Source organism: Lepisosteus oculatus, chromosome 7, assembly GCF_040954835.1.
Source record: "Lepisosteus oculatus isolate fLepOcu1 chromosome 7, fLepOcu1.hap2, whole genome shotgun sequence".
NCBI classification, from domain to species: Eukaryota; Metazoa; Chordata; class Actinopteri; order Semionotiformes; family Lepisosteidae; genus Lepisosteus; species Lepisosteus oculatus.
In genome coordinates this window covers 12,857,490-12,979,385 of record NC_090702.1, presented here as the reverse complement: position 1 = coordinate 12,979,385, position 121,896 = coordinate 12,857,490, and the positions used below count along the sequence as shown (strand labels likewise).

General features: G+C 37.9%; 1 protein-coding gene across 7 annotated transcripts; it reads right to left on the bottom strand.

The window, feature by feature from the left end:
• Positions 1-634: 634 nt before the first annotated feature.
• sbf1 (SET binding factor 1) lies at positions 635-103,298 on the bottom strand. 7 transcript variants are annotated; one of them, XM_069192190.1, is made up of 44 exons: positions 103,037-103,298; positions 66,136-66,221; positions 57,241-57,378; positions 55,288-55,413; positions 55,084-55,194; positions 51,225-51,254; positions 47,812-47,917; positions 47,253-47,385; positions 44,321-44,429; positions 43,256-43,369; positions 39,665-39,742; positions 39,340-39,453; positions 38,769-38,897; positions 38,236-38,334; positions 36,060-36,264; positions 35,702-35,814; positions 34,614-34,763; positions 32,252-32,320; positions 31,840-31,998; positions 31,378-31,637; positions 30,881-31,053; positions 30,715-30,788; positions 27,760-27,952; positions 27,464-27,591; positions 25,900-26,075; positions 24,794-24,871; positions 23,033-23,169; positions 22,366-22,573; positions 21,961-22,157; positions 21,366-21,503; positions 20,049-20,144; positions 17,201-17,275; positions 15,537-15,712; positions 15,190-15,357; positions 14,912-15,013; positions 14,568-14,753; positions 12,709-12,835; positions 11,505-11,635; positions 11,159-11,392; positions 8,183-8,290; positions 7,607-7,821; positions 6,310-6,397; positions 5,993-6,124; positions 635-5,070 (listed from the first exon to the last, which is right to left on the bottom strand). In XM_069192190.1, exons 1-44 carry the CDS (start codon positions 103,089-103,091, stop codon positions 4,972-4,974), a joined length of 5,823 nt encoding a protein of 1,940 aa, XP_069048291.1. In that variant the 5' UTR covers positions 103,092-103,298; the 3' UTR covers positions 635-4,971. The 7 variants fall into 7 exon arrangements, with proteins under 7 accessions (XP_069048291.1, XP_069048292.1, XP_069048294.1 ...); XM_069192191.1 differs by having other exon boundaries at positions 20,067-20,144; XM_069192193.1 differs by lacking the exon at positions 17,201-17,275 and having other exon boundaries at positions 103,037-103,297.
• Between the last annotated feature and the right edge of the window lie 18,598 nt (positions 103,299-121,896).

Below are 121,896 nucleotides of genomic sequence, written 5' to 3'. Positions count from 1 at the left end.
CATGTTTAAGACCTAAGTTAAGATGTGCATTAAATGTTTTTTTCTACCAGATTAAAAGAGATGGAGTACTAAGTACTATCCCAAGCTTTCTTGTTTACAATGTAATAGGGCTGCTTCATGTCACCAGAAGTTTTGTTACCTCGTTCTTAATTGCAGACAATCGACAGCAATATGGAGTGGCACATACCTGGACATTTAGTCTATTTTGTGATGTAAATTGGAGGTTTTACACGAAAACGTGTGTTGCAGTTATCCTTTAAGAAGGTCTGTAGACTAAGAGACAAGTGCACCCAGGTTTAAAAAAAAATCCTAATTAAACCGCATTTCAACTGCCTATGCATTTAACTGGATCCAAGCACATTTCAAGCATACAGTATACTGTACAATACTAAATCATTCTGAATAAAAAAAAAACAAAATACATATGTTATAATAGTGTTGTGAGTGCTTTTTGAATGCCTGCAGACAACAGAATTAAAGTGATTAATGAAGTTAAGATATACACCCAATTTTATATTCACTTCATTTTGAAGAACTAAAAGATTGTACTACTGTAATATGATATCAACCACTTCAAAAGTAAAATGACGAATTTAGCGAGTAACAGGAAAAAGATACACACAGACGATACACAGAATTTTAAACCCAGAATGTCTGTTGTTTAATCCTAAAAAAAATGACATGATTGACAACATAACCCGGCTCAGAATATTTCTGGAAAACAAACTAAAAATAAAAACAAATGTTCATGTTTTACACATCCCCCCATATTAGGGAATAATTTACTTATCAATGTTTGCATAGCAGTTTGGACATTTGCAAAGCCAATGACACTATTTCTACAACACATATTATTGGCTGCGACACTGTGAATGTGCCACACAAAAGCTACAGAGATGTTTTCTAAAACCCAACCACAAACATGCTGTGCCACAGAAGGTAAATTATTCCCTGAGAAATTAAACCTTTATATCCTGGCCTGAAGATCTGATATTTCTATGTCAGAAAAGAGTGTGGTTTGTGTGTTTTTTTTTTTAAAAAAGCTCAAGTTTATGACCGCAATCTTTCCAAAATAAGAACAAAGGTAGCAATGTTAATACAGAAGTAAACAATGGCACATATTGGATATCTACTAAAAAACAAAAGAGTGATCTTTAAAGGGCAAACTTTCAACTTCCTTACAAAGTTAAATAAATTACTACCATACGTTACATAAAAATTTAATAGTATATACAGTTATAGTTATTAGAAGAACATCTATATTTGAAATGGAGATCTGACAGGAGGATTACCATGTTGACTCAGCAGGCTTTGTGTGAATTGAGTCTGTTCAAATGTACAATTTGCCACATTTTCCAGTTGCTTCTTCCCTTCTAAGAAATGCAGAACAAAGCCCTGTCTCAATGCACTATTGACTTACCCACGCACAGTGAAAAAGTACATCACTGGATTGTGAGCCAGTTTTAAAACCTAGGCTACTGTTCTCCACACCAGGGCATTACCCAGCAGTGAATGTTGTGAATTTGGTAGCAAACAAGTTTGCCTCGGATTGTTTCACTACTTGCTAGTGTATTCGTAGTTTAGGAGTCACCCCTCCAGGTAGATTCCAGAGTGAATATTTTTTATAGTGAAGCCTTAAAGGCTGTAAATCAAAACATATTTTAACATCAGACTAACTGTTAACTACTAACACCAATAGTCATACTACTTCAGTATTAATCAGTCTGAATGAAGATGAATGTTCTTGTCCAGTTTTCGTGAATCTCACAATTTGCTTATTTACCACATCTAAAGGAACGGGGACCTATTAGCATCAATGCCAGACCTCAAAGGTAGAAAAAACACCATGGTACTTTTTTCTTTTTGTTTGAAAAGTAAATGTGATGACAAAGGGCATGACAGTATTGGCTTTTTCTTTTTAACCTTTGCTTAAAAATAATTTTCTGATTCAGCAAGAACTGTAATTATACATCTGACTTTGTCTGACTATATTAATCGCATATTAATACATGCATGAAAAAGATTCTGTAGTCATGATCTTCTCTCAGTTCTCCTGTGAAATTACACACGGACAGGATTCTATCAACACAAGGTAACATTAGAAATGAAAGATGTGGCTAATGTTGTCATCTTATTAGTGATAAAGACTGAAATGCCAGATAAAAGCATATTTAATAAACCAAAATTACAATGTACACATGATTGCAGGTAAAAAGGTCAACCATACTGTATTTTACAGTGTTTCAACAATTACCATTTACAAAATTACACCATCCTTTGGAATGATATGAAGAAAAAGGGAATTACACCAATGAAGCAGTTTTTAATTCCATCTCTGAAGAAAGCTTTTAAAATGTGAGCTTGGTGGGAAAAAGTTTAGTCTTATGTAGCCACTGAGCCATGACAATTAACATGTCTTTTTATCTGTTGGAAAAGAGTAGAATGAAAAACTACAAATCTAATAAAAAATTAATTTAATTTCAATGATGCTTTCCTGATTAAACTGAATTTACATTTCTAGCCAATGGGATTACAAGTTGTGAAATGGTGCAACAAGGTACAAGATATGTGCACGGTGCCACCTAGTTAACACCTCTGAGGCTCCGAAAACTTTCAATAAATTTGTTTAGTAAAAGCATCGCACTACTGACAAAGCAGAAACACACACAGTGCTTTGTTACACAGGACCAGAAAGAGAACTGGAAATTGTGGCAAAACCCCTACACACTTTTAAAATACCATGTAACAATGAGTGCCCTGTTCTGTATCATTACACTGTACAGATATATAATCTCTCTAAAAGGCTCTGCAAGACAACATAGATTCAACTATATACAAGCTTTACAAGAAGGTAACAGCTTCTAGCTAAAACACTGCTTATTAATAAAACGACAGCTGTGAGAGAGTTGAGACTGGCTGAGACTTAAGAAATCTTTCATGACATCTTTGTCTTGCTTCTTTCGGGCAGGCAATGGAATTTCACCTTGCAACAGCTTTCATTTGATTCCCACAAAGAAAAAGTGCAAATTGCCTGGAGTATTCATTGGTTACAGCCCTGTGTAGATAACGACACCAGACTACCTTTTATTTCAATTCTTTGCCTGGAACCTGCCACACCGGTTTATTTCAGGAAAAAAGCCTGTTAGGTTTTCACATCTGTTAAAAGCAGCTTAAAATGCGATTCTGCAAATAGTGCAGGGTAGATTTCTCCCCTTTGAGTTAAGCAAATTCTGTGATGAACAAATCCTTTATGCAATCAATTTACTGAATCAATGTATTGACTTAACTCAATTGCTACTGACTGACCAAAAGGAATAGAAGGCCAATAGGGATATTATAACTTAAAGATGCTGGGCTGACCATTTGGAAAAACCTAAGAACTGGGTATTGTGAATTGTGGTTACTGTGATTGTGAATAACAATCCCTCCCAAAAGATATGAGAGCAATTGCATGTGTTTTGAAACCCTTTAAAAATGAAGCTCCTGGTTAGATGAGACCCAGCGCGTTTTTTTTTAAAAGCACAAAAGTGTGCTGGACTTTCTAGGAAATATGAGATGACAGAACTAGCAGAAGATCAGACCAGCAAGTACAAGCCTCTCACAGCTGTGCTGCGTAAACAACTGGAGCATCTACTAGCTATTCTGGGCATCCCCTTTCCCTGTGTTCTTTGCATCGTTAAGTCTTTATTCATTTTGCATAAGTTAATAATCACAACAAAATATATCCCTTGTTCTCCTTATGCTTCCCTTACATTTTAAAACATTAATAGTGGTTTCTTACAAAATAAGAAGAAAAAGGAAAATGACAAGTATTGTTGGTGGCGGCTTTGTAAACAATCAAATTTAAAAGCTCTCTTCACTAGGCTAAATATGACCCTTATTCTCTGGCATTTGGTTGACAAACTCAAACGGTGAAGGTTTTTCTACAGAGTCCTTGCTGCTAAAGATAAGAACACACATAATGATGTTTAATTACATTACATTAAAATGCAGAACAAAATGGTTCACTTTAAATCCTTCATGACCAGTGAGAGGACTTCCTGTATTGACACTTCTGTTCAAACACCAATGAGGGAAGCACGAGTGTTTCTACCTTTTCATTTGCTTTGTGAAACAATGGTTCATACACACATTAATGTCAGCTGGATTGAGATGCAGCTCTCTGGGCGGAAGGAGCCGATTCTCTCTGATATCACATACAACAAGGCCAGAACTGTACTACCCCCAGAATAAAGTGCAACGGACAAAACACAGTAAATGAGGCCAGGTCACCTTATGATCTTAATCCATTGATACAAGACCGCTGCTTATATCAGTGCTGATGAGAGCCACATAAAAGGAATAATCGATTCTGGCTAAAAAACAATAACCCCTCTTAAAAAAACAGCCATAACTCTTTTTTTTCCCCTCAGTGTCTCTCCTATGCTATGCCCCACTCTATCTAAAATCTATCACCTGTGTGGAAAACATGAACATGTTTACATCACCAGGCCTCCATATTGGCAGATCAGTGATGACGTCAGATTGAGAACTTTCCAGCCAAACATCAGCAAAGGAATACCAGTTAGGTATATATGTGGTCTGGAGAGAGCTGTGCTTTGTCCAAAATGATGCTTCGCACTTTTCTTTATGAATTCAAGAGTAAACAGTGGTAATGTAAGGTGGTTTATTGTATCAGTAACTTACCAGGGCTGTTGTAAAACAAAAAGACAACAGCATAGCCTTAGAAGAATTGGAAAAAAAAGAACACTGAAATACGATGTGACATCATCAGTTCGATATCACCAATACTGAACAAGGTCACCCCAACACGCTTCCGTTCAGGCTTCACGGAGCCTCCAGAACTGTCCACTGGAGCGGTCTAATGTTTCAGTTCCCACAGTTCCTCTCCAGCGCACAGCAGAATCACACTCCTTTTCCTTGGAGGAAATGCCTTGCTTTTGAATAGCCCACCCTGATTTCTCTTTCAATTTATGCATCAGACAAGCAACTCTGTATACAGTCTATCCATATCTGAGCACTCTGGCTGTCTTGTGCACAGAAGTTGTAAACCCTTTTTGTCGTCTTCAGCTGCAAAAAGAAAAAAAAAAACATACAGTCACATCTGAGAGTGTCAAAACAAGGAGCTTAATTATATTGCGTTAACAGATTTAACAACATTGTAAGGTTATACATTTTTATTTGCAAAATTACTGCAGAGTGACAGCCCTACAGGCTTTGCTGAACATTAAAAAGCATCAGTGGCTTAAGGCTGTAGCAACAAGAGTGATTTACACCATTGAAGTCAAGACCCTATTTAATGAAGTCGTTAGAGGTCAGACTGGATGAAATTCCCCTGGGCCTCAAGGACTCCAGTCTATTCTGATTTTTACCCCGCTGCAGAGCTTAACTGAAGATTAAGTGATAAATTAACTTGCTTAACTAAATGTTTGGTTTTACTTCCAGCTTTTTAATAAAATAGCAGAAAAAAAAAACATTTTAAAGTAGTCTGAAGTATCCAACCATCTGCAGAGCCGAAAAACAATTTCAAACGGTGGAATTAAGACAACTCTCAAGTTCAACTAAGGTTGGAATTAGGAGCAGAGGACACAGAAAGTGGTACAAACCCATGAGTGAGAAACCCTTATATGGGCTCACCAGGTCAAAAGAGTGAGTGCCACACGTCTGCCTACCCACGCCTTTCCAAAGCTGTCTAGGTCAGTGAAGGAGATACACGCACCACTTGATACAGATTTTATATAACAGAAAAAATTGTTTTCGCAAATACTGGTCTGTCAACCTTGACAGATGCCCCCCTGAAGTTCGTAATTTCCTGTATGTTCTTAACCTTGATATAGCTCAGCAGTAAAACCAGACTGATTGTATTACGATTAAAAAACGTCCAACAGTGTGTATGACCAGACAGACTTCCATTCTGTTTATTAATAAAGAAGATCATCTGGTAACTTGAGAAAGAGAGAAGAAAAACTAGCCTTTGAGAAAGCAGACTTACATCAAAGAAGGCTTTTTCGTCCACATTTTTGGGGGCTCCCATGGCTGGGTTCCCAGGGGTGACAGACTCCACTTCAGCAAGATCAATCACTCCCTTGCACTCCTTATCTTGCCGGTTTTCATAGTATCTTAGCTGGAATGCAAAGCAAGAGTATAAGGGTTCATGTAGGCTGTTCATGTATGCTTGAATGCTCTGATACTGTACGATTCAGAAGTATTGAAGTGCTGAAGGCTAAAACAGTTCAGAGTTCCAGTGGTGTCAAGCTGGTGTCTGCTGTTCAGTCTACTGTTCATCAGCTTAACCTTAGTCTGGTGTACCTGATGCTTTGTTTTGTCCAACACAAACCAGCGAGGCCTCCAAGGCTTCAATAAAGCACCCTTCTTGTAGAGTGTCCCCTCAAAGGATCTAGAAAGGAGAGAAAGAGTCAAAGAGGCATTCACACATCAGTAAGCATATGGGGGGGGGGCGACAAAAACCTTTTTCGCAACAAATATACTGTATGTGCTCCTTAGTGCAAGCAGCAAGCTCTGTAACTACATGCTCTATCTAGTGTGAATCACAGAAATCATAGAAATGTGTCCAGTAGTAAAGACTTTAACATACATTAACTTCTAAGAAGTTACGATAAGACAAGTGATAGTTATGATACGACAGATAAGTTATGATTATAAGACAGGGGGACCTCTATTATTCAACTTATCAATATGATTAACAAAAACCAAACTCTTAATTTATTCGTAGTTCAGGTGGGTAATTTTTAAATTTGATCTAGTTTCAATTTATTAAGTAGACACTGTGTAAAATGTTAGTGTACACCATTCTCATTCTTCCTCAGTGCCTGTTTGGTAACTGGGCCACATTTAACATAACAATAAAACCATGTAAGCCAGTCCTTTGAAGAAGTTTGCAACGCATTCCTAATGAATGATTATGCTTCAAAAACAACAAGTTCATTTATTTTTTCTTAGGCCCAAAGCAAAGTTTTGTGCATTGTTGGTGAATATTGGTACAATTTTACCTCCAACATTCCATTCTGACGCAACATTGGGCAATTCTGCAGCTCATTGCTCTAGAGTCTAAACCCTAATTTATGAGAAGTTGTCTTGCACAATGAATATACATTCATGTACAGATGTACAGAAGAGATCTACCTGCATGTTTTAAATCTATTAGTTTGGCTGCTGCACTTTGGCCTAAGTCTGGCAAAACATTCAGAAAACTTAAGCACTGCCAAATGCCTGGCAATAAAAACTGTAGCAAACCAGAATTGGATAAATATGTTCAGTAGTCCATTTGACTTTTTCTACAAACTTTAATTTTCACAAATGTTATTTTTTCTACAATATTTGCCTTCTTCGGGCCAATACAGGAGCTAGGAAAGGCTTCAGACCCCCTGCGACCCGGCATTGAATGCAGTGGTCAGAAAATGGATGGATGGATGGATGGATGGATGAATTTGCCTCCAAAACCATCTTCAGTGATATCAGCCGCCCTCTTCAAGATGACTTCAGAGGAAAGTAAAACTCGAAAGCTCTACAGTAAACTGAAATTTGCTGAAACTTCTGTCCTGTGATATTCAGCTCTTCAGACCATTCCAGCGCCCCCCCCCCTCACCTGTGCTCGCTCTCTGTGGTCTGGAACTGGCTGTACAGAGTGCTCGTGCTGGGCCGTCCCCCTGCCATGCTCCCGGAGGGGGTGGAGGTGGCACTGCTTTCGCTGTCCAGAGACAGGTTGATGGACGAGCCCATCCTGTTCTCCTGGAGGTAGACCCCCTGTGATCGCCGGTGATGACTCAGGTTGGACGACATCAGTAGAGAGGTGGAGAGGGTCTGTTAGCAGGACAAAAGGGGGAGAAATAAGACCCTGCTGTGGAAACAAACCAGTCAGGAGTATTTTGTTAAAGTTGACCTCAATACACAAAGTGGAGGAAAGAGAAAACCGCAACGGTAACTGCCTGAGCTGATTAGTCCCGGCAGTATGTTTAGATTGTCATTAAGTAAAGTGAATAACATGACCTCTGGTCTAAAACCCAAAGGAAGTTGGTATTCTATATTGCAATTTAATCTGTATATTTAACATGTTTTCATTAAATAATAATAATAATAATAATAATAATAATAATAATAATAATAATAATTTCAGCAACATTTACCAAATGTTGATGCTGCTAGATGCTTGTGTTCGACTTACCCTGCTTTCAAGCTTGCTGTCTGTTCGCTGTGTGGCTTTGATCTTATCCCAAGTATCTTTCCACTTCTCTGACACCTGACCTAGTTCCACCTCTAGTGACTGGAGCTCCTATTCAACCAGTAAAGAAAAAAGTCAGAACTGAGGAAAACACACTTCGTTTCCACACGACTGTGTACTTGACATGAATACTTGCTTACAAGCTAATAATAATTATAGGCAGTGTAGAATGTGCAAGAATGTAACCTGTACCATCTCTTCAGCAGAGTGAGAAGGGATCTTTAATGACCACAAGACAGATAGCGCCATCTATTGGTCCTGCGACCTGACTTTCCTTGGGTTTTACAGCTAAACTCTGACAAGACTTGTTTTAGCTTCAAAGGTCTAATGAAATCAGGCTTCAAGGTGGCACTGTTGCCTCTCAGGCATGGTGGCCCAGGGGCTTTGCAACATCAGATTGTGTCATCAGCACTATACAATGTATATTTATCCAAGACAAAAACTGAATGCATTTATTATTCCAAAGGATTACACAATGTTTAACATACAGGAATGGATGATGTGTGCCAGGAACTATGTGCTAACAGCCCCAATACACAGCAGTTCAGGTAGCTAAAATGAGCTGGAACTTTAGGTAGATTGTGCAAGCCCAGAGTGGAATTTAGGCAGAATACCAGGGTTCACACCCACTACAAACAATGCCATAGTATCTTTAAAGACAGAGTAGTCAAGACCTCAGTGGTAACACTGATGAAGACATAAAGTTCTTAATGTTAACTAATAGTTAAGCTATAATTTAGTTACACTGATGTTAACACCACTACAGGGCAATGTTCCCATAAGAAAATTTTCCATTTTCCATTTTTGAAGTTTGCATTTTCTAACAGTTTCATGCACTTTATGGTCACGGGGAGCTGGAGTCTATATTGAGTCTATATGGAGTCTAATTTTATTTGACTTTCTCTTTAATTTTTCTCCCCTTGTTCCTTTGCAGCTCACACGCTGATGCAGCTCTGCACTCTAGCCTATTAAAATACAGGACTGGTAAGGGTAACTACGAAACAAAAATCTGGGGCGACTCGCAAATTAATAGATAAGACACCTGATGAAAACTTTACAGCTTTTACTTGAGCATTTACAAAATGTTCTAAGATAAGCATTCTTTATCGAAATGCAAGTACATAAATGAAGGACTTGATAATCTTTGTTGAATGATGGTCCACTGGTTTTGGTCTTTTCCCACTTCATAGAAAAAAAAGATACTTCTGATGGAAGAAATGTTTCAATAATAATTATTTAATAAATTAGTATCTTGTAGTTGAAAATGTAAAACAAAGAATCCAACTGTTTTTTTCCCATAGTCTACAGTGTGTGGTAATTATAACTCAGACAATCCAGGAACTGTTAAGATGCTGTATAAAACTGATTTGATGTTTTTAACCCAATTATTATAAGGAAGCAGAAAAAATACTGCATTCCTTCCAGGCACTGATTTTTTAAAACAAGTTATAATTATTAACCAAGCTCATGTGCAATAGGACTGTGCCTTCTCTCCAGCTTATTCTATAACACATTCGTTTCTGTAGTTTTGCAGGGTCTGCGCCTGCGGCTGGAAGGTTGCCGGTTCGTATCCTGCGGCCGGCAGAAGAATCCTACTTAGTTGGGCTCCTGATCAAGGCCTTTGACCCCAACTGCTCCAGGGGCGCCGTATAAATGGCTGACCCTGCGCTCTGACCCCAAGCTTCTCTCCCTGTCTGTGTGTCTCATGAAGAGAAAGTTGGGGTATGCGAAAAGACAAATTCCTAATACAAGAAATTGTATACAGCCAGTAAAATGATCTTATCTTACTTTTACTTTATGAAGTTAGTGAAAATCCTTAGGGACCCTGATGTGGTTATCATTGTGAAAACTGGAATAACAAATTGCAAATAATGCTTTGAACAAAAGGGCAAACATAAACCTGAACTAGACAAATCTCCTTTTACCTATGTCTAATTATAACCAAGAAAGTCCATTTTAACAGCTCAAAACCCTGTTAAAATCTCTAAAGAACTATTGTCCTTACTTTGCAGGATTAGTTACATGCACCAAAGTGGATGCCAAAATAAAGAACATAAAATGTACTACCTGACTGCAAAAGTACAACAGTTGTCTTGGGAGGTGATATAATAGTAAAAGAATTCTTGGAAGAAGTTGGAAGTGCTGGGTTTTAATGGCCAAGATTTTAACAAATACGTTTTTTAAAAACATGTGTGGAACTAAGGGGCAATATTACAGAATAGACATGTAAATTTACACATGGGCTGAAAGGTCAAATAAATTTATACAGGAAAAAGTAATAGGTTTATTCCATGCTGAAAAAAGGAAGAAAGAGAACACAACGTTTCGGCCGTGGAGCCTTCTTCAGGTGTTGCCGGTTCATATCCACAAATAAATTTATGTTTTCATCACGTCTTTTTTTATATTTGGTTGTCTTGTGGTAAAACTGCACTGGTTCAGCCAGTGAAATAGTATATTGTAGTATTTTACACATTTTCACAGAACTGTAACGAGATGAATACTAAAATCTTATTACTAATATTACTGTACTTTAATTTTATTAAGCATAGAAAAAGTTGTTTTTCCCCTTTTCTTTTACCAGAGAGCTGCACATTACTAATATCTTATTTCAGATCTACTAAAGGTGCTTTATTTCCTATTGGACATTAAAAGCCACACTTAAGCACACTGAAAGTGATAAATTATATGTGCAAATCTATCTTCTGTAGCTGGCAATCATTCGATCCTGAAAACAAAACAGTTAAGTTGGTTATGGTATTTGTGCCAAAGCTGGTGTGGGGAGGCACATATGCAGTAACACTAATAGTGTATGTTAATGGGAACTTTACACATTAATACACATCATGTGATCCTGAAAATATCTGGCTCTCCAAGACAGATTGGAACTGAAGAACAAAACAATACTATTGCAGCACGCACCTGCAAGAGTTTAGTGATGGCATCTGGCTCCACTTTGCTCCTGTTATCATAGCACGGCCAGATGATCTTGCGCTGTGACTTGGCAGCTGTGGTGTCCTGACGTTCGCCTTCCTCAGTCTGCTCCTGCTGTCCCTGTACCAGCTCCCAATCGTACGAAGGGCCTTCTGACAGGGTTTCTTCCGTGTAGAAATCCCAGACCTTCAGGTTGGAGATGTAACTGTACGGCTTCAACACCTGGCAAAAAGCCAAACAGAGCTTCTGTCGTTCTGCAGTGCACTACAGGAACACATGGTGGCGCCACAAGCACATTGTAATAAGCGATCTGCTCATAAACACAAAATCTCACCTCTCCATCCTCTGGGGCAAACATGTAGTTAAAGAAGATGGGAGTTTTCTTGTTCAGCCGATCAATGTAGTCCCAGACTGACTTGTACACTTGCTGGCTTTTTCTTTCACCTTTCTCCTCATACATTACACCTGCGGAAGTTTTTGATACATGTGATTTGATGCTATAGATCCTCTATCAGAAAGCATTACCCCAAATCTGTGGCGTTAGTGGCTACGCAGCTACACTGACCTTTTCTTATTTTTAAGACCACTTAAATTTTAACGCTGCTACAAAATAAAGTCACACACAAACTAGTGGAATGCAACTGTTTAAGCAAAGTGCTTTGATTTCTCTTTCACATCTGCTCGAGTCTTGAAACTTGCATTCACGGTCAATGTTAAGAACTTTCAGAACCCACATTCAGAAGTTCACAGATGTGTCCTTGCGGTTGTCAGACACAAGAAACCTTGTTCTCCAAATCTTGAAACAATACAAGTGCATATACAGTACAGTACGCAGTACGTGACATTTTCCTCACAGCTGTGATGTCAAGCAAACAGCCAGCTCAAGGACACATTCCTAAAGGCAAGCTGATATCCTGAGGTCACTGAAGGGTGATTTTAATTTTTAAGTTTGCAACTTTTCAGGATATGAGAACCGGAAAAAAAAAATACAGGTGCAACACTTCAAAATTCAGACAATACAAAGTGACATGGAATGGTGTTTTTGAGAATCTACACTACGTAATCACTAAGTAATGACTGGATGGCAATGTTTACCATTCGTGGCTAAAATTATTTCTTGACAAGGCTTATGAGGACGTGAGTGCAGTTATACATAAAAAAGCCAACATTTAACTGATAGATTAGACTGACAATTGTTATTCAGACACAGAAGAAACGTTATGTAACTACCAAAAGAATGTGTTATTCAATACAACAAACTTGGAAAGAATTCAAAACAAGTCAAAAGATTAGCATTTTACCACCTCTATTCATACATCTGGATAAAGAGTTAATTATAAAGTAGCATATGTAGGTCAGGTAACAGTGTGTGACTCACTCAAGTCACAGACAAGTTTATTACTGTAGTTCACATAAAACATTCACCTACAATAAAGCAATGCTGTACTACATTTTCTGCAATGTCATACTGATAAGAAAACTTAAAAACCATGGCTGAACTGGTTATTTCAGGTTTCATTGTTATCTGGAAATCTCACCAAGCTCGATCCTTTCATAATCTGAATCAAGCAAGAAGGTCCTGAAGCGGTTAGATACATAGTGGTAGGCAAGGAACTTCAGGTAGTACTGGCTGAACTCAAACTCCATTGGAAACTGAAGATGAATCTGAAAGGAGGGGGAACAAAAGGTGGTTACCAGCGTTTTAATGCCATTGCTTTCTTATTTTCACAAACCTAAGTCTTAAGGTGAGTTTATTGCTCATATCTGGCCGTGTTCCAATATGCACACTTGTGGTCTTGTGCCCTTCCTATGCACATTCCCACTCTCAGGTCTGCAAGGGTTTAGAGTGTCCCATTTCCAATTTGGAAATTTCTAATGAAATCTTATTTTCTAATTATTATTTCATAGTTTCTAAGTGCTCACGAGTGCGACCAATGAGCCCTTAATCCCCCCTTCTCTGATGTCGGCATCAGAGCAGTCCTTGCTGAATGGAATTACTCAGAACTGCTTGCAGAATGGTTTCCTTTTCTAACGTATGAAAACAGAAAGAAGTTGCCATGAAGAATAAAAACACTCATGTGCAAATCTGACTTTTTTTTACAGTTTTAAAATATTGATAATATTTTATGTAAAAAATAACTAGGCTACTTTAGATTCAAAGGAACAAGCAATAGGTTTATTCCATGCTGAAAAGAGAAGAAAGAAAACACAATGTTTCGGCCATGGAGCCTTCTTCAGGTGTGAGAAAGAGAAGGCAGTAAACAAAGGCATGGAATAAACCTATTGCTTGTTCCTTTGCATCATACGCGTGCTGACGCAGCTACCCACATGAACTACTTTAGATTCGTATGCATTCTAGGTACAAAGTGTTGACAACTTTTTTTATTTAGATCCCCCATTTCAACAGGATATTAATTCACCTACGGTGTATTTCGTACATAGAAAGAAAGAATTTTATAGTACAAAACTCTGAGGTATTGCCAAGTTTACCTTATTTAACTTTGACTACTTTGAAGCAATCCTGTGCGAAGTGGATGAACATGTTATGCTCATCTTACTGTTATTTTTTTACTGCGACAGACGAGATTAAATGTATTTAATGGTACATACTGTATCTGAATAAACAGAGAGAGGTATTGCCAATCTTTCCCTAGTTTACGTTGCCCGGTTTGAATCGATCTTGCTCAACATGCGTGAACGGGGAGTGTTCCTTTAACGCATGGATCTTTCATCAATATCCGAGTGGAGAATATATATTTTTTTTAAATAAATCTCTGCAGATGTGCATTTTGCCTCTGGAAGCATCAAAACCAGAAGGCATTTTGACTGTATAACCAACGAGCAATGTCATGCGAGGGTGTGTCATTACCCTTTTTATTACAGTGCTCCCTTAAGTGCTTGCGCAATTTAAGTCCACATTAGCTCTATATCACAGAAGTGCAGACCTGGAAGGAAGGGCTTAGGATTTAGTGCGGCATTTGGGACATGTCCTTTGAGCACATACTGTACAACATGAAAACAAGGGACTGTTTTAGTTTAATAGAGATCTAACGTGATTTTTCAGTTTCCCCAGTTACTTCCCCCACATAAAACGTGTCAGGTTTTAGCATCTTCAAGTCTTGCAGTCAGTCATCTATGTTTGGCTTTCAAGAGAGGTGCACTAAATTAATCGTGCACAACTATCCTGTTACTCTGTATTGTTCTTTACCTCAGCTTGATATAGAAATAAACAAGATAGGAAGAAACAAGAAAAATATTTATTTAAGAGCAGGACATGTAAGTTTATATTGGCATCCAAGTCCAAACAGATTGGGAAGGAAATACATTACACTAATGATGCTGACAGGCCTAAGAAAGTATATGCCCTACAGTGTAGGAGGGAAGAGTACATTCATACCTGATGAACACAGTCCAGAAATTGCAAGAAGACAGGAGTAAAGCCACTACTCTGGCTGGCTAAGGTCTGAGCCCCTCGGTGACTGAAGCGATGGCCAAACGACAGCCACTCCTTCTCCACCAGCAACCGGAAGCCATCGAAAGTCCTGTAGTAAGGATCTGACAGCAGCTGTACCAGGGATACTACCTGCAAGGCCAAACAGAGTGCAATTGGATTATCACCGTGAAAGGAACATAGAGGGGCACAACGAGAAAGCTAGTTTATTTCTGTAGTATTTTGTCGATTCTGAGGCACTCCGCATCCAAGCTGTCTCAGCTAAGTGCAAGGATGAAGAATTAATTTACCTGTGTAGTAATGTCCCAGCCGTCCTCCAAGCTAACCATTACTGAGGAGCCAGTATCCAATAACTCTACCACCAACACGGAAACCTGGAGAATCTTGTGCAGCTGCAGAGACAAAATAACTAAGTTCAGGATACAATATGCTCTGTGCCACATTGTGAAATGAATGTACATGACGGTCATTATTTTATCTACAATTTTCAATTAATGTTAAGCATCCTCGTAACATAATACAACTGATTATTTCATTGCAATGGAACAAATAAACAAGAACTCGTTACCAGGCACATCCATTCAGATTCCTCAAGGCACCGGTAGAAAGTCATATGGGGGTCTGAGCTGGGAACACAAGCCTTCATTAACTTTTTAAAGCTCGCCTTCACCTGCCTCACATCAAAGACTTCAATGGGCACCACTTCCCACTGCTGAAAAGAGTCCTGCTTGGCACCCTATGTAGAGGAAGTGAAAGAGAACAAAACACACATTTGGAAATAATATGGAAATTCTAACAGGGTACAGCACAAAGAAATAGAAACTTGTAGTTAACTTTTACTATCTTTGCATATAAAGTCAAAAGATATTTATCATTATTAAATCCATGCTGAGTCACATCAGTACAGTATGTTACCTTTAGCTGAGACTTGTCTCCAATGATATAAAGGTATGCTCTCTGCTGTCGGAGAAAGTGGGCCTCAGATGGCCCTCCATTGGCCTGTGGTGAGGTGTCTTTTCCTGCCAGCCGGGTTCCTATATCTGGATTATAGCTGCTTATTCGTCCACTGCCACGGATACTGCCCCATTTTCCTATAACACACATGGGATCAAGCTGCATTAGACTCAGCACAGCCTGAGTGAATAAGGCACAGCCACAGATCATGTGACTGAGTGGTGGAAAAATAGGTTTAGCCTAGACAACCATATGCTCGTTCTAGATGAAAGACGGAGTAAACACTGAATAATCGCAACTAAAAGAAGAGAGAACTATGCATCGATTCCTCAACTTCGGTGACTATCAGTTCCTGCTCTTGTAGAACCACAGTCCTGCGTGTTTTGTAGGGGACCCGAAATCAATGACACTGGGAAATTCAATTAAATCATTAATAGCCTGCAGAGGATTAATATGGAAGAGCCATAGTTACAGTATGCTTTAACGGAAATACACAGATAGATAAAATAAAATCCCAGCAATTTCAAACACGTACTTAAATACACCTGACCTTTGTTTTGGATTTTAAATACTTTGAAAATTATTAACAAGACAATGAAAGTCCCAAGACAAAATCAAGGTAAACTTCTGCTATTTACCAAAAGGATTCCATTCCATGAAACTCAAATAAAAGGTAGAAAAGATGAACTGGGTACAACGAAGAATGGATTTTTTTTTACCACATACATCAACTGAGAATGTTTTTAAATTTACAATGATGCCATTGTTAGTCATCTTAGATATGGTAATATAACACCACTTTTCAAGGATGTATCCAGTAATCAAAGTAAATATCATAGTTATACACCATTAACAACAAAAACAAACACAAAAAAATAATAGACTGTACTGCTTATCTCCAACTGTCCTCAATGCAGAAAAACATTTATTCACTTACTCACACAAATGCCAATTATAATCCAGATTAAAATAAACACTTGCCTAAAAAAGCAATGCAAGTGGCCTTTTAATTTTTTTTTCAATGTTCTGCATTAGATACATAAATGGGCTCAAATACCTAGAATTATTTTTAGTCATATTGATTTTGGTTTTCTTTTTGGAGCAAAACAAGACAGCTTAGGGACAGAATCACAAATTTAAGGGCACAATGAAGTTCATTCTGATGTGTAGATAAACTTCTTTCAAGCTAAGGTATATCAGTAAACATAGAACACTGGACTCTACACAAAAGAATCAGCAATGTGTTCTGTTTTGGTAGCATTTCAACTAGAGCAATGAAAAAGACTGCATATTCAATATTATTCCAAAGTTGCACAGCTTTGTTAGATGCTGTGCTGCTAAAAGTGAGAAACTATAAAAATGTGTCTCTATATATTTCAACAAAGCAGATTTAAAGATTAACATGACAACACACAACATGATCAAAAAAGGTTAAAGTTTAGCAGTAAATCACAACATAATTTGTTAAACTATAATTGGATTGTAGAAACAAAATCAAAACGTTAGTTCTGTAAGACAGAGACAATGATTAACAATTAAAGAGACTGGTTAAGACAAGCTGACACCACTGTTAGAATACCATATGGTTAGGTTTCAGTTGAAGCCAGTGGTTTGGTTTACTATACCTCTTCGAGTGCTTCTTGCCTTCACTGAAGCTCTAGGTTGAGAGAGAGAGATGACCCTAGCTCTTTGACCTAGCACTGAGGTTAAATAGGACAGAGATTCCTATTACACAAAGTGTATAAAATAACAATAAAACCACTTCAGACAAAATGTGAACTGCTGGCATGGAATTTTCCCCCAAAAAACTAAAAAATGATAAAAAAGTCATTACTGATAGAAAACAGAGCAGAGTCACCAATCAATGCATGCAAAAGCCATGTAAGAAATCCCTCTTAAAGGCTTTTATGGGTTGCAGGTATACAGGAAGTTGAATTGATCAGTTTACTGTTAGCAGTGAGAATAAGGTTCACTTGAAGTGATGTTCAGGAAGAAAATAACACAGTTTAAAGACCCTGGATTGGAAGTCTCCCCAGAGTAAAAGAAAAAAATGATTCTTAGATGTTAACTGAGAAACTGTCACATGATTGATGGATCTTATCCATTTAAAAGTACTCTGAGAAACAATGGAAGACGTAAAATGAAGAATGTTTAGATAGGAAGCAGACGAAAATCACAACACAGCCAGAGATGATAATGGCAAAAAGCCAGATTTCTTACATATGAGATTCTAGTTCAGAGCATTTCTCCTTGAAGGAGGAGGTAGTATCTACTAAGGCTGGGAAAAATATTCTACATGCACAAAACAAAGGTTGTTTAGAAACATCATAATCTTGGATATGTATACATAAATGTCAAGGTACAGACTGAAATACAGTATGCAAAGGAGCAAGTTAAAGGTTTATTCCTTTCTGAAAACAGAAGAAAGGAAACACAGTGCTTCAGCTGTGGGTGTGTCAAACGTTGCCTTTCTTCTCTTTTCAGTATGGAATAAACCTTTAACTTGTTCTTTTGCTGACGCAGCTACCTACTTGAAATACGGTATGGTTGCTAGTTCTTTAAACTACAGATTTCAGTCTGAAGTATAGCAGTTGTAACTCACGGCAGTAAGGAGTAATTGTTTTTTGCTGGTGCAATTGCAGATCTTTAAAGTAAAGGTTACTGCCATGAAAGAAAAGCAATGTACCTTGTTAAGTACAGTATCATTATGGTAGAGTCAGGGTTAAGATTAAGGCTAACGTTACTCACACCAACAGCTTTTGTCAAAGGCTATGTGGCTCACTTAGTGTGAGCATGGTGCTTGGTCCATTGAGGAAGACTGAGGGATATCCAACTATTCGTACCTGTGACAGAAATGATTCTTGCCTTTGTTTCCTACAACCTGGACAAACCCTGGGGACTTTATTTTCAATCTGAATTAGTAAAACTGCCATTTTTTCATCAAAGGTATATACACATGATAGTGTTCCACTATTCATCTAACCCTATATGATTGTGCTGACTGATTACTTTGTTTTATGAAGAAAGTTAACACACTTGTTTGTTTGTTTTTTGAGATGTGACAAGGGACAATGAGAAAAAACAAGGAAACAAGAAACCAATATTTTGATAATTTACAGGAAGACACATTACGTTGATCTGGACCAAGACATATACACAGGGCAAATTTAAAACTGGATTTAAAAAGGAAACAGGAAAAGGAAAGTAGGAAAAGAGGTGTAGCCTACTGTACTTAAAAATGAGAAACAAAGCTATAAACTGCAGCATGCTGCCAGCTTCAAGGGTCTTGCTGTATGGAATTCCAGAAAGATTGTGTGAAAGGGCCAAGATAAAAACATGACCAAATGCAACAGCGCTGACCTGGCTGACCTGGTGATCCCCCTTGTGAGGGGATTCCTGTTTCATGCAAGAAAGCAAAACAATGCACCTTTAGCTGTTAGGTAGAAATTGAAACTTGAAAGCTTTGATCCATAATTGTTCCTGAAAAAAAAGCTCAATTTCGGCATTTATGCTTTTTCTTTGAGTTCATGGAATGTATATTTGCTCCCTTATGCTTCTTTCATACACTGAGCTTCGTTTCCTAAAGGTGAGTCAAAAGCCCACTCATGTAACACTGTGTGGCCACTTTAGATGGTTCTAACAACTGTGCATGACAGTACATACAGTATACTGGTTATATCGATAAGACAGTCATCTTTTCACATGTCTGTCTACATCCTGAGAGCAGACTGCATGCTCTGACTACGACTTCCACGCAAGATGTGTTATTTCCACATGGACACTCAGCCAAGTCACAGGAGGTAACTGGGAGGAGGTATGGAAAGAGTAACAGTAACATATTCAAGAAGACTAAGCAGAACGCTGAGCAATCAAGCACTTAATGAGAAACACTAGAACGAGGTAAGAGGACAGAAGTGCTGACAGAAGTGCTCTATAATATCCGCTGTTTTGGTAACCCACAGTTAAAGCAGATTGACGTCTGCTCTATTTTCCCATCAGCAATGTTTACTGGCTCTTTGCAAAAACAAAAAGGACAGTTGGATAAAATTAACCTGACATGTATTACTAATATTTCATGTGTTCAAAAAGCTTTAATTGCTGCATGAAATATCGCTTAATTTAGGACAATATATTGTATATGAATAAAGGATATATATATATATGGTTAAATTCAAGTCTAATATCTCAGGTTTCAGCTCCTTTTTTACTTTTTGATACTGAAATATGATTCTAAGAACCTTGAAAATAACACAGTTTATACTGCAAACATCACCAAATCATCTCCCGTTGAGTTGACCACAAATGAATGACATGAAAAATGCAGTTAACTTGCTACCTATGGGCGCTGCAAAACATATGGCTGCATGCAGAACACAGCACGATGGCAAGTAGTTATGAAACAAAAAAAATGTTTGAGAGGATGGAGTGACCCCTCGTTTTTCTTTCTGCGGATAGCATTGGGGTTCACCTCACCTCCCCTGCTAAAGGTACCTGGAAGCTCCTCTTTGGTGCCCATCACCTGCTTCATCAGAGCCCCAATCTTTGGCTGCCTCTGCTTATCTGAAGAATCTGAAATACAGCCACAGACACATCTTCAAATCACTGGTTCAAACATCTGCTTATCGAACATTTCAATTTGAATTTACTCCACAGAATTACATGTAGGTGGGTTTAGTCCTTTCCAGCTATTTTTTAGAAGCACAGAAGTTACTGTAGAAAAATGTGCCAAAACATTTCTTAAGTTTTAAAGCATTTAAGTCCATTATGTTTGTTCAAGCCAGCTCAGACAAATAAATGTTTTTTAGTTGGGCTACATGGAAGGGGACTTATAAAAAAAAAAAAGTACTAACTACCAAATTAAATATTTGTTTAATTAAATTGATTTAATACAAAAACTACTAGTCTCTCAACTCTATTAAAAAGAAAGCAAGATTGATTCATTATTGATTTTATATACACAGTTTCCTGGAGTTGTACTCCATCATGCTCATGCTGTTGATTTTGAACTGGTAAAAAAAAATATATTGTCAAGTTATGAGATAAGTTGAATAAGTAACAGATGTAAAATCAATAGAAAAAAAATGATTTTAAAAACTGGTGATCCAATACAGTAATTACTGTGCACCTAAAATATAAATGCTGAAAAGGGGGAGAAAAAAAGGCATAGCCATCGATCTTCTTCATCAGCTTAAAAAGATTACATTGACAAATTAAGGAACCATGCTGTAATACAAAAAAAATGCTCTACATTTTGTTTAATTCCATTGAATTCTGGCATTTACCAGATAACTCTCTTAGTTATCTGGTAAAATCTGTGGGGTACTTTGACCAGATAAAATCTGGAATTCAAAATATTTATTTATTCAATCATGTCTCATTATTAATATTATTCATGTATCACTGAATTCATCTCATTTGTCTCCTCCTCAGATCTGTTACTCACAGATTTACGACACCTCATGATGGCATCATGATGAGCTCCCCCAGGCCCTATTACGTATTTAGATTAAATTACAGAAACAAAAACAAAATAGAACGCATCATCCACCAGGCGCTAGCTACACAAACACCTTAACCTTAAGAAGGAAAAGAAATTGTGGAATATTAGGTAACAATCTAGAAAAAGCCATAAAAGAATGAAAGTTTAAAGTGGTTTTACTGAAGATACAACCATGGAGTGCAGCTGACAGCTAAAAAATATCTTCCTGAAATGACAGAAAATCCATCTCTTCCATTATTGGTATTGTGGTGTGTGGAGAGGTTATTTCAGGGGGTTTAGTGCAAGCTAACCTGAGCTGCTCATGTGTGCAGAGGTGAAGCCACTTAGTGTGTTTCTTCCACTGGCATCTGAGTAGGAAGGCATGGAGTTGATAATGGCTTGTAGATATTTCTCTTGCTCCAGACTGGTGGAGTCTGTCTGGGAGGGTCCTGGAGAAGACAAAAATATACTGAGAAGCCCATAAAGTCCATATATTTTAACAAAGAAAATAATCTAAAAACGAACTCTCATTTAGTTCTGGGAGAGGCACGCTACACTGCATGAGTAACGTAATACCACAAAGCAAAAAAAGAAGAAATTAGCGTCACTTGTTTATATATAGATAGAACCACAGTTAAAATTCCTGATCGAGAAGTCACAAGAAATGCTCAGTCTACACAGCGGCTGAAGTTTCCTTTAGATCATTTTCAATTCCCTGCTTTTGTTCCTTGTGGTCTGACTGGCTTCAGTTCCAGAATCCTGTAATCTACTGTGGTTAGGACCCATGGGAAAGACCCATGATTATACCTCCTGAACTTTTGCGGTTCTTCTGCCCTGCTCATTCTAGATCTCTGCATGCCTACCATGCATTAACGCTGAGGGTGTGTAGACAGAAGTACTGGTTACCTGCTGTCGGCGCATTTGGGGATTTGAAGAAGCCCACCACTCCCTTGCCATGAAGGCCGGCAGACCGCAGTAGCACGGCCTTGGTCCGCGAGTTTCTCCAGCATACTACAGGGAAGCGGTTCTGCCTGTAGCAGCGGGAGATCCGCTGGATGGTAGTGTCTGGGATACTCTGCGGTACAATCAACAGGCCGGGGTAGCTGCAACAGGAGTATGAAATCAAAGCAAGGTCAAAGATCGCTGTGTTGATCTTGTGGTGGAAATAATGCAGCTTACAAGGGAAAAAAAAAAGAAAAAACATCATCAAAAAGGACTAATTTTTTGCACTGAAAAACATATTTTAGGGCAATTCAGACTGACTTGTTTATAGAAAGCAAATGCCCGGAAACTTGGCTCCAAACAGCTTACCTTCGGCAGACAGTGTACATGCGGTTCACAGTAGAGATCTTGAAAGGCTCATTCTTTGACCTTGTCAGGCTGCTGCTTAGTGTACCAAGGCCTAGCCGCTGGTAGTCCCTGCAACACGCCCGCTCCACAACACTGCTCATTGTCTGTCTGTCGGAGGACTTGATGGTGGAAGACATAGTCAAGGAGCTTTTGTCCACCTCTTCAGACACTGATGGGGCAGAGCACGCATAAGAAAGCAGCAACCAACTGGTTAAAAGCAATTTGTAATCTGCTATGTTCGACTGTCCTAATCAAAACAGCAACTCTAACACAGACTATTGACATTCCTTTCCTTCATAAAATACAGTTACAACAAAACATTACATTACTGGAAAAATGGACCAATATGCATCCTTCAGAAATTTTTTTAGTAAGATTTATCTGTCTTCCACTACATGACAACATATTTGTTTTACAGTTTGAAATCTTTCTTATGTTCTTAATTTATTTAAACACTACCAAGAAAATGAAAGTCAACAAAGCATCCTAGTTCAGAAATGTCACGGCACAAACACAATTTAAGAAATGCTTAGCCTCAATAAACAGGAAAGGAAGTCAATTCAATATATTCTATCTTGTTTTACCTGAAAGAGTCACAGAGGTCAAAGTGAGGGATTAACTTGCTCACCCGAGATTTCATCTTCATCACCCTGAGACTGGAGACTGTTCCTGTAGTCTGGGGTGGGAGGCGTGTACTTCTTGCGTGTCACATACTGACGGCCAATGGTCTTCTTGGCATTCTTCATGAGGTTCTTGGAAAGAGTCCTGCATTCAAATGATGAACAAATTCACAGTGAAATCAATGTGCCTACAGAGAGAACATACACAGGTCATAAACCTCTACAAAGACGGCATGCAGTAGAATAATGAGCAACCTTAACCAAAGCCATTGGGTTAGAAAATAAAGAGAAACCTTCCACCTGAAGTTAATTAATTAAACTGAACTCTAGCTTATCACTGAAGTTTCTACCTTAAATTTAAAATGAAATTCAGGAATGTGAAGCACATGATTCAAAACGATCTCCATAAAGAACTTTTTGAGATCTTAAGTGTGACTTGAAACCAAACTGTATTACATGAAGCATAAATAGACTTGCGAACGGCACCCATCCATATTTAAGAAACCAAAAGCAAAGAGAAGAAACCCTTTCTAAAGCAGAGCTAGGTATTCCCAAGCCATGACTGGGGTTGAATCACATGTGATTGTTCTAATACATAACATACATTTGATAATTTATCAGAATCAAAACCCAGACACCAGTTTTTCACCCACTTTCTTTAAAAATTACTGACATACTGATTTGTGTTGGAACTGGCACTGACCTTACAAACCATATTTACTTAATTACAGGGTAAGAATTATAAGGAACAGAAAAGGACCAGGATCAAAGGTGCACCAAAGGCATGCAGAGAGGAATTCCAGTGTTGAAAACATTTAGAGTCTGAAATAAATCACTAGCACTGGCAAAGATCAAACGAATCGGATTGGATCTCGTGCATTATATACATTATTTACAGCCAAATTGTTTGTATTACTAATGTGGACATGGGCATATAAAGTATGAATATGGAGTCACTACAGGTGCATACAACGTGTTTTTTAGAATTTATTATCGAAACATTTTTTACAAACTTATTTTGTTTCTAACAAACTAACAAATTAAAACTTACACTTTATGTTTCTATTAAAGATGTCTATAAATATTTGTGATGTTAGAAACAATTATAAATTACTATGTGTTCCTAGACTTAAGGTTAGGGATGAGGCTATGATCAGAATTAGGTTTTAATTAATTTAGTTGAGGTTAGGCAGTCTCACGCTTATGTTAGTATACTGTTTAAATCTATTAATATACATTTAATTTCTATCATGTTCATTAATGCCAGTTACAACCCCTAATCTTAAGTTTTAACAAATTCACATAGAATCTAAATCAACACCTTCATTTGTAGGTGTGCACATGTATATAATAAAACAATACATTTAGGACAGGCTCCTTGCATATACCTACACAAAAGATGAACATATTTCTTTAAAAAAGAATTATATTTACAATGCAAATATATGACAACCTAGTAGTGTTTTAGCATTAAGTATTTCATAGTGATGCAGTGTATGCAATATACGTGGAATTTGTGATCGCTTACTTGTGTTTGTTAATTTTTTCCCTCTAGAGAACAGCCCAATAATGAGTCTGAACATGCGACCATCTACTGCATGGGAAAAACAATGCTGCTTCATCATCTGAATAAGACACCCTAAAGAATAATGGCATTAGGAGGCAGACCTGAGCCTCTTTTGTTCTCTCACAAAGACATTCTGCCAGTGCTAATGTTCCTTCCATACCCTCTAAATAAAAATGTTTTGGTAGTCTTTTTGCAGTCTTACGTAGTTGAGTGGCTCATACGCCCCATGGTTAAAACACCCGACTTGAGACCGTGGAACAACTCGTTCGTCTGCCAAGAACTGAGGCAGAAATACAGATACATTTGTACATGGTAAGCTGCCACCAACAGAAAATGAATAACGAAAATGAAGAAAAACATGCAGCTGAAAATGCAGAAAACAAACACGTAGACAGTAAGTTGAGACTGCATTTCCGGCTGCATCAGAAGGGGTTATAATAGAAACTAGAAAAAAAAATCTGTACTTATGAAAGAATTCATAAAAATCACCATCATAAAGAGATAGAAACCCACTACCTTCAAACAACGAATATTAAGTGAAAATGAACAGTAGTCCATTTCTACCTCCTTATACAGTGTGCCAGTGTCAAAACAACTGGATTTGTGATATTTTTATCAGTGTACCGTTTAACAAAAAAAACCCACTAATTTGCTTTGATAGCACCAGAACAAGGAATCAGAAATGGTCGAAAAAACTGGTGAAATGACTGTGCTTTAGAAAACATCATTCTCCCACTGCTCATATTACTGTAGCCCAGTGTCTTTAACCAGCTCTGATTGTAAATTCCTTTCCTGAAATCTCATCCAAAGCATTCTTAAAAATGTTTTGACATGTGAACTTTGACCTTCGATCTCTTTTGTTGTGAGATAACCTTTCAAAACCTGTGGAAATCATGGAGGATGATAAGGAAAATATCTAGCGGATATCAGCATATTCTGTCCTATATATTACAAGCAGCTGCATACAGACTTAACCCTTGTGTAGTCTCGCAAGTTATCATACAGTATAACAATTAGACTATTACTACATGCATCCCATATGCAATTTGCAGATTTCACATAAAACGTCAATCAGCTTAGTTACAGTATATGTGAACAAAAACATGCCTATACTTCTATCGACAGGATGTCCCACAATCATTACAAATTCCCCGAGGGAGCCCCTTACTGATCAAAATAACCCATGTTAGTTCTTACTTTCCATATGCTGGGAAGTGAAGCTTATTTTATGACTTGGTAATATCAAAAAGCTTTGCTCACACTTGATATTGAAATAAAATGCTCAAAAGTCTGGTAACTCAATCTTACTTTAAAGACTGGTTCTTCTCCTTATGCTTGTGCTCGACCACCAGCTTGGACGACTGCCCCACAGTGAAAGCAAATGTCCCGTGGACATGCTGTGGGTAGCGCAGCTTGTGGATGTGCTTCCTCAATATCTCTGCCGAGTCTGAGGCTACCTCCTCATCAAAAGCGATCTTCATCAGCTGCCGCACAGGGAGGAAGCAGAAAAAAAATAACAGCTTTTACTTCTCAAGTCAGCGTTGAAAAGAGACAAAGATTTGCTCAGATGAAATGCCAAACACTCATGTTTTTTTAAGATTTCATGCCGAAAACAGTGCAAAATACATAATGGTCCACCATTTGCTGCTCAATTGGAAACATATTTTTGGCACCTTTTGGTTTACAAGACACAGATGTTCACCTATTCATTCTGTGGGGCCTCCATAGCAAGCAACTCATACCATTAATCTTTTGTTACACTTTGCCGTATAAGATAACATAAGATCACTTTATTGGCCATATAACTGTAATGATAGAATTTCATGTATTAGGAATTTATCTTTTCACATACCCCAACTTTCTTTCCACGAGACACACAGACAGGAGCTTGGGGTCCGAGCGCAGAGACAGACATTTATACGGTGCCCCTGCAGCAGCTGGGGTTAAGGGCCTTGCTCAGGGGCCCAACAGAGCCACCGCACCACCCCATTATAAGGGTTTGTCCCCCAAAGTGAAAAGCGGATGTCTTGCAAAAAAAGTGGCCTTGATCGTGGACACTAGTAGTCCCGTGAGAGTGAAGCAGAAGTAGACTGATAATTTGTCTTCCACTGGGCTCATGTGTAGAGGGGCAGCTAATAACATGCACTGAATGCAATACTAATATATTTGATTTTTGCTGAGGGTGATTCTAAGGGCTTTTGTAGACAGTGGGAATATTCAGGTGTAAAACAAAAGTAAGACTGATAAAGCAGATGATTTAACTCAAGGTTTCTGTGCCTGTTTAGGTTCAAATACGATTTTCAGAGTTGTGTTTTGCTGTGCTGTTTCTGCACAGACTTGTGAAGAGAAAAAGTGAAGCTATGTTACATCACGCAGCAGGCGTTGAAGAAGGGCATCTCTGCAATTCTGTGCAGAACTGTGAAATTTCATGCTACAAGAACATGATCAAAGTCAAGCAGAAAATAAAACGTATGGAGAGTTGTAAACAATACTTGTTGAAAGCACTTGTTTTTGATTGTGCTTGTGTTTTAGAGCAAGGATATGGACACCTGACCCCGTCAGACAGGCGTATATAAAATGATAATGCAGTTTAATCTCCAAAGGAGTAAGAACAGTTTCAGCTTCCACACTACTGCTGTGTTTGAGACTACTGAAACGTTTTATATTTCTTCACACCTCTCCTCTTGTTATCCCTGAGTGTCGATACTCTTTCTTCCCTGCTCCCCGCCCCTTCTTAACTACCCCGTCTTTTGTTCATCCGATGATTTATTATCTGTCTGCTTCCCTCTCTCCCTCACACCTGAGGAAGGCTCCACAGCCAAAACATTGCATCTCTTTTCTTTTCCTTTCAGAATGGTTTTATCATTCTTACCTGGAATGTACAAGATCGCAACTGCAAGCCTTCTTGGATGAACTGTTCTGCCTGCAGACTCACAGATATCTTCTTTTCCTTTGTTAGAGATGCAATGGGGAATGACCGCGTTACCACCTGCTCTCCCACTGGAAACACAGAGGGAATTGTTAACGAGCTCTGCAGCACAGAGAAGTGAGTGGATCAGATCTCCATTTCCAATGCAGAAAAAGGCAGCTGATCGCATGCTGACCAATCCCGGGATACAGGGTGAATTAATTAAAAATGTCCCTTGTGTGCCTCTTTTGTTATCTCACCTAAGGGGTCATTCGGAGTTCCTTTGAAGATCAGCCTGTAGGTAGTAAGGAAGATGGCGCCCTCTGCTTGGAGTAAAGGAGGCCCCCCCAACACCCCAGTGGCCTCCTCTCTACCGTCTCCTATCAGGTACACCCTCAGCCCATCCATTACCAGCTCCTCTCCCACTAGCAATGCTGGCCTCAGCAGCTTTGGCTGGAAAACAAAATAAAATAAACCACCATAAATTCTAATTACCTACCACCTTCCACCCATCACATACGGTATATATATACACACAAATGTAAGGTATAAACCACGACGGGCCATGTGGAGGATATATACCTCGAACAGGACGCTGCTGAGAAGAGCTCATATAAAGTATACCCCTGGAGCCGCACAGCCCAGTGTGGTTTATACTGCTAATATCACGGGTACTTGTCACATGAGGGAAAAAAGATCATTAGAACACTTCGGACTGGACTATAGTCTTATTTAATTCAACATGAACTCGTTTAGGTAAACTGCAAATCTGTCTTGATTCAAAAGTGGCTTTCAAATGCAGAGGATGGAGCACAAGCCAGTGATGCAAATGGTTTGGACAATGAGAAAGGCCAGAAAAACAGCTATTGTGGAGATGAAAACTGCATCTTGAAGTGGGTTGAGGATAAAGATAAAATTGAACCCCAGCCTTTTGTGTTTTTTAGTGTGTGCGTCCAGCAGCTTTGAAGATTTGTTTTCTGACCAATGTCCAGCTGTAGCCATTAGTTCCCTGGATTGCAGGCCAGCTTTCGGAAGTTGCTTCACTGCTCACTGTTCTCCTCTGGTGGAGATTGTGTTGCATCAGGAGGTGGACATTTTGAGAAACGATTTTGTTAAATTTTGTAAAATGCTGTTCAGACAAATGGGGTCACCGGGCCTGACAAACATCAGACACCGCAGGTTCTCACTTCTAGAGTTTGTCAAGTTTCTTGTGCTTATTTGTAAAACGGTTGCGAGAGACAGCTGCAAAGTCTGTATCTATTCTCCGTTATCTCAACGTTTTCCTAAAGTTCTGATCTCAAGGTTAAAAAACCAGGGAATCTCAGGGTTATAAAAATGGGGGAATAAAAGTGCTCACCAGTGGAACTTGTTGCTCTGGGATTAAATGGCTTATTTCTTTAAATCTGCTGCACATAATTTCTAATCTTTCAGTACATTGAGAGTTCACACTGTTGTTTTGTTTTCCTCTTTGTTCTCTGTTTATTTCTGTTAAAGTATCTTCTTTTAATAGTTGCTGGTGCATTTATTTTTTGCTTCTTTCAAGTAGGCTACATTCTTCATTGGGGATGTTGGTGTCGTATTATTGCATTTTTTTCCACCCCGAAGGAAGAGAACTGGTGGAAAGTCTCATATCCAGCAGTGATTTTAGAATTTATGATGGCAGTTGGTAAGGGAATTTAGAAAGCGAAGTGCAATGATGTATACCTGTAACTAGGCTCATTGCATGTTAGCCATGGCCTGTGCAGCAATGTGTTTAGACACACTGTTATGCAATGCTGTTTAACCTTTTAGAAGCTATTATTCTTTCAAGTCGTGCATGAGTGTTTCTAAAGAGTTAAATGACTGGCCATGTGAGAAAAATGCCATGCACTGACAGTCACGTTAAAGGTAAATGGGATTAATATTGTATGAGAAATCAGTCAAGACTCTCTGCAACAACAACAAAAAAACAACACAATTTGCAATTACATCACATTAACAAAGAACCAAATCAATTATTAAGAACACAACATTGATTTTTAATCCAGCTTCTGAATATAAACTAACACGTCTTATCAAAATTAATTTTGCCTGTAGGATTAAGAGACAAAGCAGAAAAAATCATTCAGCGTAATTCCTACAGTGCAAACAATAAATAAATAAAAAGACTCGTTAATGTTAGTTCAGGTGTTGACCAGTGCTGCTGTTAACAAAAACAACTAAATAATTACATAATATAAATACATTAATTAAAGTAAAGAGCTCTGTTCTGGGTACATCTCTCATTAAATAATATACAGTATCCTACATTTTAAAACACTCCATCACTAGGCAACTGAAAACAAGACTTGAGACTTTTAATAAAGCCCAAGTTAGAGGTTCTGGGGCTCAGATACTGTCCCTTTATTCTCACTAAGAAAAGCTGCCTCAGAATTACAGCTGGTTTCTGTATTGTACCTCAGACCAGACACTGGATATGGTTAGAAAATGAACAGCATATTAAGCACCCAGAAATGGAAGAAGACATACTGGTATTATATTTGGTGCTTTATCCAAATCAAGCATGGATAAATAGAAGTTTTAAAAAAAATAAACTCAGGCCTTGTACATTGTTCACCTGTCTTGGCTTTTGCTTTATTAAATGTATTTATTAAGATGGAAGAGGATGTGCTTAATGAGAGTACAAGGGATTTTCTACTGCATTCCTGTTCAGGGTTTTCAGACACCTATGACAGATGAATACCCTTTAGTCACTAACAGGAATCTGCTGTTTTCACACAGATATTACATAACCTGAAGCAGGCTGAAATGCAGGTGTGGCCAAGATCAGGAAGTACAAGTTCCTTTTGTGGGAATGAGTAATATTCTTTGAAGGATACAGTACTCTGAGACAAGGCATATGAAGTTGACAAATTAACTGCAGGTATTTGTGTCCAAAGTAATTTGGCATTTGTCATCTCAACACCAGCACTTACCAACAGTAAGTACGAAATGCTTCAAACAAAAGATTCACTTCACCCTTCCATGTGGTTATGCAAGCATTTTCTTCTGTTGTTTAAATTTAGAGAGCTATACTACAGGGGCAACTTTTTCAGCATGCACAGCTGTCTGCTGCTAATCACATGATGCCATTTCCCAGACGTACCTGCATCGGTACTGGACTTTGAAGTGTTGGGTACCCTGCTTGTATACTACATGCCTTTCTCCAGCTTTACATAAAAATATGAATTGGTTACCTTTTGTATGGGTGGCAGTCTCTTACTTTCCCTATGAACTGCATCCAGGGTCTCGATGTGCATCTGAACAATATCTGTAAAAGAGATCGTCATTCCCTTGTCATTTAAGAGCACAAGCCAAACCAAAACATGAATCTTGTAAAAACAGCTACCATGCAAAGAGTACCTGGAATCATGGTGTGAAGGGCTTTCAGGTGCTCATTGGTCACACCACTTTCATTACAAACTTTGTCCACAAATCTGTTAATGAACCGCACCACTGAGTTTGCAACATCAGAACTCTCGGCATCCTCAAAGCCACTTTCAGTGTCGTAGCTCTCAGCCATACTTCCCGCGATGCTGCTCAGGACACAAAGACCAGTGTAAGCATTAGTTGATAACACAGGCGTGCTGTGATGAAAACTGACATTTGTTTTTATTATTATGTATAGCACATTTTGCATTTTAATTGTCAAACAACTACAAATCCCCAAAACATCCTCTGAAGCTCAGCCAGAGAAGGCTCATATTGATTTGTTTTCTGATACGAGTGCAGTACACTTGTTAGCAGGACATTTTATAGCTTCATTGTCAGCTGACATTCTTTTCTAGGTCTCTCCACTTGGAATCAAAGCAGTTGCCCGTCTGCGCGAGTAGCTATTCTGTCCGGCGACGCTGACCGACCTGTTAGTGACAAAGCTGTTGCTGACACTCTCCACATCCCCCAGGCCTGTGCTGCGCAGGAGCCGGTTCTTGCTGGTGTCAAGGGGCAGCAGCAGGTAGCTCATGCGGTTGGCGTAGTGAATAGCCTGGCTGAACACAGTGCTCTCTTCCTTCTGTATCAGCTCCTGCTGTTTCTCCTTGCTCAGGGTTGGCCACAGCCTCCGCTGCTCCGAAGCAATTTCCAGCGCACATTTGGCCTCTTGCACAGGCTCCTCTTGGTCCTGGTTTGGACAGAGGCATTAGGGGAGCTCGCAACTGAAACAAAGACCCTCATCACCTTTTACAACTCTGGGTTCCCCCCCCCCCAAAAGCAGCCTCCAGGAAGAGTTCCACAAATACATCTAAGGAAACACCACTTTTTTTTCTTATTTATGAATGTTTAGTTGACTTTAAACAATAACACCAAATCTATATTTTTCTTACCGGACTAGGGTGTTCACCTTCACTGACTTCAACATAAAGTGCTCGGATGTGGTTCTGGACATCACTGTAAAACATGGCCTCCCAGAACTGCATGTTGGTCCAGACTGAGTGCTCCTGAACACAGCTGTAGGCAAACTGAGTGATTCCAGCTCCCAATTTCTACAAGGAAGGACAAAAAGCACTCATTCATCCAGACATCTTCTAGACACGGCTTACAGATCTAGCTGAGTAACTACACCTCTTAACCTAAACAGAACTGCAAACTTACTTTTTTGAAATCATAGAAGCTATCTAGCACATTCAAGTTACAAATCTTCTGAACACAACGGCATGAAGGATATTTGCCTAAAAAATACATCTTAACCTTTTCTTGCATCATGCACTGATGATTTATAAAGTTTGTTGTACTTACTCTACAGAAAGCAGTAACAAGGGGTAAAAGTGCTGCTGCTATTCCATATTCATCCGTGTGAGAACAGTCCTAAGAGAAACAAACCAGGGTCAAACATTTCCTTTAAATACAAGATAACGTGTCTCCACTTTTTGAGAATTATATACACCTTCCATACACTAAGTGTCAGTAGGATCAAAACCACTTAATCTTAAATTGTGGAGGTTATCCAGAAAATTAAAGGCAGAAATAATGCAAATTCAGTAATGTATGCATAAAGATTGCTTTCCCATGTTTATCTGGTAAAGTGTTTCTAGTGTATAAAACAAAAGCATGATAATGGGATTAAAATATGTTACACCAATACCGTATCTTTTTACCTTGAAATATTACAGCTTGTGAGCATTGCTTCTAGAGAAACAGACATGCCACCACGAGCCATAACAAAAGCTTATATTGTACCTACATTAAAGTAAATTCTCAGTGTAATATGTACACTACAAAGCAGTGATAGAAACACAAGGAATTTGGAGTGCTTTTCAAAATTAGTAACAATTTAAAGAAAACAAGTCTTAGACTCCAGTGAAATATCCACTGTAAAGTTCAAAGTAAAACCAGAGCTTCAGTTATGAAATCTGTATTTTTTTTTTATTGGCCAATAGTCAGGACTAACCTTTAATTAAGCAAGCAGGAGATGGGGACGTCCAGTCCATGAAAACTGTTTTTAGCGTGGTTTGCACAATGTGTTAACTGCAAGTTAAGCTGAGTACCCAGCCATCCATTTTCTAACCACACACACGAGCCCACTAGGGCCTATTGTCCCAGAAGCCAGTTAACCTACCAGTATGTACTGCTGGAGAAAACCAGACCCCCTGGAGGAAAACCCACGTGAACACGGGGAGAACATACAAACTCCATACAGACAGCACCCCCACCCCATGTTAACCATTGCACCACTGTGCTGTCTTAAAGCTAAATAGTGTATTTATGTTTTCAAGCATACAGAACAATATTCCTAAACCAGCACCTCCCCCAATATGCAACATACTGCCTCATGCCAAATGGTGTATAAAAAAAATCATATTTCTGTGAAATATTTATGATAATATACTGTTTATTACAGTATATTATGTTGAGGCTGATACTTTCATAGTTTTACCTTTTAATCAACAGAAGGTTAATTATTAATGACAATACTAGGAATGACATTGCCACACATCTGTGATCCTTAAACAGTTGAACTGATTATAATATAAGGTTTCTGGCTGTGCTAACTGTCAAATAATACACTGTCCTTTAAACTATAATTACAGCTTTTTAAGCAATCCTTGTGTACTAATAAGGAAAAATGTTTTCAACACTGCCTGTGGTTTAGATACTTTTTGTACTCATCTTTAAAATCTTAAATGCTGTATAAATAAGATATGAAACATAAAATCTTTTTCGGGATTGAAAATAAACACTGAAAATGGGAAGCTCCAAATTACAATTCACTTTGCCCTTCTTTTGCCTTGCACCTATGTTTATGTGTCACTTTTGCTTAGAACATTTTTGCACCACTTCATCAAAAGAACAATTACTTGGTTTCAGTCCCCTAGTACCTGATTTTTACTGAACACATCTATCTAAGCACATCTATTAGGGTCCTGTACATGCAGATGTGGGATGCACAACACAGTAAAAGAAAGATAAGCAGTAGTGAGCCTGGTCAGTACCTGGATGTGAGACCTCCTGGGAAAAACTAAGGCTGCTGCTGGAAGAGGTGTTAGTGGGGCCAGCAGGGGGCGCTCACCCTGTGGTCCATGTGGGTCCTAATGCCCCAGCATAGTGACAGGGACACTATACTGTAAACAGGCGCCGTTCTTCGGATGAAACGTAAAACTGAGGTCCCAACTCTCTGTGGTCATTAAAAATCCCAGGGCGTTTCTCTAAAAGAGTAGGGGTGTAACCCCGGCGTCCTGGCCAAATTTCCCATTGGCCCTTACCAATCATGGCCTCCTAATAATCCCTATCTTTGACTTGGCTTCATTACTCTGCTCTCCTCCCCACTAATAGCTGATGTGTGGTGAGCGTTCTGGCGCACTATGGCTGCCGTCGCATCATCCAGGTGGATGCCGCACATTAGTGTTGGTGGAGGGCAGTCCTTATTACCTGTAAAGCGCTTTGAGTGGAGGGTCCAGAAAAGCGCTATATAAGTGTAAGCAATTATTATTATTATTATTAGAATAAAGCATACTTTCATACAAGTAAACCAAAAATATGTTATGGTCAGCGGGAGTCAGTCAGTAAATCTGATGATTCAGAGCATGTCACTCCAGTGAAACAGTGCAATTCACTCAATGCTCTTTAGATAGACTGCAATAAGGATGCAAAGTCAAGTCACCTGGAGGGTGCAGTTCATCATGCGGACTATGTAGTCAAACTGCTGGTCGTCTAGCACAGCGCGGTTCTGCTGGACGTGGAGGTTCAGCTCCTGTGTCAGACAGTGCCGTGCAGCTCGCCCCTTCAGTGCTCTCAGAACCGCTGGCAACAGCTGGCGGAGGAAAGGACAATGAGCAGGGCAAACATCAAAACACCACCCAACAGCACCAAAAGGCTGTGAGCTCAACACAAGCCAGAAATTCAATTGCTGGAGAAAAACTATTTGAACTGCTGTTTAAATTCTAAAGCAACAATGCCACTGAGGCACAAGGGTATAAAGGACACTTGGTAAAAGGAAAAGTACTTCCTTAATATTCCTTTATAATATAATTGAAATAGTAAAGGACCTAATTCTAAAAATGAATACCAGGACAAATATACCCCCTAATGGGCTTTATGATTACAGAGGGTATCTTCATTGTCACATGAATATAGATTAAAAAGTATAAATGAAAAGTAGTATATTTATAATTTCTTCCCAGTGCAAGGGCATTTGGTTTACAGATTTCTAAACTCTCCAATACTTTAAGACTGTTAATGAGAAGTCACCAAAATGCAGAAGATACTTTTTTCAGTATTTGTTATGAAAAACCTACTTCAGTAAATAAAGTATTGTTTCAAAACCTAGGAATGCAATAGGCTTACACTAACAATTATATTTTGATTGTTATATTTTGTTAGAAATGACTCCACCATATACCTTGTTTTGTCAGCTCTTGGCATTTAAATAAAAATCAGGCTGTAAGTTTTACCAATGATAACTTAAACTTTTTCTACCACAGTCACTTCAGTTTTACTAGTTACAAAAGAATTACATCACCTTTGCAGATAACGCAAACTTTTTAAGTACTGTAATTTTACAGAGCTGTTGCAGAAAGCCACTACCAGAGAATCTGCTTTATTTAAAACGTCCTGAGGATGATGTGAAAAGAGCATTCAAATTGCGTCCTACAGAGGTAACAGTCTTTCATTAAGAAGAAAACTCACTTGAACAAGCTCAGAAACATTAAACTTTTATCTCCAGAGCTCTTAATCGTGTACAACACCTACCTTTTTCGCCTCTAACATTTTGTTTTCAAAGATGTATGTAATGCAGTTCCTGACCACCTCCAATCTCCGGGCACTGTTAGCAAGGACATTTCCGTTCTTGTCCACAATGGCAGCTGGAAAAACAATTCCAGATTGTTTTAATTAAGAAACCACAATGGCAATAACAAACGGCTGCAGAATGTTTTTGTTTCCTTAATTTTAAGAAATAATGAACTGAAATTTGCAGATGAATGTTCTGAAAGAATTAGACACACATTCTGTGAATTGCCTGCTTAGAGCTTAATTGTAGAGCCCCAAGTGACATTTCACTAGATCCTGAAACTCAGTACAATAACCCAGTACAAAACAACAGACTTACTAAGAGGAGGTCCTGATGGAACCATGCATTTCTTCTCAGCCTTGACAGCAGGAGGTGCTGTTCTCAGTTTAGCAGCAGCATGGTCAATGAAGAGCTGCACTGTGACGTCATCCAGGACAGGGAAGGTTGTCTGATGGGATCGCAGGTGGGAGCCCTCAGTTGGCTTCTGAACCTTGTGCATGGCTACTGCTGGGTACGGGTTCTCCTGAAAATATATATTTTTAAAAACAATGGTTTACATTGCTGTTTATCATCTACAGTTCTAATAACCAGGTGTATAGAGTGTTTTCCCCCAAATTTAGCAACTCTATAATCAAGGGGGTAAAAAAAACTGTAGATTGGTCTGAATAAAAAAGGCCATTTAAAGGATTATATTTTAAAAAATAAATAAACATTTTCTTAACTCTGTAATCAATATCTTATTCTAAAGTTACACATTTTGAGGCAAACAATAGTTTTTTGTGAAAATCTAAAAGCGCTACATTTCTATTTTTATTTTTTATTACACAGATATTCACCTTCTTCCAATAATCTCTAATTTTGTTAATTTGTGGTGCATAACAGATTTCTTTAAATGAATATTTTAGTCAAAACGTGAATGTTCAACATTTATGAGTAGAAGTAAAACATCAGTAATAAGTACTTTCTCTCTAAGGTCCCTCAGTTAAAGTTGTACAAAGGTACAGATCAGGAAAACATTATTTAAAAAAAATTAAAAGGAATATCGATATTGACATTGAAGTCAATCACTAAGAAGTAGAAGGTGTATCGAAACCACCCAGAAGCTGCCTATATCAGTCTATCCCTTCATACTGAACAGCCAGGCAAGGAGAAGCTGGTTACACTACCACCAACAGGCCAACTGCAGCACTGAGAGAGCTAAGATGGGAGAAAATGTCAACAAAGAGTCAACAATTTCCTGGGCTACTCAACAATGCTAATCTGTACTGCAGTATGGAAAACGCATCTCAAAATTCTGAGTGATGTTTGCATGAAAGCATTTAAGGGATCTTGCAATCTTGTGGCAAATAGTTTGTGGTCATACAAGAAGAAATAATGCCAAAACCGAACATAATGCATAACGTCACTCTTTCTGTCAAGCATGGTGGTGGCAGAACTAATGTTATGGTGCAGCTTCACATCAGCAGAGTCTAGGAAGCTCATCAAGACTGAAGATAAAATGGATGGAGGAAAGTACAAACAAAACTTAGTCCAAAACATGCTTCAGTCTCCTTAAGACCGAAAATTAGGATGTGAATGTACCTTTCAGCAGGACAACAACCAGAAGCACAAGGCCGGATGCTATATAAGAATGGCTTAACTAGAAGAAAGTGAATGTCCTTGAATGGCCATGTGAATTTCCCACTTGAATCCAATACAAAACCCTCGTGGCACAGAGGTTTGAAAACTGCTTATACCAACGACCCACAACGACCACTACAGAGGTTGACTAGTTTGTAAAGAAGAAAAAAAGAATGAGTGTAAAATGGCTTAATCCCCACTGTGCAAGTCGGTAGAGACCTATCCAAAAAGACTCGCTGCTGTAATTACTGTCAATAGTCCTTCCACCAAATACTAGCTTTGGGGGGTAAATACGCAATGAACGTAGTTTTTTAACGAACAAGAAATCATTAACTCCACACTGAAAAGCAGAAAGAGAGCTTTCATAGCTTCAATATTCACATTCACCTGAGTACTGTAACTATCCAACTAGATTGAACCAGATTATCACCAAATTAAGCCTACGCTGAAATCATTTGGCAACACACCCAGACTTAATTGTTTAGAACTAAACAAATCAAGTGATGATGATGTCATGGTTTATTTTGTCTGGCAACTGACTGTTCAGTTTACTGTGGATAGCTGCCCCTAAACAAATATTTAAAAGGTAATTACACAAATTTTATCATTTTGTTTAACTTCATGACACTCAATGTTGTATTAAGAATGTACAAGGTACCCGAGTAATATAAACAGTAACATGAAACCAGGGACTAGACAAAATCCGCCTGAATGCATAATTTGTTTTTGTAGGAACATTCTACTACATATACTTCTCATTTACCAAGAAAGCCTCCCTATAATCTTCACCATGAAAAACGTCAGACAGCAAAGCACATGAGAGTTCAATTCATTGGAGCGCACAGGACAGTAGGGCATTGAAAGAAAAACATACGTTTTTGAAGAGCTGTTCCGCCAACTCTTTGATGTGATTCATTACTTTGTGAGGGTTTCCTTCTTCCAGTCGTATCCTTTCAACCTCATTAGCTATGAGCTGGGAGGCAAAGCAGGCAAGCCAGTAAGTACAGCAGAGGATGCACAAGGTGTTATTTCAAGTGCTACAATGTTCTTCTGCCTATATTGTATTGGTAAACTACTGAAATTCTACAAAAAATGTTGTTTTAGAACTTTTTTAAAAAGTATTTCTTATGAACAATACACTAATAAAATTAGTGGCAAAATAAAAAAGTTAATAATTTATATGAAATATTTAAAAAAAGAAATCCCTAAATTCCTTAATTTTGGAAGAGCATGTAGTGTCTAAGTATGATAAGTCATACTGCAAGAACATGAAAGACACTTTTGTAACCAGGTATAAATGTAGTGCACTAATAGGCTATATTTAGAAGATATTTGCCTGGGATCTTAGTAAACCTCCGTTTTTTTTAAACTTTAGCAATAAGAGCAAATAAAGAAGATATGCATTACATCGTCAAAAAGGTCAATTGTTCTATACGGTGGTCCTCTCTCTGACACAAATCCAGCAAACGCCATCCCGTCCAAAACCTTCATCAGAAAGTCATCCTCTGTCAGTGCTCTCTGCCCCAGAAATGCTACCTGTACAAAAGCAATAAAGGAAATATTTAAGAATACCATTGCTGTACACTGTCATCTTATCTTCAGCGGGCAAAGCCTTTGACAGCCCAGTCTCCTTGACTGTCCTCAATAATCTGCACATAAACAGAGTTTACTAGGACACACCTTCAGTTTACACATGGAAACAGCACAGATGTCTCTTCACACAGTGAAAACTCCAATGTCAAACGGAACTACTGTACCACTGAATGGCAGGCAACTGCCAGATTACACCAAGAGGTACAGTAGTGCACTCTGATAGCTTATCAAGTCGCTTGTTACTCACACCTGAGTAACAGAATGTATAAGAATAATTCCAAAGTAGTGCTTTGCATCATGTATATGTAACTTCTGATGTGTATAATCATTTGTTTTTTTGATGACGTTTGATAAACACAGGGAGCTACGAGTGCGTGACTCCGACCTTATGAAATCGGATGACTGGTTCCGGGTGGATACGAATGATATGCAGACACCAGCGGTAGCCCTCAAACAGCTGTGCAAACAACCACAGGAATACAGCACGGATTTCCTTATCCTGCAAGATGGGCCATAAAAAGACAAAAAGTGAAACAAATCGCTTTATAATACCCATAAATGTTTAACACGTAGCTGTTTATCAATGCAATTAATAGAATTATTCTTTTAAGTTCAGTCTGATTAAATGTTCTTAATACTCATTGCATATGGTCCCCATGGACAAGATGAGAAAAAAAACAAGCTGAAAAAGTCATTGCTAACTACAGTACCTGGATTTTAAGGGTGGAGGGCTGTATTGAAGTTGGAGGAAAAGCATGATCTGCTACCTCCAATTCAGGATCCAAAACCTAAAAGGAAAAACAATTCACTTTCAATAAACTGCCAGATGCATGGAAATGATAAAAATAAAAACTCCATAGCCAGAATATGATTTCAAAAAGGTTTAACATTCCAAAAAACAATAATAATTCACTTTTAATACATCTACCATGATTTCTCAGAATGAAATATGGAGTCAATTTGCAGCCTCTACAATACTAAAAGAAGTTGTAAACATCTTGGCTATTATAAAAGCTTTATTTGGTGTTGGGATGAAATGTATAAATTTTAATTATTTTTAGCAGGTAAGGACCCACCAGAAAAGAGCTTCATTAATTCAAATACAGTTAAACCAAGTGAACTGAAGACATATTACATCTTTCTTCCAAATGTTTTCCCTGTGTCCAAATACCCCAGTACACATTATATTTACTCGAAGAGACTAGAAAGACTGGAGAAGGCTCCATGCACATACCCCAACTAGGTCTGCACTCCAGATGATAAGAAATAAAAGTTTGCATGCTGGGCATGTGGATATACTGTATGTTTTATGAAGAAACACAAAAATGTGCTTGCATCCACTAAAATCTTCAGCACTGGAGACCATCACTAGAGCAATTCGATTCTGACCATTTACAGTAGGTTGCATCAAAAATTTTTGAAGAACTAACAGCTGAGCAACTAATTTATTGCAATCCAATAGGCATGATGACTAAGTTTGAAAGAAAAAAAACGATGTTTTATTGAAGAACACAATATTAACACATTAAGGCAGAAAGCTTGTATTTCCACTTTTCTTTTATCATGAACTGTTTCTTTTAACTGTTTTGTCCGAAACTTAAAGCAATTCACATCCTGGGACGCCTACTTAATAACAGCACAGTATTGTGAAGTACTTACAGTAACAACACAGGCTATTATAAAGTTATCAAGTACTTCCCGTCTCTAGGATGTGGTTTAAAGTATGAAAGCACTACATAGGAAAAGGCAGACAATTCTGTACACTTAAAAATGGGAATGCAATTACTTTGAAAATAAACCAAATTTTCTGTCCTGACAAAGCTGTAAACTACTGTAAATAGAGATGTATAAAAGTATTTTGTCTCACCATTAACTTCTATTATATATATAAAATATATAGATTATTAAATTATAATAACTAAAACCCAAACAGGGTTATATAACAGTAATACTGACAACTACACAGATTTTTCCAAAAGTGGTCTGTACACTGAAAATTACAACAAGAATAAATCACTGTGAAAGATAAGTTAAGCTTTATGTCTTAGAGTTTATTAACCAAATGAGTGTATATTGTACCCTCCATCATTATTAAATACTGGATTGTTGAGACAATGCAGAATAATTACTGCTGGTAAGTCACACACCTTCAAGGTAAGAAATGACTCGTTTTATTATAGCACTGACTATGATTATTCTTATTTATGTTTTCCGGATGGTTATTTTTACACAATTGCTTAGTCAATTCTTAGCTGCAAGCAAAATATTTGCCACAAACATATTTTCAGTTAAAATCTACAAATATTTACAAAATGTTCTAAAATAGTCAATGAATGGTTGATCTTTTATACTGTACTTGGAAATAATCCCTCTATATAACTTCCTCTACAATATTCACAGAAATACCAGGACTGACTGCTGTTAAAGCCCTAATATCTGTTCAACAATTTGAAAAATAACAGCAATGACTCAGGAGGGGATCTTTTCCCAATCACAAACAGATTAAGTCTAGTATAAATCCAAGACTTGGATAATCAAGTCAAAAATAAGAAATCCCAACACCACGCACTCAAAATCAAACCTGACAAACATAAGAAAATGGTAAACCATACAGTAAGACCTAAAGAAATATGATAGCACTAACACAATCACTCTTCATTAACATCAAAGAAATAGAAATTTTATTTGTTTGGCCGTATTTTCTAGAATGATATCAATAACCAGCTTACATAAAATTGTTGGCTACTGCTGTCCAACACACTGTTTTTCTGTTGAGAAGCTTTCCCCAAAAGTGTAATCACATCTGTATTTGATATCCATGTACATTGTGTCCTATGATCCTGTTTTGCTCAATGTGCTGAAGATATAGGAGTTGTTTGAGCTAACAAAGCCAGTTCCTTTACAAAATCTGAGTTCTTGAATTTAAGCCCCTGCTCCTGGCTAAAAGAGAATAATCAATTTATTCATCAGCAGTTATTTTGCTTTTTTACTGTCTTTCTAGTATAACAGCAAACTATGCTGCACTATAATATGAACACAATTATAAAACTATGATAGATCTTCAGCATTTCAACATTTCATATATATCTGCACCTGTCATATATCCAGACACCCTTGTTGGCTTTCATTACTGCTTCCCTGCACAGTTTGGAAAATAACCTGTTCTGGGTCTCTCAGTAAATACGCAAGTCCTTTCCTCTTGATTGCCCTTTTCAAGTGTTTTTGTCTCTCATAGAGTATTTATAATGTGCATTCTTGTCTGCTTGAAAACCATTTCACTTACTTATACTGTAGCTCTTTTTCAGCCTTCTTTTTTATGTATACACTCACAACTATACATATATAGGTCACTAAACAAAATGGTCCATCCTATCCTGTAAAGTCTTTAAAGAGATGCAGGTTCTGTCATTATGTTAATAAAGCCATTTGTTCATGAAGATGTTTGGTTTATGCTGAAGTTAAGTATGATTTCTACCTACAAGCTCACCTAATATAATTCAGATTCCTTTGTTTTTTCTTCACTGCAGGATGAGTACTTCCTACTGCATCTGTTTTTATTCTATCATATACAGGTACTCTCTGCTGAGCTCCCCTAATTCTTAATACCTCAAATACATTTTCCCCATTATCAGCATCCTCTGTCATCTATAGCACTTTCTAATATAGGGACGTCTGGAGGTGTGAACATAGGCTATTGGCTCAAAACCGGAAAATTAAAATCCTTTGGGAGACACTGCTATTGTAACTTTTAGCAAGGTATCGCGCTCAGATCATACAGACTGCTCCTGTAAAATGTCAGTCACTTGGAATGTAAATGGGAAAATGGGTGCCATTCACTTTGAATAAAAGCATCAGCCAAATACAGAATACACACAACAAACCTTCCTAAGAGTCTAACAGAAAGCACTGGGCTCCAATATGTCTACAGGTATTGCTGTCATTAAACAGAACTTTGTCCCCTGTGCTCTAGTAATGGACCTTAGGATAGTGTTACTTTCTGATGGGAACCAAAGAGTCAGCAGCATGTTAGTATAAAGCTGTATAAAGTTACATTTAATTTTTATACCACAGCTATTGATCTGCAATGTAAATTAGAGAAACAAGTTCTAGAGAAACAAACCAGGTTTCCACATAATTATGATTATAAAAACATGCCTAATGTACAGGGATACATACGAATATGAGGCCATTTTATTTACAGAAAATAATAAGTAAAAATGCCAAAAATACTGTTTAATGTACAACAGAATACTAACATTAACAGGAAGAAGTGGTTAACCAAGAAATAAAGCTTTGAGTACCATGGACAATGCAGTCTGAGTCTGATGCAGAAGAGGGTCTGGGAGCAATGAGATGTGGACACATTCAGGGATTGTCACTGTTCCTCCATCCAGATCTGCCACTATGACGTCAAGCTTTAGGAAATCGGGAAACACAAAATAAGAAAAGATGAAATAATGAGACAGAAACATCACTGAATCTAGCTTTGAAGTACTGTTGGGCCGGAGTCCAATATTGCAAGTAAGTCTCTTCGTTGGTACAAACCTGACCACTGCCAGTCTTCAGCATTTTTATTTTTCTATCCACTACTGCCAGCTGTACACTTGTCTTAAAAAGGACAACTAGGGTCAAGACAAAAACTTATTACAATAATACAGTGTTATTACTTTTATTATTTCCTGCAAATACTATGAATCTGAGAAAATGCTGTACTACATAAGCCCTAATTTATGTAAAGAATTTATTTTTAACATATACTGTACTATAATATTTCCTTTTGGATTCAATGCAAATAGTCACAAATTGCACAAATAATACAGTTATCTTAATAATCTCTTAATATGTTGGTAAAGTATGTTGAGTAATTAAGTGAGTAACTTGAATTTATTTAGTTTAGATTAATTACTGATCACTAACCTACAAAGAGTGGTGTAAAATGGGTGGCACAGGACTCTGCTCTCTTTTTCTGTTTTAAAATTATTACATTTTAGGTTTGTCCTGTTCATCCTGTTATGTATGGTCGAACTTATCTCTTGGGCTTGCTCAAAGCTTAGGAGAGCTGGTTCTGTTTTTGTATGAACTGTGTTTGCTTTAGTCCTGGCATCATGCTGCTTAGTTTGCCTATTCTTATTTATCGCAGTGTCCTGTGCAGTTGAATGAACAGACCTAAACATACTTTCACCTAACCAATGGTTAGATACCTTACCATCAAGTTTAAATATTCTCTTGACATAAAACACAGGGAACTGTATATTCGAACCAACAGAAGGTTTTGAAAAATAGAAAAAAATATACACGATGGCTGAAAAAAGAGCTCTACACACTACTAAAAAAAATCGAAATCCAAATGTATAGTGAATACTGACCAGCTCCTGTGTCTCTGAGCGGAAGAAGGAATTGACTCCAATAATGAAGGGTGTTGGTGTGCTGAGAACCTCCAGAAGTTTACCTGGCAGGATTGGGACGTAAGTGAAACTGCAAGAGAAAGACCTTCAGATGTAATGTTCAGTGCTTGCAAGAACGCAGAGATCAAGTAGTACAAAAATACATCTATTTATTTAACTTTAAGAAACGCTTAATCCCCTCGTTTCCAAGGTTACTTCAGAAATATTTTAAAATTCTCTTTAAAAATAGGTGCGACTGTTAATTCTCAGCTGCAGATTTCCATGTCAGTGTAACAGAAGTTAAGGTGACTAATGCATTTACTTTGTTCTTAGGCATATTTATGAAATCTTAGGCAAGAATGTAAGACGGATGATAAGAAATGTCAGTGTTTTGCAGATCTATGTCAGGAACAAAGATCTTAAAACATTTCAACATCAAAACTCGTGAAAACTCGGGGGCTATTCTACTCATCCATCTACCTCAAACTCATGCTATCTGTATCCAACAGATCTCCACATTCCATTTCTTGCAAATTGAACCAAAAGGTTTTAAATAATATTTCTGACACAAAGGTGTCAGGTTTCCTCCAGATTAGATGAACCAAGCAATAATCTACTGCAATTACTGAATACAGGTAAACACCATGGACCTTGGAAAAAACAGTAGGTGCAGTCTTCCCTACCTCTGGTGACTAAACAAAAGCCTTAGTAATTTTAACAGCATTACCAATTTAAAAAAGCAATATACTGCCTTTCTCATTACTGAGCGCATGTCCCACAACAAATTAAAAGCTCTCCATCGGGGTCTACATTTTTCTACACATCAGTTACATAAAGTGGGTTAATGCTTGCCCGTCTGTTACCATGCACTTTCAAGTGCAGTCTGAGAACAGTGAAGAATCTTAAATCATTTAGGAGGAAGACTAAGAGGAATCATGTTTTGTGCATATGCCAACTGAGGCAAAGGATTCATTTAATGGATTTTACCCATTCCAAAAAATGAAACTGGAACTATCCCCTAGAATTCTTATTTATCCTTCATTTAATTTAAAGCGGATTTAGATTAAGCTTGACCACATTAACTGGAAATCTGGGGATGGGAGAAGCTGGGTATTAGTGTTGTTGCTGGGTGGGCTATTCTTTTTTTCCAATTTGTTTTTCATGATCTATGCACATTGTCTTTTATGACTAGATATGCTCCAGTTTTGTTACCCTTGCATCTTTATTAGCCCATTTAAACTGGTATAAGTTTCTCTGCCTGCATAGTAACAAAAATACCTACTCTAATATTCTGATGACTCTGTCAGATATTACATCTATGTCTTATAAGAAATTACCATTAAATGACTCGATTACCAAGCCAGACCTAGATACCCATTAGACAGAAACAGGTCAGGATCGTGCCCTTTCTTCTCTGGATTCTTCTTCTGTCAGAGACCTCTGTTGGGAAGCATGCACGTGTTCTACTCAAGGTTTTTGCTTGTCGAATTACAACCGGGTTCTGTTCTTTTCAGCATGTAGCATTCTTTGACAAACCATTGACAGTAACCTTGATCTATTAAACACCAACACTAAATACTCTTTTCGTTGGTGAGGTGACTTACAATTTTGACTACCCCTGCTTCCATACACACAGGTGACTGGTAATAGGGGATATCTATTCTGCGATCATTTCTAAAGTATATCTGAAATTATTGGTTACTATTTAGCCATAGTCTGAAAGAGGTACAACTTCTGCTGGAAGAAGATGGCTGGTTGTTACTTTAATTATAATGTTTTAAATATTAAAGAGCACTCTCTGCGATATCAACAGTGAGGCCCATATTTTTATCCACTCCTTGATAGAAAGTGTTCTCCAAGATTCAAGCTGAAAGTTAAACTTAAAGGATGCAGGTTTGAGCAGTGATGGGAGGGACTTTGAGTTGTGCTCTGATGCGTGGTCTTCTCACTTGATGCAGATGTAAAAGATGTGAAGAAAGCCAAGGTCAATCTGAACTAGAAAAGGCCATCATATCTATTCAAGGAGCTTTCAAAGCTGAAATCAGTCATTCATTAAGGCTCAAACCCCATGGTTCAGTGTCTAGTTTTCCACATATTTGCTTTGCCAAAACATAATGGAAATGGATTTTCTTTCTGGTCCTATGATATGTCATTTTTTAATTTTCTTCAGGTTTGTCTACTGTTATTAAAAAGCCCTCTAACTGTTAATCTGCTAGCAGTTTTCAGAAAATGTATTCTGGATGTAGAGAAATTAACTATTTCATTCTGACCTACAAAGTGTAGTTTGGTCCCTTGGCCTGCCTGAGTCCTGTAAAAGGCTTGGCAGTTTTTAGGCCAATTTCAACAAACCTTGTATACTCTGGCACAGGCAGATTTAATTGACAGTGGCTGAATGAAGACTATTTCGGAAGAAACATGCTATAGGCCATCAACTTGTCTTACTAACTTTTCCACTGTACTATAGAATTCAATTCAATTCAGTTTTATTTGTACAGCGCTTTTTACAATGATAACTTGTTACTACATCTGTTTATCTATTTTTGATACAATCTACTGTAATGAAGAAAAGTATTTGTGAACTTGCAAATATGAATTAAGATGGATATAATACTCATGATACAGATGATTTATCCTTTCTTTGTATACAATATATTGCATATATTGTACAAAAATTTACACGAAAAATGTTAATGCCATTCGAAGGATCCATGGAGGAAACAAGGTATGAGTTATACTTTTCCTACTGGCACATTTGTGAATAAAAATCCTTTTATTTCTACAAATGGATTGACAATGCTAAACAAAATAAAGAACAGGAAACCTCTAACATCAGACACATAATACAAAAAGGCAAAAGATATTTCTATGGCCTTGTATTATAGATGTACAGAAGTCAAGGTAACAGAACACCTACCTGTATTTAAGAGGAAACATGATTGCAAGAAGTCCTCTACATGCATCGGTGAGCCGTTGGTAACTACTGGATAAGAAGAGGATCTTGTGTTCGGTCAAAGCAGCACAGAACAAATACAGAACATTGATGATTCCTTGAAGAAAAGAGAAAACATTTACTTTTTATTTTTTAATTACTTTTGCAGTAAACATATTGTATTTATATGAAGCATAACTAGAGGTAAGTACCAAATACCACTAAAACCAATAACTGACTAGTGTATGACTGCATGCTGGATTGAGGCTAAGTATTTGTTTTTTTTTTCTCAATTAGGAATTAAAATATGAAAAAACTGATTTTGTTACAATAATTCTCTAAAGATGTGAAAAAAAGTGTTAAATTGGAAATTGAGCATAAAACTCACATTTTCATATGAAACAGGACTATTTCTTTACAAAACTCAAACTACATAAATCCATCCATGACCACTTAAAATCACACACAAATGGCCAGCTATATATCTAAAATACCAGGTGCCACTGTATCAAAAGTAAATGAGGCGAAATAAAACAACACTTACCTAACTGTCTAAAGAGATGTGCAACACTGCTTCCACTCACAGGGAGTGAATCAGTCATGGGAGTCTGGATCACTTGCCGATCTCCTGCTCCTAATGTAATTGTTCTCTAGAAAGAGACAGGAAGCAAAAGGCATTTTTAACCAAATTGCAGGTAACAGTTTAATAGCTTACAATACATTGTTGTACTTAGAAACAAATCATTTTTCTGTAACACTTTCTTATTTAAAACATAGGGCACATTTCCTCTGAATTTATCCAGTTTTGTTTTTCCAAACTAAAAAAAGTGAACTTCAAAGGCATTTAAAATAGCCTCCTTTGAAATTAAAGTCTCATAACACCACACAGAGAAAGAAACAGGTAGGTATGACAAGAAGAAGAGAGCGCCACAATGTGTGGTGTTATTCTTTAACACTACACATCAATTAAGTAATTACACAATTTCCTTTTACAAAGAAAATTTGGAATTGCCTACTATTACAGACCCTACTTAGTTATAACTGCAACCTTCACACCAGCATGTTTGGAATTGCCTACTATTACAAACCCTACTTAGTTATAACTGCAACCTTCACACCAGCATGTCCGTGCATGCTTTCCTCTTAAAAGAGCACTGTTAGAGCCATCTTCTGTTTTTCATAGTGCCTACAGCTGATTTAGCATCAACTGGAGGGCTGATACAGCTCTCAATGACAAGGCACAATGTCAACCAAAAGATGGCTCTGGTCCACACAAACCCAGTAGTACCACATCTGAAGCTGCACAGCTACTAACACAGCCCAATACAAGCATAAAATTAGGCTTTCGAAAGTATATATTTTTGATGTGCTCAAACTACCACACCAAAACGCGTGCCAAAACCAAAACACCAAAACATGCCATCTTTTGCTCTTGGTCTAACTAGAGGCTGATGGCGGGGGGCGGCTTCTCAGCAGATAAATTAGTTGTTTATTTTTTGTGTGCATGGATTTATTTTAACATTAGAACTGAATAACTTAAATGTAATCCTAGGAGCCTTTCGAAAAAAAGGCAGGGTGGTTACAGAGCACTTACCTTTAAAACAAAAAACAAAAAACAAAAAAAATGAAAGCATAGAAAGCGGTGTAATGAAGCATTTTGTGACCAGCCAAAGTATTTGAGAACCAGGTTTTCAAAAATCAAACAAATAAAAAAAAAATCAAACTGTGGTTTGATTCTAATACTAATAGTTCTGTACTAATGAAGACACAGGTGCAATCAAAACCTCAGCCCACCCACATCAAAAAAAGAAGCTCAAGTTTCTAACAGTTAGGACTGCAAAGTAAACAAAACAGCAAGCTGCCACAGTGAGTAATGCTCAAAGATAAGTTACAGAACAGAAAGCAAACCTTTATATAATACTAATATGACATTGCACTTTTTTATTGAAATAAAAACCTATAATGCGAAAAATATACGAAATAGAAAACATCCACAAAAGTTACATTATTTGACCTTTTCTAAATAAAAGCAGTGACTAAATTCCACAATTCCCAAATGTTTTCCCAAGTGTTGCATCCTGTTAGATTTAAATTATAATTCATAAGCAGGTCTTTTTGTGACAATGCCATCAGGTGCTCAAACTAGAAGAGATTGCTTTAGGAGGAATTATAAAATAAGTCATTTTTACATGAAGTGCGAGGGGTATATTGGTTATATATGAATATGAATTACGACATAGCCGTAGAATATTTTGGTAAAATGGCACAGACAGAGCAGTAACCAGAGTTAAGACACAGGTGACCCAGGCAATGTCACATGTCGATTGGATCCAGTACGTACTTAGGTTAAGTTAAGCCATTCGCTTAACATCTTCGTTTTACAGTCCCCATTAAGGACGTTAAACTGAGATCCCCTGTTCTTATAGGAATGGGTCTCATAGTTTAGAATCAGTTTTAGAGATCTTGTGGAAGGTTTTTTGTTTTATAGAGTTTTTCAGGTACCTACACATTAATATGAAGCCTGACACTAAGAGAACTGGGACACAGAACATTCTACGAAGCCAGTGATAGTTCTACAGGAATAGAAAACTGTCTAACATATTCGGAACCTCTTCCTTTGTAGTATGAAGTATAATTATACCAAACAAAATAATAACACTGCAAGCTAAGAGGTGAAGACCAGCTCAGTAGATCAGAAGTAAGGTGAGCCATAACACTCTCTCTTATCTTCGAGAGCTGAGGAAGCAAGACATTCCTATAGATAAAACTCCAGCAATCAGGGCCTGAACTGAAATTGAACAATTATGGAGTATTCAAGAGACCACTAAGTGAATGTAGGGACAAAGGATTGCACTCAATGGGTCATTACAGTAATTATTCTAATACACTGATTCATAAGTGCCACATATTTCTCCATAACATCCTCTGAGGAATATTGAGATCCTCCCTGTCCCCATTAACCTCTATTTCCATTATTTCATAAGTGAAATAATGTTTTTAATGACGTTTCTCAGCATCCATTCGCTTAACATCCTTGTTTTACAGTCCCCATTAAGGATGTTAAACTGGGATCCCCTGTTCCTATAGGAACGGTTCTCATAATTTAGAACCAGTTTTAGAGATCAAACGGTCTTGTGGAAGGTTTTTTGTTTTATAGAAACGAGTATGACCTCCATGAAGTGTTGTGTCAGTTTGCAGTAGGGCTGGTCCATCTTGGAGCTTTGGTTAGCTTTGAACTGCAGAATGCCTAAATCCAGGGACTCTCGGCAATTGTAAATAACTTGTAAACAGATGTGGTGTGTTTTTTTTTGTTTAGTTATTTGAAATAAGTATTGTTGCCATTTGAGTCTGTCTTGTGTTTATTACACTGACATCACACTGTGCCAGGAGAACTAAAAAGAAACCACATTAAAAGCTTGGTCAGTATTAATTCCTGACTAGAGAGGGTATTTTAGATGATATTTTAAATTTGTGTCAAGATTTTTACCTTCATATTTGTAAAACAGAACTTAATTTACATGATCTAGGTGATCACTCTTTTATCTTTATATTAAAGTGGGATATACCCCAATAATGAATTCCCAGTACCATCACTGTCACCCATTAATTTATAACAGAAATGTTTAAAACAAAAATGCAAATATATGCATATATATAGATGAATATAGATATATAGATGAAGGAGTGCAAAATGTAACATGCAGAACAAAAGAAAATATAGATTGTGAAACAGGAAAAGAAACTGTTTAAAATAGGCTTAATTAATATGAAACAAACTCCAGCTGATCTGGCTTTGTAGGAGGCTACTAAGGTTTTTGTTAAATAGAAGAACAGACTTCACAGGAATCACCGATTACTCAACATTCATTTTAAGAAAGGGGAGGCAATGTGACAAGAAGATAATTAAACTGACACCTAACCTAAGCACTTATGTAATGTAGATAAAAGGCGGCGTACCAAACTTTCCTCCTTTTCATCCAGGCCGGGCTAGGTTAGCAACAGACAGAGACACCACAGGAAATTAGACAGGTTAGAGACAAGAGAATGTGACTGATGAAAAAAGAAAACAATTGGAGACATAAAACAACATCGGGCTTACAATTCACTTGGGGACAAACATGCAGTTAATTTTCCGACTTAAACAGTGCATGCTTATCATGAGACCCATTTCATACCTAGAATACAGAATCCCATTTCAATCGCGCATCCATTCAATGTATTCCAGTTTGTTATTTCCAAAAGTTCAGAAGCTATTAATCAGAGCAGCACAAATCCGCCCACAATCTGAGCATATCCTCGTTTCGTCATGTACAGTATCTGTGTAATCTGTGCTGACCGGTTAAAAGTTCCTTCTTATAGGTTTCTTTAAAAACATTAATGAATGCCTTTCAAATGTCAAATGAATGATAACATTAACAGGTTTAATCCATCAGAACAGTGACACCACATACTTGTATAGGTGTATATAACCTGCTTCTTTTTTTAAACCATGGCTTTTACTCACATTCCCGCCACTCCTTTTGTTGAATATCCTGTTTTAAATAGTGTGCCTATTTGTACATTTCATTTCGGTCTTGCACAGTCACATCTTGTTTTTATAAGGGTTTTCATACATGCTCCTAATGGTAATACCTCTCCCTAATTCATATCATGCATGTGCCATTTTACTGCTACCCACTGCCCCCTTTAAAAAACAATAAAAAGGTTTTAATGTGAAGGTGAATGAACTTTCATTCACTAATAGTTAAATGTTGAAAACTTGTTGCATTTCACGTGGAGAATGCTGTTTTGCGGAAAGCAAAGTCACGTCAATTTTTCCAAGTCTGTTTTCTTTTGAATCTTACTCTGAGGATCCTAATGTGTAAGAGAGGGGTGTTCCCACAACTAGAGCATCAAGAAAGAGCTTTTGCAACTACTTAGTAGCAAAAAGTCAGAATGCAGAGCTGTAAACATGAGAAGTGTTGTAAATGAAAATGTTCCAGCATTTAAAGTGTGGGCCCACTCAGCACCAGAAGGTATTTGTAAAGGACAGTGGTAGTTAATTTCAGAGCAGTCAATAAGTGATACTTGGCATTCCAAATTGCCCTTTTCCTCTTTAAAAGTTCATAATGTATATAGAAGGAAATCATATTTAATGACCCTCAAAACACTTAAAAGTCACAACAATGCAAGTTTGTACTACAAATTTACTTTTTTTCAGTAATAATTTTTGTTCATGGTCAGCTATATACTGATGTATTGCACTGGGAAAATGAAAATACTTAATGTAAGACCAACTGCAAGGGGTCTCGATTCGAAAAGGAATTATCCACTGCTGATTCTCAGTGTCTAGGGGCCAATTCTGTAGCATTAGACTTTGGGAGGAGTTTTGAGCTGGCATGACCAATCTAATTGCAAAAACTGATGCAACCTCTAAAACCTTGCCATAAGGTTGACACATCATGACTAATATTGTCAAAAGTGGATTTTCAGTATTATTTGAGACATACAAGCTGATAGCTGTAAATCAAAATATTTTGAAATAAATCCTAGTGTTGTAAAAATTCACCTCTTATAGTCTGACAAATGGATGGGGCTTTAGTAATGTATAAAACAGAGAATTCAATAATTTTAGACATCTGATTCCTAAGATTTGATAAGTTAAAAAGAAAACAGTACTCTGGAAAGGATCTTTATCTTTTAAAATATTCTTGTCAACTGTTTATCACTTTTTTCCGCATCTTGTCACTATGCTAGTTATAAGTGGTTCATCTGTACTTTAAAGCACAAACATATCAACCACTGTTAAACCACTGATTGCTGTTTGGAAAAAGATTACAAAAATTTAAAATATTAATGTATTCAGCATTCCTTCGTCTTTAAAAATGCAAAATAATGGCAGTTTAATACTAAACCGAAGCAATAGAACCTGAAAATGGAGAGTAATGAGTGACTAGCCATCTGTTTCAGTATCTGAGACCCCTGCCTTGCTTGTGCACCTTAGCCATATGTTAAGTCCTCACTATCCACAAGAGTACAGACTCTTGCTGCGAGTTATTTTCAGGTTTTACTTGGTGCCTGTATGTATGCGAACAGCAGAAAGTCCAGTCTCTGTAAGCCATTTACAGAAAGGCACGCAGTCATGTGCATGATGAAAATCGAAAGAGAACTTTATAATGCATCCTCCGGGTTACAAGAGGCACTGTAATGTTTCTCTTAATTAATATTTTAAGACACTGATGTGTACTAAATTTAAAAAAGCAGATGCTGAATATACAGTATAAGCTATTAAAGACCCCTACACATCCTAAATTGAGGTGGACGTATTGCAACTTCTCATTGTAAAAAGTGAGGTAAAATCTACCTTAACATAATCTCACTGCTGACATCCAGCAACTAATTAGACTAAACCTTAATTTCAGATGCAGATCAATTCTAGCCAATATCTATATTTACTTACAGGACATTTTTTAAGAAAAGATAAATATATAACTGCATTGTTTGAGTGTGATTAGCTGCTAAAAGATAATTACCTGGAAGCAGCCCAGAAGCCAGTCACAGGTAAGATTCTGAGGTACCAAGTTAAAATTACATACTGGGGAGTCACATATCTGAAACACACAGGATCAGATATGCATGTAGAAATAAGCCCAGTGCTTGCTATTTCCATGTTGTTAAGCACAAACAGGGGCTCCCTCAATCTCATGCACCAAATGAAAGACAATTGGTCAGAGTACTATAACAGATCTATAACAATTTTAGAATTTAAAAAAAGAAGTGATTATAATGGGAAAGCATGAACTTACCACCTTGAATTATGAAAAATCTACAAAGTATATTATGTTAAGACCACACCCCTCAAAAAAGCAATAGTTCTGAGACTTATTAGTGACTATTTCTTTTCTCTTTAATACATTAGGGTGAAAAATTAATGACTTCCCCATAATTATTTCAGAAATATTGCAATTTAGTTTATGTCAGAAGTTCAATTTTTGAGTTGAAAAGGAGTGCAGGAATAATATGCATTAAATTAATGTTTACATTATTTTTCTTTTTCCTATTTTGCTGAAATAAAATGCAAGTTTTCAGGTTTTTTTACAGAATTAGGTGAGTATGTTTAATGTCCAATGTAGTTAATGATTACACAAATCCACTGAGACTGAGAAATTAAAAGATCACAAAGATAAGCACAGTTACTCAGAGATTAGAAGCAACATTTCATATGACCAGGATTTAAAGCAGAAAATAACATTTATTCATGTACTGTAGGATATCACTCACTACACATTACCATTAGGCATTACTACACCTGCTGCATCTCCAAATTCTGAATGTGTGCTTGTATAATGACTACTTTCCTATGCTCTAGATTTAATGTTGGTACTATAATTCTAACTTCAAACATGCTGTTGCAGAGTTTGAAATACCAAACCAAATAATCTCTTCTGTGCTGTTTAAAAAAAAAGCAAAAAATGAAGATACTTTCATTTGACTGAAAAAATGCTGTACCTTTCCTTACATAAATATTTTAGTACATATGTTTTTTTTTTAATGTTGAGACTAAGATGACATCCCTATCATTACTGCTTAAAGAATGTGTATTTAAAACGTCAACCTGTGCTGGCCAAGGTCCCATAATAAACATTCTATGTAAGTAGTCTGCCAAACCATGAGACACTGATGAAAAACAGAAAAAACAAGGGGAAAATGAAGGATTTTAGGAAGAAAAACTTTTCAGGAGTTAAGGAGATTTTCAATGGTATTAAAGAAATAAGGAAGGTTTTCTGTTTAGCATGATTCTAGACAAGAAGAACCGTATAACTGTATCTTTCCTAACCTGGGATCCCCCTGCTATTGGGATGGTGCATGTCAGAAGATTTCCAATCAGCGTCTCTAATGGAAAATTCAGGCCATCAACATGCACTGTGTAGACCAGGCCCAGACAATTCTGTGAAGAAGAAAGGAAATATAAACCAATAAAGCCTCTGCTTTAACCATACAACCACTGAAGACTGAAAAGGTAACTGGAAACTTCTCATACCCTAAAGACCTCTGTATGGTCCAAACGAGACACCAACACCAGGCTCTTTGGAGCAAATAACTGGTTGGGCTGCATGATGCCAGAATCATCATCTTCATCAGCTTCACTTGAGAGGCTCTTCTGGGGCTGCAGAAACAGAGAGGATACATAGCTTGAGGTCTCTACCAAGGTTGTGCTGTATAGTGTGCTATATGGCCAATGTATTTACATCCAGGAAAGTCATGCTTTTTAAGATGCACAATTGTATGTTTATTTCTCAATATGTTTTTAATTAATCGACCAAGTCCATGTTGACCCTGCTTCCTACAGTTTTCAAAATTCTCACAAATGGAACATAAACTTATCAACAGGAAAAAAAGTGATTGTTTCCTCAAAATGTATGCTCATATTACACAAATATGGTACTGAATACTTTGCTAATGGGCCAATGTCATCAAAAAATGTTTATGCAGCTATGTAGTTTATTCACCTCGTTTGAGGGAATAATGCTCACATTATCCGTCGTAGGATTTTAAGTGTGAATCTGGATCAAGAAGAAATTCTTCAGTATTTTTCAGGCAATTTATACAAATTCAACGTTCTTTGAGCTAAAAATCATTAGTATTCCCCCATCAAAATAAGTTTACTTTGCTGCAGTTTTGAGCAACACATTTCTAACTCTAGTCACTGAGAAAGTACACAGCAGATCATGAAACAAAAACTCAGGCTTACTGCTGACCAAAACTGAATATGCCTAACCTAAACTATGCTTGGGGTTACTGATTCTGGGCAGCATTTCCACCCAAAGGTGACTGTTTGATTGACTATTTCTGGGGGTGGAAATAACACATGCAATGAATAAGAGCTTGATTTGTTCTAGGTATTACATGCTGCACAAACCTATGGTATAATTACTGTGCTCAGTAAACAGTAAAAAGCACAGAGAGTGGAGCCTGGTATAGGAAGGGTTCTACAGATTATACCAGTCAGGGTCCAGTTGTTTCACTTTCACAAGATTCACATTGTTACAGTGAATCACCAATCACCTGCAGAAAACAGACTCATGAATAGCTAGAAGTAACTCTGTGGAATGACAAACAAAGGAAGATCTCAAATAAGAGTGAAGGTCCTTGTTTCTGAATGCCCAAATCGCAGTTTGTGAAGGGTTCTGCGTTTCTGTGACGGAGCAAAATTAAAGATTCATATCTCTAGAAGGCAGACAAGGTATCCTAGTATTTGCTGTTATTTTACCTATTTTATTATTTTTAAAAACTAATCATAGTTCTGAACATATTGGTTCTACTTTATGACAACATGTACTCATAATGGTGGTCCATTTGTGTCTCTCCCTTCCTTTTTCAAATAAACAGATATTTGTTTTGTTAGCATCAGAAATAAATTTTTGTTACAAAGCCACATCTCAATGATGTGAGATACTGACTCTAGTCAACCTAGATTTAAGGCTATACAAGAAGTATAAAGAACATTATCTATAAACTGTACATATTGTAAGCAACAAACAGCATTCAATTACAAGACTGTTTCAATTAGTTCTCCTTATACATTACAAGTATTGGTGGAAACCCAGGATAAGGATTGGTATAGCAAAACGTGTGTTATACTAAAGGATGCTATATAGCTGTGTAGATATACTGTATTCATAGTTTTAAGGTAGGAAATAAACAGCAATTACTATCTTAAATACAATAATAATCTACATCTTATAAAATCTCAAAAGGATCAGACTGCTAGGCAATATGAGTTCTAATTCAAGCTCTGGTCAGGTAACCCATACATGTAACACAACCTAAATAATAAATACCGCACATTTTGAGAAAAGAGGTTACATTTTAATTAAACATAGTCCACTGAAGTCCACCTTCCTGAAGCTGAACAGTGAAGTATCTATATGTAATTTATTTACAATATCTGTATGTGTATTTGAAAATAACTTGTTTGCAGACCATAACCTACCTGCGAGTTATCCACTTCTTCCCAGAAAGTGAAACAGGCACAGTAATGGCGTTCAGAGTTAATATCTGTCAGAACGGCTACAAAGAACGTTGGAGGTTGCCTCTCAGCAAATAGCTGCCACCCGTTGGGTTGACAAAACTGGAAAAAGTAAAAACACACTTAATTCAATCACCAACTGAATTGAATTTAATTGAATGTGAGCCAACATGGACTGGGACAGTTCAAGATGAATGAATCTTGACATTTACTTTAATCACTAAAAAAGGGAAATAACTATTTCATTTAAAAATGTTAGAATAACAGAAAAAACACTGTATTTTATAGACATTTTGGAAGTAAAAGACATATTTTACAAGCGGTGCTTCAAGTGGATTATTTGCAATACATACTGTAAAGTCTTCTAATACAAAGTTCCCAACAAAACAGCAAAAGACCTATAATATTTTTTTTATTCCCAGAATTAAAAAAAAACATTTAAAATACTTATAAATAAAATATTGAGAAAAAAAACATAACGGAACTGTATTAACTTTATGCTATACTTATGCTATGGTTTGCAGTTTGTCATCCCAGGTTGTGTAGGTTCTCTCCCTTTAGAAAAAGACACGTATTCGATACTTTCAGCTAAGAAGTGTCCAAGGATTAAAATAAGAATACCTTAAAAGCTCTAACAGCTGTGTGATGGAACAATATCTACCAGTCTGTTGTTAAATAAACAGGCTGGAAATACTTTTGCATTAACTTGCATGCATATCCATTAACTTGGATATTTTAATACATGGCATTAAAGGCTTTGAAGAAAAAAAATAAAAAGGCCATTGTGAAGTATAAAACATTCAGTTTATTGTAATTTTAAAAGCATCATACCAAAGTTAGATATGGAACAATCAGCTCAACATTAATAGTCAGCATTACCATTTTAGAGATTTTTTTTTTGTTACTAATGCTTAATGCAGTCAGGTTTCTACACAAAACATTATTCAGTTATGATTGTTTGGCAGTTGGGTCAGGGATGCTTCATTACATACGACACTGCCCTATCAAATGATTTACATATAATTAAATTATATATAGTTTTTTCCATTCAAAAAAGTATCAGGAAAAGGTTTTATTGCTAGGTCTTCTATTTCTAGAGCTTATTATTTTTAATTATAACTGCATTCATTTAAAAATCCCAAAGACTTTTACTGACTTTTCATTTCACCTTTGAGCATTAAAACAACTTCCAATTGAGAATTTAACCTGGAAAAAAAAAACATCAATATCTTTGAAAGAAGATATATAGTAATTTTCTCATCATCATCCTTTGAAGTACCAAGTAATTTCTGAATTTACAGAAAATGAGAGCTGAGAAAAAACCTTATTTGCTTTAACTTCTACTAACTTCATCAAAATGAATGAGAAGAGATTATCAATATTAAAATTCCACTAACAACTAGCACTCTAGTTTACTAATCAAAGTTTTTTTTTACAATCTATCAACATAAGATAAAGGTTAAGCATGAGGTGAACACCTTAAACTCAATATTTACTGTTTCAATACATTGCTGTTGTTTGCAGGGCCTTGCAAAGGAGTATGTCTGAGCCGTTTATCTTTACATTGTAATAAAGATGTGTACTTTGCTAGTCTAAAAGAACTGAACCTTTTTACACTTGAAGAGTAAGACTACATTGGGACCCGGTTAAAATAATCAAAATCCTCATAGGCATTGGTATAATTAACTCTTCGGACTTCAAAATTAACAGTGAAACAAATAAAAGAGGAATGTGCATTTACAAACGAGAACAGAAGGTACAGATGCAGCCATTCAAAGTGGTAATTGGCTACGACATCGCGCATTGTGACGCACGATGACGCACGATGACGCAAGGTACCGCAGTACGTGATTGGTTGACCGACAGGGGCACTCGTGGTCCGTTGGTCTGTCATAGAAAGATTTACAGTAAACGTCTTTACTGTGCCCGTTGTAGTATTGAATATTTATATGGAATTTTACCACTGAAGGGAAATCTTAGTACCTGAGCATAAAAAGAATAGGAGCATACTGCAACGCGTGTGAAGGCCATAAACGATATTAATTTTGGAACTTAAACATACAGTATATGGCTGGTCTCGGTACTTTAAAGAAAACATACACACCAATATTCCATTTCTCCCTAAACATTTTAAGCATCGAAGTCTTTAACGTGATACCGGAGTCAACCAGCATACTTTTAGAATTTGATTAAAAGGGAATATAATATGGAATCGCGTATCTAAATAAATTAATAACGATATAATTATATTCATGTTGCAAAAAAACTGCAACGGACATAAAAACTCCCTTGCTTATAACAGAGCGTTCCATAATTTCTAACTACGAAAATTATTTAAATTGCGACATTCAACCAGAGCTCGAAATATCACAAGGATCCTCTAGAGCACAGCAAAGACTGTATTAAAAGAATCGCGTATCTAAAGAAATTAATAAGATATAATTATATTTGTGTACTGCGACAGGGCTGTGTAGGGCTGTTTCACCTCTCTCTTCATGTGACTCTATTCAAAAGCCGTTTAGCAAAGAGGGGATGAGAAGAGTGACAAACTAGTATACGGTACAGTACTGAACCGGGGAAAATCTGAACATGTTTCTCTATAACAATAATAAAAAACATTGCCACACCCGGACTGTTAAACTAACGCATTAGCACGTCAAAGCCCATCGGGGAGCCGGGCGCAATAACTGTTTTGTCCCTTGATTTACTGATCTGCATTAATTACAGAAATCGAGTTCCTGCTCTTTGCAGACGACCTGGTCCTGCTGTCGCCCACAGAACAGAGGCTGCGGAAATCGTCAGATTATGAACGAATAAAAGCATCTTATTAAAAACGCGCTTGCATGTTCAGAAAAAAGACGATTAAAATCTGTAATCTTTCCACTTGTATGTCATCAGAAAATACAAGACGTTTCTGCTTTGTGTAAAGATGGTATCAAAAAGTAATCTAAGTGGTGAGAAAGCTGTGCTCCTCAAAGTGCTGTACAGGATAAAAACGACAGCAATACTGTTAAGCTGGGCAAACGATTTTTTTATAGAAATACAAAATGAGATATTATGATGTGTTCCGGCTAAGACATTAACGAGTACAACCCCCCTCTCTGCGGGAGTGCTGGCTGTGACGAATTAAACCGGTTTCACAGGTATTTTCAAAGAAGAAGGGGGCAAGATTTCCAGTGAAAGACACCTCCCCCCCTCAAAAACCCAGGAAGTACAGTATTTACTAGATAAGAAAGCTAGGCTCCTCAATGAAATCGCTTTAAAATGCTAATGCGTTGGTGTAACTGTCCGGGCGTGGCAAGCTTCTAATGTCAACTCGACACGATTGGAAGACAATGAGTATATTCTAGCCCTAAATGAATTAATAGCAAACATGGTTTACATAAAATACATTTTTCCAAGAAAGTTTATAATAATACGATCTATAGTTGAAATCTGAGCCTAAATATAAAGAAAAAGCATTTTCAGAGAGCAATCACGCTGTGTTTATGTAGAAAAAGCGATTAGGTTTATGAGCAATCTAATTACTTATTCGTTTAAAACGCTATATAAAATAAAGTTTATTATTAATTTGCTGGACAGAGCGGTGAACATTATTATGGATAAGACAAAGATAACGATCCTGATCAGTTTAGATATCTGTATACTCTGTAAGGTTTTTACTTCTTAAACTTTTAAAATACACGTTTCGAATAGAAAGAAATCCTCTTCCCTGGTACAGTATGTACAGTATAGCACGTCTTTTTTCTCCAATCAGAGGGGTTAGACGCGGGTTAGATCCCCGGCGGAACACAATCCATAAGATTGTGCGCTTTTATATATCGCCTTTAAAGTTGGCTTCTCAAAACGCTTTACAGGATAAAAACAACAATAACAGCAACAACAACAATATTGTATTTCATTGCACTTTGAAAACCAAGTAATAACTTAACTATTACAAAGTAAGATTAAAAAGTAAATACCAAGACAAATGCAAACACGTTTTTAATAAAATGCTTTTATTCATTCAGCAGAGAGAGAGCGTAAAACCTGGGCGTACAGCTGTTCCTTTTTCTGATCACTCGCTCTCTGGATAAACGTCTCGCCTGTCCTGTTCTTTGTTTTCCTAATTTGCTGATTATGCCTGCTGCGATCCACTCCTACCCTCACACCTAAAGACTATTTTAAATTTCTTTGCACGGTCCATTGTGCAATTAACCCTTGTATGTGCTGTCCTTAAGGTGATATCACATAAAGGTGATATGTAAAATAATGTTTTATTATTGTTATAGAGAAACATGATCAGATTTTCCCCGGTTCAGAAAAAAATATCTAAAGTATACTAGTTTGTCACTAGTATACTTTTAATACAGTCTTTGCTGTGCTCTAGAGGATCCTTGTGATATTTCGAGCTCTGGTTGAATGATAAGTGTCACAGTTTAAATAAATTTCGTAGTTGGCAATTATGAAATGCTCTGTTAAAAGCAAGGGAGTTTTTATGTCCGTTGCTGTTTTTTTGAAACTGAACTTGTTTGAATTGACTGAGCTCCGTGCTGTACCACACAATGTCTGTTTTTTTGTGCAGTCCTTTGACAAAACAAGGCTCACCAAATAATGTGAATTGAAACCTGTTTTTCTAGCTTTTAAAGTCTAAGTGTGATGTGTAAGCGGGAACACATCATTATATCTTACATATGAAAAATACATAATATAGCAAACAAACGCAAACGTGTTTTTAATAAGATGCTTTTATTCGTAAATAATCCAACGATTTCAGGAAGACTAATGGAGGTCTGGCTTTTTTTCTGGAAAACCATAACTCTGGTCTTGTCCAGATTGACTGTCAGCGCTCAGGTCTTACAGTGCTGCTCCAGCAGTGCCAGGTTCTGCCGCAGTCTCTGTTCTGTGGGCGACAACAGGACCAGGTCGTCTGCAAAGAGCAGGAACTCGATTTCTGTAATTAATGCAGATCAGTAAATCAAGGGATAAAACAGTTATTGCGCCCGGCTCCTCGATGAGCTTTGACGTGCTAATGCGTTAGTTTAACAGTCCGGGTGTGGCAATGTTTTTTATTATTGTTATAGAGAAACATGTTCAGAAAAAAAGATCTAAAGTACTGTACTGTATACTAGTTTGTCACTCTTCTCATCCCCTCTTTGCTAAACGGCTTTTGAATAGAGTCACATGAAGAGAGAGGTGAAACAGCCCTACACAGCCCTGTCGCAGTACACGAATATAATTATATCTTATTAATTTCTTTAGATACGCGATTCTTTTAATACAGTCTTTGCTGTGCTCTAGAGGATCCCTGTGATATTTCGAGCTCTGGTTGAATGATAAGTGTCGCAGTTTAAATAATTTTCGTAGTTAGAAATTATGGAACGCTGTGTTAAAAGCAAGGGAGTTTTTATGTCCGTTGCAGTTTTTTTGCAACATGAATATAATTATATCGTTATTGATTTCTTTAGATACGCGATTCCATATTATATTATTATATTCCCTTTTAATCAAATTCTAAAATGCTTGTTGACTCCGGTATCACGTTAAAGACTTCGATGCTTAAAATGTTTAGGCAGAAATGGAATACTGGTGTGTATGTTTTCTTTAAAGTACCGAGACCAGCCATATACTGTATATTTAAGTTCCAAAATTAATATCGTTTATGGCCTTCACATGCGTTGCAGTATGCTCCTATTCTTTTTATCCTCAGACACTAAGATTTCCCTTCAGTGGTAAAATTCCATATAAATATTCAATACTTAAACGGGCACAGTTAAGACATTAAATATACATATACATACTGTATACAGTACAGTTTGCATACAGTAATATGTTTATGTTCCTAAATCAATCTCTTTCATGAGCATGTGAAAGGCATGGTGAATCGATTCTCAAAAATTACTGTACTTTGTATGATTGGAAACAAATGAGTGATTGTGAAATGCTGTGGTGTTACTTTTACAAAGACGGTCAATGAAAAAAAGAATGTGGACCAGGGCAATACTTTGAGTTTACACTTACAGCGTGTCCAAGGTCATTCATTATTAATACTGTTAGTAATATCTTTGCTAAAGACTTTGCTTTATTAGCTCCACCTTACGGGAATTCCGGATACTATTATTTTGCTTGCGGTATTATAGGAGAATTTACGGTAACTAGCGGTTACCGGAAAATAATGCAGTATCGCCCGCGCATTTTGAATGGCTGGATCTGTACTTCTTAACACAAAAGACAGTGGAGAGTAGAACCACGCTGTCTGGCCACTTCTCTTGAAGCCCATATCCTGGTTTCTTAAAAAAATGTCAGTATGAGATCCTAGGATAAATTAGCTACTGAAAAAAACTGTCAAAAGGTCTTTCATTTGTCATTTTTTATGATGCCAAATGAATGAAGTCCTACAAGAAACAAATTATATTTGTACTACAACGTTTTGTGTAGCAACATCTGTTTTAAATATTTACTTTTGTCTAGAAAATTGTCAGCTGCTTGTTGGACTCCAGAAGGGCTTTAAAATATCTCTGTCTTTCTGAAATTCTGCTTCAACTGATATTGTCAAGTATGCAGTAATAAAAGCATTGGGAGACACAGTTCAGCATTCGCCATGCAAACTGAAACTCTCCAGGGTTAAGACCAATATATCTTTAACTGAAACACTAAGTACCCAAAATTTGTAATGAACACATTGACATTGATGTACAGTTTTGTCCATTAGTTAATGGACAAAGAAAAATGACACAAAATAGAATTTTATGCAAAGAAAAAGTGGAAAGACAGAAGAAGACATTCTAAAACAGAAGGTGTCCAACATCAAGCCCACAGGCCGGATCTGGCTCACCAAGCCCTTTTGTTTGGCCCGCGTGGAAGCATGGTGCAACCCAGGCCTTGACAAAGACATGACAAGGAACATGTCTTTTCACTAAAGCAATGGGGAAGAACTGATACGGCAGGACCTGCACACTGTCCTCCAAGCTCCATTGGTCTCACTGACACTGTACATTATTTTACCAAAGAAAAGGAAAATAAGGAACACTGCATGAATCAAAATAAGTGGAGAAGCAATTTTCTTCATATAAGTGAATAAAAAACGAATATGCTTGAATTTGTAAATCAGGTAGCTGCTGCCAAAAAGCAAAAGCAGTTGTGTTAGAAGTGATTTTTCTGCTGTTCTGCTTTCTTTGTTCACTGATCAAGAAAATAATGTTTTGTATTTGCAGTGTTTATGTTTCATCATGCAACATCCCTTTAATCAGGCCTTTTACTGACTCAGCTTCCCAGTTAAAAGGCCGATAATTACAATATTAGCCAAGCTGGTTCTCATTGCAAGCACTGTGTTCGTTTTCCAGTTCCTCAGCAGAGCTTATGGGAGATGTTGATCAGGAACCTCAGAGCCTGTTAATTCCCATTTCTGTTTACCAAGTGATACGCATATCCACCCTTCAGTTTGCAAAGATAATTCATTCCTCAGAAACAGATATTAATTTGATATTTTGCATATGAAAATTAATTTCCCATATCTTTTCATGTTAAAGATTATGATTCATTCCCAGGGTCTAGAAAATCACCCAGTGACTCACTGCGTCTGGGCAGAGGCAACATTGACAGTGACCTGTTTCTGGACTGAACAGTAAACTGATACATCTGTTCTTTTTCCTTTCCCGTATACAACCGTTTTTGTGCAATATTTGCCAGGGACCTGTGTGATACGTTTATATTTATATTCATATTCTGTAATATAACTTTGTTGCGTACTATTCCGGTTTGTTCTTTGTGTGTTCTGGACTGTGAGTAACTCTTCTTAGTGCACTTCTCACTGTACTGATTGTATTGTATTATTATTGTATCATTTGTTACACTGTTGCTGTGTTGTCTGTGTTAAGCTGCTGTTGCACTGCAATTTCCCTCATGGGATCAATAAAGTATCTATTTATTGTCACTACCTTAAGAGTACTAAATTATTAAAACAAGAACATAATTGCATGTTTGTGATAATCAACCCATTTAACCTACTGTACAGTACAGTAATTAAGATGAAATACGTAAAAACTGTACTCATGTACTCATGACAATATTTTTTTCAACAGAACAGATTTATCTAGTGCGCAATTATCAAAACTATAATTAAATACCTTATACTCAGAAGACAGAGTAAAATGTTGCTAGTGAAGATGCAATAACTGCTAACTGAATCTCAAAGGGGGGTATAACGTTGTCAAAAAAACACAAATACTACTATGTAATGGCTGTACATGGTGTTTTGATAATTTATAGTGTGCATGGCAATGCATAAAAGTAAGAACCCAATCTGGCACGAATGAGTTTGACACCCGTGTTCAAAAGTTTCATCTGGAAGGTCCCCCCAGCTTCTTACCCCAGACTTTACTGCACTTTTAATAGCTGTCACAGCATGCAGTCCTCACTTAAGATTGGGCACTATTCACAACCACTTGACAGCTAACTGAGACTCGTGTAATAAATGAACAGGCGGAGATGACTGTGCACACATAGAGCAGAGCAGAAACATATTGACAGTGTTTCTACTTCTTAACATGACTATGATTGAAGATGCAAACCACAGGCTAGCCTTTTCTAAAATTTCTGCTGGCACACCAAACAACAGCTATTACAAGAACTATCATCTGAAAGACAGTTACATGATGTAAATGTTTCAGATACAGTGTCTTGCAAAAGCATTCAGACTTTTGCACACTATTGTACGTCAGTACAGTCTGGGGGATCCAAATACCATTTCCTGTTTGGGATGGAAAGCAAAACAATAAACAATCCTACTGAATGTGACAATTAATCTCAGCATCCCTCCACCCTCTCCCTATCCCTCAGCCCCTGATAAATCACAGTTCCTAGTGAAAATATTGTACGCACCAGTTCAATTCCCTGAGGAAAAGGGTTGTCTTCCCAGTCCTTTTCAGGAAAGCGTTGAAGAATCCGACCCTGACCGTCGCTGCTCCCTGCAGGGACAGGAAAAGGAACATCTGTCACAGCTGCTAAGGAAACAAATGGAAATCCTGCTATCCAAGTCAACAACTCGGCTTTTCAACATCATAACAGCACTGATACACAATGAATACATTTTATTGAGAAAAATACCTGCAGGACGTACCAGACATGACAAGACCCATGAAATTATCAATGTACAGTATTATACCCATAATTGGCATTACCATCTTTTTACCTTTCTAATATTGATATTCCAAAACTAAGTTTTACTGTGTGAATGGATGCAAAATTCATTTTTTCTCTGTGACGTACCCTTAAAATACACGTGATTTTGAAATTAGTGCTTCTTCAGTAATAAGCACAATCTTGACTTTTTTTAAACCTAAAGTTAATATGGCTATAATGTCCTGCCAGTATAAATACAGTTCTGGGAATGATTGAAGGCCGATATGTTATGACTACGGTATATCGCTAACTTCCAGTGGCTTTGTAACACAGTAATAAAGGACACATCATAAAGATCTCTATTTACAATAAAGATTTAGGATTTTAAATAATAAAAAAAATATAAAAAAAAGGTATGGCTAGGTATTAATACCATTAATTGTTTAATCTTGGACATCTCCAGTAAATGCTTGTGAACAGGCCAAAAAAGACTTTTAACATTGCATATCTATTTCCTTCTCCTATGTTTTCAAGACTGAATACAGCAGCTATTCACAATCGCAAGAAAACAGTATCCCTTCCCAAAGCTAAACATAATTAAATTTCCATAATTCACTTTTCGATAAGAACTACCAAGCTGAATGTCACTGGGTTTCTAACAGAAGTCATTTTTCATCGAGAAAGTCATGGGACTGACTTAATTAACACAAGCATGCAAATCACACAGACTGAGGCCTAAACAAAACCAAACCACAATTTCCAAAGTATTTCCATTCTAAATCACTATTTACCTACTTTACATTCAAAACGCCCTTTTGAAAGCAACTGCTTTTTTGGTAAGTGCAAAAAGCTAGGACTTAATTTTAAATGGGGAAATTGTTTTAAATCAAAATGTCTAAAGGTATTTTCAGGATTTTAACATGCATCTTAATCAAGCTAACATGGATACCGAAAAGCCTTCAATATTCATAAGGGGCAAAATTGCTCGTAGCTGCTGTAGAGCAAATAAACATCCTATGGGAATCCTGCATACTGTTCTCACTCTGGCTGCTGAGTCTAAGAAAGATCTGATTAAGGAGGAACTGAAGGAGGAACATGGATAATAATGATTCTTGTCTATAAAGTAAGGAACTGAGAAAAAAGTACTGTAAACACCCAGATATTGACCACCTGTGATTACTTATCTTTTCCAGAAGGTTCAAAGCTGCTTCATCTCCAAAATGTAGTCTCATTAAATTGCAAACATACAGTAGGACGAAATCATAATTAAGGTGTTTTACTACTAATTCTCACATTTTTAAGGAGTGTCCATCGTTGACATCTCGTTGAATAACTAGGTGAACAAAGAAAAGCAATCTATCTTTAATTAAAAACATTTAAGGTCTGTTCGAATGTGGAAGCAGGTTTCAGCAAAGTTAACAAGAGTCAAATCATCTGCTGAGGACAGTTCTACATTACAAAAACTGTAAACGAGTGCAGTGTAAAGCTTCTAAATCACAAGGTAACTGATCAGCATTTTGGAAAGATAAATGAACATCACTGTACAATACAAAGAGGAACTGTATTAAGCATGAGAGAGAAGAAAGAATTGTATTGGCCTAGACCAAAAGACAAAACTGCTGTGAACGTGAACAAAACCCACAGGAGTATAATTCCTGTGGTCCCAGTCGCATAGGCATTACCCATAAATCAGACGCTGTGACAAGAATTGATTGTTTGCAAATTATCTTGGCGGTTCCAAAGTTTAAAACATGGATGTAACCCAAAGCCTGCAACAAAACAGAAATGCCAATTTAACCACAGCTGTCTGATGCGGAATTTCTCAAACCTTCTCCTGCTTACCCCATCCATCCATGTTCTAACTGCTTCATCCAATTCAGAGTCACGGGGAGAGCTGGAGCCTATCCCAGCAGGCAAAGGATGCAAAGCTGGACACACTCTGGATGGGAGGCCAGTCCATCAGAGTGGACATACAAGGAAACACAAATGTTCACAACAGGGCCAATTTTCCCAAAAGCCAATTGACCTTCCAGCATTTCTTTGGACTGTGGGAGGAAACCAGAAAACCTGGTTGAAACACATGCAAACTCAGGGAGAACATACAAACTCCACACAGACAGCACCCCAGGAATTAAACCCAGGGCCCCAGCGCTACAAGGCAGCAATACTAACCACTGTGCCACCCACTATTAATCCCTTTACTGGAAAATTATTTTTAAGGGCTACTGTATATTGAGTAATCTATATTTTAAACAGAATTCAAGACTGGGCAAACATCTGGCAGATGGCAATTAAAGCAGACAAGTCCAGAGTTACATGAAGGTTAGCAAATACAAACTGCTAATCAAAAGAATGGGAAACGCTGAACCTTCTGAAAGTCTTGAGTGTATGCTGACACCAATTACTGTATGTTCCAAAAAAGTCAACTTAATTTTTGCATCAGAGTCAAGCAACTTGTATTTGTCATCGTGATGTCATGTCATTTTCCAAACCACTTTACACCATACGGTGTGTCAGGAAGCCGGAGCCTACCTGGCAAGCAACGAGCACAAGGCAGGGTACACCCTGGACAGGGCACCAGTCCATCGCAGGGGAAGTACAAGCCAATCATGGGGGCTATTCAGAGGCCACAGTTAAGGCCAGGGGGGGGGGGAATTTGGCCCAGACACCGGGATAACTCCCTACTCTTATCGAGAGATGCCCGGGGATCTTTAATGACACTGAGAGTCAGGACCTCGGCTTAACGTCTCATCCGAAAGATGGTGCCCACTACACTATTGTGTCCCTGCCACTACACCGGGGCATTAGGACCCATACAGGCCGCAGGATGGGAGCCTCCTGCTGGTCCCACTACCACTTCCAACGGCAACCATAGCTTCCCAGGAGGTCTCCCTTCCACGTACTGACCAGGCTCAACCCTGCTTAGCTACAGTGGGTAGCTAGTTGAGAGCTGCAGGGTGATATGGCTGCTGGCATTTGTGATCGTGAGACTCATATTAAGTAAATGTAATATGGTTTATTTTCGGTAATTTGATCAGAGTTTACAATCGACCAGTTTAGAATAAAAATATACCTTGAGTTCGACCCAGGATTTCAAATCTGTTGCTGCAAATAACACAGTATCTACACATCTGCCGTATGTAAAATCTTTTCAGCTAGACAATGTATCTAGTTGCTCAGCAAGTAAAAGAAAAGGCTATACTCTAGACTTCAAGGGTTAATTTACACAAACATTAGAATGATCAAATGAGTAACATACAAGGCCCTGCTGTGACATGCAGCACAGTGTAGTGGTAATATATATATACTCTTTCAGGCTGATCAAAGGGACACAATTCAAGGCATACAAACTAAGATAATGCCTTTCGAGATTTTTTTTTTAAACCAGCAAAGCGAGATCACAGCGCTCTTCTGTAAATACAAACAATTCTGGAAAAGAAATCCTGGGAAGTGGCTTGATTCCAAGGTGTGGCAGCCTTTAGCAAAGGGCAGACCGAGAGTGGAGAATGACATGGGTGGAGGACACATAAGTAAGACTCACCCATCGCATGGAAACTGAGTTCTGAGCAAAGTACTGCACACTGCAATATTTCTTCCAATTTTAGTTTGAAGAGCCGACATCCCTATCTACTTTGCCCAGACTATTACACTGAAGAACATAAGGAATCAATGTACTGTAACTTTGTTGAGAGAGAACTACAAAACTGTCTCTGGGGCTTTGGGAGGTTCAATTATAAAAGGCACTTGTCCCAAGCATAGACTGAGCTCTATAATTCACAGCAGGAGATGGAACTGAGAAATGCCACCAGTCAACTGTGAGCAAACCTCCCCAAGCAGTGGTACATAATCTGGTTGAGAAAGTTAGCCAGGGTGGTCTCTCTTGGTCTGAGACTTCCTGGGTGCCTGCAGGCATGTGGTTACGTCGTGTGAGGGACACTCCCTTCCTCTAGTCAGTGCTGAATTTCCAGTGTCACTGCAGAGCTGTTAACATGCCAAAGAGATGAATGAATTGACTACTGGACCAGTCAGGGTGTTTGCACCTCTTCATTCTCACTGTGTGGGAACTGGAATTGTCTTCTCAGCCAAGAGGCCAGACAGCTGGTAATTCCAAATTGGACAGGTATATAACAAATCTAAACCGGTTCTTTAAATTAGAATAACTGCAGAATGTGTGGAGCATTTATGTAACATAGTGGCTCAAGGCAAGTTAAAAGAAATGAAGTTTACTAGACAAACATTACTCACTCGTAATAGATACTGTAATAACAGTACACCGTCTAGGGTGTTAAATAAACTTGCACAGAATGAAAAGCATATCATGTACAGAATATAATCGTTGTGCAACAGTACAGTCATATTAAATGCAATCTTGTGCAAGGCAAACTCAAAGAATACCATACTGTTTACAGTATTGTCATTGTACTTCAAAAACATCTAAAAAAATAATCCTCCAGGTATACAAAAATCCTCTAATAGAAGAGGAAAAGGTACTTGTACTGACCTATTCTGACAATGTCCACTGCGGTGTCTCCGGGCGTAATGAACACCATAAAACGTGAACATGAAAAACATGCACACTCCTCACCCTTCCTGTACTGCCACAAGACTTTCAGTGGCGAGCCAAGCTGATTAGCAACTGCAGATCCCAAAATTGGGAGGGTATAAAAAGAAAACAAGGAAATTCCAAATAAAATAAAGCTCTGCTGCATCATACGCAGTCAGGAAATTTCAGACTGGGCCTTATTACTCTACTTAATTCATGTCCTTGTGTGGATTAGTGTCTGAAAGCGAAATAAAGTTATGGCCTACTGTAGCATGAATCCTGTTCCTTTAAAATCTGTGTACAAACAAATATCTCACATACTATGTCCAGGGATTATAATATAATAATTAACTTTATTTTATATAGCACCTTCAAAAGTGGCTTGTCAAAGAGCTTTACAGAAAAAATACACAATGAGAGGAGAAATTAGAATTACACAGTTACAATGATGGGTTGGAATACAGTAGGAAAGCAAAGGGGTAGACAAGGTACCAGTTAAATAAAGTCCCTTTAAAGAAAAATGTTTCAAGTCTAAATCTGAAAGAGCTCGGGGAAGGTGACTCTGATATCCTTAGGGACAGAATTCCAGAGCTTAGGGCTGTAGCAAGAGAAGCCACCATCACCCTGCGGAATGTAGATGTGGTTAGGGGACAGACAGGAGACCAGAATTAGATGAACAAAGGTTATAAGGTGGGGAGCAGGACAACAGTAACTCAGACAGGTACCGAGGTGCCAAGCCATGCAAAGACTTATACAGTAGTTGAGCATGAAGATTCTGAAGTCGATACAAAACCTGAATGGAAGCCAGTGCAAGGACTCAAGAGTAGGAGTAATGTGATCGATTGCACTAGACTTGGTCAGGATTCTGGCTGCCGAATTGCAGACATACAGTAGTTTGTTCAACATGGATTAAGATACCCCAGTGAGTAGGGCATCACAGTAATCAATTCGGGAGAGTACAAAAGTGTTGACTAGATTTTATGCAACAGTTGAACTGGTTTTTAAATTATATAATTATTCTATTATAAATCTTATATTCATATTGAAAAGACTAAATTGCAAGTATCTTTTTTTTTTAGGAAAAGTACATTAAGTAGGGATCAGACTCTTACACTAGAATCATCATCAGCTATAACCTAATACCATCTCCCCTAAAGACACCCTATCAAAATGGTACTTAGATAAGTGAAACCTACACACAAATCAAATCAAAGTTTGTTTATCAAATGCACAACAATACAGCGTGCATCAGTAGTTGCTGGCAATGAAATGTCTTTTTTGCGAGCTCACAAAAATCACAAAATTGAGCTTATGAAAATAAGGTTACATAATAATAGATGTAATAGAAACAGAATAAAACTCAATATGAGTAGAGCTGCTATGTGTCCATGGTGTATGCAATATATACAGTACAAGTAGTGCAGTTATGCTAAATACAGTGAAAACTGAATGTCCATGTAGCCATTACAGGCGATTTGCTAAAGGAGCTGCAGGTTGGCTATTTAGCAGTCTTATTGACTGGAGGTAGAAGCTGTTCCGTAGTCTGTTGGACTTGGACCGAAAGCTTTTGTACCGTTTACCGGACGGTATGAGGGACAACAGTTTGTGACTGGGATGACTGGGGTCCTTGAGAATGGACCTGGCCTTCTTCAGACATCTAGCTGAGTAGATATCCTGGATGCTTGGTAGCTCACAGCTGGTAATGAGCTGCGCTGACTTCACCACCCTCTGCAGTACTTTGCGATCCCGGGCGGAGCAGTTCCCATACCAGGCAGTGATGCAACCAGTTAGGATGCTCTCAATAGTGCACCTGTAGAAACTGGGCTGGATATGTGATGGCATGCCAAACCTCTTTAGCCTACTGAGAAAGAATAGGCGCTGCCGTTCTGTCTTGACCACGGTGTTGGTGTGGTGGGTCCAGGTTAAGTCCTCTGATATGTTAACTCCCAGGAACTTAAAACTGCTGACCCTCTCCACTGCAGTCTCACTGATGTAGATAGGCGTGTGATCTCCTCCCTGGTGTTTTCAATGCAGGGTTTTTAAGAGTTCGCCAGTATTTTGCAGTCCTGGAGAACTACTGTCTCTTCTGATTTTTTTCCACTGAACCTAGTTAGTTTGAAGCCGTTAAATTAAGCTGTTTGCTTGTGCTTTTAAAAAAGTCAACAGCAGTCTGAGGTAAAAGATTAGCATGAAACCTGTCTCAGATACTGGGGTTTGGCTCTCTTCTCACTTAAGATTACTGTTCCAATGGCTTTGTCAAACTTAACCAATGGTTACACACAGCACTGAGAACGTTTATTAAGAGTCCCATCTGTGTCTGCACAGCATTAACAGCTAAATAATAAGATTTGTTTATAAAGCTATAGGTGAATAACAATTCCCAAGGTGAAAGAATTCTTCTCACTAGATCTGTTGAAAATGCTAAGAAAAGAGATTTCTGTAATTAAGTCTTAAGCAGAAACAACAGTTGAATACTTCCTGGGCCAGTGAAGGTTCAAGGATCCTGGATTGAGCTCAGATGGAAGAAAACACAGAAGATATATCAGCATTCCAAAAACAGGACTGGGAAAAACGAGGCTATCCCATTGCTGCCTTCTCGTGCTTCAATTACATAAATTTGTGTATAGCACCTTCAGATGCTATTTATATGGGCATATAAGATGACTACATTTTGTACAGCTGTCCCAGCTTCCCAACTCAAAACCATTAACAGCCTAAATAATGCAGAAGCTAGACAGTCTGTTATTTCACATGGTGATTATCAGAACAGAATACTTTACTAAAAATAATAGTAAAGGGAAAAAAAAGCCTCACTTGTGAGTTGAAATGTTTTATTTTGTTGTAACATTTCGTGGTAATAGACTTAAATGTGTCACCAGTGAAGAAAAGTTCAACAGTGATGAACGTCCGTGTCACAGAGAGGTAAATTAATGGATAATCTACTTTTTTTTGTTTTAAAATTTTCTTGGCAAATTATTTTATTTCCTTGGATGAAGAATACATTTCATAATTAATTCTATTTCTGCAGTACAAACACATGGTTTTAACACTGTCTCTGAGGCATGTCATCTGCAGAAGGTTTCGGATGACTCTGCAATTGTGGGTGTATGAGAGGGGAGGGAGGAGGAATATAGGAGCTTGATTACCAACTTTGTTGAGTGGTGTCATCTTAACCATCTCCGGCTTAACACCAGCAAGACCAAAGAAATGGTCATCGACTTTCAGAGGAATAAGTCTCCGCTGAACCCTGTTTCCATCCAGGGTGAGGACATAGAGGGGTTGCAGTCCTACAAGTACTTAGGGGTACACCTGGATGATAAGCTGGAGTGGTCTGGTAACGATGAGGTCAAGAGCCGACTATTTTCTTAGGAGGCTCAGGTCCTTTGGTGTGTGTGGAACACTGTTACACATCTTTTAGGAATCAGTGGTGGCAGCGGCCATCTTGTGTGCTGGGGCAGCAGCATCATGACAAGAGATGTCAACAGACTCAATAAACTCATCAAGAAGGCTGGTTCTGTGTTGGGGCTGAGCCTTGACCCCCTGGAGGTGGTGGCTGAGAGGAGAATGCTGACCAAGCTCATAACCATCATGAACAACACCTCTCATCCACAACATGGGACTTTACTGAGCAGCGGAGCCTAGGCTAGGACTGTTAGCCCTTCATTTGCTCATCTATGGACAGCATGTTGCTCCATTGTACTTTTTTTGGACACTCAATCTTCATATACCTATGCACATTTTGCACATATTTTATTGCTTTTACGGTGACTACGATCATATTTTGCACACACCTATGTATTTATTTTTATTTACTGTATTTTATATTTTGTATTACTGTACATATTCTAATGTTTTATCTATTCTGATGTCTGTTTTTTGTTTTTGTTTGTCTTGGGCTCCTGTAACACATCAATTTCCCTTCGGGCTCAATAAAGTCTTATCTATCTATCTCTACTGTCAATTAAGAATTACCAGGCTTGTACAAGCACACCTAATACCAACATGGATTATTCTATTATAGTTTTCCAAAACATCAAAGCACACAGCTTTAGCTTGTCAATTAGCTTTGCAATTTGTTTAGGATCTTATTTTCTCCTTCTCCTTACCTTGAAGACTCATGGGTTAACTCCGATTTCAGAGATTCTTTAAAACAAAATTTGGTATAATAAACTTCACTGGTACTGTAGAAGAGATTGAAATGGTTAAAGCAACACTTAAGGCTGTTTTTATGCCCTGTTCTACATTTGAATTAATTTGAGTTAATTGAACTGTTGTTAAATTAACTATAAAAGGTATAGATGTTCACACAAAATGATGAATATAATACTGTTAAACTAAAACACCAAAAATAATAATTGTCTGCATGTGTGAAGTTTCCTACTTCCACCAGAGCAAGTGACCACATTCCTGCCTCACTGAAATTATCTTGTAGTCTGTAGCCTGAAGCACAGCGGATTTTATCATAAAAGCACAAACCCCACTTGACCTACAGCGTCACAGAGCACAAAACTTCTCACACAAAGCCCTGACCAAAACTATTTCAGGCAACTTCTTATCAATGTAACAACAAAAAGCCTAGTGTATACAGAAAGGGCTTTACTTCATTAATATAATTTCTTATTCTTTGTTCAACAGAATAAGCCTGAAGAATTTCCATGAAATCACATGCTTTATGCAAATGAAGAATCGTGTGGACAAAGGAGGGTTGTGCACATCGCATTCTCCCCCCATCCTGTGAAGAAACTTGGAGGGTTCTTGTGAAAAGCATAAATTGGGATTCCGTTTTAGTAAGAGCTCAGAGATCATTTAAATCATTCAGTGTCAGTTTTCAACAATCACGTTCCTGTGAAATATACAAATTTAAAAAAAAAACTGGAACTGAGGAAGTTTCATTACAGTTTAGATTTTCAATCTGTTCTAATGAAGTAGCAAACCTAAAGTGTTAAAAAGAAGGAGACTGTTTCAGTCTGCTTTATTGGCTAAGATAGAACACTGTATACTTGTGATGTAAAAAAGGGGTATGCTCAGTATTAATGTTGTTTTTATCTTTTATTGCTTACTGTGTGTAGTGGGAACTGTAGCTTTCGGCAAAGAGAAATGCGTCACAATTGTATAATGAAAAACAGAAACAGTAAACTGAAGAGAGATGGACTGCATGGTTAAACTTATTTGCAGCCCACCAAACAAAGTTTCAGATCCCATAAGAGTTTGTGGGGCTTATGTAAAGTATCATGTATAGACGAAACAGACTGCATCTCTTGGGAAGATTCACTTTATAGTGACAAGCTTTGCTACTGATCCATACCAAAAAATTAAACTATTAGTGACTGCTGCCAGATTGATTGATTAAAGCTTCCAATAAATACTGCCTTTGTCAGACAGTCAGAATCTTTACATCATTATGTCTTAACATCAGATCAGACATAAGTTACCATTTCTTCATAAACAACTGGCTGCAATCATACAGTAATAACTTTTTACTAGGAAGAGCAAGGCCAATTAACTGTAACAGGGACCATGGGCGGCAGCACATTACTGCTAGTCTTGTCCATGTGAAATTGAAAAAAGCACAAACATGCCCTGCAACACCAAATTAACCCATGCAAAGTATGGTTCCAGATCAAACAAGTGTTCACTTCAAATTTCTTGAATCTCTGCGCGTTATTTGAGAGTTGTTCATATGGCAGGACTGTTATCGAACGCACCAGACCATAATCTCCCCTAACCCCCGATATGGGGTTCAAGGGCTGTGGAAACATAAATATTCATTCAAGACTCCAAACCATTAACCTAGAGCCTCCTCTCTCTCTACTCAGCCTTTCTAATTAAGTGGCAGGACACAGCAAATCTGTAAGATAAGGTTTGCACGGTGTGTTTATACAGTATTAAGTGGGGAAAATCATTTTGCATTCACGTCATGCTTCCCTAAAATGAACATGTTCTGGAAAGCAAGGGCTTATATAATGTTTGATGTTTATATAATATTTCATGTTTATATAAAGTCTAAGAAGGTTTTATCATAAACATTATTATTATTACTTCCTTACTTAGCAGATGCCTTTATCCAGGGGAACTTAAAATGTAGACAAACATTTGCATTATCATATCTTTTTCCCTTGTACTTTTAAAGAGAATATAATAAAGAACAAAAAAAGCACAATAATGTTGGAAGATTTCACAGTACTTTAACAAATGTTTATTAGTCTTCACGTTATCACATTCAGAGAGTGACTACATTGCTTTGTAACAGATCTAATTTCTAACTACAGTAAAACTACAGTAAAAAAACTGCATAGTAGACCTCTAAATAAAGCCAACAGTATTCCACTTCATTGTGGAACTGTACTGCGTTTTTTTAATTGCACAGCTGATGAAACATCTCATAAAATATACACACAATGCCTTCATAAAATCTCTCAGAGCATCACTGGATATTCTTATACAATCTCTTCCGTATGTGAAGAGATTGTATCATTCAACTCCTTACAAAAATGAAGAGATTTGTGCCAAGGTGCAGCTGCTGTCTTGTGTAACTACGAACGTAGAACTACTTTCATAACTTACCAAGACAAATCAAATCCTGATTTAAGGATCTTCCTGGCCTGTATCTTTACAGCACAGATGGAATTGCATTTCCCATTAGACCAGACTATGGTAGAGATCGAGTAGCATAATTCTCTGTATGTCTACATTTTGCCAGCAAAATGCAGAATTAAACTTAGAGATGTTTTGGTATTTTTAATCACGGTAATTAAAAGGAACCAGGTCAGTATAATTAAAATAGTTCTTAACCTGCATAAATGTATCGTTTTATAAAATAAGCTGTTACTCAAAACCAATATGAAGGAGCTAAGTCTTTAACACTAATGTTCAGTTCATTTGTTATATGCACAGGTGCAATGAAATGCTTATTTTTACATGTGTGCTCCAATACAAAGACATTAAAGGAATCACCAAAAACATAAATACAGAACTACAACTACAACAACAAGCTAAATAAAAACACAGCTTAATAAAAGGTCATACAAGCAGTGTGAGACAAAAAACATCACTGTGAACCAGTGGTAGGGGCAGAGTAAACTGACAGCTTGTGGGAAGAAACTGTCTCTAAATCTGGAAGTTTGTACCTTTATGCTCTTATAAACCTCGTTTACCAGACGGAAGGGGGGAGAGAAACGAGAAACCAGGATGACTGGTATCCTTAGCGGTACTTCCAACCTTCCTAAGACAGCGAAGAAATGTCCACAACAGGGGGAGCTGTACTCCAATGATGGACTGGGCTGACCTGATCAAAACTGCTGCCAAACCACACTGTAATACCACACCTGAGCACGCTCTCAATAGTACACCTGTAAAATGTAGTAACAATAGTTGAAGATAGACCAAATGTTTTCATGTAAAGGCGCTGTTGCATGCTGGGCCCATGTTAAATCATTAGCAATGAAGAAAAGCTTCTAACCATCTCTACAGCCACCCCATGAAATGAATAGGAAGTGGTTCCCATCTTGCTTTCTAAAATTCATGACCTTTGGTTTTGCTGAAGTTAAGCGAGTGATTATTGTCATGGCACTACTCCTCTAGGTTCCTGACATCATCCCTGTAGGGTGTCTCATCTTTACCGGTGATTCGGCCAATGATAAAACCGATAACGAAACATAAAAAAAAAAGATGGGATACTCCAGACCATTTTTAGAACTATACTGAAACATCAAAAGAAACTTATCACTCCATGCCTGCATTTTTAGAATAACACAGTATTTTTCAGATTTTCTATATTGAATTTGAGCAATATTTCAATTAATTGATCTTTCATACTTAGTAGCATATGACAATAATATACTCAAGGGACTTTAATTGTTTCACAAGCACGGAATTGCTTAATGAATGACTGGCTACATGTAACCAGATGATTTGACGTGCTGAATGTAAAACCTAGTGCAAACCGAGAAAGGAAAACGCAGAAAGTAACCAACACGTCTTGCTTCTGAAGTGAAAACTGATGTCGGCTTGTTCAGCCCAGAGCTCTGGAGCCGTATCCTCCTTAGCGATGAAGGACGTTTTTATAGAGTCGTCCCTGTAGGAAGACACCAAGTGTGGTACAGACACGCGGAACGATGTATCGATTGTTGTGTACCACAGACTAGTGTAAGGGGCGTGAGCAGCTGTGGCGAGCTGCTACAGAACGCCACACGTAGTGAATGAAGGAGTGCTACTCGCTGCCCTGGCTATGTCCAGTTCCAAATGTGACAACGCATGTCTGCTAATATACTGTTACAATCGCTTTCATGCAAGAAGGGAATGTGGAAGCTCTACTCGCCGGAGCCGAACTTCGTTGAACATTTGTGGGATGAGCTGGGATGACATATGGCAAGCGAACAGGCACACGCTGGTGCAGGCTCTGGGAGGGGACCCGCAAGACAGCAGCTGCACCTTAGCGCATAGCAGATGCACAGCCTGTACTGCGTCCAACAGCGTCCACACACACTATTACCCTGTGACTTTCACAGCACAACTCCCCTGGTGATCAGCCTTGCTGCTGACAAGTGGTAATCAGCATAATAACTACATCGTGTCAACTCATTACAATTTGGATTTATTCTAAAAAAGACTGGCGTTCTCCCGATAATGAGTTGATTTTCTTGCAGTGATAGTTAACTGTATACGTTTTCAGCTCTTAATGCTTAATGCAAAATCGCTTCAAACAAGGTTAGCCCACGACAGGATTATACTGTAGTTTTTACTTCTTTACTACGACTGAAAGCTAGGGGCCGGTCCACGGCTCGGTTTTCAATCACACGCGGGGCAACAAGTCTCAAAATCCCACATTAACACTTACATCTTAACAAATATGGTGACATTTACAGTACTAAGAACTTCAAAATAATGTTGTACCGGTCTTTTATATTCAATAGAATTATCTCAGTCACTTACAGTGGAGAGGTTAATACATTTGCTATTTAAGTGATTGATTTTCTTTGAGTCTGAAGCCAAGGTTTTAAGACTGCACTTAAAGCAATCTGTATACATGCACTGGCCATGCCGGCTGAAAAGCACTCTAATTACTAAGCACAGCAATATGATCTGCATTATGACAGACATTTCAAACTACTGACTCACTCAGTTTTGAGATGATATTCTTCCCAGCAAGCTCTCCAGCACCCTGGGAAAAGCCTGTGGGGTTTCTGGAATGTGCCTCATATGGCCAACAGCTCCACTGTACTGTAAAATATGCAAAATGTACTTACTATGTATTACTCTTTGCGTACAAAGAAAAAAGGGCCGTTTTGACTGATCACTGAAAGCAGACAAGCAAAAGTTCTAATATTAAAACAGGAAAATTAATGCTGGGTAAAACAGCATCTTCAGTAATTCTAAAAATGTATTTGTATCTGTTTAATTTCCTTCAAACTGCAACAGTCATCACTTTTCTGCTGCAATGTTGCTATAGCATGTAATTGGAACATCAGACCTACTGCAGGATTCCAGCACACTCCCACAAAGGGGTCTGTATACTCAGGAGCGGTCTTTAAAATATATATTCCGTTTCATTCAACATAATTTCTCTGGGAAAACATGCGATCGTGTCCTTCAAGCTCAGACAACGCTATTTCTGTTGCCCTTAAAGAGAAAAATTCTCCAACACACCACTCTACTGTACAAGGAGATAAAGCATACCTGTGCAGGTACTGTATTTCATCATCACAAAGGCTTTATTCAAGAGCCCTCTGCCTATGCCAGAGCTGCATGATACATCATTATAGAAGTTAGGCTGGATCTACCTTGCATGACATGAACTGGGTAACTTAAAACCATTCCAGTATAATCATACATCACAGAGACTGCCATTCCTGTAACGCTCCAGTAAACAATAGCCCTCTATCACTGCCCACCACTGTGCAGTGCTCTTTGGTATACAGTGGTATGTTTAATAGTGAGAAAAAAGTAAAAATACCGACCATGGTCACTTCATACAGTACAACATTACAAAGAAACTAGCCACAGAGAGATCTGTGTGTGTCCAAAATCACTACTGTATCAAATGAATTCGAAATTTAGCTTAAAGTATTTTCAAACGGCGAGTTAAGGTTTATGCTAGACAGCTTCCACAATGACCTTCTTCACTCTCTTTCTGTGTGCGCGGAGACAAAACAGGCTCACACCCATCCCATCGTGCCTGCTGACAGCTTGACAGAGACAGAGAGCTGTGGCTAGTGGTCGGGTCCACAGCCATTTCCTGCAGCAACCACCACGTCTATCGACGCGCAGATCCGCGTGCTCGTCCTTCCCCTGGCCTCCCAGATCAGCCGGGATTCGGCGCTCATTCTCTTCAACCACACTGCATTTCAGCACAAACGGCTTCAGCCTGGATCACGCATCTTTAAAAATTCAGGAACATTAATATTGCGGTCTTCAAAGATCTGGATGAAAAGCAATACTGAATGAATCCTCTTTTTTTATGTTCACAGGATACAGCACATTGTCTGGTTATAAAAATCCTAAATTACTGCTCTTCTCTATTTCATATCCATCCATTCCGATATGCAGAAGTGTCAGTATAAACCACAGAAAAGTTCAAGTAGGTAGCAGGGTCAGCATGCGTAGGCTGCAAAGGACCAGGTTAAACGTGTATTCCATGCTGAAAAGAGAAGAGAAGATACAGAAGAAGAAGAAACCTTTAACTTGTTCCTTATTGAAAGAATTCTGAACACTTGTCAATGTTCGATTCATCCATCCATCCCCTTTCCAACTGTTCCTTGCAGCTCAGGGTTGTGAGGGAGCAGGAGCCCATCATGCAAGCACTGGGTGCAGGGCAGGGTACACTCTGGGCACCAGTCCATCACACGACAGACACACAGACACACGGCATGTTTTTGGACTGTGGGAGGAAACTGTACCGGCCAGAGGAAACGCAAGTAAACACGGGGACTAACTTTCACTTAAACTTAAAGTCTTTCACCAGACTGAGTATTTGTCACTCCTCATTCCGCTCATAAAAAGTAGACATCCGAAATGTGAGGCAGAAACAGTTAACTGGGGGGTTGAGAGTAAGTGTTTGATCCCCTTACAGATTTCAGCCTTTGCACTCCAAGACCAAATCAAACCACCCAGCAAATTGTCTTAAAATCCACATTTTTTAATATTTTGCTCAAAAACATTCTCAATTTCCTTGTTCACTTGAACGCGCTCAAGACTAAATGCGGGCCCTCTGGTTCCGCCAGTTAAAAGGAAATCAGACAAGTTGAAAGATGTCAGATTTGAAGAAGTGGGGCTTACAGCCCATCAACTAATCTTTGTGCACAAACCTTTTCCAGACTTCCTATAATCCCTAAACCTCTTTGTAGGTAAGAGTTTAATCATTCTTATGTGAACAAAGAGCTCTGAGCATGTGTGAAATGCATTACATTCAGCCTCAGATACAAGAGGGCTATTCTGAACAATATCAAACAGACGCACAAGAGGAAATACTGCAGTTGTAAAAAAGGCCTGAATTAAAAATGTACTTTGCACATTTATAATTAATTGTAAAGGTCACCATTTTAGAGCACATCTCCGATACGAAGACTGAATACCCATCTCGGCAAGAGGAGACATTAGATTTATGCTCGCAGTATCAGCTAAAAATCATTAGACTTAAAAATGCGCTTGAGAAACAGTTCGCTTGCAAGGGCTTTTAATTTAATTTCCGTATGTGCACTGTCGAGAGGAAACTGTAAATAAAACAAAAACTATTTTCACATGCACAGCACAATGAACAGGACTCCGGAATATGACTGTGGTCACAAACTATGAAAAATACCTGCCAACTGACTTGTCAGTTTAGACTTGTCAGTTCTGGCACTTGCAATACAATAACAGTGTCTTTGCCTTACAAAAACATGAAAGGGATAACCACCCCAAAGTTAGAAATGTTATAAGCAAGTGGAAATATTAAATACTAGTGTCTTTTTGGCCCCTTAATTGACATTTCTTGCATCTAAATTTTAGTCGCTCATTCTGGTCAAACACTAGTGGCTTCTTGCTTACACCATTTGCCTGGAGCAATAAAGGAACTAACCAGTAGTAAAAACCAAAAGATGAATAGGAAGAATTCATTTAAAACAAAACAAGAAAAATCCCATGCTGTACTTTAATCATAAACAAAGTTCAGCTGTGATGCAAATAAATCCAAGTACTTTCCATGCGGTTTGGTCATTAAAAGTACAGTATTTCAAAACCAGCATTAGAAAAGCACCGTAACAGGCTTCCGATAAAACGAGTAAACCTACAGGTTTTCCAAAGCTTTCCCAAAACTCTATTTACAGAAAAACAGAAAAACACCAGTCAGCTATCCAAGATAAAATAATGCAGCCTATTATGCAATATTTATTCCCACGGGGAAAACCCATCACTTATGTTAACTCACTGCACTCCATGTGTATAATGTGATCCATACCTTCTGATATCATGTTCTTCAACCATAATTTAGGAGTAGTTAATGATGAACTACACACTTGATGCTGTATAGATTCTCAGTGACTGCGAAAAGTAAATAACATATATAGCACACAATGTATATGTCACCACAGCTGTCATTCAAGACCTGGGGAACAGTTTATCAGTCAGTTATCTTATGTTACTACTCATGAGTAAGAAGAATCCTTCCAAACCAACCAATCAATAAAATCTGCTTAACCATATGCTAAATGTTACACACTTGGTACTTTTCTTGCAAAAGTGGCATGGTTAAAAGCTTCTAAACCTAGGTTAAGTCACACTTGGTCTGAATAGATTAGATTTTGCACAGGCCAAGCAGGCAACTGAAAAGTCAGTTTACATTTTTACAGGGCAAATTCCAACACCTGATCCCTTGCATTGCCTTTAACAGAGGCATGTACAGAGAATGTATAACTTATATGCAACCTAGGATGACTTGATGCAAAAATGTTAATGGACACACATACTATTATATATACAGGTACAGTATATTTTCCACAATGTTTGTACAAGAAAACACTTCTTATTGAAATGCCACACAAAAAATAAATGTGCACGCTTTTCAGCAGGCCATGTTTAATTTAAATATTAGATGTATTTTCTATACTTATTCAAGACATGCAGGCTAGTTTCATTTCACAAAATACAGTACTTACTGTATCTTCCTGTTAAACAAGAATGCTGTTTTGGCATTATTTGTTTGCCATTTTACACACTGACTCGCAAAATAACTCCTCATATTGTGTTACACTTCTAACGTGAGGGCCCATAATTTGAGATTCTAGTGCACCTGGTGAACATATGGTGTATATGAAGTACAAAACAGGATTCCAAAGATGAAATATATTTTCCAGCAAGCCAAAAGTAGAGCGATCACTTCATAACTTTCAAAATGAAGTCAATGGCGCAAAGCCACTGCAACAACCACAGTGCTTCTAACCAAGCCTTGTAACCAATGTGACACTTCAGGCTGTCACCATGGTTTCATCAGAAACTGAGGTCAGCTCTCCAAAGCTCTGCTGTTACCACTCAAAGTAAGTTTTAACTCCTGCAATCTATGAGCTGCTCTATTAAAGACTTTTACAAAGCATAGGCAACACCGTTTTACAAGGGAGATCAAAGTCCACCATTTTAATGTAGGAAAATATCACTTATAAATCTTGAAGTTTAGGAATAAAAATAAATGTCTGACACGAGTGCTTGTTTGAAAGTGAAAATAAATCTGCCTCAGAGCAAAGGATTTGCAGTTACTTGGGACCATTCGTACACTAGGCTGAGAAAAATCCTGTTCTTCCGTTTTGGTCTAAAAAAACATGTATGCTCAGGAAGAGAACAATATGAAATAAGCCCACATCAAGCACAGGCCTTGCAGGCTGTAGAAGTAAAAGCACAGAATACAAGTATTGAGGGGTGCAACCAGACTCCAGTGCAGGATAGGTGTAATACAAAACGCAGTAATTATTTTTAAAAACAACCTAATCTATATATTAAAAATAATAAATAATGGTATGTACATACATTATAATTGGACAGGTAACATCTACTTTAAATGCCAGGAATTAGCAAGCACAGACTTTGATTAACAAAAAAAACCCTTGGACCGTATTTTTATTTGAAAGAAAATAGGGAGGTTTTGAATGTTGCTTTTAAAACAAGGAACTGATGTAAATTATATTATAGCCCTTCACCTTGTACTTGGACATTGAGTTTACAACTGCAGTTGGACATTGATTCTAATGAAAGGCTGCCTATGACAAAATTTTGCCAAGAAAAATGTTGCTCTGCTTTCAATGAGCAAAGGCGAGTTCAATTCTAAGCCACTAGCACCAAATTAAATGTTGAAACCAGAAAACATGGACGTTTAGAGGAAAAAATGCTGATCAGAGCAAATTCAAATTTGGAAAGATGGACATTTTCACTTGCAGTGGATCTGGTTGTGAACATATAATCCTGGGTTTTTCACAGATAGTATTTTAGATTTCACAGCAGTAGGTTAATGTTTAAAGTGTAGTTTTACTCACGTTACGTTTTGAGTCTTTCATCTTATAGATTTAAATTACAAGTTTTGTGGCACTAACATATATAACATATTATCACCGATACCATAGCCTATATATTACATAAAAAATTCAATGTGCAGGCATGCATACATTTCCCTTCCCCTCTCTATGAAGCAAACAGGAAATGAACTTTGTGATGAAAATTAGTTATGTGCACATATTAATAGACCGCTGTCTGCCTGACATCTGTAGCCCAAAAACTATGTCAACAGTTCAGCAGAAGTGGTTTTATGGGCAGACTATCTACGGCAGCATAAAATATGGGCACTTGGGGACATGTTGGGGGAAAGAATTATGAACCTTTTTTGCTTTTACAAGCCTTTCAATCAGTACGTATGACAGGCCCCTGATAACATCTTAAATGTTGATAAAACTTCAACAGCAAAATAAACAGAAAAAAAACAACCAGAAAAAAATACTTATGTTGCAATGTGTATGTAAATGTATATACAAGTACATATGCAGACATGTTAAAAATTTAAATGCCATGTGGTTACTCAGATATGCATCTTTTTGTATATAGTATACACAAACACTTTCATTATTAGGGGTAATCTTTTACTCTTCTGCTTCCACAGTTTGAGTTTGAGTCTTCAAGTGTATGAACTATTGAACCAGCACTGTCCTTTGAAATGTCAATGTATCGATTTGAGTGCTATTTACCCATTGGCATCCATCCTTTATGAGAAAGAACCTAGTCATTTACCAATTTAAACCATTCTCCTATCATCCAATTTTTATTTGTATTTCAATTTGTTGATCATCTGCAGTCATCCCAAAAAGTAAGCATTTCGCCCAGATTGTTTCATGCATGCTTACAGCCACAGAATAATTACGGGGTTAAACTATGATTCATAAAGAAAAAAACAAATCATGGGAAAATAAAGTGAAAAGTTTTTCTACCTGCCAAAATGCATCGTTTTTTAACATAACTGCATGTGTGTTTACACAAAGTCACAATCTCTGTACTGGCACTTGCATTTCTGTTACATGTCGGTTACATTTTTTAAGTCTCATATTGTGTATTGACCCACATGGCAGTAGGATGCATTCTAAGTTTACACGTTTACTCTAGCTAGAGAGGTGTTAAACTAGTGAATGAGCTTATGTAAAATATAAGGTTCAAGTACACCTTTTTGCTACTTTTGCCAAAAACTACGGATGAGCATCGCTGACGAGGGTGATATCGTAAACCATATCAATGCTTTCGTGAACAACAGTACAAAATGGGCAGACGCAGAGGTGCATGTCAGCCATGTGCTTAAGCTTCACTTGTCAAGTGGCCTACAAAAATGCCACTCTATACTCTCTGACCGTCTGCCCAAAGACACGTAGTCTGAGCCCTCCTAGGCAGACCGAACCAACAATAACCCATCTGTTGTTAAAGGACACCGTGAGAAGGCTTTTTACCATTAACAATGGTGAGGAGAAATGACCATATGAATGAGCTTAATAAACAACACTGCTAATGTGTAACAAAGTAATTGCTTATGCACAGTGCTGCCAACTAGGAAAATGCCGCTACTGTGATTCACAGAATCTGAAGTGCCTGTCATACAGACAGTGTAATCCTGATAATCCCCGGCCTCCAGGACTTAACGCTGGCCACGGGCACTAATACCTTTTTATCAATAACGTGCCGAGGAGCTTCCACTAATTAGAAATAGATTAGCGGTCTGCAGCAGTTTACCTTGTGACCCAGAAACTGCGCGGTTCGGAGTGCAGGCTAGAGCCTGTGGCGCTACCTCAGCCGGTCCAACGCCCTTGGCGAGTGGGTTGCTTCTCAGAAGGCTGCTGCAGCCCAGCCTGCTCTGCAGGCCTATTCTCCACACGGAGCCATTCCTGCACCACCGACAAACTCGCGCTCGTAGGCCTTTCAAGGGCAAGACGTTCACCCACCTGCTTCCAATAAATGTAGAATGTAGAAACGGTTCAACGGGGTCGTGATTTGTAACCCCAGATTAAGATACAATATCCAGGGCCTACTCGGAACAGGTTGGAGGAGCTCTGCCTTGGCCACATTATTCCAAGGCAACGATTCAAGATTTTACTGAAAACACACAACCATTATTTTCTAGCCTACAGCATTTAAATCAAACGCAAGCAAGCTGCAAACAGCGCTGCTTCGGAATTACAAAAACATTGCGTGTAATCCACACGATCACATACAGGGGAGACCGAGGAAGCCTGGCGCGCTCCTCCGATTCCCCCCCCCACCTTCGAGTCACTCGTTTATCAAAATGGAACAGGAAACGCGGCCCCAGTGCCGAGAGGAGGAAAGGCGCGTTCATCGCGAACAGCATCGCATTCCTGACGGTGCCCTCGAGGCCACAGGGGGCACTACAGTACGTCACCAAGAGATAAGAGATCCATGTTCCTGTTGACTAGGCTGCAACACGTCAATTCAGATTGGTAAAAAGTGGAATAAAACAATTTTCATTTTACTTCACGCACGTTCTTTTCTACTGTCTTATTAAAGCAATGTTGCCCCTGCCCTGCGCAAAGAAACCGTTCGCTTGCGTTTGTTAACAGCCCTGCTCCACCGTCTTCAGGACTTACTGCTTGGACAAACCTCAACATGGAAGTGCCTTGCATCTAGTTCCAGGTGTGGAAAGCAAGTTTTCTACAAAATGCAGAAGAACAGTTCAAGTATTTCTACTCGCTTCACACAAGAATTGAAAGAACATGGTCTACAAAAAAAATGATAAGACTCGAGTTCAACAATAGCGTAGCATACCATCTTACGACAGTTCTGCTTTACTCTAGTGTCACAAAAGGTTCCCACGTTCAACAACCGCACTCCAAATTCGGACGCAGTGTACAATCAGACTGGTGCAAAGGATTCCGATTGTCACACTGGTCAGTTGCCTGAATTCTAAAGCACAGAATGAAGATGTGAAGTGTAAAAAGAAGGAGAATGTTCATTATGTTTACAGAATATGCGCCCATGCTAGAGATGTAATCGTTTAAATGGTATTTTTTTATAAATGCTAAGTACTTATTGGAAAAGCTTAAAATCAACACAACATTAAACCAATTAGCACACTGCAATAGCAAATGGAAAATCCCTTCCTTGCTGGGTGCATCACACTAGGCATGGGGCGGATTTTTTCCTACATCATAAGAGTCATATGATGAAAATTACTTTCTAACATGTACAAAGAAGATGAAAAACATACAAAAAAAACATTATGGGTTGTTCTGAAAGTAGCTGTATTTGGAATTATGTAAAAACATTCTGGAAATGTGACACAAGTTACTTATGCAAACAGCACAGATTCAATACAAGTGATTTTACATCTTACAACATCCATGTGGAGCACACAACACTGGAAACGCCCATCAAAGGATTGAGAAATTATCTGAATTTTGTATGCCATGACGATGGAAGCCATGCTGCCAACACGTTTTGTGGTGGGAGGGGTTTTCGAATTAATGGCTTTCATGTAACTGGAGTATGGTGTGCTTTCACGTCACACAATAACCAGCACAAAACGTGCAAGGAACATGCAAGTTCCTTCTTAAAACAGCCAAGAGTATCTACCAGAGTCTGCTAGGCAGCTCTGAACATTGCAGCTAAACATAACACTAAAACATCACTATACTGGATATTGTGAACTTCAGTCAACCGTTCTTTAGACAGAAAAGAAAACTTTCAAAAACAAGTTTGACGCAGTAGAGCAATTGAGTCTTGCAGGCTGTGTGACAATGCTACTGCTTCATTCTTTCTGACATGTTGTGGCATGTATCAAGTCTACGTGCATTCATACAGTAAACCACGAATGACTGTCAATAGCTGGGATCTTCAAAATGAATACATTGCAATTCAAATAATACAACAAGTAAAATAAGACATATTCTACCAGATTCCAATTTGGATAAAATCTGGATAAATTCCATTTATCCTAATCTAATTTAGATACAGAAATGATACAAGAAAGAGTCTATTAAGAGTTTTCAAGTTATCTTTTCTGAATGGGAAAAAAAGGTATTAAATTAAAGGCCGCTATTCAAAACTTGTCTGCAGCCATCCTGAATTTTCTCTTCATACTGATTTTTCCAGTGGAGAGTATTAAACTTGTTTAAAAGTTGTTTTTTCATTTGCCAACGAAAGTGTCTGAATTATAATGGAACTTTTTAACTACTGAAAAACGTTTTGAAAAGGGTCTACATTTGTGTTCTTCAAATCCACTTAAGTGTTCTTACTACCTTCAGCACAACAAAGTAAGAAACGTATACTTGTACATGTGTATGGAACAGGTAATCTACCAGAATGGTTTAAACTATTAGGACTAGAAACAATTACCTAACCAACCAATATTTATGCCCCAAGTCTCGATACTTCAGAAAGTGTCCACCTCCAGCTTTGAGCTGAGGATACTCTGTTCTTGATTTCCTTAATTTAATGGTAAAATAAAGGTTGATGCAAAATATCAAGGATTTGTGCCGTCAACATGTATGGACTCTTTAATTACCATACAAATAATTGAATTACCAACACATATATGGTCAAATATGTTACCAAAACGTACTTGGTTTAAATGTTGTGTTTTAGTTTTTTTCACTAAAAAGGACACCGGTTTCTAAAGAAGCAGCATGGGGAGGCACACATGGAAACACAGTGACATACAAAGGTCAGATTACTACCACCTTTACAACAAACTGATTGGGGTGGTTTCGAGAACCTGACGTGCTTTCATTCTAAATTATAGTTATGTTTATTATTAGCATAACAATGGAGATCGAGGACAAAATATCACAAACAGCAGCAAAGTTGGGGCCTTGAGGCTTAAGAATGGCTGATGTGCTGCATTTGTCTTCTGGGGTTTTCTTAATGACTAAAAAGGAGAAAAAGTAATTAAGTTAGACTCAGAGCCTAAGCATCTTAAGAAACATTAGGTGACGTGTGCTTGAGTTACTTTTTACTCTTCACAATAAAACAAGATTGTTATTCTCACATGTAACATTTGGACATTAATATTAGCTTAACTGTAGCCATTAGGTTTTTTAGATCAAGTTCATACGTGGTGGTTTTAATAGCTTGGAGCCTAACCCAATACCTTACTCTACTTACTGTATTTTGATGACACCAATAATACCACAAGAGTTGTCATATAACTCTCACGCTGGTTTGCTTTGTTTGTAATAGAAAAATCAAAGGCACACGTTACAAAAATCTGAATCCCATCACCAAATGTTTGACACTACTACAAAATTAAAATACTAAAGCTGATGTTTACTTCCTTATCTGTTGCTTCCTCAAAGTGTTGCCTATTTACTTTTTCCTCCTGTTTTGTATTCGGCATATAAGGCTGTACAAGCAACGCCAGGAAGTAAAACTATTTTGTAGTAGCAGTTCCAAATACTATCAGCAAAAATGTTTGAGACACTATTCTCATGAACATTTGATCCTTGCTTTATTGCTTTACATTTCAGGTGATGTCATGGGACAAATTATTGTTTTCACATCCTGTGCACCACAGCAGCCACCAAGGATTCCACTTCAGCTGAAATATTCGGCTAGAAAATACAGCTTTCTGCACAGCAGCTAGCCTACACACACACACACCTCAACTTCCTCCTCCTCTGCCCTCACAATAATCATCCCACAGCTTCTGCTGCCAGAACCTCACCAGGTCCACGGAGACGGCCCATTGCAAAATGTCTTTCACAGGTACTAACTGTGTGATGCCAGGTGACCAAAACTGAGGGGTTAAAACTCGGACACTGTCCCGCATTTACAAAGGCACAGCTCCTGATGCAGTCACTGATGTGGAAGTCAAAAGTAAAAAAAAAAACACAAAGAGATAAACTCGCTTTAAAAAGCACAAAAGCAACCAGAATAAACCTTAACATTACAACAACTTCTGTTCTATTGAAAGGCAAATTCCAGCTTCACTTCTGAATCCCATTCTCTTTAAGAAGTTATTTTTCACATCTCAAAAAGAGGACGACCGGGTTGTTTGACTATATATGGGAAACTAACAACAGTACATGTTCATAGAGAAAACCTCAGTTTCCTGCCGTCTCTTTTCTCTTCCTCCAGTGCAACCTCTGAGCTGTAGAAAAAGTGCAGTCATCATACACGCATCCTACAGCACAATCATATTAATTCTGTAGCATCGTACTGCAGCGCTGACTGGCTCTTCTACTCAAAAACCCTAAGAATTACTACCCACGACGCTGGTCTAGGGTCATAAAATCCAGAGGGACAAGGCAGTTTCTGGCACAGCCATAACAAGTATAAATGGAAAATATAACTTGAAAAAAATAGAGAAAGAAATTGGTACAGTTCTAAGGTATTCCTCAATCAGTTTTCAATATAGTTAATTAAGTACACTGCTCTCCTCGGGAACATATATAATCCTTCAACAGAATTAACCCTGACCAAAAGCTTCATATACTAAAGAAAAGCATTGCTTTGCACATCGACAAAAATTGCAGGCTTCAAGAATAAACCCTAACCTCAGCGCTGAAATAATTCTGCAAAGAGGTACTGCAACTGCAAAACAAAGAAACAAAACATATTGGAACACGTTTTTACTAAGACATCTGTTGAGGGAGACTAATTTTCATCTACGATGCTAGTGATGGAGTAACAGTCTGGGCACCTGCTAATAGGCCAGTACATGACAGAGGCCTCTGCTCCATAAAACAGAAGGAGCAGGTTAACGATGAGCACTGCTCTGTTTTAGGTGCAGGAAATTCAAGATGCTAAATGCTTCATTTCCAGCAGACAACTGACAGACTAGACAAAAAAATGGACAAAATAAAAAAACAGAACTAAAATGTAAACCTTCCACACAATTATCAGTGGGCACAAAATGAAATTCTAAGACAATTTGTCTCATACATTACAGATTGGGTTTATTCAACTTTTTAACTTCCGTGCTGATTCTATCATTCATGGGAATGTTTTCTTTTTTCTTAGTTTAGGGAAAGTTTGCCATGACGTCATCGATATTTATCACCTGAACCCTTTCAGCAACAATCTCTCCTTCACATCTGACATGAAATTCATACAGTGGCTATCAAAAGCCAAGTTCACTGACATGAATTGGTAGTTTTACAATAATTGAAAAAATAAAAACTATAAAAAGTGGTAGCTTTACATTACTCAACAGAAATACATAGCGTACTTCAGTCTTCTAAAGAGTTAGTGATCAGATGTACTTCAGTACAAAATTCTGCAGAGATCAAATCAATTTAATCGGGATTCACACATGAATGACATTTTAATGAAGCACATATGATGGGCTTAAGACAAGGGGAGAAAGTAGGATTGCTAGCTTTTATATACCACTTAACATTAAAAAAGGGACTATATGTCATATACAATAGATTTATGAGCAGAAACAGACTTCAGCATTACTGAACTACAGCCCAACCACAATGGTGCAGGAGATTCCCTGAGATCCCTTAAAAAAAACAACTGGACAACTGTTAAAATCAAATAATCTACTAGAAATAGAAGAATAAGAACGCGTGCAAAACTAAATGCAGGTACCAAGAATGCGTAATACTTTTTGATTTAAGACAAATTATTTCTTACTTTAACGTTAACTTTGGAGTGTAAACTGAAAACTTGAAGGAGTGTTCTCTACTGTATATTTGTACATGCTGCACATACCAGTTAAGCACAAAGATCAATAATCGCTTGGGTGACACACAGACAACTGGGCAACTGTTTTTCCAGCTCTTATTCATCTCCTATTATACGCTTACTGAACAAATCAATAAAATATCTTTAATCTAAGTCTACACCTTGGCCACACGGCATAAAATCTAACATAAAATCCATAAAACCATATATGCAAGCGACAGCATAAAGAAATCTACAAAATGAAATACATTTTTATGGAAGCATTCATTTGAATTGTATAAAGCACCATCACAATCAAGTGTGGAGCTGCGTCAGTGTCTTTTGGCTGCAAAGGAAAGCACAGGTTAATTCCACATTCAAAAGTAGAAAGAAGAAACACGCTTTGGCTGCAGAGCCTGGTTCACACCTGAAGATGACTCAACAGCAAAAGACTTGTGTTAATTAACCTTTACTTGTCCCAACAAACAAAACCTTCACATTCAATGAATACAACAAAGGAAACAGTCTCCAAAAAAATATTTTGCAATCTTACTTAAAATATATACAGTACATAAATGGCATTTATAAGTTTCATTGAAAGAAAAAGAACTGATAGTTCAGTTCCATAGATAGTTCATAATTGTTTCTATGGGAACCTGAACTCCAGCATTTTCCACACTGTTCAGCACCTGAAACAACAGTCTCTCCTTTACATCCAACATGAAATTCATACAGTGGCTATGAAAAGTATTCACCCTCCTTGGACTTTTTCACATTTTACCATGCTACAATATACAATCACAATGTATTTATTTGGGACTTTTTTGTCATTGATCAACACAAAACTGAACTGAACATAATTCTTCAGATCCTCCTAAACTATTTATAAATATCAAACAGAAATAACTGACTGTATTCAGCCCCATTTACTACAACAACTTAATGGGCTCTGATACAACCAAATTTCTTTAGAACTCATGGAATTTGTTGAATTGAGTTCACCTGTGTGCACTTAGGGTGTTTCGCATGGGTTCAGGATAAGTATACCTACTGTATGTATCGGAGGTCCCACAACAACTACATCATGAAGACAAAGGTACTTTCACAGTAAATGTGAGATAGGGTTTTTGAAGAGCACCAAGCAGGGGAAGGCAATAAGAAAATTTCCAAGGCATCACATACCCCCCAAGCACAGTAAAGTCTTTTATAAAGAAATATAAAAATTATCGCACAACTGTGAAGCTATGAAGAACAGGGTGTCCTCAAAAATCTCAATCAAAAATCAAAAATCTCAATCTCAAATCTCAAAAATCTCAAAATGTATCCAGCCAAGAAAAGCACTAAGTCAAGGAGACCACTAAGATGCCTGGGACAGCTCTTTAGGAATTACAGTCTTCCATGGCTAAAATGAGAGAAAGAGTACATATGACAATTGCCTGTGTGTTTCACATATTTGGGCTTAAAGGTACAGTCCCAAAAATTTAACATCGAATGTCAACTATACTTTGCCATAAGGCATGAGGGAGACTCTGAGAGCACGTTGAAGAAGATTCTATGGTGTGCTAAGAACAAAACTGACCTTTTTGGTCTCGACCGTAAGCATTATGTTTGGAAGATTCCTATCCAAGAATGGCTGTAGTCATGGCTGTAATTTCTGCCAACTGATTCTGCCAATCAAATACTGACTCAAAAGGGGTGAACACTTATGCAGTCGGTTATTTTCCATTTTATATTTATAATTAATTGAGGAGGATATGTAGAAATTTGCTTTCAATTTGACATTATACTGTAGGTTTTCTGTCAATCAATGGCAAAACCTCCCAGTTAAATACATCATGATTCCATATTGAAACAATAAAATGTAAAAAAGTCCGGGGAAGGGGGGGGGGGTGAATATTTTGATTGCCACTGTACATATTAAGAATCATTTTGCTTAAAAATGACTTAGTGCAACTGTAAAAACATTGTAAGTGTTCAATTGTTTTTATTGGGAGATAACTCATCTGATTAGGAGTGGTCCTGGAATGTACATACATTCTGCCATCCATCCATTTTCTTACCACTTTGTCAGGTTGAGGTTCAAAGGGAAGCAGGAGCCTAAGCTGGAAAGCAACAGGCACAAGGAAAGGGTGCAGGACACCAGTCCATCACAAGGGACACCCAAACACGCAGACACTCATACCAGGGCCCAGAAGCCAATGGACGTACCAGTATGTCTCTGGACTGTGGGAGGAAACCCATACAAACTCCGTGCACATAGCACCTCAGGTCCAGAACTGAACCCAGGGCCCCGGTGCTGAGAGGCAGCAATACTAACCACTGTGCTACTGTGCCACCCCATGCATTCTTAAGGGAAATAGTTTTTCAACGTATGCGATTTTTTTGCCGTTAAGCAACATCTTTCGGAAAAACACTGGGTGTGTAAAACAAGGCCGATTGAGAGCTACAGTGTAAATAAAGCATTAAATCTTAACATTAAGGTTAATTTTATTTCCTCAAAAACACATCACTGACCTCAAAACTCGTTATATCTTTAGCTTTTTTGCTTTGAGCCAAGGGGACCTCAAATGAGGGCAAAGCTGTCAGTTACATACGGCATCAGGGCTGCTGAGCCTTCCACCCTTCCAATTCACTGCAGTGCTTTCGAAGAGTCACTTCCTTATTGCTTAATCAATTAAATAATTAAGGACCTGCTGCAGAAACATTCTGTAATGGTGGAATGAAGAAGAATAGCTGCAGGTTGAGTGGCCCTGTATTATGCTACAGATAAAGTGTTTCTGTGCAGATCACTACCTTCAAGTACACACATAACCTGAAGAATATCAGATATCAAGGATAGGGACCGTTTTAAAATAATATGAAATTTAAAAACATAATTGACTGATAATGTCCCAAAAGAATGAAGGGACACAAATACCACAACAGAAATTCTGTTCATGGGCTCAGACAATCTATCTGACAACATTATTTTCAACTACATGTCAATCTATAAAAATGCTTGTAATGGGAATCTGGCCACCTTTTCCATTTTTGAAATTAGCCAGATGCATTTAGGCCTACCCGATTCCCAGAACTAATCCGAGGCACACAAAAACTCTTAAAATAAACAATCCAAATACTTCCAATTGTTCTTTGTACAAATCAAAGGTTTGCTCTATCAAAAAAAAACTGACCCGTTAGACTTGCACTGAACTGGAAAGCGTTCCCTAAAATAATCAAATTAAAGCTTGTGGGAAGGGTGGGAATCTCTTTCACTTGTTTTGCCATTATACCTGCCAACTTTGTCGAGTTCTTCTTTGCCTTTAAAAAATATCATACTTCATGTAAAACTGTAAAAAAACAATCAAGAACAAAGGCTCTTGAGAACCATTTGACCACTGAAAAGTCCCACTATATGTAGAATTCTATCATTCTAGTTTTAAGGGGGGCAGAGATGGGAGTAACTCAGAATGTTGGAAGGCTAGAAAAATAAGCAGATGAATTTAATCTATTTCAGGAGCAATTCTTAATCAAGATGTTATTTAAACATCCGATTATGAATTAACATGCTGTGAAACAAGGATTTTGGCAGAAGCTATAGTAAGACCCTACTGCAAGACAAACTGAACATCACTACTCTTACCTTACTAGTACGCACACATTCAGTTTCACCAGTCATCCCAAGCACCATGTGTTCTTCACAAGAACAGGCTCAAGAAAGACCAAGACCAAAGTTCAGCTGACTAGAATCGATTTATTCCAGCAGCGTAAAGAAAACCCAGTGTGCAGGGAAGCAGCCTGTCAGGCCCAGAGTGAGGGTGTCACTGTGTGTCACCGCAACAGCTTGCTCAATTGAAATGCATGTTACTTTCACCAACACAGTGCCCTCTGTTCGTCCCTACCATGAATCATAAGCACCAAGATGCTCGCCGATGGGGGATTAGAACACTCACAGTAGTGGGTCACACGATCATAACTCGCATATGGAAACCATGTCCGTTCCAAATTTAAAACATCACCTTTTGAAATGTATGGAATTTCATGCAAGATGTTTCCTGGGAAGATGCACACATACTACAAGATTCATTAAAAAAAAAAACAAATGAAAGCCTCTAGAATATGGATATATCTGCTGTAAAAACCAATAGGACTTTAATTCCCAAACCGCTGACCTCAAACAGAAGAAAAAAAGGCAAGCTGACCAGTTATGAACAGGAACAATCTAATCCCACCAGCTCCTCCGTTTTCAGTTCTCAAGCTAGACTCTTCATTTCATGAAGCCCATTTTAGGCTGATCTAAATTTGCTAAACAAATTCCTAAAACATAAATTTAAAAAAATCAACTACAGCATCTACAAAGTCCTGACCCCAATTATGGAGGGTCATAGTCCAGAAGGATCTTCTTCACTGATCGCTCTGTAAAGTTTTAGATCACATGACCTTGAGTAATTCAGTTATTTTCTTGGTTCAATTAAGACAAGTCTTGTCCCTGAGGACCTCAAGGGTATTGGAAGTTTTATTTTAAATTGTTCAAGGTGTTTATGGGTCTGAAGGGAGACGCATAAAACAGGCTAGACTATGGCTCTGCAGGAAGACGTTTTAGTCACATGCAACAGATTATTGAAGCAAGATTGCTTAATCAATAAATAAAGACGTTTACTTCATACTCTGGATTTGCCCTGCTTTAGTTCTTGCCTACTGTCTTTGCAGGAAAGCAATATCTGGATGAGTTGTTTTGGGGAAAAAAAAGCTGACAGCAATTGGGACTTTAGTGGTTATTTTTAAGGAATATTTTGTTTGCATTATAGGTATATCTCACCCATTCTAATGTCGAATCTGAATCAAACCACTAATATTTTAAAGTAGAGATCAGTCTCGTCCAGTAGGCTCCAGGAAGTGGCATCAGAAATTAGCACCACTTAGATGGTGACAACACTCATTATCATTTTTCATGGAACAGATACTTTGTTACCACCTTTACGATAATAAATATAGAGCTAGAGGCTTACACAAGGTTTCAGTGGTTACACTGGCTAGAACGTGGCCATTTGACACATGGAGAGCAAATAACTTTAGATTATAAACCAATGGGCTTTTATGAAATGGATAAAAAGCTTTTGAATCTTAAAGAATGGTTTTGCACAAATGATGAATTTCAAAAACTCCAAGTTACATAAATTAAATAGTAGCCTTATTTATTTGTAGAAAGCATCACTGCAGCACTATGAGACGATGCCATCAGGTGAACTGTATGTAGAAAACTGACATTTCAGAAATGCATTACAAATAAAACAGATAGGCATACACATGAGAACGCAAGACACCAATAATCCACACATCAAACAAAGCGGACATGAGCAAACATTTTACCTGTATCACTAGTACAGGTTTAAATTATTCTTTGAAATACCAGAACATTTTGAACAGGAATGGGAAAAGGAGCTAACTAATGGATTTGCTCTTACTCTGGGAAGTTACATTACTGTACATCCAACTCTCACGGAAAGGCAAAACATTTCTGAATTATTGAACTGCTCAGAAACAGGCCATGGCAAACGACTGCAGAAAAAGTCTCTGAATTCCAGGAAGAACCAGAAAAGATCACAGTGCAGGACATGCTCCTTTATCTACAACAGTCTGGATGTAATTTACCAACGTGAAAGCTATTCATTATTGTACTTTTCAACTCTGTACAGAACTGGAATCTTGTACAACTTCTCCATAGATGGACTTATTTCATTAGAAAGCACATTCTTCACGGGCAGAGGGCTCAGTCCTACGAATTAAACTTGTTTCTCACTAATGATTGAAACCGCAAGTGAATGAAGCATAATTTTTATAGATAATTAGAGATCTTATTTAATGCACAGCTGTGGGTCTGTATAACAATTCAGAAGTCAAATGTCCTATATGGTTTCCAAAGTGGTGATGATGGTTCTCCTTTCTTGTAGCACCTGCAGAAAATCCCCAAGCCATCCAACTATTAACTAAATCTTGTTTGAGGTTTGAAAACTTTTCAAATGTGTAGCATCACATTTTTAGCATACAAATAAATGTCTGTGGGTTATTTCCATTTAATTAGTATGAAATATCTCATTACTATGAAATTAACTGTGGCTTCTGGAACCATTATTTGCCACAAAATATCCTGGTCGGCAGAGGTATCTTGTCTAAACCAGATGTTTCACCTAATGTCCACTAATTAACACTTAGCAAAAGAGACATGGAGGAATTTTCATATTTCCAAAATATTTTAAAAACACAGAAAAGTCATGACACCAAATCTTGAAATCACCAAAAATGCAGATTAAGAACATTTACAAAATAGGTTCTCTCTTCTCCATCTCTGTTAATGATCAGCTCTGATCACTTTCCGAGGAAAAACAACAACTTCCTTTTCTGTGACAAATAGTATTCACCCCTGACAATTACGGAGTTTGACATGTTGGGCCATATTTTCTAAACAACAACACCGGAAACTGCTCAAGCCCAGTACTGCATTTATGAGAACAGCATTCTTGTTATGAATAATAAATAGATCTTCTACCGCTTTCAGCCAAATATCCACTAAAAGAAGAGTCTGCTTGGTAGGGACGTGTGGATACTTAAGCTACAAATGAACAGCACGAACATAATTCAGTGCTTGGAAACGACAACATTGTTGTTCCACAGCCTATAAACAAAAACTTGATTCTCAGTGTATCTGCAATTCCCTTGAGTGACTGACTTTGCAGTCTCCATTTCCTGTTTAAAGCAAAACCTCTAAAGAAACCTACAAGTATCTGTTTTTGGTGACTTCATTCATAATCAAGCAAAATGCACTGCATACTTTCTTTTGAAATTTAAGGCTGCCACACCCAAATGTAAATTATTGCAGACAGTGTCACGAAGAGCTTTGATCTTAGCGTCAGTGATCGTTCAGCTCCACATTTACCTTTTCAAGACGACTGCATCTGCGCACAGCTAAATACACTTCAAGCTTTGAGATGTGAAGGTTAAGATCAATGAAGCTAAAAATGAAATGTTTTCAGGAGTGAAGGGGAAAATAGGTTAGCCTCAAAGAGCAGGTCCCCCACAAAGACCCCCAAACTGATTTTATTACATTACTGAATACTTTCTCTTCCAAAAAATATGCCTGCTACACTTCCACTAACCTGGGCCCTTTGATTCATCTGTGTGATCAATACTTAAGGCTAACTAAATCACCAAAATATCTGACTGTATTCAGTTTCTTGCTTTAGATAAGGCAACACTTAACTCCCATCATGTCAGGAGATGTTAGTCCACTCATGATTTGATGAACACACTGCTCCACAATGTTTCATAGCATCCATCGGTAAAGGACCATCTATTCAGTGATTCATGAGATGCTCTGCTTACACAGAACTAGTATTTTGCACATGAATTTGATAGTGTATAGGCGCAAGACAAAAATGGGTTTGCATCTAGCCCTACATCGGGGGAAATTACTGCAATCTCTAAATAAGTTCAAAGTCAGAGAAGGAATTTCAATCAATTTTTACTGAACTTGCCTTTGGCAAGCAAAAAGCACGGTGTCCCTAACTAGAGAAATTCCAAGTGCTTGTTCATTAATCATCAAAGGAAACGACAGATGTCGCAAAATAGCTGTAGCTCCTCGAACAGGAAGTTTCCACCACATCTGAACTACAATATCACCAAACCTGACTTTTCAGGCTGGGTCTTCTGCAGCCTTCACTCTGAACAGCACCACAAGTGGCTCATTTCCCACTACATAAGGCTAGGTAGGACTTCAGAAATAGTTGAAAACAGAAGTTCCCAGCCCTGGTCCTGGGCCCCACACAGCTGCTGATGTTTTGTTCCTGTTGGGCTCTCAGTTACATTACCGAGACCTTAATGAGCCTTATAAAAGAATATGCGATCTTAATAGTTTCACATTCCAAAACCTTGTTGAACGTTGCCTTTACAATCGTTGCGTGTCATACAGAACCTCCGATCTCCCCCTTCCTGAGTACAGACAGAAACTTGCAAGGTCTCAAATCACGCAACATTGAGTTCAATTAAGATTGTGTTTAAAAAACAAACAAAGCGGAAATGAGGAAGAGCCGAGCTGTGGATCTGTGAGACCAAGGATGAGAATCCCCGATTGAAAAAAAGTTTTAAAAAAGCTGCAAGGTGTATCATCTAGTACAGAGGCATCCAGTCCTGCTCCAGACTGGAGGAAACTCTGGGCCTTTTCAAAACCTGGAGACCTGGGAGCTGTAATACAGGTCCAATTGAGCTGATATCAAGGTGACTTACATTAGTGTGAACAATTGTAACTATTTACATTGACAGACACTATGTTAACATTCATTGACTCTTCCCTTTCGGAGCCAAAGTGAGGTTTAGCATCTTTCTTGACTTGGAGTTAACCCACATTCAACAGCTACGTTTCAGTGTCGAGAGTCCTACCTTTAGTTTATGCCAGGTTTTCCATCAATTAAAACAAAAGCTTTTTTATGTTTAAAAAAAAAAACATCTGGCTGGCTTGGAAACAACACAACGGCCTTTGTTGTTGTTGTTGTTGTTTTTTTTAATTCCAACCTGTTTCTTGTTTGTCTGGTACCCAGATGTTCTGCCATCTCTGTTCTGTACAGTGGAAAGGAAAATAATCCACACAAAAAATTTTGGATTCACTCTTTAGGATGCAAAGACTCCTCTGGTCCCTACTCCAGATTTGGGTGCAGGCCGAGTCCAATATCCCACCCTTTATCTACAGTAGGTGTTGGAGCAATGACTACGGCTCTGGCCTCTGGAAGGTTGTGGGTTTGAATCTTGGGAGGTACAGTGCTCAAGGTGCTTCACTTAGATTGAAACACCCTCCTGTACGAACAGATACATACACTTGTCACTTTGGATAAATGTGTCTGTTACATAAATTAGTCATAACACTGCTCTCTTTAGGATACTTAAAAATACATTGAATAACTGGAAACGGTAAGAATGCATTTGGTAGACCTGCACTTCTACAATATCGAATTTTAGTGAAGAACATAAGTGATATTCTGCGATTTCTGTTTTAGTTTAGATGTAAAACATAGTGCAAACCCATTCTAAAAACAAACAGCCCAAGGCTGTCTCAGGGTGCTTGCATTCAATCGCCGTATAAATAAAAAATTTTCATGTGTGTATCTTCAAGGCACACCCTACTTTATGCATCTAGGCCACAAATGATGAGAGCAATATTAAATGACAGCAGGCCTACAGCGGCTATGCACAACACACTGCAGATGCGAATTTTAACTTTCCATAGAGGACTTGATTTATTCTCTCTCCCTCCCCAGCAAAGAATACGGATGCAGAATTCACCCCGAGTTAAACGTGTTTCTTCTTAAAAAAATACTAATGAGATCTTGATCAATATCAAGTTCTTCACGATGTGACTTTCAAAAAAGTAAAGGGTCGCAATGGACATACTGTGTCAAACACCTTTCTACCACTAAAATATAGTTGGCTGTTCAGTTGTCAATTTACGCCAGACAATAAAACATCAACCTGTTTCCTGTCGGATAGAGGTTAACAGCTCATTTACCATGCTACTGAAACAAATAAAGTCACGTTGCCCTTATTTTGTTTCCATCCCTTACGCACTTTCGGTATTCAGTTTAGGACTAAGTAACACGCAGACACACGAGTCCACCCTTTCCAGATCTGCAGCACAGCGCTCTTTTAAAACGCTATATTTCAACCACATGACAACTACAGGGCCGTAAGCACCTTATCCCCGGCACAGTGTTACAGTTCCTTCGCTTTCGTCTTTGTTTCTTTTTGTACTTTCCAGATTTGACACAGACAGCTCTAATTTCGGGCCCTCCGCTCAGGCCTCTGGCATCCGCGGCTGTTAGTGGCGGCGCTTGCCTGCCCTGGGATGTCTGAAGTAGGGTGCACAGTGTTGTCCCGTCCCGGCCCCGGCCCATCCCCGCCTCCCCTTCCCTGCGCTCCCCGCCTCCTGTTTACTATATTGAGGCTGCAGCCCGGTTCCAAAAACACTCAGGGACTCACCCCTCTTATCGAGGTCGTACCCGACCACAACGAAGTAGTCGGCTAGCCTGGCCATGTCGGCGCTCTACGAGATCACGACGTCCGGCCCTTGCTTGTTCTCTTGTCGTTTTCCGTGACTCTCTTGTTCATACTCTGACAGCAGGAGCGACATCATCAGCAACTGCAGCAGCATCCTTCCAGCAGCGCCCCGCCGCCATACTGACACTGTTCTCGCCCTGACCGGGAGAACGCAGTGAGCCTGCGCGGCGAGGACCAGGGAGGGGCGCCTGGTCAAAACTGACAGATCAACACCCCAACCTTTGACTGCTTCCACGCACAGATCCCACAGATAAGCTCGCCGTTGGCTAATAACGCCAGTAGTCATAACAGATCATCCACACGAAGCTAGCACAGGAGGTTCCCTAATTATTGCACAGGAAGAGGTACACCTTATATAGAGCGTATTTCGTTATGTCAAAGTGACATTAACAGGTTCGTACCTTACCTATTTCTCATGGGAACATGTCATTTACAAACATAGGTGCGGTCTCTATAGTCATTGTTCTCCGATTCTTAATATTTCTTTGTACCGAGTTAAACCAGCTAATAGTCATACTGTGTAAGACTTTATGCTTTTATTGCAAGACAATATTAAGATAAGCAATTCAGTTAAAACAACCTCTTCCGAATTGAAACCAGTATATAAAACTATCCCAGTGTATTTTTTTTATTTTGTTATCTTGTTTGACATAAGCTGTATGACCCCAATTTTCCCTTTGTGTAGATTTCCCTCCTGATCAATATGTTAAGGAATGGGAAATTTGCCCACAGGGAAGATAAGACCATATGTACAGTATATTAAAAACCTCCCCAGGCTCACAGACTCTGAAATTGGTCCTTTGACTAGAATCCTTCGGTGCAGCATAGATTGATCACAGTGTTCTGGAATTGTAAAAACATCTCAACAAGAGTGCATTTCAGATTTGGTTAAAGTCCAGAATAAATCTTAAACAGAGCATAAATGAGCTGTTGACCCATAATTACCAAGTACTTTCTTTGCACACACTTAATTGGATTTGCTATAGATTTGCAAAATGAATAAATCTATGTTTTCCAGGTTAATTTGATTAATATAATGAACATTTTGTAGTTTACATCTGGTGCTATGAGCTTTACAGTCATGATTTCAAACATGATCTTTTTTGTACTTCTGTAATAGTAACAAATCATTTGCATGGATTGGTGGAGATTAAGTTTAGCTCAGCATGTGGAAAAACAGAATGGATCAATCACACACAACAGAGAAGGGAGATTAGCTAGAATAGACCTAGCTGATAATAAATCTGAATCTAAATGTGATTCAAAAGTGCAAATGAGGGTAGCTGCACATGAGCATGAAGCTCTGCATTCTTTACACCTACCCAAGTTTACTCATCACGTTCAAATTAATAAATGTCACAAACATCACGTTCATAGCAGCAAGAGAAGTGGTATTTCCAGTAGTAATAACAATACAGCAAAATATCACCAACAACAGCTAACACCTCTATGGAAACAATCAATATGCAAACATTTACTGAAGGATGATGTGTTTGGAAATCGACACAAACAAAACTTATGAATACGATGGAGCACTCAAAAAGGCTTGCAGCTTATTAAGGCAATTGTCTAAACCTTCTCAATGTAATTACAATTACACTCAAAGCACTTAGCTTATTTGTGCTTCAAACCAGCCCTGACAAACATTTCTGACTGCTCCTTTAACCCTTCACCTGAATTGGATTTCAAGAAAAGATTGTTAGGAAGGAAGAAAGATTATTCTTTCTTTGTCGAGAAGATCATACTACTTTTTAAACAGAGAACAGCTCTGCAGTCTCAGTCTAAGTATGTAACTTGCAAACCTTTCTTAACACCATACCTAAGGCACCTTGCAAAAGTATTTAGACCCTTGCAAAGCTGTCTCATTGTTTTGCTTTAAAAACTTGCAGTCATGATACTTACACAACTTGCTCCACATATTCAAAGCAAAACACAGAAAGTAATACAAAATAAGAAATATTACAGAAAAAAAATGAAATGTCATGATTGCATAAGTATTCAAATTCTGTGCTTTGGCAGATCTTAATTAATTTACGTTCACAAGATTACCAAGGCATAAAGTTAGTTGGCTGTCCTCTGTCTGCATGCAAAAATAATTATTCACATGGTTCCAGAATAAATACAACTGTAAGGTCATTCAGTCTAGCAGCAAATCTTCAAGCAAACGTTCAACCATGAAGACCTAGAAGCATTCAAAACAACTAAGGGATAATGTTATATAAAGGCACAGATCAGTAGAAGGGTATGAAAAAATGTCAAAGACCATTAATAGTTTGTGTTTGAACATGGTGAAGTGGATCATCAAGAAGCAGAAATGACATAGGTACTGTCTAGAATAAAGGTTTGCCCATCAAGCTAAGCAGTTGAGCAAAAAGGAAACAGGGAGGGGGGTAATACTGCAAAGCCAACTGCAACTTCTAAAAAATAAGAGAGTTTAGAGAGTGAAATAGGAGAAAATGTTCATGGGTCAACAACATCCCATTCATACAAGGGGGCTTGTAAGGAATCAAAAGAAATCTCATATCCCACATACAGCAAAGCGCCTAAGTGGATATTGCAAACATATGGCAAAAGGTTTTGTGGTCAGACAAGACAAAATTGGAACATTTTGGTTTAAGTACAAAGTGTGATATCTGATGCAAGCTCAACATTGTACATTACTCAGTCAGCATCATCTCTACAGAAATTATTTTAATGATTAATGAGAACATAGAGTAAAGTACTTAGAGGAAAACATGCTTTAGACTTTAAAAAAAAATACTTTCTGACAATGTAATGATCCAAAGCAGGCCAAAGTTACAAAAATAGGAATTAAGAATAAGAAAATGAATGCCTTTGAGGGACTGACTGACAATAGGATTCAATGTCCTGACTTGAATCCTATTGAGAATCTGGGGAAAGACTTAAAAAATAGCTGTCTATAAGCAATCTCCAATTAAATTAGGAGAGCTGGAGCAAATCTGCCAAGAAAAATGGGCAAAAATTGGACCTACTGGGTGTGCTAAGTTGGTAGAAACTTACCCAAAACGTCTTGTAGCTGTATTTGTTTCCTAAGGTGCTTCCGTCAAATACAGTTCACAGGTCTTAAGCAATTGATATTTCATGTTTCAGAAACAAAAAAAATCAGTTTTTGTTTCTAATTATCTTACCATTATATGTCTTCAGTGTCAGCATTCAGGTAATAAATAAAATCTTAAGTTTTAAACATATATATGCTACATTTTGTAATTTCACAGCATAGGACACCATAGGAAGGTTATTATTCAGGAAAATTGTCAGCAGCAATTGTATTTACATCAGTCAGAAGGATAAGCAACAAACAAAAAACTTTCTAAAGAAGTCTGATTAACATAAATTAACAAAAAATAGTGTTCTTGTTCACAGTTGTTTTATATATTGAGAAAGGTGACAATACCATGTAAAACATGTTAAGAGGATAAAACAATTACTACAATATCTATAGACAGGACAATATGTTCAGAACCATACTTGTACCAGAACGGAAATCTGATAACATCACAGTTCTTACTACAAATACCACCGTTGTTAGTTACGTGACCTGCATTAAGGATTTTGCATTTAATTAATGATTTAAAACTTAAATGGTAACCTTTCCCTTTAAAGCGCTCTTTGTCAAACTGACGTTGCCAGTTTAACATGAAGCCACATCATCTATTGCATGGCCTGTTGCTCACACTAAACAAACCACGAGTGCACATTCAGTCTGTCCTGATAAAATGGAATTCAGAAAACTTGGCACTGTCAACACAATCCACAGAAGAAGTTTGCAGGCTCAGAGCCAATAAAAGATAAGGAGTAAGCCACAGTCCTCAGTTCATTTTGCTGCAGCAAGCAGTTTCACAATAAAACCTCAAGTTTTCAGCTGGCGAAAAGGAAAAAATCAAAGGCCTTGCTGTCAAATTGTTATCACCAAACTGGCGTATCAAGTACTGTGGCTTAAAGAACAATTTAAATAGCTGGTCTTTACTATTTTTGTACATTTTACATCCGGTGAAACAGCATATAACCGCAACATACACTTGTTCACATATCACTAGAAGTGACAGCAAAAAGAAAAAATCGTAATGATTTGAGACACACAATCACTACGCCATGTTCCAGGAAAGCATTCTCCAGAATGTGATGTGACCTAAAATACAAATGTACTCCACTCTCAGAATTTATAATTATTTGTAATTTCTTATAAAAAATTATATGGTTGTAAGAGGATCTGAGTAACAGTTAGTAGAAGAGCATGAGAGATCACTTTATTAGCCATATACAATTTCTTGCATTAGGAATTTGTCTTTTCACATACCCCAGCTTGCTCACAGGCACAAACATAGGGAGAGAAGCTTGGGGCCAGAGCACAGGGTCAGCCATTTATACAGCACCCCTGGAGTAGCTGGGGTTAAGGGCCTTACTCAGGGGCTAAACAGAGCAGAATTCCTCTGTGGGTTGCAGGATTCGAACCAGCTACCTTCCAGCCACAGGCACAGATCCTTAGCCACAGTGCCACCACTCTGCCTGCTTTTTTTTAAGAGCAAGAGCGTGAGGCTCTGCCCTGTGATTCTTTATCACATTATATCAAAACTGTGGCTGTTGTTTTTTTAAATGGTTATGATAGCTTTGGATGGTAATGAAAAAAGCTTTGCCATATTGCTAATGAACCTGCTTTCTGCCTGGTTGTAATCCTGAGCCCATTTAATAAAAACATTTTTTAACTTGTTTTGTTCTCCACCAGAACTGTCCAACTTGTTTTTTTCACATCTGTGTCAAATGAACTAGACAACTAGACTTGAAGACGTTGAAGCGGGTCATATGGCAGAAGGAGGCTGCAAAAGCTTGCTGTTGAAGGAAAGCTTCAAGAATATGGCACCCTGTGTTTAAAGAGTATGACAGGAATCAGCCCTGTACAGGCCAGAATTGGCTGGATGATATCATCGCCTTAAAGAGCTACCTGTTACCACATAAGAAAGTTTTTTTTTTCCCCATCTATTATCTTTTAATAAGGAAAGAAACAGCTAGGATGATAGACTTTCAGGGGATTAGGTAGCCCAGTCAGATACAGGCAACACCCCAAGTGAAATTTCTTAAGACACGCTACTCATGGGAGTACAAGAATAGCGCTCTATCTGGGTCTTGAACCTACAACCTTCCACTTATAAGCCCCCCAGTCCTAACAACTGCTCTCACCTGAACAACTCATGAGGACAGTGGATTAATCCCAGTAGACATTTGCAGAGAAACTGAAGATGCCCAAGGAGGCAGACGAGAGAGCAGACTAGAGACCCTAGTGTGGGATGGTGACAAGAACCCAGAGTGAGCTACAGCAGAGAGGCCCTGACTTCTGACAGTGGTCTTCATATCAAAAGGGGGAGCTATTCATGTGGACCTGTGGACTTCAAAAGGGTGGGTGGGTATTTGTGTTTGGTTTTCCACATCTGTGAACTCTGGCTTGAGCATGTTCAATAGATTAGTACTATCTAGGGAGGGTTGTATCCCTTGCTGTCGTGGAGGATTGAATGGCTGTTGTTTTTATGAGACCAGTTCTGTCATGTAGACCTCCTCAGGGGCTTAACATCTGCTGACTCTATACGCTGTCATGCTGCTGTCATGGTTTTGACATCACTGAGTCATTGAAGGCTGGGCCTCCAGATGCAGTTCAGTCTGAGATCTTGTAGGTTACTAAGTGTTGTTCTTGTGGCTTGTTAGGGTAGCTGTTAATGAGGGCACCAGTGAGAGACAATATGAGAGGAATCAGTGGTACAAAGATGACATGACAGGAATGTAAATATACTCCTAAACAGCCTTTCTCATGCAGCACTTGACAGATCGACAGATGGACAGAGTCAGTGATCCACCACACCCACCTTTCCTGCGTTCAGGACTGAGAAAAGCCCTGTTTTGTTCTTCCATGAAAAGAATGAAAATACAAGGTTTTGTGCTGTCCTGTTTAAAATGTTTAATTAAAAAGGGTACAATGTAAAACAATATACTATTAATAACACACAGGAGCAACAGTGTTCACATGAGTCAGATGTAGACTAATTAAGAAATAAATTCTTAATTTGTGTTTACTTGTGTACAGAAACAAATGGAAAGTTGGTAAATTATTTAACCATATTGCTGTATTAACAAGTGAATGCTTGCGTCATGGATTATTAGATGTTAGAACATAATTGCAAATGTCTCAGTTTTCTTCCCATTGCATTTGCAGCAGACTTATTTTTCGTTAAAGATTTAAAGACTTAAAGTACATTTGCCTGGAGTAAGTTGAACATACTTGTCATTATACTTATGTGAGCATTCACATAAGATAATGCCACCTAGAAGATAGACGCACCCCCTCAGCTCTCCTCTGAGTATTCGGTTGCCCGATTATTCCTTTCCTGAAGGAATCTGCAATTTTACTGAAGCAATCTGGGTGAACAGTACAATAATAGTGCTGTATCTGGGTCTTGAACCTACAACCTTCCACTCATACGCCCCCCAGTCCTTACAACTACTCTAACCTGAAGCACCTTTCCTTATTTGATTGCAATTATAGAAATACAAACACATTAATGTTCTTTTTCTACTTTACATTGTCATCAATATTTATTCTCATTCCGTGAGTGTGTTCTGGTTATCTAATACATTTAATGTGCCACACCCATTATATAACTCTCTATAATCATCCATCTACAGTGCCTTGCGAAAGTATTCGGCCCCCTTGAACTTTTCAACCTTTTGCCACATTTCAGGCTTCAAACATAAAGATATAAATTTTTTATTTTATGTGAAGAATCACCAACAAGTGGGACACAATTGTGAAGTGGAACGAAATCTATTGGATTTTTGAAACTTTTTTAACTAATAAAAAAATGAAAAGTGGGGCGTGCAAAATTATTCGGCCCCTTTACTTTCAGTGCAGCAAACTCACTCCAGAAGTTCAGCGAGGATCTCTGAATGATCCAATGTTGTCCTAAATGACTGATGGTGATAAATAGAATCCACCTGTGTGTAATCAAGTCTCTGTATAAATGCACCTGCTCTGTGATAGTCTCAAGGTTCTGTTGAAAGCGCAGAGAGCATCATGAAGACCAAGGAACACACCAGGCAGGTCCGTAATACTGTTGTGGAGAAGTTTAAAGCCGGATTTGGATACAAAAAGATTTCCCAAGCTTCAAACATCCCAAGGAGCACTGTGCAAGCGATCATCTTGAAATGGAAGGAGTATCAGACCACTGCAAATCTACCAAGACCTGGCCGTCCCTCTAAACTTTCAGCTCAGACAAGGAGAAGACTGATCAGAGATGCAGCCAAGAGGCCCATGATCACTCTGGATGAACTGCAGAGAACTACAGCTGAGGTGGGAGAGTCTGTCCATAGGACAACAATCAGTCTTACACTGCACAAATCTGGCCTTTATGGAAGAGTGGCAAGAGAAAGCCATTTCTCAAAGATATCCATAAAAAGTCTCATCTAAAGTTTGCCACAAGCCACCTGGGAGACACCCCAAACATGTGGAAGAAGGTGCTCTGGTCAGATGAAACCAAAATCGAACTTTTTGGCCACAATGCAAAACGATATGTTTGGCGTAAAAGCAACACAGCTCATCACCCTCAACACACCATCCCCACTGTCAAACATGGTGGTGGCAGCATCATGGTTTGGGCCTGCTTTTCTTCAGCAGGGACAGGGAAGATGGTTAAAATTGAGGGGAAGATGGATGCAGCCAAATACAGGACCATTCTGGATGAAAACCTGTTGGAGTCTGCAAAAGACCTGAAACTGGGACGGAGATTTATCTTCCAACAAGACAATGATCCCAAACATACAGCAAAATCTACAAAGGAATGGTTCACAAATAAACGTATCCAGGTGTTTGAATGGCCAAGTCAAAGACCAGACCTGAATCCAATCGAGAATCTGTGGAAAGAGCTGAAAACTGCTGTTCACAAACGCTCTCCATCCAACCTCACTGAGCTCGAGCTGTTTTGCAAGGAAGAATGGGCAAGAATTTCAGTCTCTCGATGTGCAAAACTGATAGAGACATACCCCAAGCGACTTGCAGCTGTAATCGCAGCAAAAGGTGGCTCTACAAAGTATTAACGCAAGGGGGCCGAATAATTTTGCACGCCCCACTTTTCATTTTTTTTTTTATTAGTTAAAAAAGTTTCAAAAATCCAATAGATTTCGTTCCACTTCACAATTGTGTCCCACTTGTTGGTGATTCTTCACATAAAATAAAAAATGTATATCTTTATGTTTGAAGCCTGAAATGTGGCAAAAGGTTGAAAAGTTCAAGGGGGCCGAATACTTTCGCAAGGCACTGTACTTATACTACAGGTCAAAGGAAATCGGTGCCTATCGTAGAAGCACAGGGTGCAAGTGTGACCATTGTGGTTCCGTGCAGGTCTCCGGCATAACCCAGGTCTCTGGCATAACGCAACAGGGAACCAGCCGCATGAGCTAAAGGGGACCTGACGTCACCGTATCCGAACTGGCTCTGCTACACAAGACAGGACAACACCTAACACCAGACCACCACAAGACACACACAGTAACCTTTTAGAGATACAAATTGATAGAAACCAGAGCACTTGGCAAAAACCAATGTCAACTTGCACACTCTTCACGGAGGGTAACCCAGTCAAAGCTTTGACACAAGAACTGAGACACAGCCCCATAAACCACACTCTTTAACAGTTTTAGGAAATTATAGTACATTTAACCGAATTAAAAGGATGCATGACATGTACTTTACTTAAAGTTTCCTAAAAGGCAACATAATACAAAATTCAGACACAAATGAAGCCTTTTTCCTGTGGTTTAACTGACTACCTTTGTTATTTTGTAGTAACTGTCCAATTCATTTTCTTGTTGATTTTTTAAAAATCTGAACAATATGGTACTACACTGCATTCCACACCAAGTCTCCAAGAGTATTCTATTTCACTAGCTGCGTACAGTAGGTGACATTTGTTTTATGAAGATGAGGGGCAGGGCGAGACATGCCACATCTTTAGGAAGCAGCAATAATCCGCAAGAGTTTACTGAGAATGGTGGGCTGTCAAAACATGCAACAATGAAACCACTTAATTCTGAAACATTATGTAAACACTTTTTAGGAAGGGAGTTATGATCCCTATAACTATCAGCTATTGACTTTAACTATTAACTATCACACAAGTCAGTTGTGAGGGTATTCACAGATTCTATAGAGTCTGTCCCCCCAAGAATGTTACTACAGTACTCAGTAATGCCTGTAATACATGGTGCAAAAAAGAAACATAATTATTATCTCTGAATCAGTAACCCAGTACAAACACTATATTACACCAGTTTTACTTAATATTTGGATTTTAGGTGTACGTGAAATATTACTGTAATCCTTTAGAAATACATTTTTAGTGTCTTAAGTGAATTCAGTGAAGGTTTGTCTTCATGAAGCCCTGCAACTGTTCTTACAGGCAAGCAAGGTTTATCGTAATCTAAAAAATGAATACAAAATAGGCCAAATTACGTTTAATAAAGTCTGTTCAGATACAAAAGAAAAAAAAAACATTTCTTTTTAATTTTAAACAAAATTACGTGAAATGTCTGGAAAAAAGTTAAGTAAGTAGTGGCCAACCTTGATTCTGTCTGGCAGTTGTGCCTTATTAATCAAATGAATACACCCAATTACACGCCTAAACCTATAAGGCCATTTATTCCATGTATACAGGGTTTGATATGGTCAAACCCTGTGTATCAGTGGTGAACTGATATTCACCACTGTAAACTGAGTCGCACTGAAATGAAGCAATCTTGATCAAAATCAGCAGGGGGTGCTCTTAAATCTGAGGAGTTTTGTCGAAGGGGAGCTAGCCCACCCTTGTTTCTTAGAACCCAGAGGCAATCCAGTTTCCTGGTTTAGTGCAGTGAGGCACGGTTAGCAAATTAGTTCACACCTTCAGTAATTCCAGGGACAGTACCTCCCAAACGGAGTTACGGCTGAGGGTTAGTGAGCATAAAGGGCCCTGTGCGAGGTAGTGAGAGGACCTACGTGGGTCTTTGTAATAAAAGTCCCAGACAAAGCCCTTACAAAGAGTCACTCTTCTCAGGACGAATGTCATATACTGTCTGTCTCAAATATTTCCCTGCAGTCTGAGGATGTCCAGATTGAAACATCAGAGAAGGAATTCCAGCATTTCCTCTGTCTTGCACTTTGACCTACAGTACTTATCACAGAGGCAGAAGATTCCCAGGCATGCTAGGGTTTTTGTTTCATTTCAGACTTTGACCTCCTGCCTCACTTTTGCAAACTCATCACTTTTGTGTTTACTTTGGTATTATTCTTGCATTACAACGCGCTAACAAAGCATATAGCACCAGCTCTTGAAAGGTTTTATCTAATGGCTGGTCTCACAATCTTAATTGAGACACATAACCGCAGCACTTCTTTAAGCACATATCTTGAAATTAAAAAAAAGAAACACTCCAAAGATGTTTAAAGATGTGACTAGAGCAACAATGTGTTAAAGTGTGAATTTTTTCATCTGCATGATTTGTGTATTTATGCGACCATATCACCCGACTTGTTATGTTTTAAAATACCTAAAAATCTGTACCAAAAGACATAGGGTGCAAAATGATCTTACTAAGCTTTACTCACACAATCTGCATCACATGAAGAGCCATTGGCTAATCCTTTAATAAATGCCTTGGAAACTTGGTTGACTACCCTAACAAGGAACAGTCGTGGGATAAAGGAATATTGTTATGACTACATTATGTTGCACGTGACTGAGTTAGTGCACAATTGATCACTCAATTCATAATAACATGTCGATCAGAATTTCGGAATCAGTTATGTTGAAAGTTCCGATCACATTTTCCAATCCATTGGAAAAGTTAAAAAAATTTCTGCAACAAACAGATTTCAGTTTCATTCACTTTGTCAATTAATTGGCAACCAAAACACTTAAAACTACAAGTATAATTGCAATGTTCCATTTACAATTAAATGGTAATAAATCAAATACAAATACTTGTTAAAAATTACATAGTAAATGCCCAATATTGATAGCGACAGTTACACAAAGTGTATTACTGAGATTTTTAGCATTTACCACAATAGCATCCATCCCAACTACAGCAATTATTAAAACAATTACTATATCATTACATGGATTACAATTACAGTTTTTATTTGAATTCCAATTAAACCTTCAAGTGCAATGGCATCATTGTTAATGTAATGTGAATTACAATTACATTGTCACAATTACATTAACAGTCTAATCATAATTAAACTTACAATTATTATCACAATTTATACTTTAACTACTTTACAATGGCATTTACCATTACTATTTGAATTGCTTTTACAGTTCTAATTCTAACTACAATTGCAATTGTTGAATTAGTAAGAATTGTGATTATACTTATTATTCCAGTTCCATTATTCCAGCAGTAAATAAAATAAATACTGTAAATAAAATAAAACTTTAAAGTACCAGTAAATCCATCGATTTTCTAACCACTTCATCCAATCAGAGTTGCAGGAGAACCAGAGATCTTTCCTGGCAAGGAACAGGTGCAAGGTGGGATATGTCCTGGACAGGACTCCAGTCCATCGCGCACAGACACGTACACGGTCACATCGGGACCAATTTTTCCTGAAGCAAACTCACCTGGCAGAATATCTTTGAACTATGGGAGGAAACTGGAGTACACTGAGGGATATCACACAAACAGAGGAGAACATACAGACTCCACACAGACAGCACACCAGGCCCAGAAGTGAATCCAAGGCCCTAGCACTGCAAGGTGGCAATGCTAAGTAATCATGTGCGACCATGCCACCCAGTATCACAAAAAGTAACTTTAATTTAACTTAAAACCTCATAGTGGAAAAGCAACAGCCAGCATCTTCTTACAACTGGAAGTCTGAAACAACAATTACAACAACAACAATAACAATAATAAATCACAAGACACTTTATCTCTGATAAAGGTGTAAGCCACACGAAAAGGTTACCATGATACTTTTATATGATCCCATTTTTCCATCTGGCTGTAATAACTGTTTACTGATGTCGCTGTGCTGATTGAGCCTGTTTTCGTTAATCTGTGCAAATCCTACACCAAAGTAGGGAAAAAAAAGTAAAATAATTTTGCCAGCATACACTTGATATCTTTGTTTCAGAAGGCAAAATTAGGGCAAAAGTATTGATTTGCCAAGCTCACAAAATTGTTTATACAAATGTATAGTTCCAATAACATTAGCCATTCATATATATTGTTATATTCTAAATGATCAGCTCCCTTTCATGCAGTATCACATGAAAATTGTATGTAACTCTATTGAAAAGGTTCAAATAACCACAACTACCTCTCCAAAAGATGGTTGAGGTGAGATAGCACAATTCATTTCCTTTAAAAGCATGACAGCCTTGAACATTTAATCAAAGATCTGAAACACAGATTAAATGTAGGCCTTCATTTTCTTTTCCTATTTCACAATTTATGAATATCAGGTTTCCCTAATGCATTAGGAAACATCATTAGCACCGATTGAGCTTCCCATGCAGGTGTGTTACCTGAATCTCTTACAAAGCAGATCTGCCAGTTAAAGCCATGTGAATACACTCAGAATATACAGCAGACTCTAAAAGAAAAAGAGTACATTATCATTAAGATTAACAGCTCTCTTTTCGTAACTCAATGTTATTAATAGCCAAAAAGGTCAATATAAATGCGATGCACCAGTGATCAGAATATTTTTTACTAATCCAAACTGAGCTTGTTTCTAGGGCAACTTGCAGTAAGCATTTTCACATTAATAAGTACCCCAGCTGAATAGATTCCAAGTCTAATATTTTTTTACATTTTGCGCTCAGTTCAAGATGTACAGCAAACAAATATAATGATAATGGGTCATGCTGGTGCAGAAGGGATTCAATACCAACTTATATTTAAGCATAGAACATATTTAATACTAAGTATTAGTATTAACAGCCAAAAACCTTTATCCCGTGAGAAAAATTCTAAAAGACTAAAAAGTTAATGGTTTTAAAATGTCATTATAAAATCCAAATCTCAGGCCTTGAACCAAAATATATTTTTCAAAATATTCTAATAAAATATGCGCAAATGATGAAGCAAAAGCAAAAAGAAAGAAAATATTTTTTCTAGCAAAAAAAGAATGGGATTTTAATTGCTTTAAGAACAAGTACTGTAGCAAGGTTCTCAAAACAAAGTATTACACATCACCACCTTTTATTGCAGTTGTCTAGTAGTGTGGCAGTGGTATTTCTCTACACTTGGTATCTTGAAAATTTGTAAAGTTTGTAAATATGTAAGGTGGAAGTGCAAAACAATCGATTTTGTGCTGAAAGCCCGTTTCCATGCACAGGGATGTGTCCTCAAGGACACACGGCACTTTATTGTATACTGCACTTTACAGCTGCTACAGGCACTACCATCACATTAAGCTGGAGAAAAGTGTTTCTTCAGAAGGGCTTCTGTGCAATGACAGAGCCTCCCAGCTAATGATATTTTTATGTCATCTCCAGGTGACAGAGATGTACACTCAGGGCACACCCCTGCAACAACTGCAATACGACACCCAACCAGGGTGTCAAAGATGAAACCCTGGCTTCTTCCAAGAAGAAGCTACAGTAAATGACATCCTTAGATTACTTGGCTACTTGGCTACTGGCAACTAAAAGCGCAAGATAGACCAAGTTAAGTACTTCCTTTCATTTGTAACCTGTCTTATTTTCTCATGTATGTAGCTTGCCCTTTCTTTTTCAATCATATGACTTCTTCTGTATAAAATATTTTGAGTATAACTATAATATTGTCAATAATGTGTAATTTCTGCATTGAGGCCTGCAATATTAATTCCACAATCTTAGAGACAGTTCAAATGTATGAACATGTGTATCAGGGTAAGAATGGTGCCTTCATATACTTCAGTGCTTGTGCTTGATTCTGTGTTTTTTTACTTTGCTAAACACATTTTTGTTCATGTCACCCTACCCAATCTGAGATTGCTGGCAGTCCTCTATAACTTTAATTTTCAATTTACTTTTCAACTTGTCCAGAAATAAAAATGCTGAAGTGAAACTTTAAATTAAATTCTATTGTTATTCTGCCTAGTTCTTTTTTTTATACAGAAAACAGTTTTTGCCCTAAATTCCCCAAAGCCTATAAAAGGATGTGGAGCACTCTGTGGTGGATGAACAACATTACTTTCCGTCTGTGTCAAAGGAAAAAGTTCGCATGTGATTGATATCACATTAGGAAAACACGATTTTCTTGCAGTATGGTCACAAGGGAAATTTGCTGAATGAAAAAAAACTCTTTAATGCACTAATGCTGTAAATAAAAATCTTTGTGTATCTCTTGTAACAAACAGAACAGCTTGCACTAGGCATTATTATGGCTTTTTCAGGGTTATTTTAAAAAAAATAGCCTCCCCTCACATCTCAGTCTCTATACTGTGTCTAGAAAGAAGCTCTAAGATAGATATACTGTAGGGTTAGCTTGTTTTTTTGAAAAACGGATCAGATTTGATGCAATTAGTCATTCCTGCCTGAAGTGATGCCATGTTGGTTTGATCAATGAATTATAGCTCTACCAGTGGAAAGAATATTTTACAAAACAGAATGCTGACATATTGTTTTCTGATTCTAAAATAAAATAGAAACCACTGAACAGAAGTACAAGTAGCATACTGTATATAAAATATAGGCTAAATAAAAACCCCTAACGCTGTGTGCATTTTTCTTATAATATACTGAATTTCACCTACAAGTAATTTCCAGAATTCCTGTATCATTTCCCAATAAATCAGCAACAAATTGGTTGAAATGAGTCTTTCAGCCATTAAAATGTTTAGATTTCCAATACAACAACAAACATGTATGAAGGTTTTAACCAGATTAAGTGTTCTAAAATATGGTTTAATGTGCGGTAGAATTAAATAAGAAACATGTAGTATTTATGGTCACATTCAAGGTGGAAGCATTATAGAGCTACAGTAGCTTGTTCCACAGCTACACAAGAAAACATACTGAGGCAAGAGATTTAGTAATCTAGCACAGACCCTTATAATAAGTATGGAAATACTGCATTTTTTAAATGAAATGGTAAAATTATTATAATTATATGTCTTTTTAAAATCTGCCTGTCCACATAGTGAATGGTCATGATAAGTAATGAATGTTGCTTATGTTACATCTTACTGTTTAGAGTAACAAACTCTATAAATATCACAAACCTTTATGTCTAAAAGGTGAAGTCTGAAGTCTTCTGTAATTATCTGTAATTCTGTAAGACAATTTGTTAAGCTACAGTATATCATGTGAGTAAGAAAGCTCTATTTTGCAGGTAACAGTTTCTAAATACATTTGCAGATGTCTCCTGTATAATTGAGCTACAACTTAAAATATAATTAGTCTCACATTAATACAAAAAATATAACAGCTCTGACTGTTTCTATGGTGCTGTCAATTTCAAACATCTTTTCTCTGTAAAGCATCAGTCTTAAGCCTTTTGCGTGAGGGTAAAATTTTGCAAATCTTATTCTCTGATTTGCAAAGATTTTAAAGATTACCAGTGATATCTTCAATATAAAGACCCTTCTCCTACTTAAGGAAAATAAAAGGCTAAAAAAAGTTAACAGTTTAACACAAAAGTTTAACATTGTATGCAACAAAAACAAGGACAAACACTACTCATCTTAAATGCTAATAGAATGTACAAAAAACAAAAGATATATAGTATCTTAGTAAATACAGGTCATGTAGTGCAATCTGTGAGGTTTTTAAATTAAATAATTGTAATTAATCATTAATTAAAATGTGTCTGGTAACCAGGAACACAAATAAGAAAAAAGATATCAGCTTTGATATTCAGTCAACAGTGCTTTATACAGTTTATTGAAATAGGCTTTGTTTTCAGAACATTTTATCCTACCACTGTAACTTCATTGTCTCAACGCAGATTATTAAAAGCCTGTCTGAGATTATAAATGAAGCCAGATCCATCTGACCTCTTATTAAAATCACTCACAGAGTAACTAAAAAAATATTTGACAAGTATATCATAATAAACTGGTGACTCAAAAACAGTTTTATCACACAAAATCCCATCAAAATAAAAGTTAATGGAAGAGTGGAAGAGTTAAACAACTTGGATAATGGAAATACTGTTCTCATCAATGGTAAAAGAGGGCATAGACTGATACATAAAATGAGCAATTTTGTCTGAGCACTGCAAAAATGGTCATTTACAAGAGAGGTGATAGGCAATGAAATCCCATTGTTGGTCTTCCAGAGTTGAATGGGCACAGCATTAAAACTTACACATAGGAAATAAACCAATGGCAGAGTTTTACTAAAATACCAATAACTCTTATCTTGTGTAGACCTGTCTTATCACTCACAGAACCAGTATCTATTTCAACACAGCTGCAATAAAGTGTAAAACTTACTCTTAGACAAAAATCTATCTATCCTATAACAGCCAGCTGAACCAGGAGGTCTTTGTGTGATACTCATCTGATTACACTCTGGACATGTTGCTATACTTTAAATTTTTCAATGGCTGGACTTTTAGACCAGTGCTATGGTTGAAGCTAGTTGAAGGTTTTAGGGCAGGTTCTATTACAGTCACAGCGAATAACAGGTCTTTTCCTTTTCTTTTTAGATGTGATTTACAATAATTTGGTAACATGATGTGAAGGCCATATTTCATGGTTTAAAAAATGTAATTTTCAACAACTTACAAACTGAGACCCTCTTTCACTTTATATTTCTCCTGCTATAAAACCGCATGAAAGAACATTTCTTTTGCCATCCTCACATACTCACAGCAGGACACATTCTACGTACACCAGACACAAGGCTTGCATAGTGCACTGAGATACTATTTTTAAGCTGCCATGAATATAACTTATGCTTACAAGATGAGTACTTTGAGTTGACTTTGAGCTTCTGTCATCTGGCACACATAGGGTATGGTGTTGATCTCTATTATAACATGCATTACCACACATAGAGGTTGCAGCACAGTGCACCTTGATACATAGTTCCATTCGACCGATTTTATAACATTTTAGGCTTTCATTTTCATTGTTGACTCCAACGTTGACAGTAGGTGTTGTCATCTGGTTCATAAGCACTTGGACACAATAGAGAAACAACTGTAAAAAAGTTACAACACAACTTTTTGGACTCTTTTTGCACCAGTTGAAACTTTCCACTTCTTCTATCTCCAAATAAAATGAATTCCTAAATTATATTTCACCACATAGAAGATGTCTGTGAGTATATTCTACCCCAGATCATAAAGCCTTGAAAAAGGCTCCTCTTGTTGCTGTAAATGTAATTGTAATGTTGCTTTGTTAAACTTAGTAAAACTGATTTTTCCCAGTGTTGCTGTCATAACATTTTCCTTTTGCTGAACGTACACACTAGTTTTCACAATACCCTGAAAGCAATGCAAATGTGTTAAAGTGCTAATTCTTGAAACAAAGTTTAAACCTTTTAATTTATAAATATAGAGACAGGCAATAAGAGCCAGAATTTCTGTATGTACAAAATTAGAATTATAAACATGGAACAATTAATTAGATCAATATGTACTGATGGAAAAAAGAAACGCAACACCTCCTCCTCCACTCCATGAAGAGGACCTAATGCTACTGTTGATGAGTCCATCACAGCCTCTGTCTGGCCCAAGCCAGTCAGGTGTGATGTCAAGGAGGTGTGAGCAGAGGGCCTCAGAAGGCCAGCAACATGGAGCATCACTGTCCTGTCATTGATGCCGGGATTGTGTCTGCTGGGAGTTTCAGCAGCAGTACGGGTGGCAGATCTGAAAAGATCTCTCAGATGGAGCAGTCTGATGTGTCGGTCCTGCTCTGGTGTGGTCACTCGAGGACGACTGGATCTTGGATGGTCATCTGTCCTGCCGGTCTGCTGAAAACTTCTCTGCAGTCAGGACACAGTGGAGCAGCTTACTCCATAGTGTCTGGTAACGCTGGCACATGACATGCCTGCCTGCAGCATCCCAATGGCCTCTCCCTTGCTTCTGGTGGCATTCGAGACAGAAAACTGAAAAGGTGTGGCCTTTTTCTAGCAGTGACCTTAACTTTTTAAAGGTGGCCTGATCAGCCATTGTTCCACCTGGACCTCGTTGGGTAAAAGTGCACCTAACGAGCTTTTGTGTGATTGGCAAGTTGCAATGCCTCACTGCACAAGCTGGATTGCAGGTCAGAGGGCTTAAACAAATCGACAACGTTTTGTGAAGGTACATAAGCTATAACTTTAGTATTTTAATTCCAGAAAATGTTGGGTTTCTTTTTTCCATCAGTATATTACAGGAATATGAATGTTAATCTGCTCTGACTGTGGCTGCTGACTTTTACTTTATTTATACAAAAGGAACATAGAGGTCTGTTTAGATGTTTAGATGGTTCTGCTTGCTAGAATTGTGAAACATCCAGAGTTAATTAGATAAAACATACAATTTACCAAATACTAGCATAAACCACGTGTGGGGATTTGTTTTTTCTCTGTCAATGCAAATGATGAGAACTTTGGATTCGCACAGACCTGAAGGCTTTTTTGACATTTTTGACCCCAAGGTCACATTGCTTGTGAATCTTGAGGTAATGGCATTTATGTCTTCTTGAAGATACTTAGAAAGAAAGCGGCTCAAGACAGGGAATGCTGAATATCAGCTATCCATTGGAGTACATTAATTGGTGATTGATCCTGACTTGGAGACAGAAGTGACAT

Coding starts and splice junctions, on each gene's coding strand:
- sbf1 (XM_069192190.1), bottom strand. CDS start 103,091: ATGGCCAGGCTAGCCGACTACTTCGTTGTGGTCGGGTACGACCTCGAT. Junction 38,898..39,339: donor CAGTCATCCGATTTCATAAG/GTCGGAGTCACG, acceptor GCTTTTGTACAG/GTAGCATTTCTGGGGCAGAG. Junction 6,398..7,606: donor ACCACAGAGAGCGAGCACAG/GTGAGGGGGGGG, acceptor TCTCCTTTCTAG/ATCCTTTGAGGGGACACTCT.